At 36.3% G+C, this 129,805-nt stretch overlaps 12 protein-coding genes, 2 non-coding genes and 3 pseudogenes across 23 annotated transcripts; 9 read left to right on the forward strand and 8 right to left on the reverse strand.

Annotated features, from left to right (window-relative positions):
• The first annotated feature begins 6,670 nt into the window (after positions 1-6,670).
• On the forward strand, positions 6,671-14,437 carry LOC137740093 (uncharacterized). 4 transcript variants are annotated; one of them, XM_068479897.2, is made up of 16 exons: positions 6,671-7,066; positions 7,900-8,494; positions 9,203-9,332; positions 9,440-9,641; positions 9,867-9,953; positions 10,037-10,096; positions 10,199-10,285; positions 10,851-10,922; positions 11,102-11,157; positions 11,414-11,499; positions 12,190-12,280; positions 12,368-12,525; positions 12,639-12,730; positions 13,427-13,510; positions 13,728-13,801; positions 13,962-14,437. In XM_068479897.2, the coding sequence occupies exons 2-16, from the start codon at positions 7,933-7,935 to the stop codon at positions 14,035-14,037; spliced, it is 1,917 nt and encodes a 638-aa protein (XP_068335998.2). In that variant the 5' UTR covers positions 6,671-7,066; positions 7,900-7,932; the 3' UTR covers positions 14,038-14,437. The 4 variants fall into 4 exon arrangements, with proteins under 4 accessions (XP_068335998.2, XP_068335999.2, XP_068335995.2 ...); XM_068479898.2 differs by having other exon boundaries at positions 13,430-13,510; XM_068479894.2 differs by having other exon boundaries at positions 6,827-7,066; positions 10,199-10,300.
• Positions 14,438-14,790: 353 nt separating this feature from the next.
• Positions 14,791-19,027, reverse strand: LOC137739570 (uncharacterized). Its single transcript, XM_068479189.2, has 11 exons — positions 18,865-19,027; positions 18,361-18,426; positions 18,167-18,234; positions 18,008-18,041; positions 17,750-17,819; positions 17,359-17,416; positions 17,055-17,183; positions 16,399-16,490; positions 15,619-15,703; positions 15,305-15,383; positions 14,791-15,166 (listed from the first exon to the last, which is right to left on the reverse strand). Exons 1-11 carry the CDS (start codon positions 18,869-18,871, stop codon positions 15,084-15,086), a joined length of 771 nt encoding a protein of 256 aa, XP_068335290.2. The 5' UTR covers positions 18,872-19,027; the 3' UTR covers positions 14,791-15,083.
• A 1,977-nt stretch (positions 19,028-21,004) lies between these two features.
• On the forward strand, positions 21,005-26,250 carry LOC137739603 (uncharacterized protein At1g51745). Of its 2 annotated transcripts, XM_068479230.2 has the most exons (4): positions 21,023-21,856; positions 23,355-23,652; positions 23,761-24,397; positions 24,901-26,250. In XM_068479230.2, the coding sequence occupies exons 1-4, from the start codon at positions 21,666-21,668 to the stop codon at positions 25,890-25,892; spliced, it is 2,118 nt and encodes a 705-aa protein (XP_068335331.2). In that variant the 5' UTR covers positions 21,023-21,665; the 3' UTR covers positions 25,893-26,250. The 2 variants fall into 2 exon arrangements, with proteins under 2 accessions (XP_068335330.2, XP_068335331.2); XM_068479229.2 differs by having other exon boundaries at positions 21,005-21,856; positions 23,355-24,397.
• Positions 26,251-28,572: 2,322 nt separating this feature from the next.
• LOC137738888 (large ribosomal subunit protein eL28z) lies at positions 28,573-30,193 on the forward strand. The gene is made up of 3 exons (XM_068478359.2): positions 28,573-28,804; positions 28,911-29,074; positions 29,874-30,193. Exons 1-3 carry the CDS (start codon positions 28,657-28,659, stop codon positions 30,012-30,014), a joined length of 453 nt encoding a protein of 150 aa, XP_068334460.1. The 5' UTR covers positions 28,573-28,656; the 3' UTR covers positions 30,015-30,193.
• Positions 29,387-29,479, forward strand: LOC137741215 (small nucleolar RNA R24). The gene has a single exon (XR_011069245.2). It is a non-coding gene; the product is annotated as a small nucleolar RNA R24 (small nucleolar RNA).
• LOC148694289 (small nucleolar RNA R24) lies at positions 29,605-29,702 on the forward strand. The gene has a single exon (XR_015967084.1). It is a non-coding gene; the product is annotated as a small nucleolar RNA R24 (small nucleolar RNA).
• A 41-nt stretch (positions 30,194-30,234) lies between the features above and the next one.
• On the reverse strand, positions 30,235-32,782 carry LOC137738887 (GTP-binding protein YPTM2). Its single transcript, XM_068478358.2, has 8 exons — positions 32,645-32,782; positions 31,935-32,007; positions 31,517-31,564; positions 31,380-31,427; positions 31,221-31,292; positions 30,982-31,137; positions 30,731-30,834; positions 30,235-30,610 (listed from the first exon to the last, which is right to left on the reverse strand). The coding sequence occupies exons 1-8, from the start codon at positions 32,656-32,658 to the stop codon at positions 30,517-30,519; spliced, it is 609 nt and encodes a 202-aa protein (XP_068334459.1). The 5' UTR covers positions 32,659-32,782; the 3' UTR covers positions 30,235-30,516.
• Positions 32,783-34,609: 1,827 nt separating this feature from the next.
• LOC137739690 (anoctamin-like protein At1g73020) lies at positions 34,610-41,925 on the reverse strand. 4 transcript variants are annotated; one of them, XM_088699906.1, is made up of 17 exons: positions 41,576-41,925; positions 38,994-39,170; positions 38,384-38,453; positions 38,148-38,263; positions 37,727-37,853; positions 37,543-37,643; positions 37,372-37,463; positions 37,160-37,264; positions 36,789-37,052; positions 36,557-36,689; positions 36,351-36,464; positions 36,210-36,277; positions 35,985-36,115; positions 35,758-35,840; positions 35,548-35,655; positions 35,187-35,345; positions 34,610-35,069 (listed from the first exon to the last, which is right to left on the reverse strand). In XM_088699906.1, exons 2-17 carry the CDS (start codon positions 39,165-39,167, stop codon positions 34,941-34,943), a joined length of 1,974 nt encoding a protein of 657 aa, XP_088556032.1. In that variant the 5' UTR covers positions 39,168-39,170; positions 41,576-41,925; the 3' UTR covers positions 34,610-34,940. The 4 variants fall into 4 exon arrangements, 3 of the variants coding, with proteins under 3 accessions (XP_088556032.1, XP_068335456.2, XP_088556033.1); XM_068479355.2 differs by having other exon boundaries at positions 41,505-41,925; XR_015966482.1 differs by lacking the exon at positions 41,576-41,925 and having other exon boundaries at positions 34,648-35,069; positions 35,187-35,355; positions 38,994-39,643.
• Positions 41,926-42,853: 928 nt separating this feature from the next.
• Positions 42,854-43,764, forward strand: LOC137740062 (ESCRT-related protein CHMP1B). Its single transcript, XM_068479850.2, has one exon. It carries the CDS (start codon positions 42,977-42,979, stop codon positions 43,586-43,588), a length of 612 nt encoding a protein of 203 aa, XP_068335951.1. The 5' UTR covers positions 42,854-42,976; the 3' UTR covers positions 43,589-43,764.
• A 2,016-nt stretch (positions 43,765-45,780) lies between these two features.
• LOC137740590 (jacalin-related lectin 19-like) lies at positions 45,781-46,847 on the reverse strand. Its single transcript, XM_088699343.1, has 2 exons — positions 46,376-46,847; positions 45,781-46,272 (listed from the first exon to the last, which is right to left on the reverse strand). Exons 1-2 carry the CDS (start codon positions 46,559-46,561, stop codon positions 45,919-45,921), a joined length of 540 nt encoding a protein of 179 aa, XP_088555469.1. The 5' UTR covers positions 46,562-46,847; the 3' UTR covers positions 45,781-45,918.
• Positions 46,848-59,233: 12,386 nt separating this feature from the next.
• LOC148694290 (uncharacterized) lies at positions 59,234-61,988 on the forward strand. The gene is made up of 2 exons (XM_088700665.1): positions 59,234-59,300; positions 61,552-61,988. Exons 1-2 carry the CDS (start codon positions 59,234-59,236, stop codon positions 61,986-61,988), a joined length of 504 nt encoding a protein of 167 aa, XP_088556791.1.
• A 7,210-nt stretch (positions 61,989-69,198) lies between these two features.
• Positions 69,199-70,428, reverse strand: LOC137740910 (jacalin-related lectin 19). The gene is made up of 3 exons (XM_068480714.2): positions 70,313-70,428; positions 69,792-70,016; positions 69,199-69,688 (listed from the first exon to the last, which is right to left on the reverse strand). Exons 1-3 carry the CDS (start codon positions 70,331-70,333, stop codon positions 69,365-69,367), a joined length of 570 nt encoding a protein of 189 aa, XP_068336815.2. The 5' UTR covers positions 70,334-70,428; the 3' UTR covers positions 69,199-69,364.
• A 1,307-nt stretch (positions 70,429-71,735) lies between these two features.
• LOC137740591 (putative F-box/LRR-repeat protein At3g18150) lies at positions 71,736-74,402 on the reverse strand (annotated as a pseudogene). Its single transcript, XR_015966208.1, has 4 exons — positions 74,305-74,402; positions 72,700-74,091; positions 72,438-72,611; positions 71,736-72,248 (listed from the first exon to the last, which is right to left on the reverse strand). The product of XR_015966208.1 is annotated as a putative F-box/LRR-repeat protein At3g18150 (transcript).
• A 5,754-nt stretch (positions 74,403-80,156) lies between these two features.
• Positions 80,157-82,628, forward strand: LOC137740592 (IAA-amino acid hydrolase ILR1-like 4; annotated as a pseudogene). Its single transcript, XR_015966851.1, has 4 exons — positions 80,157-80,866; positions 81,066-81,380; positions 81,813-81,941; positions 82,043-82,628. The product of XR_015966851.1 is annotated as an IAA-amino acid hydrolase ILR1-like 4 (transcript).
• Positions 82,629-82,753: 125 nt separating this feature from the next.
• Positions 82,754-85,448, reverse strand: LOC137740049 (glycosyltransferase BC10). The gene is made up of 3 exons (XM_068479837.2): positions 85,035-85,448; positions 84,045-84,593; positions 82,754-83,650 (listed from the first exon to the last, which is right to left on the reverse strand). The coding sequence occupies exons 2-3, from the start codon at positions 84,564-84,566 to the stop codon at positions 83,015-83,017; spliced, it is 1,158 nt and encodes a 385-aa protein (XP_068335938.2). The 5' UTR covers positions 84,567-84,593; positions 85,035-85,448; the 3' UTR covers positions 82,754-83,014.
• A 9,379-nt stretch (positions 85,449-94,827) lies between these two features.
• On the reverse strand, positions 94,828-95,630 carry LOC137740389 (small ribosomal subunit protein eS30z/eS30y/eS30x). The gene is made up of 3 exons (XM_068480265.2): positions 95,487-95,630; positions 95,264-95,401; positions 94,828-95,055 (listed from the first exon to the last, which is right to left on the reverse strand). Exons 1-3 carry the CDS (start codon positions 95,488-95,490, stop codon positions 95,009-95,011), a joined length of 189 nt encoding a protein of 62 aa, XP_068336366.1. The 5' UTR covers positions 95,491-95,630; the 3' UTR covers positions 94,828-95,008.
• Positions 95,631-117,595: 21,965 nt separating this feature from the next.
• LOC148694291 (uncharacterized) lies at positions 117,596-118,268 on the forward strand (annotated as a pseudogene).
• Positions 118,269-129,805: the final 11,537 nt, after the last annotated feature.

Genomic DNA, 129,805 nt, shown 5'->3' on the forward strand with positions numbered 1-129,805 from the left:
ATCACTCATCTTAAACTAAGTTTAACATCTTATTTTATAAAAAAAATCAATACCTCTTAAAATTAAAATATAAAGTTTGATTTAATTTTATCAAAAAGTATTCTCTCACCTTGTCCAAGCAAAGAATAATAAACTTTGAGTTTCTCCTCCTTTCCTTTTTTTTTTCTTTGAACAAATATGATATATTATCTATACTAAGGGGTTGGGGAGTGGGCTAAACTTCACAATGAAGAATATTGTTCAAATTCGTCTTTGGCGAGAATCGACCCTAAGACCTATCATTTACAAGTGAAAAGATTACCACTAGACCATAGTACTAAGTGGCTTCTCCTCTCCTTCTTGAAATTTCATATATTTTGTCCTCCAATTTCCAACCTACAACAATATTAAGGTTTAGAAATTCTCTCTAACTTTTTACTAAAGTTATAAAATTTCATATATTTTGTTCACTAAATTTGCAATCCATTTTTTCCATTTTTCGTTTTGAAAATTTTCAATCCATTATTTTTTTCATGGGAGTTTTCACGAAACACTCCCGATACTGTTCACTTTTAATGAAAAATCACATTTTTACCTTTTCTTGGTACTATTCACTACACCTATATTTGTCATTTTTCATCAAAACTAAAGTTTTTTTTGAACTTTTCATTAATTTTTTTTTTTCATTACCTTGATATTGGAAAATTTATTTCTCTTAAAACTCAAGTAAACGATGCATAGCTTTCTCAGTAATTGCTCGGCAATTCGTATTTAGGGATTGGATAGAAGTGGCATCTTATTTTCGACCGCGGTGGTGGGGGGGGGGGGGGGGGGTTGTGATTGGATGGAACTTGAACGGAGCTTGGGAGATGAGGACCATATGGAGAGCGTGGGCCAAGAAAACCCTGTGGGCCATGAGGGGCATGATGCCCATAAGGCATATTAGGCACATACATCTAAGCATGTTGGTTATGAGGCATCTGTGCCCCATGAAGCACATGACCTTGAATTGGTGACTCACTGCTTGGTGGAGGAGCATCATCACATTGTTCACCTTCATCCTTGCATTCACTTTTTCCCCTTGTTTTTCTTCTTATTACCCCCATTGCCACTACCACCGCTAGCTTTAGCCAGTTCACCGTCACCTTCATTGGATTTGTCCATATTACCACCGTCCACCTTCTTACTAGTGCTACCACCTTTGTTATTGTTCTTCTTAGCATAGTCCTAAACTTGAACAACTTCAACTTTAACCGTCCTTTTCTCATTATCACCACTAACAGCACTGGCACCATGGTTGCTTTTCTCAGAGCTTTCAGCCTATCTTTAATTTTTGTATTAATTACTCTCTATATTGAATTGATATTGGAATGCTAATTTAACCATGAAAAAAAAAACATTTAGCACCTCAAAAAATCTAATTTGCTCACAATTCCAAGCATATATTCTACTCTCTTATAAATATTGTTTTTTTTTAACATTTATGTGAGGCCTCTCCTCACGTAAAATCCTAACTCCGCCACTGATAAAGGCTAAAGTAAGATTGCATTGTATAGTTTAAAGTAGGGTTGGGCAATTAAGGAAAAAAAAAACTGACTAAACCTACCAAACCACACCGACGTTTTTTTTTTTTCTTTTTCCGGTGAGTAAACCTGAACCGCACCAACTAAGGTCGGTTTGACGAGCGGTTCCTATATTCTTGGACATCGGTTAACCGAACTGACCTGCGTGTTTGCTTTTATTTGTTTTAATCATAATAGATATACCATGTACCCACCACAACAAAACAAAACGTGGTAGTTTTGCAAACTCCTGTGAAAAGTTGATGCTTCTGTGTTTACATAATTAATTATTACATGGGTAGATTGTTGGAGTGTAGGAAGTGCAGGGAAAGTTACTGGAGGCTTGGAAGTATGGAACTTTTTGATCTTTTGGAAGTTTTGGGACTTCAATTCTTAATTATCTATATGTAATGCTTTCTCCAGTAGAACTTTTGAACTTTAAGAATGCCTGAATGTCATATTTAAGTATCTATATGTAATGCCTTCTCCAGTAGATCTTTTGGACTTTGGAACTTTTGATCTTTTGGAACTTTTGGATTGTAATATTTTGAAAAATTGGAGCTTTGATGAATTTCTTTTTTGTAACTTTAAGAATGTTTGAATGTTAAACTTTCAATTTAACTAGTGTTCACACAAACCGAAAACAGACCCAAACCAACTTGCCTTTATCGGTTAATTGACATGATCGATTTTAGACCTAGCTTGATCGGTTTCGATTTGCAATTTTGGCTCAATCGACTAGGTCGGTTTGGTTTCGATTTTGGCCCAAAATTAACCCAGCCCAACCCGCGGCCACCCTTAGTTTGAAGGATAAATTAGGTTCTCATCTCTCATTTTTTCTTTCTCATTAATTGAAACCTTATTCCTTTTGCATTTTTTATCATGGTCCCTTGACTTTTCTCCATAACACTATTTAGATATTAAATTATTTACAAGTCATTATATTGTCAATTTTAAAAATAAAAAACTTATTAATCATTTTCAAATATATCTTTTTAGTATTTTTTTCCATTTATAAAATTTAAAAAATATGTATTTATTTATAAATATTAATTATTTTTAATTTATACCAATATTCTTTTTAGTTTGGTTTGTACACATAATTTTGAATTTTAATATGCACCCATAATTTTTTAATTTTAATGTGTACCCATATTTTTTTTTATGAATGTACCCATGGTGATTATATGTATTTGTTTTATGTTTAAAATATGTCAATAGTTATTTCTTAAACTATATTAATAATTACATGGGCACAATAAGTTTTTGCTAGAATCATGTGAAGAACAATATTACTCTATTATTTATTTTTAAAGTTATTGTTATATTGTTAAAATATTATTTGAATTTGCTTAAATTTCATAATTTGTGGATATTGAATGCATAAATGTATGAGTTAAATTCTTTGAATAATGTCAGGGACCTTGATAAAACTATTCAAACAAATAAGGTTTCATTCTAACAATTAGGTTGACTAAGGACCGGAACCAAAATGACCTTAGTTTAAAATTATACTCGAAAGTTACATATAATTGTAATCGTTGTTATCTACGGTTTGGACTTTAGATTACACTCTTAAATCAGTATATTAAAGTTGAACTTTATGGTATTACAATATTAACGTTCAAATTAAATGGTACAAATCCTTTTTTTCTTTTTTTTAATAAAGTACTGTAGATGGATTATCAAAATAATAAAATTTAGGGTAAATTACATTTGCACCCTCAAGTATGGGTGTAATTATAAGCTCATACATCATCTTTAAAACATTACAATTTGATACACCAAATATGATTTAGTTGCAATTTCATACAATCCGTTACATAATTGGTTAGATTGGCTGTTAAATGATGATATGACAGATATGTGACCCATTTTTTAATGAGGTGGATGTCTATTTGGCGCCATGTGGATAAAAAAAATTTTAAAATTTTAAAAATATAAAATATAAAATATAAAAATAATTATTATTTAAAATATTTAATAAATAATTACAATATCCAAAAAATTATTAATCACCCCCACCCCACTGCACATGCACCCCTACCCAACCCCTCTTCCCTATCCGATCCCTCCTCTAGCATCCCTACACATCTTCTCTCTCTGATCAACCCCATCTTCCATAACCACCAACAACATGTCTCTCCATCACCATTAACCCTTGACACCACACCCTCACCCACGACTAAATTGCAGTAGTTTATACCTAGCAATTCAAATCTGGCATGGTTTGAAATTGGGAATTTCTCGAATCCGTCAAAATCAAAAGCCTCCGTTGTTGAAATCTAGTAGGTCTGGTTGCGAATCGATGGAGAAGGTAGCGGTAGCTCTACCATGGTGATAACTCTAAGGTGGGTGGGCTCTTCTTGTTCTTCTTATCCTTCAATGGTGAACCCATCTGGAACCAAATGGTGTCAGTTTTTTTTTTTTTTTTTCTTCTTAAACCCCTACCTATACACATCCCACTCCAGATTCGTTGATCTCTATCCTAGAATCCCAAAAATGAAATTTATAGGGTGGGGTAGAGAGTGATGGGTTGTGAGTTGGTTTGGGGAGATGTTGCAGTGATGGATTTAGATTTGGATTTGCTGGGTTTTATTAATCGCAGGGATTTGCAGTGTGTTGGCAAGGTGAGGGAGAAGGAAGAAGGGGTTGAAGATTTATAGGGTGGGGCCCACTATTTTTTAGAAAAAAAAATCATATTTTAGGTTTTCTTTCTTAGAATTACATTTCTAAAAGAAATTATTTTTTGTTTGTCCCATGTGGCATATTATTGACTGCCAAGTCAGCAAAATAGTGGGATCTGCAATTGCCACACACATACTTAACGGTCAAACTAACAGTTTGACTAACGGATGTATAATATTAAAATAAAATAATAAATAACGTAGGAGATTCAAATGTTTTAAAGATGTATGAGATTGCAATTATACTCAAACTAGAAGGTTGGAATGGTCTTAGCTCTTGAATAGTCATCAAACAATAAAGAAAAAAAAATTGAGACAGTTATGACTTCCATTATTGAATTTTCTTTACTTGATCAAACAACCCAAAATTCAGTTATTTCAACTACATCAAGTGATCTTTCAAATTGGTCAAGATTCTCCAGTTTATGGCCGCTTCTATATGGTATCAGTTGTTGCTTCATTGAATTTGCTTCATTAATAGGTTCACGATTCGAATTTGATCATTATGGATTGGTACCACGATCCAGTCCTAGACAGGCAAGCCTAATTTTAACAGCAGGTACAATAACAATGAAAATGGCTCCTTCTTTAGTAAGATTATATGAACAAATGCCTAAACCAAAATATGTTATTGCTATGGGAGCATGCACAATTACAGGGGGGATGTTCAGTACCGATTCTTATAGTATTGTTTGAGGAGTTGATAAGCTAATTCATGAAGATGTCTATTTGCCAAGCTATCCACCTAAACTGGAGGGCGTTATAGATGCTATAACAAAACTCCGTAAGAAAATTTCTCGAGAAATCTATGAAGATCGAATTAGATCTCAACAGGAAAATCGGTGTTTTACTACTAGCCATAAGTTTTGTGTTGGACGCAGCACTCATACTGGAAATTATAATCAATGATTACTCTATCAACCACTGTCTACTTCAGAGATCCCTCCTAAAATATTTTTCAAATATAAAAGTTTAGTAGCTTCCCCTGAATTAGTGAATTAGGTAGGATCATTTTGTACAGAATAACAAAGTAAAGAGCGAGTCAATTTTCATTAATTTCATCATAAATGTGAAATACTTATACAAATAAAAATGTGGGAGAGATAAAAAAGATGCAGGGTCGTTTGTTTGATTGGTTAGTCAAACATGGGTTAGTTCATTGATCTTTGGGCTTCGATTACCAAGGAATAGAAATTTTACAAATAAAACCCAAGGATTGGCATTGGATTGCTGTCATTTTATATGTATATTGTTACAATTATCTACGTTCCCAATGTGCTTATGATGTAGCACCAGGTGGACAGAGTTGAGACTAAAAGGAATGTATAAACCAATGCTTCCATAGATTCGATCATGCTTTACAATTATAGCTTCCATACCTGTTTATTTGGGATTGTCTCTCGGATAAATAAAGAACAAGAGTCAAAGAAAAGGCAGTGATTCAAATCAAGATTTATCTGGTACCCCATCTAAAAATTACAAAAAGAAAATAAAAATGAAAAGTAAGAGGTATGCATAAAAGTATTTGCCCAGGGAAGAATCCTAGAATTCCGTCTATTTTCTGGGTTTAGAAAAGTGCAGATTTTCAAGAAAGGGAATCCTAGGTCTATCCTATAAAGGTACTCAAATTGGATCAGTGATCGATTTCTAGGTTTCGTCGTCAACCTAATTGGTTACTTCCAATTACGTAAATCAATAGTTCAAACTGCACTCAAAGGTAGGGCATTTCCCATTTTTATAAGAACTTTTGTACCAGAAACAATGGTATCTCCAATTATAGTCCCTCTAGGATGTAAAATATATCTTTTCTCACCATCGAGTGTATGAGACAAATGTATGCATTTCGATCAGGGTCGTATTCTATAGTTACGATTCTACCATATTTGTCTTTTTCATTCTGTCGAAAATCGATTTTATGGTATAGAGTCATAGACGCTTATGACCTCCCCCTCTATGCCCTGCCGTAATGATTCCTTTGACATTACGACCTTTACCAAAGACTTATATAAAGAATGAAATAAATATGAAATCTACCACAAAAAATTAATATTTTTTAGGAATTTAAGGCGGAAATGGACGTTTTTTTTTCTTTTAATAAATATCTATTTTGTACATTTCAATTTGAATTAGGAACTCTGCGTGCAAGTGGTAAGTCATTAACTACATATACACATTCGGTCATATAAATGTATTACCATTATGTATTACAAATTACAATAAAATTACAATAACGAATACAAAAAGAGGAATTTTTAAAATGCGAGATCTAAAAACATATCTTTACGTGGCACAGGTAGTAAGTGCTCTATGACTCGGGTCTTTAGTAGGTTTATTGATAGAGATCAATTGTTTTTTTTTCCAGATGCATTGATATTCTTTTTTTTTTTTTTTTTCTTTTCATTCTAGCTTATTAATATGGGAAGGGGGAAAGAAGATAGAGATGTAATCAAATATCTGTAACTAATCCCTTTCCATCTCTTCTTTTTTTCTTTGTTTTTTTTTTTTTTTTTTCCACTTGTTCTGAAATAAAAACAAAGAAAAAGCGGTTTAACCCTCAGTGAAACTATAAATAAAAAAGACCTCTGTATTTTTTTTTTTATGTGTTACTGTTATACCATACAACCTCTCGTCTCCTCTACTCACTCAAGCATCAGATCGAACGACTATCCAGACCCGTTGATCTCACTCTCTGCGTCCTCCTCTTCGACAATTCCCGCGACCCTTTGCAGAAAGGTTCCAGCTTTGGTGAAGAATAACTGCTCAAAGACCCCGCTTCGAAACTGCAACTTGAAAGCTTGAAACTTTTCGAGTTCATCCTTTTGATCCTCTCCTCTCACGGTACTCCACGACTTTTTTTCTTTCTTTCTGGATTCTGGTTTTGTTTGGGTATTGTTGAATTTTGAGAAATGAGTTTTGGGATGTTTGGAAATGGAATTCTGTTACATTTTTTGTTTGTGGGGTTCCTTGATTCTTATCTTAGAAATTCAAAGTTTATGTTTTATTTGTACGTAATTTTGGATTTCTGGTGTAGTTGTCTGTGTTTTCAGCTTAATTGAATGATTAGTTTCATTTTTTTTTAAAAGTAATTTTGGATTTCTGGTGTATGGCTGTGTTTTCGGCGTAATTGAATGACTAGTTACTTTATCTGGGGTTTATAGAGTTTCTTAGGATGATGTTGTGAATTGGTGCTTTGGTTCTTGTTGTTTTGGCTTCTAGGGAGTCAGAACTCTTGTCTAGTATGCTTTTTTAGGCTCGGTGGACCGGAGTTTTTCGTTTCTTTAGGGGGCAATGAATCCTAAGTGGTATGAGCAACCAAGTATTCAGCTAAACTAACTATGAAGTCTCGAGGGTTTCATAATACCACGTGCACTGGATTTTATGTGCCTTTGTACACTCTTATATTGGTTATAATATAGTTAGGATAAGTGAAAAATATAAATAGAAGATTTCATGCTATATGTTCATTCATACCTTATGATACATAAACCTCAACTTGGCTACTAGTGTTGTAAGGTTTGCTACGTTCTAGGTTCTGAATGAATGGAGTTTGTTAGATTTTTCTGATTTTTTGGTTATATTATTATAGTGAAATTATTTAGTTTTCTAATTGGTTCATTTAGACAATTGTAAAAGGAGTTAATGAATCTCCCCATGACAAACGGATGCTGCAGGATTTTGGTTTTCGGTTAAGTCTGTCATGCTGAATGTTGCTACCAGGAGGTGGAATAAGGATGAACTCCATGATGGATGATATGAACTTGATTCAGCAGGCACAGAGGCATCACTTAGTGGTTCGGGAGCTTGGAGAAGAGATTGATTTAGAAATTGGAACTGGGGATGATGATCCTTCATTTGCTAACACCCCCCTTATAGGTGGTCCACCACGGGAACCTTCTGTTGAGGATCATGACGAGAGTAAGAATATGGTAATGGCTTCTCACCTCCCTAGTGATGATCAAGACATGTCAAAGGGACAGCCAGTAAAAAGGAAGAAAAAGGTTGTGAAAAGATGGAGAGAGGAATGGGCTGATACCTACAAATGGGCTTATGTTGATGTCAAGGAAGGGACAGCGAGGATTTTTTGCTCTGTATGTAGAGAGTATGGTAGGAAGCATAGAAGAAACCCCTATGGAAACGAGGGTAGCCGGAATATGCAGATGAGTGCACTCGAGGAACACAACAATAGTTTGCTTCACAAAGAGGCACTTCGCCTTCAAATGGCCTCCAAGGATAAGGTCGTTGCTGACAAACCCATTTATGTCAAAGGTTAGCACGTTCTGCTCATTATTCTTTGGTTTGCTTTGGAAGTTTCAAATAACCACCATCTGAATTCTGCACTAATTTTTTGCAGAGTGTCTCTCAGGAAATTCTTTTCGCGAAGTTATTTTATTGTTAGTTTTCATGTTTATGAAAGTATCCCTTGCAGTTAAGTTTGCATTTGGGATTTTTAAATTTTTAGCTCGTTGCTGAATGAAAACTTTGGTTCAGTGGAATGCTATATTCAGCAGTTCACTATGCCCACGCCTAAATGCTTCTTCCAGCATTGCCCACACTTACCACGTTCTGCTCAATTTTCTTTGGTTTGCTTTGGAAGTTTCAAATAACCACCATCTGAATTCTGCACTAATTTTTTGCGGAGTGTCTCTCAGGAAATTCCTTTCGTGAAGTTACGTTATTGTTAGTTTTCATGTTTATGAAAGTATCCCTTGCGGTTAAGTTTGCATTTGGGATTTTTAATTTTTTAGCTCATTGCTGAATGAAAACTTTGGTTCGGTGGAATGCTATATTCAGCAGTTCACTATGCCCACACCTAAATGCTTCTTCCAGCATTATATGGAGTTTGTTGACATTAGTTTGTTGATATTTGCACATATTTCACACCATCATATGATTGAAAGAAATGAATTTTGAGTTTAATTTTTTAATTGTTTTCCCGTTTGGTTGATTTGTCTTTGGAATTACTCTTAAATGTAGCTCTTATGTCAAAAACGGCTGGATCAATTGTTGAAGCTGCACTGAAAAGGGATCCTCATGAGGTTGAGTTCATACAATCGGTGCAAGAAGTTGTTCATGCGTTAGAAAGAGTGATTGCAAAAAATTCTCAGTGAGTTTCCTTAGGATGGAGTATTGTTTTAGTCATGCTGGTTAAGGGAAACAAAGTCTTATTTCTGATTTCTGTAAAATCTTATCAAGTGACTTTTCTTTTTTCAGTTATGTAAGCATCATGGAGCGCTTGCTAGAACCTGAGCGCATGCTTGTTTTTCGAGTTCCATGGATGGATGATAGAGGTGAGACACATGTTAACCGAGGCTTTCGAGTACAATTTAACCAGGCCTTGGGTCCATGTAGGGGTGGTTTCCGGTTTCATCCTTCTATGAACTTGAGCATTGCCAAGTTTCTTGGATTTGAACAGGTATTAGTTGTTTTCTTGAGTTCTTTTGAGTTGACTTGTCTTCTTTAGGTTGGGTCAAGCTTTTGCCAAATCTTTTTCTTCCTGTGCCTCTGTTGATTGTGTATTCTAGTGATTGGTGCTCATAAGAACACCAAGCTAAATACTAGTGACGAGGTTAAACCCTTCAGATTGGAAGTGACTATGTCTTGTGACGGATTTGCATTGTGCTATTTACCTTCTCTGCAGACTTTAAAGAATGCCTTGTCACCATACAAAATTGGAGGGGCAGCGGGAGGTAGTGATTTTGATCCAAAGGGAAAAAGTGATAATGAGGTAAAAGTCTTCAATTTATTATATGTGGTTCATCATTTTTAACCTCCTCAGAAGTTGTGAATGACTGTTTTCTAAGCTGGCAGGTGATGCGTTTTTGCCAAAGTTTTATGAATGAAATCTATCGTTATTTGGGTGTTGACAAGGTAACTTCAGCAAGATTCCATTCCATGAATATATTTTTTTCCTCTATATGGAATTTCGATGCTGTATCCTGCATGTCTGGTTTAATGCTGTGTACACTTTAGGACCTTCCTTCAGAGGAGATGGGTGTTGGTACTCGAGAAATGGGATATCTTTTCGGACAATATAGACGTCTAGCTGGTCACTTTCAGGTACCAGAAACACCGGTAACAAACTATTTCTGAATTTAACTTCTTACCTTTTGTGATGTAATTTAGTATCTAGATGCCATTTATGACATTGCTTTTTCTAAATCTGATGTAGGACCGCAGGATTATGAAAATTCGGAAAATAGTAATTAAACAAGCAATTCTATTGTTCTTTTCTATCCTGACAAAGAGTGTTACTCTTTTCTATCCTGACAAGGCCATTGTTCTTTCTATCCCGACAAAGTCTATTGTTCTTTTCTTTCCCTATGAAGTCTTGTTTTTTATCCTGACAAATTCTGTTGTTCTTTTTTTATTTCTGTCCATCTGAAGTCTACTGTTATTTTCTATCGGTACAAAAGTTAAGTTTATGCTTATCTGTTTATCATGGAAGATAATTAAGTGATAAGTCTTTTTCTTTCTTTTTTTTTTTGGTCGAAAGTGGTACATCTTCATCTATTCAGTGTTCTTTTCTGTCCGTACAAAAGTAAAGTTTCTGCTTATGTGTTTCTCATGGAAAGAAGGTTAAGTAACGTCTTTATGTTTTCATATGTATGCCTTACTTATGCAGGGAAGTTTTACAGGGCCAAGGATATTTTGGTCTGGCTCTAGTCTTCGAACTGAAGCTACTGGATATGGACTGGTAACTAATATCACAACTCTCCCATGCTTGTGTTCGGGCTTCCTCTTTTTCTTTTTCTTTTTTGCTTTTTGGTGAGAACTTAATAGATGTGTCTGTAATTGTTGCGGGTATTATAAGCTCACTATGTAATTTTCATCTTCATTTCCGATGATGTGAACAAAGTTCCCATGCTTCTGCAGGTTTTCTTTGCACAACTCCTACTTGCAGACCTCAATAAAGATTTCAAGGGATTAAGGTACCTTTTACCTGACATTCAAAACTTTTAAAATTTTCACAAAACACCATAGGATGTTGACATAGAACAGCACGTGGGAGTTCTTTCTGTTTACGTAGCCTTTTGAAGAATCCAATCCTGTTTAACATAACTTGTAACTTTTGTGTGCGTATATGTATCTATGTATGTGTATCCACGAGAGTGAGTATAATTTGTGATTGCTTATAGGTTGTTTTGCAAATTTATTATTTTGAAGATATTATAAATTTCCCTCCAGGTGTGTTGTAAGTGGTTCTGGAAAGATTGCATTGCATGTCCTGGAGAAGCTTATCGCATATGGCGCGATTCCCATTACAGTTTCAGGTATTTTCTTACAAGAAGTATTTTTAGGACTACTTGAATTAGGTCTTGTGATGGAAAGGTTTAGTAATATTCATATCTGGTTTGAATGTTTCACATGAAAAAATTTCCTGATGTCATACTAATCATGTGTAGTAACTGCTTGAATTATGACATAATTTACTTGCTAAGAATGTTAAAAATTTATATGTTTGACGTGATCATATCTATTAGTACTTGAGTGATGAATGATCTAGAGAACAATCATGCTGTCAACAATGCTCCGAGCACTTCATCCAAAAGATTATAAAAACAATGAACATAGCACTTACGTAAAAACCAGAGGTTGCTAGTAGTCAATTTGCTAGTATCTTCTGTGGCCTTGATTGGTTTGTATCTTAGGTTGTAAAGATGATATGTTAACATCTGTGACTGTATTTGGATCTAAATAACAAAATAAATTATTTTTCTGATTGCATCTGAAGAAAGAAAGACGATATGAAGAGCTAGAGTACTTGTGCTGTGAATGTGGTGTTAATTTTTTTTTTCCTCCACATGGCTATTTCATTTTCTAGTTCCATGCTCTTATTTAGATTCTCTAGTGCCTTGTGTCAGAAGTTACGATTTCCGAGTCGTAAACATTTAGAGTGAATATGACTTGTTATCAGCATTTAATGAATCACATGCCTTTTATCTTCAAATCATTGCATATAGACTCGAAGGGTTATTTGGTGGATGATGAAGGATTTGATTACATGAAAATATCATTTTTGAGGGAGATCAAAGCTCAACAGAGAAGTTTGAGGTCTGCTTCTTGCTGTCTATTTTGCATCTGTTGATTAAATAGCTCGGTAGTTACCTTCAGGATTCATTGTTTACATCTCATCTGCAGAGACTATTCAAAGACTTATGCTCGCTCTAAGTATTATGATGAAGCAAAACCTTGGACTGAAAGGTGTGATGTTGCGTTTCCTTGTGCTACCCAGAATGAAATTGATCAGACTGATGCCATTAATCTGGTTAATTCAGGTTGTCGTATGCTAGTAGAAGGTAATAATTACTGGTAACAACATGCATGGTCGATTTTAAATTTTGGCGTTTGTTTTCATATTCACTAATGTTAGCTCTGTAACACCTCTTATTTGTTCTTCTTTTGTATCTAGGTTCAAACATGCCATGTACACCGGATGCTGTTGATATTCTGAGAAAAGCTAATGTTCTAATCGCTCCTGCAGTGGCTGCTGGTTCTGGTGGAGTATGATTCTTATCTTTACAGTACATGCTTGATAGATATGCTTTTCAACATGTGCTGGGACAATGCTATCACGAAGTTTATACGTATCATATTTTTATTGGCACAAATTTAGGCTAAGTTCAAGCTAAGCTTGTTTGTTTATGAAAATAAATGGAACTATTTGGTCTAAAGAAAAATGTAATTCATGTGCTCATGAGATTATTGCTCAAAATCAGTTTCTGTTAAGAATCTAAGAATCTTACATCAAGTTTTCTAATCCATCTCGATAATGAAATCATGAACCTCTCAGTTACGCTTTGATTATAACACGGATTTGAGGGGTCTGTTAATCTATGCATTAGGTCTAATTTAGCTATGCATGCTCAACGTCACCAGGGGTGTATTGAATACAAAAATCTCACATCAGGTATTCTAAGCTTGCTTCTAATATATGAAATCACGGGCCTCCAGTTATTGCCAATTGATTTTGGGTTGAATACTTCAATGTTAACATGTTTGAGATCTAGCATCGGGTATTCTAAGGAAGTGACATTTGGGAGTTAAAATTTAATTATTTTTGTCTGGCATTTGATGGACCAGCATGAGTTAATATATTTTTATCATTTATATCAATATGGCTTCCGATTATCTTCTTTTCCCTTAAATTTATGTTATTCCTTTGTTGTTTAATGATAGCCCTTTGTTGTTTAATGATAGCAGGTGGTTGCTGGAGAATTTGAATTGAACCACGAGTGTAATTCAGTGAACTGGTCTCCTGAGGACTTTGAATCCAAATTACAGGTGACACTGTGTTTATTTTATCTCGCTGTTATAAATTTTTTAACTTTTAAGTACTTGTACAAAGTGTCTTAATGACTTCTGGTAGTGTAAGAAACAATATCTTTTAGAAAAGCTAAATAGCCAACACCCCTTCAATGTCCGTCTTAAAGTTTTCTCAAGGTCTTGAGCTGGTTTGTTGTTTTTCTCTATGATATCTGATTTGCATTGTAACTCTTAGGAATCAATGAAACAGACTTACCAGAGAACCCTTAAGGCTGCAGCTGACTTTGGTTACCAGAAAGAAAGTCCTGAGTAAGTGTGTTATTGTATTGACGCTTGCCTTCTCTTTTCCTCTTGAATCTTTGAAGAAACTAGATAAGCTCTGGTGTTGTGACTTGTGTTGGCTATGTAAAATTGCGTACCATTAACATTAAACACTCGAAGAATCAAATTTTCTTTACGTGCTTGACAGATCTTTGGTTCACGGAGCCATCATTTCTGCTTTTCTGACTATTGCGCAAGCCATGACCGATCAGGGATGTGTATAGAGTGGAAGAAGATTGTTCAATTATTCGCACGCTCCTCAAAGCTGATCGGTGTCATCAACAATGAACAATTATCGGAGGTGTGCATACTGACGTTGGTAGTAAACTGTAGATCTTTACCGGCTTGACCGTGCTGGTTTCGAGATCAAAGTGGTATCACAGATATACAAGGTTCGATTGTAACATAAAACTGTGTAATGTTGTAATAGCCGTGACTCGGAAAGAGTGAGGAAAGGTTATAATAGGAAGAGTGCAAGTGAAAATTGTGTAGTAGGTGAGTAGGGTTAGGGTAGGATAGGAAGCACTTGTGAGTTGACTCAGTTGAAATTTCATGAACTACTTGTTACTTGTGGAATATTTGGATGCTGAACGGACGTTGGAAATAAAATTTATTAATTTGCTATTTTCACGTCGCGACCGATGAAAAATGGTGTTATTTTCATGTGTTTATTATTATTTTGTTTACAGACTGGCTCTTAGCCTAGTAGCGATTCTCTTTCCCATGTCTGAGAAATTGGAGGTCCTAAATTTAACTCCTTCCCGTCCCCATATCTGATTGTTGTGTTGTTGATATTTGATTTTAACCAATTAAGCAATAAAAGTTAAAATTTTGATCATTTTAACCAATTTCTCCAGCTTTCGGCTGATTTTCTCGACACCAGTGTCTAAAAAATATTGATATTTTTGTTAAAATATATATATATATATATATATATATATATTATATTGATTATTGACAGACATCAAAAGCACGAGTTTACCTACCAAGATGCAGTTATTTTCTATATTGCAATACCATATCTTCTCCTTTGCTCTTTACAAAAGCTAGAATGACTCTGTAAATCTTACCGGCCCCCGAAAGATGGACTGCCATGACAAAACCATCAACTGATCCCCTTTATAAAAAAAAAAAAACCCCTACAATCTCCTCTTTGTCCTCGAGGCCTAAAGTAAATATAAGGCACGAAATACATATGAAGACAGAGCCCGGACTAAAGCACATTGTTCATCGGATGGTGCTCTCGTTTGGTTGTTTTTACTTTTAGACTCTAGTTAGTGACCCTCTTCGAAGAGTGGGTTGATGAGTCGGACTTCTCAGCCAAATAGTGTTCCAACATATCATCTTCGTCATCTGCCATTAACCACAAGACAAGATGCTTTCTTCATCAGATCGTGAACACAACATTCCTTCATATTTACAAAACTATGCGATTTGACTAATTTTGGTCTCATCAACATAAGACTATATACGCTATAAGGAGAGAATCACCTTCAAAATCATCAGAATCGAAGTCAATCTCGTCCTCATCCTCTTCATCGGACCCTTCAGTGGCTGGAGCTGCACCTTTCTATGGAGGGGAAAAAGTCACTCATATTATTGTTTATTCTTTGAAACTGAGAAATTATATGTTCCAACAATAAAATCCTCACTTGTAATAACCCAAAACTTCCCCTCGTATTACCCCTCAATAATATACCATGAAACCAACTCAACCATCAAATCAGACCAGTACAAATTAGTTTAGTTTTCGCTGTATTTACTTGTTTTGGGCAAAACTGAACAATGTAAGATGAATTAATTACCACAGCATGCCTTCCGGTTTCAAACCACTGTCTACCTGTGAGCCTCTTTTCCTTGGGTGCTGAGAGTGCAGACTCGGGCATTAACCTTGAAAATTGATCACCACCCATCAGAAATGAAAACAAAGACTGCAAGCAGAAATATATGATGATCTACTATTGGGGAACTATTAAATTTCAAGAAAGATTCCTTGGATTTATATATTTCTTGATGACTGGGAAGTCTTGGTTAAAGCAGTATCGGTGATGTTAGTGTGCGCCCCACGGGCCCACCGATCCAAAAATCTAACATGGTATCAAAGCCAAGGTTCGGGCCCGTGCAAGGCAATGAGCTTGTCACCAAAGGAAACAACCCAGGACTCATAATAGAGAGTCGGCCTCTGAGTTCCATTGAAAACAAGTCTGGACTCTTAACATATAGCCGACCTCTAAGTTTTAATTGCCGTTGTGTGGATCTCCACGTGTGAACCACTAAATGGGGTTACACGTGAGGGGAGAGTGTTGGAATCCCACATCGGTGGGTGCAAAAGAAAATAATGGGTTTAAATATGATTACCCCACTCTAACTAATATCGATACCTTTTGTGATAAAACCCACGGATTGGGCAGGTGGTAAAGTTGGGGACAGTATCGGTGTTGTTAGAATGGGCCCCACGGGCCCGCCGATTCAAAAATCCAACACCAATATTATTGATCACTACTTTCACATGCTTTATAGTGAAAAAAAAAATCTGAGAGTTGACGAAGATAACCTTACTGAAATTATAAAACGATAATACTTACTTGGCTCGTTCCAGTGCAATCTCTGCTTCAAACATCTCTCTCCATGCCAGAAATGTTTCAACTGTAACTGGTTCTCCATGTGGTATGATTACCTAAAAGAGGAAGGAGCAGGAAAGTAAGAAGCAGCTCCTTCAGACTATCTTTTTCAGGTGAACAATCGTTACCAAAGATGCAAACATACAACTCTGAATGAAAAAAGTAAATCCCATGGGAAAGTGTGAAGCTGGTTATGCAGTTTTTTTCACTAATATTCACGAACAGTTGCATCAGATTCAAGCCAAAAATTGCAAGATGCACAAGAGAAAAGATGAACACCCTTAAAATATGATTAATCTTCTAGAAGCTTTACCTTTCCAGAATCCAGATACACAACTCCCGGACCAAGGAGAAAGAAAGAGGGTCTCTTAGAGAGAATAGCTAGCAGTTTTATTGACAACCTCAATGATTTCATAACTTGAACTTCTTCCAGCCATTCTTAGACACGTAAAAACCTCAGCAAGACTTAACTACATTTAAATATGAAGACGTAGGTTTTGGGATCTTGAGTGTATAGTTTTCCAGGAATGCTAGAAGGTAAACTCCCCTTATGCTTCGAGACTAAGAAAGCAAATAACCACAAGATGATTAGATATGAAGACGTAGGACAAAAGGCATACATCATCCTTTGCTGCTTCTTCTGCTTCAGCATCCTCAAGACTAGTGTCTTGACAATATTGTTCAGAAAGCCATTCCTTGGCTGATGTAACTAGTGTGTAGATCATAGCCATACCAAGGTTTTCAGATGCCTGTAAAACATATAGATATTGAATCAAATTCGGTATTTTTTGGATAACTTCACATTATCTAATGAGTTGTATTAGGACAGAAAAAATATGCTCACTAATCTTTAGATGTATTAGGACAGATAAAAAACGACACAACAAAAAGCTGCGTAGAGAAGTAAAGAATGCCCAAAATTACCTCTTGCAGAAGCTTTTCTTTCAAAATTCTTAGATGTTCTCCTTGTACACCGCGTAAACTGAAGGAAAAAAAAAATCAACCATTAGAATAGTACCTCATAAACCATCCTGCATCCACACTTCTGACTTTCCCGCAGCCTTACTTAACAACACAATACTGACGGAACAATTATAGTTGAACAATACAGTATTAATAGCAGAGACTCAAGGATATTTTTTCTTGACTTTCTTTCTTTTCTTTGTAGCAGTATTTTATATATGCAGTTGCAAGAAGGTACTAAGTAGAACTTGTATTTGCTTTGTCCAAAAGAAAAAGGCAATGAAAATGATAAAGTTCTTTTCCATCATTACTAACAATGAAAAGTGGAGAAGAGCACTATTTTGCACCATACCTATTCAAATTCAAAAGTGGAGGCTCATCTGGGTATCTTTCTGTGTGCGAGAAAATCAAAGCCAGCTGAACTGAAACAGAAGTTTCCAAAACAGCTTATCTCCAGATGAAATGTAAAAGATACAAAATACAAAAAGTCGAAAAAATAAAAAAGAATAACTCCTGAAAATTTCTACAGAAAAAACAAATCAAGTTATCCAATTAAGAAAGTAACACTAAGGCATTATTCAAAACATCGTATAATGCAAAAAGAAAATACCTGGAGTGGTTGTAAATTCATCTGATTCATCATCCTGTTGAAAAGAAGGCAAAGAAATGCACATAAGGAAAACCTGAACATATGTCTAGTTAAGACGTATACATCCTCAGCTTGACATGAGGTTGTTAAACAATTATGCCAGTTAGAACGTAAACCTACCACTGGAGATACTTTTATTTGAAAACACCTCTTGGAAGTATTTAACCCACTCTCACCTGAGTGTATTTCTGGCACATCAAAAACAACAGAAAAGAACATTCCTATTAGTTTCAGTACTCGTGAAATAAAAAACGATAACATATAACAAACTTTATAACAAATGTTGGTCTGCAGAAGCACCACATAGCAGATACCTTTGAAGTCATCCGCAAGTATTGCTTCCAACGCTTCGATTTCCATCTCCTGCTCTTGTATATAGTCTGTAAACATAGTTGTAAAACACACAGTCAAGTAAATTTCACTGCTTGGAACATAATTAAGTAAAATTTAACAGCCTTCTGATAAACTTCACACATTTCGACCAATCCCATGTCCCGAAAACCTCAACAACAAAAAAGTATGCCATTGAAGCTCCTGGGTTACTTTAAATTCCCCCAAAAAGCAATCTAAGATACCAAAAACAATGACAAACTCCAAAATCAACATAAAAAAATCGACAATTTCAAAATTTTAATTAAAAATACATATCACAATAGAAATTCAATCCTACAACCCCAATATTAACAAAAATTAAGAATATATAGCTTAATCACGCTGCTAAAAGTTTAACAATTAACTTAAATCGCGACCCTTTGAGTTCATAAAATCGATAAAGAAACAAAATTTACTAGAAAAATAGAGTAATTAGCATCAATTACCCGTCATGATTTCGAAATTCTTCTCTGATTTCGTCTCTTCTCACTACTCAGAGGGATCTCCGAACCAAATCAGCCACCCTCAAAGAGCGGAAGAAAACCTAAGCTATCCTGAAACGCCGCGTTTTGTTCTTCTTATTTCCTTAGCTATTATTTCAATTTATACAGTCTTTTATTCATTTATTTATTTAAAGTATAATGGTTCTATCAAAATCGGAAGGGGAATCAGTTATTCGTGGCCGTCAATTGAAAGGCCTAACATCATCATCAAAACGACATAACGTAAGATAATACGATGAAATGTGGTGGGCCCTCGGCATGCATGAGGGACCAGTGTAGGGATTTTAATATATACCTGTCCGTGTAGAATCTAACCACCTCTTCTCCGCGAGTTGTGTCTTACATGCTGCTCAAACCAATACGGTCGGTGATTAGGGCTATGTTTCTATAATATAATTTGAGATATTTCACTACAAAACATTTACTTCCAAAATATAATTTATGGATTAGAGTAGTTAAGATTATCATATCGAAAAAGTTTATAATTATTTGTATAAAATATATACACACATATATATTATATATTTCATGTCAAAGAAAAAATTTAAGCTAAATTTTATTTACTAAATTATTATTTTGTAAGTAAGAGGTTTTAGGTTCAATTCTCGTCAAAGACAAATTTGAATCATATTATTGCTAGCATATTATGAGGCTAAGCTCCACTCCATTCCCTTAATGTAGATAATATCGTTTGTTCAAAATAATAATAATAATAGATTTTGAAACTCACCTGACCCAGAAACTATACCACAACACTACTTCCATTGTGAGGCGATTTCTAATAGTTGATGAAAAGTGGGGTTCAATTATGGGCTTCATATACATTTACAATTCAAAGTTCAAGCAATTGACCTCAACGGGATTTTAAGACTAAAAAGGTCGTAGTAATAATCAAACGGCAACGATTTTTTGTTCATGTTGTTTGGTAACACCTTATCAATCACTTACAACTTAGATGAATTTTATAGATAAATCTTGATATCATTCATCACTGTAGATGAATCTTGAACAAGAATTTGAAAATTGAGGTTTTGTATTGTGAAGTCGTGGCTATAAAATACTAACAACTTAGAATTTTAACGCTTCTATTATTATTCATCATTATAGATGAATCTTTAATGAGAACTTGAAAATTAATGCTTCGTATCATGTGATCGCAAGAGTCAGTAGTGCCCTATTAATTACTGACAACTTTAAGCTTTAACGCTTTTAATGTCATTTATCGTTGTAGATTTAAATAAAATCTTAAGTGCTACATTGTCAAACTATCCAGATACTCTATGATCTTGAACTCATAAAATAAAGCGTTTGCTACACGTGTTATGCTATTATTAGAAACATATACGATCTAGCAATTTTATTGGTAAAATGTCAGCTTACAAGACTAACGATTCAAATTATCAACATGAAAAGGTAAGTCCCGGGATTTTATACAATAAATTTATATTTCTGTATTGAAACAAAAACAATGAAGGTAAAACCGTTAGATATCCAATCCAAATAAACTCATGTTATCAAACATATTGTGATGTCAGACTTGACCATATATCATATGGATTCTCTTTTTTAAATGCACAATCCAAATCACGTTATAATTCGTTGATTATAAGTATATTAGAGCATCTCCAAATGAAATGTCAAATTTAAAAAATCCAAATGATATTTGATGACTTATGTGGTAATTTGACATTTTGTATAAGTTTTTGGTCAACCCGATATGGTAAAATAATAATGTCATTTTATATTTTTCTCATCTCTTTGAAGGGTCCAATTACTGAAACAACCAATCAAATACTTAAAACACAGAACAACATTTATTATACATTGCATAACATATGTTAAAAAATTATTAAGTCAAATCTGATAGCAGAAGGCTTTGGTTTCAATTGACTCAATGCCACGTAAGAAAATAAAAACTCCGGTGGAAAGAATTTACTACTGTTTACTGTTGTATGCTTACTGGACAATTTGTAAGAAAATACGAATAAATTAACATTACCATGCACCTCTATCTGGTGTAGGTGTTATATTGAAACCCTATACGGGAAACCGTATATAACTCTATACACCCCCTTCCTTTTTTATTTATTTTTTATATTTTCTTTCTCTGTATTTCCTTCTACCTCACTCGCAGTCTCTCTCTCTCTCTATCTCTCTCTCTCTCTCTGTATCTGAAATCCTCTCTCTCTGTGTTGGGAAAAGAGATACAAAAAGGTACGGTTTTGATCCAAGCACAAAGCTTTTTGGGTATTTCTCTATCTCCTCCCTCCCCCACCTTCCTCTGGGCCTCCGTACACTGTGAGCCGCACACGAGCGAGCTCGAACAAAAGATTTCAGAGCTAAATCCAGTAGTGGAAGATCAGAAAATCAAAACCCAGAAAACATATAAAATTATGAAAATAAATTTGTAATATTTAAAAAAAAGAAGCCATTTTTCAGATCCTTCTGTATGTTCTTCTCCCCATAAACCCTTCAAATCTGGTCCTTCTCTACCTCCTCCTCTTTATCTCTTGGCTTTTAATTAGCATTTTTTCTCTTCTGGGTTTTGTTGTTTTTAGTGATTTGGGTTGAAGAGTTTGTGCATTCTCCGGGAAACTAAGCCTCTGGGCGATTTCCGAAAGCTCAAATTTGGTTGAGAACGGAGGGCTGAGATTGAAATTTTGATTTTTTTGAGATTAGAGATTTATTGGGTTACATTTGTTTTTTGTTATCTCTCTACCGCTCTCTGGTGGGGTTTGGTTTAGATGGGGAGTTCTGGTGAGACCAGTGAGAAGAGCATTGATGCGTCGGTGGGTACTTTGGTTTGGGTCCGCCGCAGAAACGGGTCCTGGTGGCCGGGTCGGATAATGGGTCTGGACGAGTTGCCGGACAGTTGTGTAGTTTCGCCAAAATCGGGCACTCCGGTGAAGCTTCTCGGCCGTGATGATGCAAGCGTGTGAGTACTTTTCTTTCCCCCTTTTAAGCTTATCATAATTTCTGTCTGATTGATGTAGCTTGGATGAAAATTGTGTCAGCTGGCTTACTGATTTACAATTGTCTTAACAATCCTTGTTTTTCAGCTTCTAGGTTATCTACATTTACCTTTGAGTAGAATCGGAATTAGAATACGCATTTGGCTTGAGATTTTCATAGGTGATTTTGGGTAAAATTTTGGTCTTGTGGGTTGGTGGATTTAGTGTTGCTTTCTTATTACCTTGTTTCACTTTATCTTGATCGGGTTTTTATCATTTGGTTGATTGATCGTTGTTTACTTTGGTGTTTCCGGGGCCTTTGAGCTCAACTGGATCATCACTTCCCTTAATCATGTTTTTTCTTGTTCTATAGCTTGAAAGTATTATCTCAATGATATTGATTAGCTTACACTTAATGTGAACTTGTTACTTGAGACAATAGTTTTCTCTGCCACCTCCTATGTGGCTCTCGTGTATTATAACACTACGCAGTGATTGGAGATGCATTCTCCAAAAAAGAAATTCTTAGATGGTACGTTGTTTTATAAAAACGAAAGGATGGTAAGCTTGAAGCTTGAGAACACATTCATGTATACAAATTTCTGATGTATGAATAATTACTGCTTGTGTTGTATGGAAGGAAGAAGAAAATGCTCATACTTGAGGGATAGTTCTTTTTGGTCAATATAATTAAGGAATAGTTGGTGTGCAGTCCTAATGCATAGAAGATACATATTAAGGAGGTGCTTAGTGGTTTGCGGCAACAGATACATCATAAAAATGTCTTATGGTTTTCTTCAGGCATTTTTGAACATCTTTATTTTTTATTCAATTGGACCCTCGCTTTAAGGGCCTGAGTGGAGCATGAGAGTTAGTCTGTGGTCTAATTCTCAAATCTGATTATACTCATTTAAATGACGAAATTTAGGTTGAAGTTAATTGCCACCCTGTTTGTACAAATTCAAATCTTTTAACGGCATTATATGTGAGGTAGCCTTACACGAATGCTTTATTACATCGGGGAATTCAAACAGTGAGAACTGCGTCACTGGATGATTATTTTCTTTATGTGGCACCGCAGCGATGTATAGAGATTGGCCTTGAAGAGTAGAGCATTAGATTTTGAGGTATTCGTGAAGCACATTGCTTAAGCTGGATGCTTTTTAAACGGGTTAGATGGGTGCAACATTAGAGACCTAGGAAAGAACCCTTGATATCTCTGGATTATTTTACATGAAAAATAGTACTTTCCTGTCTGTGTTAGTCATTGTTCCAGGGTTTACTTTACCATTAATTTTCAGGGCCCATCATACACTGTCTGAGAATGTTTTGTTTTTATTTTCAGCATATTTCGTCATTGTGGTTCAGGATTATGGCATTTTCTTTAAGATTCTTTTTAGTACAGATTAAAAACTCATTGTATAGGTGTTTAGCGTTCTATTGATATATGAACACTGTCTGATCTTGATCCTATTGATTTAGGGACTGGTATAACCTTGAAAGATCCAAGAGGGTGAAAGCTTTTCGTTGTGGGGAGTATGACGAATGCATTGAAAAAGCAAAGGCCCATGCAGCCAGCGGGAATAAGAAAAAAGTTAAATATGCACGGAGGGAAGATGCTATTATCCATGCTCTTGAGATTGAGAATGCTCACCTAGGCAAGGATGATTTGAACTTCAGTGCTCGAATGAGTAATTCAGGTGGTGACCATGGTTGCGCAGCCAGAGAATCACCTGCCATGTCTCTTTGCAGCGAGGAGAATGAAGATATGGTTGACGATGTGAGTGATTCTGAAGACAATTCACACTCAGGGCCAGAATTATCTCAATCTGGTATATCTTTTGAAGAGCCAAATCATATCAGTTCTTCTAAGTTGCAATCTCTGCAGGGAAGGAGAAGGAAAACACCAAATGATTCAGAGGATGATGGAACAGAAGGAGTGAAGCGCATGAGAGGACTTGAGGACCTGGGAATGGGTGTATTGTCAAAAAAGTCAGGCCAGACTGGAGGGCTTCTTGAACAAGTTCAACAGGATGGTGCTTCACTCTTAGATTCAAACACTCGGAATGGAATGCCTAATGGAAGTCCTGCAAATGGAAGCAAAGGTACTTCATCGCTGAAAAGAAAGAGATCTCAAGTGGCAAATGTTAATGAACTCTTGAAAAGAAAGAACCGCAGTCGACCATTGACCAAGGTGCTGGAGAGTACGGCAATGGTGTCTATTCCAGCTATGCCTGACCAATTGCCAAATTCATGTGGTTCACCTCTTCAAGGGTTATCTAATGGCAGGGTTTCTGGATTAGAATCCAATGAACCAAAAGGGAGTTTATCTGCAGACCACACTGGAATTTTGTGTGAGAATGGAACCTCTATAAATGTTCCCGAACTAGCTTCTGGGGCTTCCTCTATTAATGACAAATTGAAAGAGAACGAGATTCCCAGCATATCTGGCTTAGCGGAATATGATTCTTCTGATGATAGGCTATTTGATGTGCCATTTGTTGGAGAGGAAAAAGACCCTTCAGGTAATGGTCATTCAAACATTTTAAAGTTATAGTGTTTTGGGGCTGTATCTTGTGTTCCTGTAGTTATTAACTTATCTCTTATAGTCCTATGGGGTATCTCTGCACCATTTGTTTCTTCTCTCATTTAATTATGCCTGCTTTATCTACATTGACGTTCCCCTGCAATTCTGCCCCTCTCCGTTCTGTTTGGCCTTTTTCATGCTATTAGTTATGTCTTTTATTACTTGATTATGCCTGCATTGTTTGCATTTAGATACCCTGCAACTCTGTCACTCTCACCATTGTCTTTAGCTCTTTCTCGATCTTAATTATTTCTTGTATTACTCAAATATTCATGCATTATTTACATTTGGGCATTCCTGCAACTGTCAATTATGGATCCCCCTGGGATCTATAAGCCTTTTGGATCTTATTAATGTTCTCTCCTTCCTCTTTATTTTATGCAGAAAATAAATTAGCTTAGTCTTTCTTTACTGCTGATTTTGTCATCATTTTTCTACCAGGTTCTTCTCCTATACGTACAGCTTGTTCATCTGGTAAACCTCAGATTGGTGCGTTGGGAAGGCAATCTAGTCAAAGTCGTCAGCCTGAAGCTGTATCTTTGAAAAATGAGAGAATTAATGAATATGGTTGTACGAGTTCGGCAGCCTTGCATGATATCAGCATAAGTATGGTGAAAGGTAGTTCAGAGTGGCAGTTAAAAGGAAAGAGGAATTCTAGACAAACAAGTAAGGATAGAAAACATGACTCCAGAAGATTTATGGACATGGATGATGAATACAATGGTTATTCGGCAGGCATCGAGCATTCCAATGGATTGTCTCAAGGTTCTTATCAGAAAGTAAATTGCAATGGCATTAGTGGTTCCCGTGCATATAATGGCACCTTACGATCAAAGTCCAAACAGGTTACTGAATTGCCTGATGGTCCAACACAGAGATCACTTCCCTATCGGCAGTCCCGCTTCACAGTGCCTGCAAGATATCAGACAGCAGATTCTACTGCCCGCATTTCATGCTCTGATGGTTCGTTGTATGATGTCAAGCTTGAGGTGAAATCCAATTACCGGCCACAACATGTTCCCCTGGTTTCCCTTATGAGTAAATTGAACAGCAAAGCCATTGTTGGTCACCCACTAACAGTTGAGGTCTTGGGTGATGGCTGTTCTGATCGGGAAGTTGATAAAACAGGCTATGCAGTAAAGCCAGAAAAAGAAATTGGAAGAATCCCAGCCAAGGTATTGGCAGTGCAACCACGAAATTCACCAAGTAGATCTCCCAAAACAAAGAAATCTGGGCTACAGCCAAAAAAGATCAGGAAACTATCTTCACTGACTGGTCATAAGCAATCTGAAGACAGAAAACCACTGGTTCCGAAGCCGAAGGGTCCTGTAATATCCTGTATCCCCCTTAAAGTAGTGTTCAGTAGGATAAATGAAGCAGTGAATGGTTTGGCGCGACCATCACATCGTGTTCTAAGATCAAGCAACGCTTGAATATGGCTTCTTGTTTTTGGTTGTTTGGGGGGGGGGGGGGGGGGGGGGGTTGAAGAGGAGAGAAAGATGTTGCAGTGGATGGATTCTTCCGGGGGTATGCTTCCCTTTTACATCCTAGTTGCTGCTTCTCATTTATTTGGCTATGTTAAGTTAGCAGCAGCGTTATGTCTGCTGTCGTTTTTAAGGCTGACTCCGTCTGTACAATTCGAGAAACTGCGTTGTTGTAGAAGCAGCATTCAGTCTCTGAATGTAGGCTGCTTTGTGCTCTGTATATAAATGTATCATTAACTTTTTAACATTTGGTAACCTGATATTTTGTTATTTTATTTTATGAATTCAGGTTCTTTTAGAGGCTTAACTTCTGAGACGGACACCTTTTCTTGGTGCTGAAAATCGATGCATTGAACTTTCTTGTGCTATTAAATCTTTTGTTTCTGTTGCTTTGAATCATGATGCATTCAGCTTCTTCTGCTATTCAATCTTCGGAACTGAAACCCTAACGTCGCAGTTTTTGTGTGCGCCTTCATGAATCATTTTAGGCTGCTCTTTGTTGCGTTTCTGTTTGCTGTAGCTTTGGAGGCCTGAGGGCCATGGTTGCCTTGCCAATGTATTTCTCCACCAATTCTCTAAATGGATGCATTTGAAGTTTGAACCATTTTTTTGGGTTGAGGGTGATTATGTCATTTAATTCTATCAGATTCCTTCTTCCCTTCACTTCTCCCTCGATCCCTTTTGAAAAATTAGAGCATTGGTCGTTAGATTTTTCAGTCTGCCTAAAACCTAGAATGATACGTTATATCTTATTATATAATTAATGAAAATTCTTTTGTTCTTTACAATGTTCCTTTAATTGTATAATTACATATGTTGTACAATCTCGTGTTTCGGGCACACTGAGAAATTTCCCTTTCTGAACAACTATTAATTTTCCATTTGACTTATCTAAATTCGGATATAATTTTTCTCTCATTACTTGGGAGGCGTGTTCGAGAAAGTATGAATAACAACCGTATTCTTTCGTTAGCAAAACAAAGAAAAACCGAGAGTGTTTATGGTCATGAACAATGATTTGGGGACATGTCATCATTTGTCTTTCACACAAAATTATAAAAGACTTACATGTACTAACGTTAACGTAATGAGGTTTGAATTGAGATTTTGAGAGATTCTAGTGGATTTATAAATTTATTAATTTTGATAGAGTTTAATTAATTTATAGCGATTCCATGTAAAATTTCTGTTGAATTCTCTTGAATTCTTCATTTTTTTATTTTATTTTTTATTTCATGTAAAAGTTCAGAAGAATAATAACTTTAGTTTCAAGGGCTTGTAGCACCAATAATCCCCAAGATTTCATAAGCTGCACTTGATTATTTTGAAGATGGTTTTGCGCTATAGTATAATAACTTAATAAACACATAGAATAACTAACATCATTCATTTGACTGACCTCTTGTTCCATCCACCAGATTTAAGATTGTATGAGTTGCAGAACATTCATGAACACTGATTTTAGGTTTTTATTTCTAGATAGGTGTAAAAATAAATTTACATGTTTAATTGAGTTTGTGAGAACAATTTTAGGTAGTAAATTTGAACATAAAGAGACAATAATAATTTAATTAAAAATAACATGGGTACAGAGAAGAAATTGAGTGCAGAAAGAGATTCTATAAGAAATATTTTTGCTCAGCACCTTCAAATGATGGTAATGCTCACCATCATATTTATCATTGCTAGATGAATTTATATTTCAAGATATGTATAGTGGATAAACACAAATCTCAAAATATAAACTCATCTATTGGTAATAAATAGGATGTTGAGTATTACCATTACCTAGTGAACAAAATACACCTAATTACACGGATTCAAATCAATTTCTTGTCTCAAAATCCGAATTGAATATATAGAAAAACTCTTTTCAGAAAAATTGACAAGTCTTCTCCTCTCAGGGCATCTTCAATGGAAAGTGCCAAAGGTTTAAAAGCCAAAATATGATTTGACTTGCCCAAAAATATACCTAATTACACGGATTGAAATCAATTTATTGTCACAAAATCCGAATTGAATATATAGAAAAACTCTTTTCAGAAAAATTGACAAGTCCTTTCCTCTCAGGGCATCTCCAATGGAAAGTGCCAAAGGTTTAAAAGCCAAAATATGATTTGACTTGCCCAAAAATCTATTTTTAATGGATGACTGAACTATAATTCTAAGAGACATTAGGCTGGCCAAAGGGGTATCATGCTGGCCAAGTATATCCCCTTCGTAGCCCCTTTTTTTGGAGCCCATCTCCCCTACTGCAATAATTAATTCAAGGTCAATGATTAGATTTGAAACATCCAAGGTAGTTTAATTAAATTAAACAAAATTTAAAGCATAACCTTAAAACTAATAAATTATTGAGGTACTTAGCCCCTTTAATTGAATATAGTATATGAACATAGTTTAACATTATTTATTTAAAATTTTTTTTTTTTGTAGGATATAATACTGGATGAGACTACTTTTAACTTTAGAGATAACATTACCTGACATGTTAGCCAAGTCTACCCCTAACGACAAACGGGACAAACGGGTCAACAAAATCAGAGGATATAATCGTAATAATGAAAAATGAATGATACCCCTCGGGTCCAAAGAATATAATTGAATTAGGGTTTCAACAACATATATACATGGGGCAAATTATAAACCCCCAATTCCCTCTCTCCTGTAAACCCTAAATCCCAATCTGAGCAGCTGAATCAAAATCTCGGAGATGGCGACGGTTCCAGGGCAACTGATATGGGAGATAGTGAAGAAGAACAACTCTTTTCTTGTGAAGGAGTTCGGGAGGAGCCACGCCGGCGTTCGGTTCACCAAGGAGCCCAACAACCTCCTTAATCTCCACTCCTACAAGCACTCTGGTACATTTCATTGCATCCCAATTCCATTTATTTTCTGTTTGGTTCCCAAGAAAATTTTGGTGTTTTTCAATTTTAATTGAGAGAATTGAGAAATGGTTTCAATTAGGGTTGGCAAACAAGAAAACCGTGACCATTCAGGGTGTGGGCAAAGATCAATCTGTGTTGCTGGCAACAAGTAAGACCAAGAAGCAGAACAAGCCTGCTGCTCTGCTGCATAAGTCTGTGATGAAGCAGGAGTTCCGCAGGATGGCGAAGGCGGTCGTGAATCAGGTAAATTGAAGTTTCAAAATTTGCCTTGCTGAGTAATTGTTTACAAGAACTGGATTGCGAGCTTACCATGTAGGGATGAGGCTTAAAATGTTTGAAGGATCGTTTCGAATGGATTTTTGGAATGAAATGATATGACTCGTTTCACTTGCTTCTTAGCATGCATTGTATTATTTGATTAGATCGAATGTGTTTTGTTAAAATCTTATATACATATGTAGGAAAAAAGTCTTATTTCTTTGGGCAAAACCTGAATTGGGGTTTGTTTCAAGGACCCTATTGATTAAATTATTAAGAAGGTACTTGTCGGTTTATGCTGCAGTGATGAGCCTTAACATGTTAGAGGGATCGATTACGGAATTTTTTTCTTCAGTGAAATCCTCTTGTTATGCTTGGCTTATGAGCGTGCATTATCTTTTTAATTCTGTTGGGTTCTCTTCGTTAAGCTTTGTGTATTTTCTAGGAGAAATCCAAAATGGGTTTATCTCTGGGAGCTGAATGATTATTTTAGTGAGAAGATACTTGTCGGTTTTTATGCAGTGATGACTGATGAGTCTTAGCATGTAACATAGAATATTTTATAATGAATTCTTCTATGAAATATTCTTGTTTCGCTCACTTTTTTAGCATGTGTAGTGTTTTTTATTATGCATCGGTCTCTCTTTGTAAATCCTCGTGGATGAAGATTCAAGGACCATCATGTGTTGTATTGTAATGATTCGATGAATCTTTAGTAGCCTTGTCTGGATGTCTCTTTTGTTATTCGTCTCTGTTTTTCATTTTGTGCTCCCTGTCGTTGCAGGTGGCGAATAACCATTACAGGCCGGATCTGAAAAAAGCAGCCCTTGCAAGGTTGAGTGCTGTTCACAAGAGCCTCAAGATTGCCAAGTCTGGTGTCAAGAAGAGGAACAGGCAAGCTGTTAGAGTCTATGGCAGGAAATGAGTAATAGGGGTTACTTTTCATGATTTTGGGTTGCTCGGGTCGCCCTTCGAAGCTCAGTTGTATTTGGATTTTGAGATTATATTCAGTTTGTTTTGCATAATTTTCGTGGATATCGAAATTATGAGTGTGCTGGATAATTTTTTTCAACTAAATGGAAGGGATTACAAGATTAATTTTCATTTTTTGCAAGCACCCCTATATTATGCATAAACACAACTAGTTTTTCTTCTGGAAAAATTGTATCCAATAAAATGAATATAGATAAACATAAAGTGATCTGTGATAGTATGACATTACAATGAACTGTGTCGTTGATGAAATTATTCGAATAATTTCTTGAATTTCTAAACGAACGGATGAAGGCGGAACCAAGTATCATGAACACCTGCTGTACATATTATAAGTTGGGTTGCTAAAGGTTCCAATGCACAAACCGCATGTTCTGCAAATCTTTGTGTAACTTCCCACCCCCATCAAGAACATACTCGTCCTCGACGACAAATCAGGATGAGCAGCAGGTGGTCTTTTGGGAGACCGGCTGTCCGCGCATGTGCACGGTGGATGGTTTGTTGGCACTCATTGGTTGCGTAGCTATCCTGCAAGCCGAAAGGAAAAGGAAATGTTACCGATACTGAATTAAAATGCAGATGTTTTGCTACCAGTCGGAAGTTCTCAGGTTTAATGTATATGAAAAGGTAACATAGAGATGAACTCACCTGTTCTTTATCTCTGCAACCATAGTCATGAATGCCTGCTCTACATTGGTCGAATTTTTGGCGCTCGTTTCCAAGAATGGAATACCTAGCTCATCGGCAAATGCCTTTAAAACCAGTGGGTGGAGGAGAGAAGAATTTCAACAACAGAGAGTTAGAAGAGAAGTAAAGTTGATCAGCGATGCGCCGATGCATGCTTATTTAACTCACGACGACATGATATCAATGGAAGATTAATTAGTAACTCAAATAACCTTGCTAGCTTCAGAAGAGACCACTTTCTTGTCAGCCAAGTCACTTTTGTTTCCAACCAAGAGCTTGTTCACATTTCCAACTGCAAATTTATTAATTTCTTGCAGCCAGGTCTTGACGTTGTTGAAGCTTTCTTGGTCCGTGACATCATAGACAAGCTAGCAACAGGAGAATCCTATGAAAAGATTGCAGAACCAAAAATCTACTTTACGGGGATAGAAAGAGGTGAATCAACGCTTACGATAATGCCATGGGCACCACGGTAGTAGCTACTTGTAATTGTTCTGAAGCGTTCTTGACCAGCAGTGTCCCACTACGCAGAAGAAATGAATATTTCATATTTTCTGGTAATGAACTTTTGATTTCAATCCAATCCAGCGTTAATGATAAATATACTTACGATTTGAAGTTTGACAACCTTCCCGTCCTGCTCCACCGTTCGAATTTTCTAAACAGAGGAAATAAAGAGATGAAATCACTGCCATGACATCAAAATAACCAGACATCAGAAATGCTATATTATGTGACTTTACTTACAAAGTCAACACCAATGGTACTTATGTAGCTGTCAATGTAAGAATCATCCTACACAAGTGAGAGTAGAATCGTCAATAAATCTTCAACAAAGCTCACGCCCGATTTAGATTGCATTATGCAGAAAAAGGCATTCTTCTGGTCATCAGAAAGTTGTAACAGAAGGCCGAAAAGGTTAGACATCACGATTTTAACAATATGGCTAAGGTGCAAGCATGAAGTCTATAGGTCAAGAAACTTAGATCACTAGCGTACGTGTCGCGTGTAACACATTATGATTAAACTTTGGGAACAAATGCAGCACATGATAAGTGAGGTGGTACCGGTGCACCTTGGCTAATGGTGGCGAGCGAAATTGCAAACAGAATACATGTATCTTAAGGAAAACACCACCCTATGTACAACGTCGTTAAACTTTTACCGCAAATCTCAGTAGAAGGCATGACTTGCCAACGCCGGAATCTCCAATGAGCAAAAGTTTGAAAAGGTAATCACTGCCAAATGGGGGAAGATAACTAATTAGAGCCTCGAACTTTTTGCTTCAGTAATTAAGCAAATAACTACAAAAAAAAAAAAAAAAAAAAAAAAAAAAAATCATCAAATCCTAATAGCAAAACACCTAGTCTGTCACAAATAATGCCACCCTGCATATTTGATTCATATTTCTCCAGCGCCTTTCGTTCAAACAAAACTATTTATACGCGTCGCAACCAGATATGAATTCCATGGCAGCATATATCATCCAAAACAAAGTAATACACCAATCCACAGTAGAAAGAAACATGATTTCATAAGATCATTAACAAGTCCTTGGATCTAATATCAAAAGACTAAAAAAGAGGATCCCCAAAAGCTGGAACAGATAATTTCTAACCAAAATGGCAAATCGAGAGCCAACCCACATACCCAGAAGTTAAGAACAAAATAACCCATCATTGATAAACAAAAATAATTATTTTTTTCTTTCTTTCTGGGTTTGACCAAAATCCAAATCCAATCGAATGAACAGGGTTAACATTTACCAGATATCAATCACACAGAAGAATTTTCAGCTATAACAAAAACGTGGTAACATGTAGACGTGCATGCAATTGGTAATGAGAGAGAGAGAGAGAGAGAGAGATTACGTACTATTCAGGAATCATGACTGGAATGATCGACGAGGAAGATTGAGAAATGAAGCGTAGAAATATTCAACTGGGTCTAAACTTACGGAATTGGGAATGTTAAGGGAGGGAGGGAGGGAGGGAGGGAGGGAGAAAAGGAGAAGAAGAAGGAGAAGACTTTGTTGTGTGTTTATAAATATATGGGTGGACAGTTTGCGTCACATTGAAAGGTTCGTACTGCTTCCTAACCAGCCGCCAGCTTGGAATCTGACCCCACATACACTTTGCCCCTTTTCTTTTTTTTTGGAATTTAAACTCTTTTAACGAAATATTTCCGGTACTTTTCATTTTTAACAAAAAAATCATATTTTTACCTTTTTCTTGTACTATTCACTACACCTTTATTTGTTATTTTTTATTAAAATTAAAGTTTTTTTTTATTTTTATATATAAACTACCTTACATTTTTTTGTGGTCAGAATTTGAGATTACCATACATAGCAAAGGTACGCCTCCAAGGTGATATCCCGCACTGATGATACGACGCTGAATAGAGGGAAACTTGCACGTGTTGTTGTACTATTACCATAGCCAAATTTTCGTTGTACCTATAACATGACAACGTGGTATTACTGTTGAACTTAAAATATAATATGTTAATATGTTTTCTATTAATGTAGCAACTAAATCGTCCAACCTTGTTATAACATTAGAAATAGTACAATCACATTCCTAGAGATACATGCGAATCTAGGCATAAAAGATGCAGAGCAGGTAAAGCTCTCAGAACGTATGCAGGAAAACCCTTTTTCTTTCTTTATTATTTATTTTTTTTGGTGAAACGGTCTAGACAAACTTGGTGAGCAAGCATTGTACGACTTATTTATTTCAAAAAACTGCTGAAATCCAATCGTGCAGAGAAACCATAACACGTTCTCTGTCCAATACACACTTCTGTAAAAACTCAAATGAAAATCATATTTTATGGTCAGTGGCTTTGTTGGGTAATAATATATTAACTAATGAATCTTTTAAACACGTGCAATTTACCTCGTCTCACATTAAGCACAAATTGTGCATGGGAAGTTTAAGCCAACATATTCATCTTTTAACCATTTCTTTCCTTCTTTTAAAAAGGGAACAGATGGTGGATAGGCAGTCTATTTTTTCGAAAGTCGAGAAGGTTCACAAATGTATTTCAATTTCCTTCTGATCATCATTGTTATGCCCCCGACTGTCAGCATATGATTCATTAGTGCTAGGAGTCGAATTCAGAACGTGCCTGTGGAATAGAGACCTATATTTGGATCACCCCCTTTGTGGTTCCGCTTCTTTTAACCATTTAACTTTATTTGACTATTATCAAATGGAATATTGAAAAGATCTTAGTCAATGAAGTACCCACACGGATTAAAGAGAATACAAATGTTGATTACTTGCCTTAATACAATTCTCTAACCCCTATAATTGCAACATTTTCAACCACTCATTTCTCAGCCAACAAAACCCAGACGCCATGTCTGTCAAGAAGAGTCTCTCTCTCAACCGAGGCGGAGCGGGGAAGGGGGGAGCAGTTACAAAGAAGACAAGGAAGACTTTGTCTCTAAACAATGGTGATGCCGGGAAGAGCAGCGGAGATGTGGTTGCAGCAAAGCGGACACGCTTTGATCGTTGTTTTTCTTTCATGGAGGTTTCTACAGAACCGGGAAAATCACTTAAAGAAATGGATTCCGAGAAGTTGAAGACAGGGATCAAGAGGTGGGCTAAGGCTGTTGTTGCATACGCCCGCCAAGTGAGCGGCCGCTTCGGAAGCTCTCACAGCGGAAGCTCTCGCGGCGAAACAAAGGCCTAGTTGAAATGTCTGAAGTATATTACTCTGTTTCAAGCGAGGGCAACATAAAGATCGATGCTTTACATCATTGTACATAGGAGTTTCAGAAAAGGATGGCACCGATCGATGCACGACATGGACTTGTATGTAAATACTTGATTTTTCTTGTATGTAAATACTTGATTTTTCACTCAAAATAATAACAAAATTGCTTCACATTTCTGCTATATCTCTTAATGTGAATTTAAGCAATCCAGGGAAACGAAATACTAGCCAATACTATACATCTACCTACAAAACAATTTCAGTCCACCACCATGAGAACGAACAAACAAATACTAAAACCGAAATTTCGGTGCCATTTCGGCATCAACTCTGTTAAAGCTCAAGTCTTTAACCGCATTCTGGAAAAGTTCTTTTGAAGAACAATTCCGTCTTACTTTCTAGCTAATGAGAATAAGGCATCTACAAAACCCTTGACTCTCTAACCTCATTGTGACTTCTTAACATCACCAAATGTCGTCCTCGCTCCGGACATACTCTTCAAGAGCTGTTTAGAACACATGTTCACAGCATTTGTTGCGTTTTTCACACGGTTGGCTTCTACCCAAGCGGGTTCCTGCAAGAAAAACCAGTTTAATGTTTATTTGATGATTTGACCTTCCTTAATAACCATTAGTAAGTATAGTCACAAGGAAATATGCAACTGTGTTAAGAAAGGTGAGAAGGAAATCACCTCGGGAACAAAACGGGAGAAACCAAATTTGATCAACAAGAGGACATGTTCCATAACCAATATTGCAGCCAGGCCAGGCTCTATCTTCCATTTGCCCTCTTCATCATATAACCATACCAGCAGTGCACAGTTGGTGCATATAGACATAACTATGAGAAACTACAAATTGCTGACAACCACACATTAGAATGATGACGATAAACGAGCAAATAGAAAATCCAGTAAGAACGTCTTCTACCATCCAATTCTCCAGCTAGTGTTTATAATTACAGCTAATCAGAAAGAAAATCTAATACAGACCCCAACAAACATCTCTTCCTTCACAGGACAGAATATATAGATAAACACGAACCATAAGTACCTGAAATATGTTCAGCCAAGCTCCAATTGTTGTGGAAAATCGAGGAGTTGGTCTTCTCAACATGGCAAGAAGCTTCAACGCATCAGCCCTAATTTCAGTGATATTGTTCTGTGAAAAATGAACAACCACAACAATTAACATTAATTAACAAAATACTACTACCAGCAATATATAACTTAAACGAATGAAGAACCACAAAGCAAAATATACCAAAGTTGCGAAGGCAAAAGCAAGGGGGAATGCACAAGCAAACATCATGATCATTCCAAACTGCAATGCCACCTCCAGAAAGTCTGCAGGTCCAATCACAGTTTAAATCAGCCGGAAATATAAAAATATAATGTATTCTCATGAGTCATGACTACAAAATAATGAGGAAAATCAAATTATAAAGACACCAGAAAAAAGAATAAAATTGGATACACTTGATATCTTACCATCAAACAGCCCGTCTTCAAGTTCCATACCAATGCTTGCAGAATAAGAAGGCTTCAGGTACTCCTTTTCTACCCTGGAAGCAAACTGGATCTTCCCTATTGATGAACCCTTTTCACGTTTTTTCTTGCTTCTTTACACCAGAATGGCAGAACAGGTTAGGTTCATGTAAACTTAAAACTCTGAACACATAAGGGTACAAAAGATAATACAAAGTATAGACTTACCGAACTCTATATTTCTTATAACTGTACTTCAAATATGGCAAAGTGTTCTCCAACAAGTTTTCCAACACCTACAAAACATTGTCCAATACAAGAAATGAGAAAAGTAGGAAAAAGAAATGAATGAAACATGACATATTTTACCTGAGACACAAGGAGGCGTTGAATCAAGACTTTGCGGAGAGTAGAAAAGTTGCGGTGCAAAAGGGCATGGTAGAAAACTCCTATATATGACTGCATGAAATAAAGACCAAACACCTGCCAAATACAAAAAAGTCCTTGAAGTGTAAAAACTCCTACACAAGAGAGCAAAACAGTAGCGGGGGTGGATCAGTCTCCCCTTAACCCACCTTGTAGACCAAGCTGTCAGCTCTTTTTTCTGTGTTTTCATTATTTTCATATTTAATGAGCTTAACGGAGATCTTGCCACCAATCTGTGTCAAGAACTGAATGGCAAAAAGATAAATGGTAGTCAACCCAACCCTGAAAAGAAAAGTATTGCCATAAGTGTCATCTTCATTCAGTAATTATAACATGAAAGTATCTGCAATTATATGAATGCAAGAGGACTCAGCATCTTACTTCATAATATCAGACTCAATAACCTCATAAATATGAGCATATGCCAGTTCAAATGGTAACTGAAGGCATATAATACTGAAGATAATGATAGCATCATTTCGGAATCTCATGAGTCGTCCAAACCACTCAATTCTTTGGAACATTTCTTTTTCTTTTGTTTTGTCGGTCCCCCATTTTTTTGCGAGCTCAACAGATGGTGAGGAACTCCACTCCACACCTTGCCCATACCCCAAGTCAGCTCTAACTGGATTACTAATCTGCCATCTAAACCCACAATCCAGAAAGAGGAGGTAAAGTAAGAAAAAAAGAAGAGTGAAAATGAATAAGAATAGATCTAAGCCACAAGACAATTTCTTTGTAAACCAACTTACCTGGCTAAGAGGGCACTATTTTTTCGTTTCCAAAACTGTGAAAACATTATAGCCCATAATATTATGCATATGAAGAAAATGGGAAGCACTAGTAACTGCAATGACCTGCCGAAACATTATGCAAGCACACAGCAGTTTCAATAAGCAAGTTGCTCAAATAAAATAAAGTTGACAGCCATCAGGGAAACTAAAAAATGATGTAGCTGACCCACCCAAAATCAAACATGTGCATGATAAGCCCAAATGCAGCTGGAAAGAGCAACCACCTTGTATACATTCCAAGGAAAGCAAAATAGATGGCGATCTACAAAGACAGTAAATTCTTGTTTAATATGTTGGGCAAAATATGGAAAAAGATAATTTTGCTAATGCAACCAGTTCACCTTTGCACCAAAGTATGCATAAATCTCATCTATTGGCTGGTTTGTGAAGTCCCACCAGTGTAGTGCCCACGTGTGAAGGAGCTTCTTCCTTTTTATTTCATCTATCAATAAAAAACCATTTTAATATAAAGTTTGACATAATGTTTAACAGATATACAAACAGTTTGAAAACTTGTCAGCATACCGTGCAAAGGAAACACTTCTTTGACAATCCTCTCTGACTCCAACTTCTGAAGTAAATACTCCCCGACTTCCCAACAAAATTCTTTATCATCAAATCTTAAAGTTACACTTGACCGGCTCTTGTTAATCTGTAAATTTAAAGTTCAATCCTTGTCAAAGACACAAATTTATGGCTAATTTTGCACACATAAATATATTTAAATTAGACTTATTCAAAGGGTTTCAGTTGCTCTCACAACAAAATTAATCAATTGGAACATCAGAGGCCAACTGGTGGTATCTATTCAACTAAAAAGTAATAATAAAGAATAAGATAAACATGAAACTGTAATGTAAAACCGAAGAGGAAGTGGAGAAACAAAACATCAGAAAGAAAAAATTGCCAATGGACATTATTGTTTTATTATATGCCAAATACTTACAATTCCATATAATAAGTGCCTATAGCAGCGAAAACGCTCACACCAACTGAAGACCGAACCATCAGGCTGCCTCACAAAAGCATCAACCTCCTCCCATTCAAATTGTAAATCCATCCCTGAAACCAAGTCCAGCATATTAAATCCTTAAGTGAAAGAAATCGTATCCCGAATGTCATGCTTAATAGATAAGAAGCTTTGAATTTTGAAAGCCAACTTGAACAGAACTGGATCATTACCGATAGCAGTCCGCTTTTTAATCTGCAACTCAGCTGCAGCCCTCCCCAGCGTCTCCAAAGGTGCTGCCAGCTGAAACAAAGAAGGCTAAGCTCTAGAAAGTAGAACCCAAACTCAAGAAAGAGTATAAACAAAACACTGCCCAATTGTATGTCCATTTGCATTCAGCAAACAACCAAACGAGACACGAATAATGTTGGGTTATCAACTTATCATAAACTGGCAAGAAAAGTTCTGATTTACAATTCAGAATCTAAAAATATTAGCAAAAGGAACCCTTTTTTTTTTTCTTCAGGGTCAGATTAGCAAAAGGCCCCGAAATTTATTCCTTTTTAAGAAATATGATTCTTTCAGTAATAAAGTATCTAACTTTCCTTTCCTATTAAGCAATATCATAAAACTATTTACAGAATCTGCTGTCAAGAGCCAATTGCATAAAGTCAATTCCTAAAAACCCAAATAAAAATCATTGTCGGAGTATATAAGAACAAAAGAATATGGCTCTCATTTGAACCAAAGTTCGAATTTAACAGAGATTAATTAGAATATCGCTCCAACCAACAAAAATGATAACAAATTGAAAGAAAACATGCAAATGTATAAAAAGCAAACCTTGATGAACTCATCGACAACGCCGTGCACTCTCTCAACAACCAAACCCAAATTCCTGAACTCCTCCACCAAAATCTCCACACAATCAGAAGTTTTATCTTCCTCTTTCACATTTCGCTTCGGAACCACCACCCCAATCTCGAAAGCAGTTTGTTCCTCCTCGACGGCGTTCATCTCCTGCCCACCACCAAGCAACTTCACCACCTCAGAGAACAGCCAAATGGGTCCCAAATTTCAAGATCAAAACAGTGCACAAATCACCAAAAGACGTGAACTTTGCAGAAACCGGCTTAAATGGCGAAGTGGGCAATTGCATTTGGAAAATATTCGAGCTATTCGGAGCCAAAAGACACAAATTTTTCTGACGAAACGGGTCGTTAAGTTTTAGGCAAATGTCGGGCTCTGTGTGCTCAGATCAAACATAAAAGTTCAAATGGGAGTCCAATTGGATTGCAAATGTTGCAAAGCAATGTGGGTTTCTAGAGAGAGAGAGAGAGAGAGAGAGAGAGAGAGAGAGAGGGAAGGAGCGAGGGAGGAGAGAGGGAGAGAGGAAGAGAGAGAGAGATGAATGGAGGACTACAGGTGGCTGAGCAGTTGGGCATTCGGGGCGAGGAGTTGGGGAGGGAGAGACACATAGGATGGTGAGGAAGGAGGAGGACACGTGGGTTCTGACATGTTTCTTTTGTTTTTGTGCTTTGCCCTTTGACTAACTATTTCACGAGTATTTAATTTGATTTGTTCTTTAATTTTAAATAATTCCACACAAATCATTTAATATATCACATAGTTTATAAATTTAATTAAAAATTAATCCGCTTAACATCATTCTTTCTTTTTAAATGCATTGAGATTTCAAATTTTAGAGAGAGGACTTCAAATGTCAAAGCCTAATTCAATATTATTCGTTTAAACATTTCAAATTTTAAATTTTAAATTTCAAACTTTAGTATGCACAATACATAACTTAAGCTACTAAAATCCACTTTTGCTAAAAAGGGAAGTACATAAGATGCTTTTAATTTTTCGGGTGTGGCTATAATACTTCATCAATTTAAATGCATTGAGATATTAAAGAGTTAAATGAAAGTGATAAATGTATAATATATGCTGAGAAATGCTAAGGAAACTTTCTTAATTTTTTATAGACTCTTGATGTTTTATTTTACGTTACATTAATCATAACGTTAATGTAAATTTTTCTCAAACTTTCATGGTATATTATTGTTTTGATAATGTAAAGAGACTAAATTTGTAGATAAAATTTTATAAACTAAATAACATGAAACTTGATGATCGAATTATTACTTAATCATTGATAAACATGTTCACTTCCAATTGGTGACACATCATTTAATTTGTAAAATTTTGTCTACAAATTTAATCTCTTTAGCATTATCCGTTCTGAATAATGCTACCCTAGCATTACTCTGTTGTCCTTCCCTTTATTTCTACTTCAAGTGGAAAACTTAGTATCATAAGAAAACATGACAATCCAGTGTTCCACATTTGTCTTCTAATGTTTTTGCTTGTTTGAGCACTCTTCACTCTTGAGCTTTCAAAATGTTCTAATCTTCACTTATAGCTATTCAATTATATTTTAGAAAAACTAATGAAAATAGTTTGAAAACTTTGAGTTTTAACGGTAAGGACAAAATAAAGGGTAAAGTGAATAGTACCATGATTGACTTTTTAGTGTAAAAACATGGTTTTTCGTTAAAGTAAACAACACCGGTAACTTTTCGTTGTACGAGGGCCATTTTTTGGGTAGTATAATCATATATTGCATTGTTTCTCTCCATATGTATTGGTGCAAGAAAAATGTTAAGAGGCTTCTCAAAACGGGACTCTTTACAAACTTTTTGCTGCATCACGATTTAACGTCAATTTTCATGTTAACATTATAAAACATTGTGCAAAAAACATAAGGTGACAAAAAATCTTTAAAGAGTCTGACTTTTAAGAGAGTCTCCTTAACATTTTTCTTATTGCAATTTACATCAACGTTTAAAAATTATTTTGTAGCAAGCATGTTGGATGTTCAATATTTCACATTCCACTGTAAATTATAATTCATATGTATATTGGAATAAAATTTACACATATAATAAAAATAAACCTGAGTCTAACAGGTTGAGTTCGGCCAATAATATTATTATTTAGGTACTCACTAGTAAATGTTCTATGTACTCACTTTTTGATTAAATCAAATAAAAAAATGGCATGTGTTCATTGTACTTAGTAATGAGTATCTAGTTGGTAAAATTCGTAATATGTCCAGTACTTTTTAATCTAATAAAAACATGTGTTAAAATATCTTGAGTATTTAATTCTAATATATGAAGGATGATAGTATTCACACACTCATTTGTATCTGTTGATTTTCTTCAATTTATTCGATCTAATGGTCTAACATTGAGAGAGATGTGTTAGAGGTAAAAACGAGAGTGTGAAAAGTACTGCAGATAATGAAAATCAAACTAATATAAATATATTTGACAAAAAAAAACTTACATAAACCAATTTGGGCGGCCTTGGAACTAGAAATCTTCAAAGTTGGTAAGTAATCTGCAAGACCAACTAACCTCAAAAATGAGGGCGCATCAATGTGTTGTATGCTAAGAACTCTTTCGACGATCAAATCAGTGATTGGAATTCAACTGAATCCGTGGACCAACATAGTTGCGTTGCCACTGGCGTATATTCCAAATTACCGCAGAAGTTGGTCGGATTGCCTCCTCCTCCTAGCTCCTCCTCCGTTGAATGGAGCTGGGTTCCCCGTTCTGCAATCAAGCTGCTCACATGGCAGCTACTTTGACCGATTCGAGGGTGTGCTGGTCTTAGTTCTCTCTCGCACCGGCCCGCCCACAGGCTTTCCTTTGGCGGAGGTCTGATAGCTAAGTTCTATCAGCCTCCCCTTGGTTTGGTCACCACTAGGGTGCTGGAAGTGTGTGTTTGTTTTTAGGTAGGGTTTCATGTCTCCTAGTTTGTATCGGCATCACTCTCCTTTGTAGTTGGCGCGTTCACATGGGTTTTTCCGGCCCTTCTTGTATTTGTTGTGCCTGTTTTGGGCTTGAAGATCCTTCTAGGTCGACTAATGATTGTAAACTACTTGTTTCTAATCCCTAATGACAGAAGGAAATGAACCATACTTTTTTTTTTTTTTTTACAACGATATATTATATGCACTCGGACTCGTTATCAAATTTGTTTTATCAACAAAAAAAAAAATATTAAGGACGAAAATCTCTAGCATAACCATTGGCCATACAATCAAATCTAAAAGCTTCCATAGCCGATCTAGGAAGGCAATAGTCCCAAAATCAAGTGTTAAAGAATGACCCAAATAGGCCAAAGTGTCAACACCGACATTCGCCTCTCTGAAGATGTAGTTCCAACTAATGGTTTGAAAATTTGAGGCAAAACCCTTGATATCACTGACAATTTAATACCCCGGGATGTGTTATCCACACCCCAAATTACTTCTCACACACCCTTGTTAATTTCTGTCCGTTGATCTTCTTCAATTCATTCGATCCGACGGTCGAAAATTAGAAGGGTGTGTGAGAAGTAATATGAGATGTGTGAATATCACATCCCTAATACCCCCGCTCCAATTTGCTTGAAATAAAAAACCCTTGATATGCACTTGAACTCGTTATCAATGAAACTCAAACATAAAACCTATTACTCATAAATGACAAAAAATATCACTAAATTGTGGTATGTTATAAATTTCAAATTTTGTGAAAACAAAATTGCAAGCGAGGCCCAAAATATTGCACATAAGGGCCCAAAAAAGCAAGGGAGGAAACGTCGGCCTCGACCTCTATTGACTTCTCTGAGACACGGACGCGAGACGCGTGTATCGAAGTCCGTGTATCGAAGTCCAAAAACGCACAAAAGCTCGGATCTTTCTTCCTCCGATCAGAAAACCAAAACCCTAGAAAATCAAATTCCCCAAAAAAAAATCCCCAAATTCCGCCATGGGAAACACCGAGAAGCTGATGAACCAGATCATGGAGCTCAAATTCACCTCCAAGTCGCTCCAGCGCCAGTCCAGGAAGTGCGAGAAGGAGGAGAAAGCTGAGAAGCTCAAGATCAAGAAGGCAATGGAGAAAGGAAACGTCGACGGCGCCCGGATCTACGCCGAGAACGCGATCCGGAAGCGCACTGAGCAGATGAACTACCTCCGCCTCGCCTCGCGGCTCGACGCCGTGGTGGCGCGGCTTGACACCCAGGCCAAGATGTTCACCATCAACAAGTCAATGGGCAATATCGTCAAATCGCTCGAGTCGTCGCTGGCCACTGGAAACCTCCAGAAGATGTCGGAGACCATGGACTCGTTCGAGAAGCAGTTTGTGAACATGGAGGTCCAGGCCGAGTTCATGGAGACCGCCATGGCTGGCTCCACCTCGCTTTCGACACCGGAAGGTGAGGTCAATAGCTTGATGCAACAGGTTGCGGATGACTATGGGCTTGAGGTGTCTGTCGGCCTGCCTCAGGCAGCTGCTCATGCCGTGCCTGCCAAGGAAACCGAGAAGGTCGACGAGGACGACCTCTCCAGGAGGCTTGCGGAGCTCAAGGCTAGAGGTTAAATTAGGAAAGCGGTCAGCTTGCAGTGCGAATTCGATATATATGATATGCTATGTGTTTGTGGTGATTGCCAATTATGAGTTATGACTCATGTTGGAACAATTTATAACTTGATATTTGTGTATATTTGACAATTTTGAATTCGCTATGATATATGACTACGTGGGCTTTCGTTGCATTCGAGTCACATTGTTTGCATTTATTTTGTTTTGTATGTATAATAGATATATGCATGTGTGCCTGTCGTTACTGGGGAAGGGGCTTGTAACTTTTCTTGATTGAGTGGATTTGACCGATTGGGACTGGTTGGATGTTGCTGCTTTTGCTGTTTCGCTCTGGGATGAACACCATTTGGTTCTGAGTGCTATTTGGAATGTGATATATGAATACATTTGTGTATGGACATAACTATTTCGACATAGGATTACTGATTGTTGTACATGGGCGCCAGTGTTTTTAGGTCTAAGGTACATAGTGATTTCTGTTGATTGAAATTAGGATTAATGTTTCTGTGAAGTATAAGTTTTTTGTTGGCTGAATTTGCTTTTAATGTTCTTATGCGCCCTTCACGCTTTTTGAGCAAGGATGTGATTTGATGTCTGTGTGCTCTATTTGTGCTTGGGGTTTTTGCATCTGATCTTGAACTTTGAATGGCTCGATTAGGGCTTGTAAAAAGCTTCTGTGTAATTGTGCGTTACGGTAAGAGAAATTTCTGTTGTTTCATATATGTGTTTGATGCCTTGAAAATTTTCTTTCCTTTTATTTTGAAGTCACCTATGTTACTTTATGGCATGCATATGAGGTGCAACATGTGCTGTTAAGTTTCAAGACAATATACCTGCTGAAAAAAGAAGTTTCAAGACAATGTTTGTGAATTTTATGGTAATTAATAATTTTTCAAAACAGTGTTTTCATACAACTCTGTGCCTCTTGTCTTTGGATGCTGATGTCTTGCAATATTTTTTCTGAGTGCACCATTTTTTATTTTGTGTATGTGCATGAAACTGTTGTATGGTGTGCTGCTAAATGCAGACAACGTGTCTCGTTGATAATTGCTTCATTTTCAAGCATTTGGTAGAAAACATGGGAGTTATGCTATTCAAGTTCTTATTAGCAGTAGTCTTGCTGATCTTATGTACCATTTTTCACGTTGATGCCAACACACTGTTAGAATAAGTAATAGTCATGGCTATATAATTGGTTTGTTGTTGGATCAGTGTTTTATAACAATAACTTGAAATGAGATCTGGATGTTCTCATCTAGTGTACTGAATGGCTAATTCTGTTTTTGTTTTATTGCTTCACATAGTCTCTGATTTATGATTAAAAGATGTTATGAATGCTTGCGTTCCAGTAAAGCAGAGCAATTTTCAGCAATCTGTGTGTTTTTAGGTCCATTTTCTAAATCGGAGTCGGTCATAAACTTCTTGTAATCTTTATGTAGTTGATAAAGAATGTGAGTCATAAGATTTCTTTGATCACGGTTTACAGCTAAATATCTGATGGATTTTTAAACCTCACTTGTTAGAATAATATTTGCTAGGCAGCCAACATGCGACACATATTGTATGAACTTGGCATTTTAGTACTTGCAGAAGTTATTTAAATAAATCGCAAGAATATAGTGATTTCTTGCGTTTATTTTCTGTGATTGCGGTGGTTCATGTGCTGTCGGGGTTTATGGAATATGGAATATCGTTACCTTGTTAAATGTTATTGTTAGAGCACTACTTGCTATGATGATCATGAATTGAATTGAATGGAGTTTTGTAAAGGCTGATAGGACTTGGGTCTGTTTAGTAGTGCATCTAACAAAGTGTTTGTAACAACGTTTGGTCGAGAAAGTTAAAACGCTTGCTTTACAACGCACTTCAAGTTCTTTTCAAAAAGCACTTGGATTGGATACAACACAACACAACAAAGCCTTTTCCCACTAGGTGGGGGCGGCTGTAAGGGGATGCAACACGAGAACTTTCCAGACGGTCACCCATTCTATCACTACTCTCGCCCAATTTCGTTTAACTTCGGAGTTTGGATGAGATTCGATGCATGTGAGTTGGTATGATCGCACGCAAGGAAAGCACTTGGATGGGATACTCACTAAAAATTTCCAACATGTTTTTGCTTCTAGTAAAAGCGCTTAAGGTCATAAGTGTTTTCTGGGAAACGTTTTCAAGGGAGACCTTAAAAGTGAAGCATGTTTTCATATCGTTGTACGGAAAACACAGTACAGGTTATTTGGATAGCATAAGTGTACATCAACACAAACAATCACAAGCAGAAACACACTAGCTTATACATTCAAAACCTTTAGCTATGAATTATATATATTTCAACTTGAAGCAGTCGAGTCGTTGCAGTTTATCTGGGCTCCGCAGGTAACCGAGCACCCGAGCCTTCTGAAACTCTTCTGAACTCTGTCACAGAGTCTTGCTGGGGCAGGAGATACATGAAACCCAATGGCATCTATGTATAAACCATCTCTTCCCTTCAAGCCAACAATTTTGCCTCCATCCAGAGTGTAAGTAAACGGTGTGCCTTCATCCATTCCAAATGGTCCGAATGTTCTTCGATTGCTCTGAAATTTAAGCGAACGGATGATAGGGGAATAGACGCCGGCATCCACCATCGTACAAGAGTGCCCGGTCACACTGACTATGTACTCGTCGGGGTACTGCAGCTTTATCTGCAAGGCATGAAAAAGATAAGGTATGAATGAGGTCTTAAGTTCGAATCTCCGAGACAATAGTTGTTGAAATAAAATGAAAACTATGAGCTACGAAGCAGACCTCTGCGGTTTGAGTGCCTCCGTGACCTCCATGCATTTCAGCTTTGAAAGGCTTGCCGTTTTTATCATACGCCACGGTGATGGAGTCGATGCAGTGGCCATAAACAAGCGTGATTTCTCTCACGCCATTGTAGATGCCATCGTCCCAAGGAGTTCCACCATTTCCTCCCCATGGTCCTACTTCCATGATCTTCCTCTTCCCGCCTGCTTGCTCCTTACCATCTTCCTACATAAAAAGTTAAAAACCAGTTTCCTTGTTTAAACGTACGTTAAATGCTATTTTCTTGTTCAAAGCTTGTGTTGATACACAGTTTTAATAGGTAAATAGAAATGACGATCTAGTGCACAACGACTGAGTAACGGTGGATACAACGTTCCTTTCAACCTACTGTCTCTCGGGTTCAAACTCTCCTCTATTCTTTTGACGTAGATTAGACTAGTAATATCACTTCTAATAATAAAACCAAAAAAAAAAAAAAATACAAGAGTAAGTACTAGTTTGGTACTGAGGTGTTTGTATAAAAAGTGGGTATAAAAAAAAGCTGAGCTAAAAAAAGTGTTTGGTAAACACTTAAAAACAACTTATTTTCACAGTTTTGAATGAAAAAGATGAAAATGTGAAGCAGCAAAAATGAACTTATTCTCACAGCACATCAGAAGTAATTTTTTTTTCAACGCACAACAATACCAAACCAGCCCTAAGAAATAGAGGTGGAAAAGAAGAGATTAATGCTTACCTTGGTGTTTACTTCCATGATAAACAAAATGATAAACACAGAGATGAAGTAAGAAAACAAGGTTTTTTATAGAGAGCATATATAAACACACACACGTGTATATATGTGTGTGTGTGTGTAAATATAAACATATACATATATGTGTGTGTGTGTAAATATATGTATGGTTGTTGGATAATTGGTGAGTGGTAAAGATGGGGTAAGTATCTGATTCTATTCAAACATTATGCATGAACTGGGAATCATGCTTTTGCTTTATACATTTGAGGATAGTTGTACATGGGTGCCAGTGTTTTTAGGTCCAGGGTACATAGTGATTTCTATTGATTGGAATTGGGATTAATGTTTCTGTGAATTATAGGTATGTTAGTTGGCCGAATTCGCTTTTAGTGTTCTTATGCACACTTCAGGCTTTTCTAACAAGGACGTGATTTCTTGTCTGTGCTTTATTTGTGCTTGGAGTTTTTGCATCCGATCCTGAAATTTGAATTGCTTGATGATGGCTTGTAAAATGCTTTTGTGTAATTGTGCATTACAGTCAGAGAAAATTCTGGTTGTTTCATATATGTGTTTGATGCCTTGAAAATTTTCTTTCCTTTTATTTTGAAGCCACCTATCTTACTTGATGGCATGCATAAAAGAGGTGCAACACGTGCTGTTAAGTTTCAAGACAATATACTCGCAGAAGAAAAAGAAGTTTCAAGACAATGTGGGTGAATTTTATGGTAATTAATTATGTCTTAAAACAATATGTTGTTCAATGAGACAATGTTTTCAGAGAACGTTGTGCCTCTTGTCTATGGATGTTGATGTCTTGCAATATTTTTTCAGAGACTTTTTTGTTTTGTGTATGTGCATGATGTAAGATTATGAGTATGAAATATCTGATAGAACCGTTTATAGTGTTTGAGATTCATATGGAAAAGTCTTGGTTAAAGGTGTTAGGTTGTCCTCAATGTTTTAGGATAACATAATCGAGAGAAGTTCCAATTGGTTTTGGAAAAGAACTTAGTGTTGGAACGTTATAAAGTCTCATAATTCTTTAGGGTTTGTATAGTTTGAATCCTAGTCCAATTTTGATAGGGAATGGACAGAGGAGTACTATATATATGGTTCAAACCACTGCTCTTGCAATTCACCAGCTTGTTTTGTTCTAAGACCTATTGATTAGAAGAGTTATTATCATCGCAAAAGAGGAGAAGGTTTTGAGCACAGAGGTTGCAATGGTTTCTTCATCAGGATCAAATAATGCATGTATGTTTTAAAGGCTTTGGTTCTTAAGTGTGTTCAACGAAAGGTTTACATTAGTTGTGATTCAATTGGATGAATTCTTGTTCCTTGGATAAGATGTTACAAACTTGTTACATGTGGTATCAGAGCCATTGGGTTTCAACCATTGAATTCAACTAAAATTAAAAGTAGAATGCATGAAAACATACTAGCTGGGTTTCGGATTGAGTTCTTAGGGTTCTTAAAGCCTTTAATTAGAAATGGTGTCGTTTTCATTAATAGAGCCGTTGGAAAACAAGCTGCAAAACAGTGTCGTTTCATAAGATATTTAAATACCCAAAATTTGACCATTGGGAAATCTGGGATTCAGTTTTCATCATGTTCTTCGAAGAGGGTTCTTCCTCATCGTCTTCGATAGACCTATTTCTTTCTTGTTGCTTCTCTAAAACATGATTTTGAGTCAAGATAGATGTTGAAATTGGCAAATCTCAAAAGTTAACTGCGAAGAGGTATGTATGTATTTTTGAAATTCAAATTCTTTCAAATTATACAGAATGTTTAATTTATATGAATTTAATGTTGGAAATTGATTCCTTAATCATGATAAAAGATTAGAACATTAAAAAGATTCATACTCATTTAGAATAATTTAAAGTGCATAGATTGTCTTTATAAGATGCTTCCGCTAACATATCAGATTGTCTTTATATATATACACATAAATGGGGCGGAACTAGTGATTATGATGATGAAGAGGGCAATGATGATGCAAATCATGTGAATTGGAGATTTGATGCAGTGGATAGCCAGGATTGAATAAACCATGAAACAAACTATTATAAATGAATAAGAAAAATTAGATGAAGAAGTCATCTGTGTTTACCTTGAATTTGAGATATTCGATGAATTGACTGTAAGAATTTTATGCCATTCAAAATTAGTAGTTATGAAAATATTCATAATGAAAATAATGAATTCAAAATAATGATGCAATTATAATTTGAAAATAAATTTTATTGCAAAACTTACACTGGAACTTATAATTAATTTACTGACGATTGAGTCGGCAAATAAGAAATTGACTGGTGAAAAGGAAATTGGTGCATGTAGGCATCCTTGACATTTGAGAATTTAAATTGTTTACAATTTGGTTTTCTTTGAATACAATGTCCCAAAGAAATTTTGACTGAGAAAAGATGTAGAAATTAACTTGATGTCTCCTTCATCTGAGTCCCTTTCATATAGACTTGGAAAAGAGAACTGGATGATTGATTGCTTTACTGTTGGATGATACTATTGATGAATAGTGAACTTGTTGGAATAATTTCTGCTTTTAATGTGGAATGTGCAGATGACTGAATGATTCCATGCTTTGTTGGAATTATTGATGCAAATATTGTCTGAACGCTTCATATGGTGACTTGGAAAGATGATTGAATTTTCACATGGCAATAATGTTCACATGATGACAAGACATGATGAATTTTCACATGGCAATAGTGTTCACATGATGACAATAGTGTTCACATGATGACAACACATGGTAATTAACTGTATTCACATGGCCTTATGCAAAATGGTCTTGCATCCTTATAGTCGACCCACTTGGCAGACTGTATTTTTTGACTTATCGAATTGGCTGGTTGCTGTGAGGATGCATTTGAAGATTCAGAGTCTAAAGCTTATTCTTCTTCAGTGTGGAGCATCGCTGCTTCTGCAAGTAATTGTTGTGCTAAATCTTGGAGCTGAGTGGCTTTATTCGTCTTTAAGCCTGATGATTTGAGCCCATGGATCTTGAAGCTGGAATAGCTGGCATTATTGGCTGTGCTGGGATAACTAGAGGAGGAGTAATGGGAAATTCAGAGAGAACCGGACTAATGACCCTTTGATAGTTGAATTTATCCCACCATTTGATTGATTTGACTTTGTTGACTTCACCGGTGTCAACTTCATAAATCCACTTTAAGATCCATGGGACTTTGTATTTGGCCATGAATAATGGGATAAGTGTAATTCTGTAATTGAACCTGCTTCTGTCAAAATTTTGTTGAAAATTGGTTGAGAGAACCTGCATAAGCTCGTCAGCAGTAGACTGGCTATTGGCCCATGAATTAACCACCATTTTGGGAACCATGCTGGAAAATTTAACTTGAAACTTTTGTCAAAATTGATGAACCATGAATGACTAAAATCTTCTGTCTGATGGAGAAATATGTTGGTCCAAGCATCGATGTAATCAAAATAATTATAATGGTTATTGGGTAATTGGGCATAATGAGTGTGAAGAGGTTTCCTTTTGTAAAGGGGGATTCCCTAATCTGCTTCGGTTAAGAACCAGCCAAGGTAAAGAGAATGGTAAATAATTTTATTTTCAAGGGTTTTACTATAAAGTGGTTTGATAAAGATGAACTTTGTTTCGCTGAGAATGGCTTGATAATATTTCAATATTTTGTGTGGTGTTGTAGGGTGTTAATGGAAATTGGAAAGATGGTTTTGGCTAATTTTTCTGGTGCTTGTTCCTGATTGAGATTGAAAGGGATGCTAAAAAGATATTCATTGGGATTTTTCTTGACATACGGTGATGTTTTAGTATAACTGACTGGTTGAGATAATAATGATTGGTATGTAGGGGTTAAATAAGGATCATATTGGCTGACTAATGCCGATTGGTAATTGGGATGTGGTGATTGGTAATTTGGCATAAGGTTTCCTATTGTGGAACCTAAGAGCAACTCCAGCGTTGGAGCCCTCCCCCCTGGCAATACACTATTCAATCCACCTAATGAACAGTAACTGCCCTTAATGAACAGTAAGTAGCCCTAGCAATAGAATTTGCATCTCCACCGTTACACTTCAATAGCCCTGGCAATAGGCAATAAAATATTAGTATTTTTTTTTTATTATAAAATAATACAAAATAATTTTAATTGTAATATCGGATAAGATTTTTAATCGTTCTCGGTGCGCCACGTGTCATTATCCGAAGTATTATTAAATAATACAAAATAATACAATTATTGGTGATGGATTTCTGATAAGATTATTAACCAATCACGTCGCGCCACGTGTCATAATCGGTTCACAATCTTTGAGGATAGATTTCCATCAGATTTTTAACGAATGACGACATGACACGTGTCATAATCCGTTCACAATCTTTGAGGATAGATTTCCATCAGATTTGTAACGAATGACGGCATGCCACGTGGCATTATGCAGAACCTAATCATTTCTGAATCCTCTATATAATCCACCATCCATCCTCACAAATCTCACACCAAAATTCTCAAGATCTCTATCGTTATTCATAGTTTCTGCTTCCTTATTCACAAAAATTTGTATCATTATTCATAGTTTCTGTTTCTTTCTTTCAATGTCGTCTTCTTCTTCCTCAAGGATGATGTGGGAATACAATCAGGAAGAGGAAGAATTGTTTAACGAATCTGAAGCAATCTTCAATCACCAGAGGGTAAGAAATGAGAGGGAAGAGGATGAGGAGCGTGAAATGAGAAATGACGAAGTAAGAAGGGGTAGAGCCTCACATTCCCGTCGAGTCATCCAAGCTGCGGCTCAGATCTGCAGGCCCAGCCGTTCCGGAAACCTTGATAGAAGCAGGCAACGACGAGGTATGGAACTCTTGGATGATTATTTTGTTCCTAATAGTGCATTCCCTGATACGTACTTTAGACGTCGTTTTAGAATGGAACGACATTTGTTCAACAAAATCATGATTGCTGTTTGCAACCATGATTCTTATTTTGTGCAAAAAAAAGATGCTTTTGGTGCTATGGGTCTACTGCCTGAGCAAAAAATTACTGTTGCCTTGCGGATGCTTGCATATGGAGCATCTGCAGACCAAGTGGATGAGATAACGAGGATGGGGCAATCAACCATTCTTGAGTCCCTGATGAGGTTTTGCGGAGCAATCGAATCTATCTACACCGCTGAGTACCTCCGCAAACCTACACACATGGACTTGGAGCGGCTGTTGAAGAAGGCAGAGATGCGTGGCTTTCCGGGGATGATTGGAAGCATTGATTGTATGCACTGGACGTGGAAAAACTGTCCAAGTGCATGGCAAGGCGCTTACGGGGACAGAAAAGGAGCAAAAAGTATCATTTTGGAGGCGGTGGCATCTTTTGATACATGGATTTGGCACGCCTTTTTCGGGGTCCCGGGAGCTCAAAATGACATCAACGTCCTTGCCCAATCCCCAGTGTTCAACGATGTCCTGCAAGGAAATGCACCAAAAGTTACGTATGAGGTCAACGGACGTATGTACGACGGGCCATACTACCTAGCTGACGGCATCTACCCGCGCTGGTCAACCTTTGTCAAAACAGTGCCACGTCCACGGAGTGCAAAGGAAAAACACTTTGCAAGCTGTCAAGAGGGGTGCAGGAAGGATATGGAGCGTTGTTTCGGTATCCTCCAAGCTCGCTGGGCGATCGTCAGGGGTGCTGCCAGATTGTTTGATGTAGAGTCGCTTCGATCCATCATGATGACGTGCATCATTCTTCATAACATGATTGTGGAAGATGAGTACGATTATGAAGCCGTTGATGAATATGAGCCAGACCCGATGAACAATTCAAGAACACGTATATATTGTGCTCATGACGCCACCGATGAGCCCGTGCAACATGAGCCATTACAAAGGGATGGACGTTACAATGAAAGGCTCATTCAACGATATACTGCATTTCAAATGCCAGACATGCACAATGCCCGACAAATTGACTTGATAGAGCACCAGTGGGCATTGAAACAAGCTGAAGATAATTAAGTTCATTTAGTGTGTTTTTTTTTAATTTGGTATGTTTATGTTATTTTATTTGGTGTGTTTTATTATTTGGTATGTTTAAGTAATTTTTTTATGTTTATGTTTATGTAATTCTTAGTATATGTAATTCTTAGTATGTTTATGTTTATGTTTATGTTTATGTAATTTTGTTATGTTTATGTTTATGTAATTCTTAGTATGTTTTATGTTTATGTTTATGTTTATGTAATTTTGTTATGTTTATGTTTATGTAATTCTTAGTATGTTTATGTTTATGTTTATGTAAAGGACTTTTAATTAGAACGATGGACTTTTAATTAGAACGATGGACTTTTAATTATTTTATACAAGGACTTTTAATTTGAACAATGGACTTTTAATAAATAACTTACCAAATTAATTTGAATAAATATTCAAGAAATTGGAAACAACATAAATAATACAAACAATAAATAATAAATTACAACCCAAAGTGATTGGAAAATTATGGGCTCCGATTACAAAAAGTACTCTATTCATCATCACTTAACCAATTTGTGGTGCTAGGATGATCTTCTCTTGCGGTGCTAGAACCACCTTGGCTTGCTATTGCTTCTCTTGCACGCCTCCTTCGCACAACGTCCGCTTTCTCTGATTTCCAAAAAAATTTAGAATTTGGAGACTTCCCTTCTAAAGACATGTTCATAATCTCACAATCTTGTTGAGCCCGTCTTTCTTCTCTAACATGTTCCCTTTCTTGCCTAAGTAGCTCTCTTTCTCTCTCATTAGCATAAAATTCTCTCTCAACAGCTGCTTGTTTTGATGCCTCTCTAGCCTTTTCAGCCTCATCTTTCGCCAGGTCCCTTGCCAAAGTCAATTCACCTTGGCGAGTAAGTTCTTCCATGAACTTTGCATAATCGTTCTTGGAAGCACTACCTTTTCTCTTTGAAGCCTTCTTACCTTGAGGCCTAATTGGAAAACGGGTCGAACCCGACGCGCATTCAGGGAGGGGCGTTTCGGGCACTTCTTCTGCATCATCTTCATGAACATGATCGGGTGTAGAGTGTAGAGGGGTGCTGTTCATGTGCACTTCTGGACCGACTGGCACAACTCTAAATTTAGGACAATCTTTGACAATATTCCAACATTCCCACCGGTTGAATGATTTATTTTTGCTTTTGGTTTTGGCAGCGTACCAAGCTTGTGCTTGAAGTTCCTACACAATAAAAATAAGTAACAAATAAATAAGTAACTAGCAAATACATACATATATATATATAAGTAACAAATAAATAATTTTAATGAAAATAAGTAACTAGCAAATATATACATATATATATAAGTAACAAATAAATAATTATAATGAAAATAAGTAACTAGCAAATATATACATACATATATATATATATATATATATATATATATATAAGTAACAAATATAATGAAAATAAGTAAGAAGGCTTCAAGTTTAGTAAATAATGAAAATAAGTAACAAATAAATAATTATAATGAAAATAACTAACTAGCAAATATATACATATATATATATATAAGTAACAAATATAATGAAAATAAGTAAGAAGGCTTCAAGTTTAGTAAATAATGAAAATAAGTAACAAATAAATAATTATAATGAAAATAACTAACTAGCAAATATATACATATATATATATATAAGTAACAAATATAATGAAAATAAGTAAGAAGGCTTCAAGTTTAGTAAATAATGAAAATAAGTAACAAATAAATAATTATAATGAAAATAACTAACTAGCAAATATATACATATATATATAAGTAACAAATATAATGAAAATAAGTAAGAAGGCTTCAAGTTTAGTAAATAATGAAAATAAGTAACAAATAAATAATTATAATGAAAATAACTAACTAGCAAATATATACATATATATATAAGTAACAAATATAATGAAAATAAGTAAGAAGGCTTCAAGTTTAGTAAATAATGAAAATAAGTAACAAATAAATAATTATAATGAAAATAACTAACTAGCAAATATATACATATATATAAGTAACAAATATATATATATATATATATATATATATATATATATTTATATGTCATTTTAATCATAACATGGGGCTAGAGTTCCAAGTTTAGTAAATAAATAATACAAACAAACAAATAAATAAATAATACAAACAACATAATTATAATGTAACAAATAAGTAACAATAAATAATAAATTGTTACCTGATCCGAGTAATTTTCCCCACTTCGAATATTATTACTAGCTTGTGCCAAAGCGTCTCTCCACGTACTAAACGATTGGCTAAGTAATTTCCAACGACTGGACATCGATTCTTTAGTTCTTTTCCCACCAATTTTCTCAAGAAAACTGGTATGAATAAGACTCCACATTTCTCGCAACTGCATCTCATTACCCGTAAGCGAACTATGAGTAACTTCAACCCAGCTACTACACAACGCAACATCTTCAATAAGCGACCAATTCGTACCTGCACCAGTGGTCATTTTGTTGAAAAAAAATGGATTCAAACTTTGAGACAAAGAAAGGAATGTGATTGAAAGTAGTTGAGAAAATATGAAATTGTTGTGTAAGGTAGATGACAATGAGAAGGTATTTATAGAAAAGTAAAAACAATTTTTTTTACAATTTTTTTCAGATTTTTCAGATATTTTTTTGAATTTTTTTGAATTTTTTACATTTTTTTTTAAATTTTTATTCAATTAATTAATCTCTGCCGTTGGATATAAAAAAATTTGAATTCCAACGCTCCAGATTGTGCCACGTGTCACAACGGTAACTTTTCAGATTTTTTTAAACTATTTTTTCATTTATTTTTTAATTTATAAAGCATTTTAATATCCACCGTTGATCTCAGATCGAATGGTGGATATTAAATCTGACATTTTTTTTTTTCCGTTGAGATCTAACGGTCCACATTAAGTGACCGTTAGGATCTAACGTACCGTGGGAAGCCACGTGGCTTCCCAACGGTAACTGACAAAACCTTTTTTTTTCTGATTATTGTGTCGGGACGCGCCCCCACGCGCGGGTGGGGTGCACGCGCCTGACACAAAAAAAATTAAATAATACGCTGACGCCACCCTGGCGTCAGCATGGCGTCATCCTCACCTCGGGCTCAAGGCCTGGCAATCCCTCACGGGCCTGGCCCTCGGGCCTCCCCCATCCCCCGGCCTGCCTCACGCTGGAGGCCATCCACCGGCCCTCGGGCCTTTGTTCTGGAGACTGTCCCCCGAGCAATTTGCTACGGTGGGAATGCTCTAAGAGAGTGAAACAGTTGGTAATGGCTAAGGCCGATGAAGAATTTGGGCTTGATTCTTTTTTTATTGGTGGTGGTGGTAGAATGGCTGGAAGCCTTCTCTGATTAGGTTTTCTTGCTATCATTCTTCCCCTGCAAAAATTTTTTGATTAGGAAATCAGGGATGCAATTTTGACTGCCTTTGATGTATTCGATTTCAAAATATAAAAAAAACTTAATATAGCTTGCCATCGTGTAAAAATCTGTTTTGATGCAATGTCTTGAACATCTTTTGGTAAAACATATTTTGCAGATTTACAATCGACTCTGACTAAAAACTTTTGAGTTAATAAATCATCTTGAAATTTACTAATACACAATACTATAGATAATATTTCTTTCTTAATAGTACTATAATTACTTTGTGCTGGATTCCATACTTCTAAATGGAAACAAACAATTTGTTCACGAGATCCGGAAGAAATTGACTGTTTGAGAATACCCCCGTAACCAATTTTAGAGGCATTAGTTTCAATGATCTTGAATGAATTTGGAGTTGGAATGCCAAGACAGGGTAACGTCTTAACATGTGACTTGATCTGTTTGACTATGGAAGTATGAGTATTAGACCATGATGAAGGATTTTCTTTTAGACGATCAAACAAAGGCTTGCATTGTTGCCTAAGATGTGGATAAAATTCTGCAACATAATTTAAAGATCCTAGAAATCTCTGTAATTGGGTTTTGTCAACAATTTCATTTGGGAATTTATATTCAAACTGAATTACTCTATCCATTGGCTGAATGGTGGATATTCTATCCTAAAAATCTAATTTTGGTCTGGAATAACTTAATTTTGGTTGCTAAGACAACTAATCCATTTGACTTAATTATCCTAGCAAACATATTTAAGTGTTTCTAATGCTCATCTATTGATTTGGAATAAATGAGAACATCATCAATATAAACAATTGAGAAATGATTGTATTGATTAAATTTTCATTCATGATGTTTTGAAATTTGCTCGGTGCGTTTTTAAGACCGAAGGGCATTACATTCCATTCATAATAACCGAAAGGAGTGACAAATGCAATTTTGTATTTATCATCCTCATGAATTTGAATCTACCAAAATCCAGACTTCATGTTGAATTTTGAGAAGATTACAGCTTGACTGAGTTTCTTAATTAAATCTCTTTTGTTATGATTAGGCCTGAAATGTTTTTTTATTAAAATGAATGGGGTTTTAAAACAAACATTGTTTTGACAAACATGAGCTTTTGGAATTTCATATTTTAATTGCATTGGGGGACTGGGGATTTATGTTGATTTATGTTGATTTATGAAAATATTTAGTGGGAATTAAACCTTCTTGAATACACTTCAAGTCAGCAACCTGAGTCAATTAAGGCAATTGTTTCTATTTGAAAGTCTTCAATTATTATTTTTATTTTAGAATACCATTTCTGGATCCTAATTTTTTGTAGTAACCCTAAAACTAGGTTTTCTGTTGGATTTTCTATGGACTTGGATTCTGATTCTTGGTCGAAGGAAGAACTATTGTGTTCATCATCATTATTGCTAAGGAATGCTTGTGTTTGGATACTACTGAGATGTGAGTGGTTTTCTATGTTTTCTGATTTTAAGGACTTAACTTCTTCCTTAATTTTGTTCACTTCCCTTTGTAGGTCTTTGACTGTAATTTCTTTTTTAGCCTTGTTAAACCTTTCCAGGGTTGCTAAGACAGATTTTTGGGGCTACCTGGGGTTGACTAGCACTAGCTTCTTCAGGAAAGACTAACTTCTTAAGTTTCTTTAAATAAAATGACTTTAATTCAGGGTCATCTACTTTGCTGATTAGATCGATAAGAAGATCTTCTTGTTCTTCTTGTTTATTGAGGACTGAAATCTTTTTACAACAAGCATCTGTGCATCTTATCTTAATGTCAGGGGATGAAAGACTAATTGAGCAATTACTGGAAGAGAATGAATTAAAATCTAAATCGTCTTCAGATTGACTATGGTCTATGTCTCTTAATTCTAAGACTTGGATTAGCTGGGTCTTCTCTTCCTTAGAGATTTTCAACTGATTGATTGTTTTCTTGACTCTGCATTTGTTTGCATAATGACCGAATTTACCACACTTGTAGCAATTCCCTTTTTGTTCTTGATTTTTGGAGTGGAGTTTTCCTGAAGGTTTCCTCCTCTACTTGCTGGACTTGAGTTTTTTGTAAAATTTATTTGTTTCAAAATTCTTATTTTTGAATTTGTTATGTTTGTGGTGTCTCCTACTGGAGTACCTATTTGGGTATCTATTATAGGCTTCAGATTTTTTCTTTTTGTTGGATGGAGCAATAGGAGGTAATCCATATTGTTCACAAAATGTGCCTAATTCGTATTTGGCTATTGACTTGTTTTGTAATTTTCATATCAATACACATTTTCAATCCCTTTTTTTAGATAATATTATTAATATTTCCATAAATAAAGGTATGATATGGTATGATACATATTTCAGTAACTAAACGTTTATGATTTTATGGGCAAATAGATTTGGTAATCCATTAATGAATTTTTCTTTCCCAAATGGTTGATTACTGTCTTCTCTAAGCATGACTTTGGACATGAAAACATCTTTGTACCACCTAAAATCGCTTAGGGTTAGACATGTTAAGTTACTAAGTTGGTCATGAATCCTGGAGGTAACATTACTAGGTGTCCTTATGAAATGTTCTATTATAGTGAAAAGTAATGTGTTGACTGCATCTGAGACTCCTCTTCCTATACGTTCATCGAAAATAAGTGTTCATTCTTCATCTCTTTTGACTGCATTTTTTATTTCATTTCTGGATTATTGAATAAGATGTTTTCCCACCAGGAATGGAGCATTTCTGTAAATCTAGTGACCAAAAGGTCGACAACTTGGGTTTGACTGAGGTTATGATTGGTAATATAACTATTAGCAACCACGGAAATGTGTTGTAATTTGTTCAAAAGTTCTTGTTTTGATAATCCATCTATGTTCCATTCATAGAGTTTACCAGCTGAGATTGAGAATTGGTTTTGGATGTTTCTTTCCTCAAATTGAATATCCGGAGGTGTTGGCCTTGGATACCAATTTTTGGTAAGAGTTGTCGGGTCGACTCTTTTGTTTGTGATTCGTTTTAGTTCAAGATTTTGAAAAGCTTTTTCTACTTTTCTAATGGAATTTGTTTCACTCTTGCTTTTTGAATCCTATATTGCAGAAGTTGTTTGTGGTTTAGATTCATCTAGGTGTTGTAAAACATTGACTTTTTTTCTTGTTTTAACTCTTGTAACATTTGATCTAATTTTTTACTTATGGAGATTGTTTTCAAGGCTGTTGTGCTAAATGAGGCTTCTGGGAAGTTGACTAAGGGTTTTTCCTTAATTGTTGGTTTGGAATGTGAAAGTCTATCTATTTTGGTTTCTATTTTATCTAGTTGTTTTCCTATGGTGTGCAGACTTTGGTTTGTGAAATTGTTTTGTTCAATGATTGGCTTGACTCCTGCATCTTTTTTGGGAAGTTTGAAAGGAGTGGCTAGTACCTGTGTGTTTGCAGTTATAATTAAAATTGTTTCTTATACAGGGTGATTAGAAGAGACTATGGTTTTGTCTTATTTAACCCAATTTTTTTTGGTGATGACTTCTAATTTATTTTCAGACTCGTAATATTTTTCAACAAAATCAAAGAAAAATACTTCAAATCTGTGTTTTTTCATGAAATTGGTCCATTTATAGTAAATGTCCAATTTTCGTTCTTTTGTATATTTTTCCCAAAGGTGTTTCTTTTGGGAATGTTTTCTATTGCTTCAATGTCAGCATTGAGTTTCTTTCATCGAATTTTGAATGGTTTGTTTAGGGCTAGAAATTGGTGGTTGACTTGATTTGTTTCGTAATCAGACTCTGTTGTAGAGGTTTGTTCTCCTTGATTTTGAGTGTTAGGTTGGTATCATGGATGAGTAATATGAGAGGTTGGTTCTACTGATTTTAACTTCATGTTGATCAAATCATTAATTAATTCTTGTTGGGTAATGGGTAACTACTAAGCTAGTTTCTATTGATTTTAATTTCGTATTGACCAGGGAATTGATTAGATCTTGATCTTAACCCACCATATCGGCTGATGTGGATCTAGAAAAAGAGTTTCTATCTGGCTCTAAAGATTTGTGTGACTGGGCTAACTCGTGTAAGTGGACAATAGATTTTTTGACTTGAGGGTTAAAGTTGATTTTAATTGTTCCGTTAAAATATTGTTCTATGTTGTTGAGGTTGACTAAGCTATTTTGTATGCTTATTGGTTTGCTTTCATTGATCAAGCACCAATATGATGGTATACTGATATCTGATCATTTGATAGGGGTATTTTGATGTTGGCATTTTCTTGATTATTTTGAATTCATTATTTTCATTATGAATATTTTCATAACTACTAATTTTGAATGGCATAAAATTCTTATTATTTTGAATTCATTATTTTCATTATGAATATTTTCATAACTACTAATTTTGAATGACATAAAATTCTTACTCACAGTCAATTCATCGAATATCTCAAATTCAAGGTAAACACATATGATTCCTTCATCCGGGTTTTCTTATTCACTTATAATAGTTGGTTTCATAATTTATTCAATCCTGGCTATCCACCACATCAAATCTCCAATTCACATGATTTTCATCATCATTGCCCTCATCATCATAACCACTAGTTGCACCCCATTCGGTATCGAGCCAAGTTGTTGGTAATTGAGTTATCATCTTTATAATCACTACATTATGTTCATCCTTTAGTTTTCATTTACAGTTTATGTTATTTGTTAACCTTTTAAGTAGGATTGTTTACTCTTAACTCAAATAGTAAGGCGTGTTCCAAACAATAAGTCCATAAGATTGGCATGAGCGGATCGCATGAGCGGAGAGAGAGTTTAGCAAAAACACGAGGAAGGTAAAGCCTATATATATATATTGCGCAATATGTGTTGACCTTAATGCAGATATTGTGGAATCTCATTGAATTGTTTACTCTATATGTCTTTAAAATATAAGATCATATGTATGAATAAGTTGATTCAGTGAACAAATTTGGTAGTGAAAAGGCTGAAATCAAGAATCATTGAGATTCATAGTGCTAATTTCATTGTTGTCTAATGCAATTTCACTAAAATCACTCAACTTAGCAGTAGTGCCAATACTCACTAGTGGAAGCAATTACAAAAAGTGGAGAAGAGAGATTGAATTGCTTTTGACACTGAATGAGTATGACATTGCTCTTGACAATCTACAACCTGAGGCCTTGACAGACAAAAGCACTAAGGCTGAGAAAACTGATTTTGAGAAATGGACTAGGGCCAACAAAGTAGCTTTATCCATACTAGAAAGTGGTATGACAGACACTGTGCATGGAGGACTAAAGAAGTCAGCTTTTGCAAATGATTATCTCCAAGCCTTTGAGAATAAATTTAAAGAATCAGAGAAGGCTGAGATTGCTCAATATATGTACATTTTGACTTCCTACAAGTTTGAAGGTGGAGGTTCAATCAGAGATCACATTATGAAAATGACTGATGCAACTGAGAAACCTAACTCCATGGAAGTTAACATTGGAGAAAAATAACTTGTGTTCATGATACTCCAAGCACTGCCGCACAAATTCAGTTAGGGGTGGGCATAGTGCGGTTCCACCCATAAACCAGAATCAAAACAGAAAAATATCAACGGTTCGGTTCGGTGCGATTCTGCTTAAATATATTACCAGAACAATACGATTTGGTCTATCTCGATTTCGGTTCGGTTCTTACTGGTTTACGGTTCCGAATACTAAGCGTAAATGGAGACAATATAACATTTGATAGTAGCCTTACTCAATTATTGAAATTGAGTTGGAAGACAGATAAGGGGTGTATTCAATTGGGATTTTGAGGGATTTAAATTCTTTTAATGAATCTAGGGGTATTTAATCAAGATTTTAAGTGATTCTCTGAAATTCAAGATGTATTCAATTAGAATTTTAAGATAGTTTATTAGAATCCTTAGAAATTCGGGTGTATTTAATTAGGATTTTAAATAAGTTTATAACATTCCAGGTGTATTCAATTAGAAATTGATTTTAAATAATTTGAGAAAGTTGAGGAATTAGAAGGAATTGAAGAGAGTTCGTAGTGTATATTAAGCATCCATAAATCTCACATCTTCCCATGAGATTTCTAGGGAATTGAATCAAAATTTTATATGTAATCTCTACAAATCAATTAAACTCCATAAAAATCCATGGATTTATAAATCCATTAAAGTCTCTCAAAGTCTCAATTGAATACACTCCCTAAGAGAACAAATATAATAGTAAAACTGATTGAGTGGGAACAGAGAAGCAGCAAAACCAAAATGTGTAAAAAATCTCAAGTATAAAAGTAAGGAGCATGCTAATAAAACATAAAAATCCAAGGCATACACATGGAAGAAGCATTGCACCTCATTTCAGCAATTATTTGTATCAATAAGCCCAAATGATATAAGCTAAGGAGCATGCCAACTACAGATTAAAAAAAACTACAGAAGCTATTAAATACTTGCCAATTTGTTTGAAATGACAGAGAACTCCCAAACTCCTCCTTTAACAGGTTATTCCCTGAAGTTTGTTGTTCAAAGGGAACTCCAGCAGAACTAACTTGGTGAAACTAATTTTTCAACCTATTATACCATGTCATGTGTGTGTGTATATATATATAATTAAATTATTATTAATAAAACGGTTTGGTTCTATTCTGATCGGTTCTTGTTCATTCAAAACCAGAACCGAAACCAGTATGAAGGGTCCGGTTCGGTTTTTGACTGAAAGTTGACTTTTTCGGTTAACACGGTTGGTTTTATTTTCATACAATTTGATGCGGTTTGGTAGTTTTTATGCCCACCCCTAAATTTAGTCAACCCAGGATGTTCAACAATACTCAAGACAAGACTTGGACTGTGGATGAACTCATTGCTCAATGTGTGCAAGAAGAAAACAGACAGAAACAAGAGAAGGGGAAAGAACCTGAAACTGTCAATTTTGTCCAAGCTGCCAAAAGGAAGAAGGAGTTAGATGTTGGTAAAACTTCTAAACCCCAACCTTATGATAAATCTGTTATGCCTGCTAAAAGTTTCAATTCCTCTAAGTTTAACAAATTTAAAGTGAAAACTAAAAGTGTTGAAAAAGTTAGATGCCATCACTGCAAAACTAAGGGTCACTATAGAAAAGACTATGAAGTATTCAAGGATTGGCTGAGATCTAAGGGTAGAATTGATATCTATGTCTGTGAGGAGACAAATCTTGTTGATATTCCCACAATTCTTGGTGGTTTGATACTGGTGCATCTGTGCATGTCACTAATTCCTTTCATGGTTTTAAAGAACAAAAAAAGACAAACAATTTTAATGTTTTTGTTGGAGAAGGAACCAAAGAGTCTGTTGAGTCCATTAGCACTGTCAAATTGAAATTAGACACTGGTTTTACAATGCAACTAAATGATGTGTTATATGTGCCCAAAATGAGGAGGACCTTGGTTTCTGCATCAAAGCTGGTTAAACAAGGCTATGTTTTTATTGGAGATCATGAGTGTGTCAAGTTTTTTAAAAGGGGATCTTTGCACGGAAAAGCATTTTTGCATGATCATCTTTAGAAAATACAATGCAATCTAGATTTTGAAAACCTACATGTTTTGAATATTGCAACTAAAAGGATGCATGTTTCTAATCAATCATTCATACTTTGGCACAAGAGGCTAGGACATATTTCAAAAGAAAGAGTTTTTCAGTTATCTAAATTAGATTTGATCCCTGCAATAGACATTAAAACTGCTACAGAATGTGTTGATTGCGTCAAGGGCAAAATGACTAATGTTAGAAGATTATATGCCAAAAGGAGTAGAGGCTTGCTCGAAGTCATTCACACATATATTTGTGGACCTTTTCCTGTCAAAACCATTGTGGGAATACTTATTTTGTGAACTTTATAGATGACTTCTCAAGATTCAGTTATATTAACCTTATAAGTGAGAAGTTTGCAATCCTTGAATGTTTCAAAGTTTTTACAAGTGAAGCTGAAAAACAGTTAAACCATGTGATTAAAATTGTTAGATCAGATAGAGGAGGTGAATACTTTGGCATGCATATAGGAACGGGGCAACAAAATGGTCCCTTTGCTCACTTTCATGAAAGTCAAGGGATTGTGGCTCAATATACCACTTTTGGTACCCCACAACAGAATGGTGTGGCAGAAAGGAGAAATAGAACTTTTATGGAAATGGTGAGAAACATGATTTCAAGATCAAAGCTCCCAAACTTTCTTTGGGGAAAGGCATTGAAGACTGCAAGTTGTATTCTAAATCGAGTGCCTTCAAAGTCTGTGCTTAAGACACCTTTTGAACTATGGTATGGGAGAAATCCAAATTTCAATCACTTTCATGTATAAGGTTGCAAAGCAGAGGCAAAATTCTACAATCCAAGTGAAAAGAAGTTCGACCCTAGAACAACTACATGTTATTTCATTGGTTACTTAGAGAAGTCAAAGGGTTTCAAATTCTATTGCACATAGGCATATACAAGGATTCAAGAAACTCACAATGCCATTTTTTCTAGAGGATGAAGTTGTATCAGACATGACTCAAGATAAATTCGATTTTGAGGAAATAGTGCAGTCAGAAAATTCTTCTCAACTAAACTACAATCAAGTACCTGTATTTCAAAGAGCTCACTTAGAAATTGCTGACCTTGATGATGACATGGCAGAAACTAAGAATGAAAGTGATGATCATACAAGCATTGAGAATCAAGTGGGAACTCAGGATTAAAATCTCAATGTTCAAACAACTGAGAATTCGATTGGTCAACCAAGGTTAAGGATATATAACAGAATCAAGAAACCTGTGATCTCATAAGACTATGTGTATCTCCAAGAGACAGAATTTGATTATGGTGATATAGATGACCTTGTGACTTATCAGCAAGATATGAAAAGTCCTCAAGTAGCTCTATGGCAGCAAGAAATGACAGAAGAACTTGAGTCAATGTCTAAAAACAATGTTTGGTCTTTAATGAAGCCTTCAATTAACACTAAAGCAGATAACTGCAAATGGGTGTTTAAGACCAAGAGAGATGCTGAGGGAAGAATTGAGAGATATAAGGCTCGATTAGTTGCAAAGGGATTCACACAAAGGGAGGGTGTTGATTACAATGACACATTTTCACCTCTTCTTCCAAGGACTCAATGCGAGTGATAATGGCTTTGACAGCTCATTTTGATTTGGAATTGCACTAGATGGATGTCAAAACTGCAATCTTGAATGGTGAACTTGATGAAGAGATCTTTATGTCTCAACCTCCTGGATTTGTTGAAAGGAGGAAAGAAGATATGGTCTGTAAATTGAATATATCAATCTATGGTTTAAAACAGGCTTCAAGACAATGGTTTCTAGAATTTGATCAAGTAGTTACTTCAAAAGGGTTTGTTGAAAACAAGATGGATGATTGTATCTATCTTAAGTTCAAGGGATCCAGGTTCATTCTTTTGGTCTTATATGCTGATGATATCTTGTTTGCAAGTTCGGATGTACAACTTTTGAAAGAGACTAAAAGCATGCTGAGTTCGAACTTTGAAATGAAGGATCTTGGTGAAGCTCATTATGTTTTGGGAATTGAGATTGTGAGAGATAGAAAACAAAAACTCCTTGGTTTATCTTAGAAGGGCTACATAGAAAAAGTGCTTAACATGTTTAACATGGAAAGTTGCAACAAGGCTGATGTTCCAGTAAATAAGGGTGACAAGTTCTCTCAAGATTAATGTCCCAAAAATGAACTTGAGGCTAAGTTAATGAAGATGAAACCATATACTTCATTAGTTGGTAGTCTTATGTATGCTAATATTTGCACTAGACCTGATTTGGCTTTCATTGTTAGACTTTTGGGAAGATTTCAATCAAATCCTGGAGAAGCTCACTGGGTGGCAGCCAAGAAGGTGTGGAGATATTTGCAGAGAACTAAAGGGTTTAAGCTAGTTTATGGGCATAGTAATTCATTAGAGTTGATTGGATTTACTGATTCTGATCTTGCTGGGGATGTGGATGAAAGAGAATTAACTGGTGGATATATTTTTAAGCTAAGTGGAGGTGCTGCGTTATGGAAGAGTGCTAAATAGACTATAGTGTCAACTTCAACTATGGAAGCTGAGTTTGTAGTATGTTTCGAGGGGATAAAGCAAGTTGTTTGGCTCAGAAACTTAATTGCTAATATGAAGCTTGTAGATTTGGTCAAAATGCCTATTAAAATGTTCTGTGATAACAATGCTGCTGTATTTTTCTCAAAGAATAGCAAAAGAACTTTAGCTTCAAGGTTAATGGATGTAAAGTTCCTTAAAGTTTAGAGAAATGGTCAAGAAATGGGAGATTGATATTCAGTACTTATCTACTGGTGCAATGATTGCAGATCCTCTTACTAAAGCCTTGCCAAACAATGTATACAAGGAACATGTTACACAGATGGGGGTTGTAGAGTCTTTTGAACAGTAGGAGTGAACTGCTACGAAATTGGAAGACTGTTGTGGTGTTTCATTTGTATATGATGGCATTGAGGCAGCATGTCTTCACAATTAGGTAGTTTTGTTTGTTTTGAAGTTATTAGTATTTGCTTAGCTAGTTTTATAGCTTATATTGACTTTCAATAGGTGTTCAATTCTTCCAATGTGATCAATTGTTCCACAAAACAAGTTTCAATCAATAAAAGTAAGATTGCTAGAAAATCAGTTTTGAAATTTTATTTGATGCATACTTATTGGAATTATTGATATGTTAATTTGGTTAATGATATGGTCATTAACTTGATGCTATTAAGTTGAGAGTTGTTTCACTCAAAGTAGGAGTTATACATTTTGTGCTCTGCACTTGATTGCAAATTTGAATATGTAGTAATTGTTGAATTGTTTATGTGATGTACATAGTAGATTCTTCAGTTCCTTATTTTGAAATGCATACCTATGTAGTATGTGAGTATGAATGTGGCTTGAATAAGGCTTAGTGATCACTTCTATAAATCTTAAAGACTGATTGTTGTGTTTTATACTCAAGTGGGAGAATGTAAGATTATGAGTATGAAATATATGATAGAATTGGTTATAGTGTTTGAGATTCATATGGAAAAGTCTTGGCTAAAGCTGTTAGGTTGTCCTCAATGTTTTAGGATAATAGAATTGAGAGAAGTTCCAATTGGTTTTGGAAAAGAACTTAGTGTTGGAACTTTATAAAGTCACAATTCCTTATGGTTTGTATAGTTTGAATCCTAGTCCAATTCTGATAGGGAATGGATGGAGGAGTACTATATATATGGTTCAAACCACTGCTGTTGCGATTCACCAGCTTGTTTTGTTCTAAGACCTATTGATTAGAAGAGCTATTAACGTCGCAAAAGAGGAGAAGGTTTTGAGAATAGAGGCTGCAATGACTTCTTCATCAGGATCGAATAATGCAGGTATGTTTTAAAGGCTTTGGTTCTTAAGTGTGTTCAATGAAAGGTTTACATTAGTTGTGATTCAATTGGATGAATTCTTGTTCCTTGGATAAGATGTTACAAACTTGTTCTTACACATGAAACTGGTGTGTGGTGTGCTGTTAATGTAGACAACGTGTCTCTCTGATATGCTTCATGTTCAAGCATGTGGTACTTTTTTTGGGTACAAAACATGGGAATTATGCTATTCACGTTCTTATTAGCACTAGTCTTGCTGATCTTTTCTGCCACTGTGAGAACCCTTCAGCGATTTTTCACCGTGATGCCAACATACTGTTAGAATAAGTAGTACTCATGGGTCATGGCTATATAATTGGTTTGTTGTCGGATCAGTGTTTTAACAACGATGGTTTGAAATGAGATCTGAATGTTCTCATCTAGTGTACTAAATGGCAATTCGGTTTTTGTTTTATTGCTTCACATAGTCTGTGGTTTATGATATAAAAGATGTTATGAATGCTTGCCTTCCAGTAAAGAAAAGCAATTTTGAGGAATCTGTGTGTTTTAGTTTCTTTTTCTAAACCGGAGTCAGTCATATCTTTCTTGTAAACTTTACGTAGGTGATACAGAATGTGACTCAGATGCATTTGATTTCTTTGATGACAGTCCACAGATGATTACCGTTAAGTATCTGATGAATTTTTAAACCTCGCTTGTTACAATAATATTTGCTAAGGGAGCCAACATGTGAACTTTACATAGGTGATACAGAATGTGACTCAGATGCATTTGATTTCTTTGATGACGGTCCACAGATGATTACCGTTAAGTATCTTATGAATTTTTAAACCTCGCTTGTTACAATAATATTTGCTAAGGGAGCCAACATGTGAATTTTTAAACCTCGCATATTATATGAACTTTGCATTTAGTACTTGCAGAAGTTATTTAAATGAATTGCAAGAATATAGTGATTTCTTGCGTTTATGTTCTGTGATTGCGGTGGTTCATGGGCTGTCGGGGTTTTGAGATTATGGAATTTGGAATATCGTTACCTTGTTAAATGTTATTGTTAGAACACTTCTTGCTATGATGATCATGAATTGAATTGAATGGAGTTTTGTAATGCTGATAGGACTTGGGTCTGTTTAGTAGTGCATCTAACTAAAGGCGGTTGTAACAACGTTTGGTCGAAAAAGTTAAAATAGTTGCTTCCTTTACAGAAGCACTTCAAGTTCTTTTCAGAAAGCACTTGGATTGGACATTCACTAAAAATTTCCAACATGTTTTTGCTTCTAGTAGAAACGCTTAAGATCAGAAGTGTTTTCTGGAGAAACGTTTCAAAGGAGACCTTAAAAAGTGAAGCATGTTTTCATATCGTTGTACAGAAACCAGTAGGTTATTTGGACAGCAAAAGTATACATCAGAACAATCACAAGCAGAAACACACTAGCTTATACATTCAAAATCCTTTAGCTATGAATCATATATATTTCAACTTGGAGCAGTTGAGTCGTTTCAGTTTCTCTGGGCTCCGAAGGTAACTGAGCTCCCGAGCCTTCTGAAACTCTTCTGAACTCTGTCAAAGAGTCTTGCTGGGGCAGGGGATACATGAAACCCAATGGCATCTATGTACCAACCATGTCTTCCCTTCAAGCCAACAATTTTGCTTCGATCCAGAGTGTAAGTAAACGGTGTGCCTTCATCCATTCCAAATGGTCCGAATGTTCTTCGATTGCTCTGAAATTTAAGTGAACGGATGATAGGGGTGCCGCCATACACCATCGTGCCATAGTGCCCGGTCACACTGACTATGTACTCATCGGGGTACTGCAGCTTTATCTGCAAGGTATGAAAAAGATAAGGTATGAATGAGGTCTTAAGTTCGATCCTCTGAGACAATAGTTGTTGAAATAAAATGAAAACTATGAGCTACGAAGCAGACCTCCGCGGTTTGATTGCCTCCGCGACCTCCACGCGTTTCAGCTTTGAAAGGCGTGCCGTTTTTATCATACACCACGGTGATGGAGTCGATGCAGTGGCCATAAACAAGCGTGATTTCTCTCACGCCATTGTAGATGCCGTCGTCCCAAGGAGTTCCACCATTTCCTCCCCATGGTCCTACTTCCATGATCTTCCTCTTCTCGCCTGCTTGCTCCTTGCCATCTTCCTACATAAAAAGTTAAAAACCAGTTTCCTTGTTTAAACGTACGTTAAATGCTATTTTCTTGTTCAAAGCTTGTGTTGATACACAGTTTTAATAGGTAAATAGAATTGACGATGGAGTGCACAACAACTGAGTAATGGTGGACACAGCGTTCCTTTCAACCTACTGTCTCTCGGGTTCAAACTCTTCCGTATTCTTTTGACGAAGATTAGATTAGTAATATCACTTCTAATAATAAAACCAAAAAAAAAAACAAGAGAGTAAAAAATAGATGTGGAAAAGAAGAGCTTAATGCTTACCTTGGTGTTTAATGGAAGCATGGGAAAGAAAATGATAAACACAGAGGTGAAGCAAGAAAACAAGGCTTTTTATAGAGAGTGTATATAAACACACACACATGTACATATATACACACACACATATATATATATATATACACACATGTATATATGCATGTATGGTTGTTGGTTAATTGGTGAGTGGTAAGGATGGGGGTAGCATCTGATTCTATTCAAACATTCTGCATGAACTGGGAATCATGCTTTTGCTTTATACATTTGAGGACGTGGTGGGAACCGGATCCCCTCCGGACCCAAAGGAACTGAGTCTAAGGATTAAATGATTCGGGCCATTGAAATTTGATTCAACGGTTACAATTATTATAACTTTTAGAGGGCCCCCTGTTTGTAACTGTTGGATCAAATTTCAATGGCGGGATCATTTGATAAGTAGGCTCAGTTCCTTTGAGCCCGGAGGGAATCCGGTTCCGACGTGGTGGTCATCACTAGAAAAGCATATATATTAGTTTGTATATCTTTATGTTCTTTATATAAGACGATAAGGGAGAGTCGAACATAGGTCGTGAAAGACTCCAAGTGCACAAATTAGCACTCTAAACTACTGAGCTACAAACTTAAAAAAAAATTTGATCGAGAATGATACACATATTTTTTCTTCTCCTACGCACCCTGGTTTAACTATGTCTATTGTTCCATTTGATTTTATTTAATCGAATTCCATAGATAAAGAGGGTTGCGTAAGAGACTAAGAAAGAGTGTTAAAATCAGCTCTCTTCTTGATTTTGAAAACTGTTATTGGCAACCAAAAAATCTCATTTTGCACTTTTCACAAGTTTATTTTTTCTTTCTAAATATAAAAAGCATAAAGTGAAAAATGAGAATTTTAGGATGCCAAAAACAATTCTCTTTGACTTTTTGACAAATAAAAATGCGATGAAACTGTAATAGCATATGAATGAATTAAAAACTGCGCTTGGTGAATCTCTAAAGTGGACGACACGCGTAGAGACTTCGTATATTTGTAGATACGTAGGTTTTATTTTGGGAGTTGCATATTACATTTTCGAATGGTACACATCTTGCTATATTGGGAATGTGATTCTGTGGTGTGTGGAAGCTGTTTTAGGTGCTTCTAGCTCTTCCGATTCCTATCCTTGTCTTCTCCACTTTTTGATTGTGGGAATCTAGGCCGAGAAATTCCTTGACAATCCTTTTGGCCGCTTATATACATCACGTGAAATAGACTCATAATTGTATACAACCGATTCATAGTTGTGGGATACCCGGCATTTATAACCATAGAAAGTTTATCAATCTCGACACATGAGAGACTCATAATTGTATACAGTCGATTCATAGTTTTGGGATTCACGGCGTCACGTGAGCGTACACAGTTAGGGTCATATAGCTCAGCAAATCCCAATTACCAAAATTGACTGTCGTAAATCACTATGAATATTTTGCGGTATACCTTGAATCCTCCTGGCTTCTTTTACAAAACTTCTAGTACAAGAAGGGAGTTTGTAACTAAAGTCGTTAAAACGATCACTTACAAGATCGTGGAAACTCACTAACCTAAATGAAAAACTTAGAAGGAAGACCATAGTCATATAATCTCCACACCAAAATTAAAAAAAATAAAAAAATATTCAAATAGGATTTCATTGTGACATAAAAATAAAATTCAAGTTAAATGTAAACCTTAGCGGGACGCCATCCTACCATCTTTGTCAGATTTCCATTTCAATCTAAAACAAGTGATCTCATTAACCCTTGGATGTGACTTCAACCACGCCATCCATGGAGCCGCGTGTTTGTCCGCTTTCAAGTTCACCATCCGGGCATCCTTTAAGAAGTGTCGCCAACATTTATTGGTTGAATTCATACTTATGCAGCACGTTGGATCTTCCTTTCTGGTAATCTTCTTACGTACCATCTGCAGTTCAAGTAAAAACAACAGCCGACAAAGCAAAATGTCACTTTATTCTTTGATGGCACAATCTCACTGAACATGGTGGCTTTAATTGAAGGAGCCATGACCCGAAAACATAATTCACAGCATACAAATTACAGATAACGTAATAGGGTAGCAATTAGCAAAATGTATGCAAGAAAACTACCATACCTTGAGGAATTCACTGCCGGAAGACCAAACTATAGACAGGGTCTCCAGCTGCCGTTTCTGCAATGAACTATCTAATAGTTCCTCGGTGCCCACTGATGATTGGACTAATTCAAATTTCAGACCACAGTTTGGAGGAAGTGAAATTTCTCTAAGATTTTCATGGATGATGACATTCTGGATTGGCCAATGAAAGCATGTAAGATAAGATAAATTATGAGAAGCGAAAAATGAGTTGCAATTGTTAATAATAAAAGAAAATTACCTTATTGGTGTAAACAACCAGTTTAAAGTCTCTATGATCCAGCTTTCCAAGAAATTTTCACATTTTAAGAAACCATTCAGGCTCAGATATGAAGTTTTTCACTGGTGCAAATGAAAACTTAGCCTCCTTCAAACTTATAGGATTCAAAAAAGAAAAGGGCATTTCATCACCTTCATACTCAAACGAAAGAAGATTAGGAGTATCAATTTCAACATCCGCTAGCTTCTTGCAACCTCTTAAGACTAGCCTTTTCAGCCGATGGCTTGCAATTCTTATATTTTTCAAGTTAAGGCATTTATGTAGATCCAGTTTCTCCAGGAGAGGAAACATAAAGAACCGATCACGAAACTGGTTGTCTGTCATTCCATTGTCCTCTAACGTCAGTCTTTTCAGAGACTCGCATTCAGCCAAGTTAATTTTGCAGGGCATGTTTTTCTTCCCGCAAAACCAAAATGTTTCAAGACTTGGAGCTTTGATTTCAATCAAAGCTAGTCCATGGCAGTAGTGTACCTCTACCCGATAAAGTTTAAGGAGACTTGAAATCTGCAGATGATTAACCCCGTGCAAAGTATGAGTCTCAAATCGTTAATTTGAGGGCAGCTAGTAATGAGATTCATAATTATCGACTGATCAAGAGGAAGTCTTCGCAGATATAGTTTTTGCAGATTAGGAAGCGTTATATTGCTAGAAGTATCCAGTCTACAGCCTTCTAGCCTTAATCCAGTTATGGTTTCTGAAGCAAAGACATTCCTAGGCAATGTGTAGTGGCCGCTTGCATGGAAACCAATCTCTTTTATTTTATTTTCAGCTGCAAGTCCAATCCACTGTTCAATACGATGAGCCATATCTTGATCAAACGAATTCAAATGCAGCACAAGCTTATATATACCCAAATTACGCTCAAAGTGGCTTTGGAGAGACTTGTCAACAAACTCCTTAAACATTGCATTGCACGTCTTCTTATCTTTAACTCCCTCTGGTGCTTGAAACTTGCACTGATCGAATGCCAAAACAGAGAAAGAGGTCCACAAGTCCCTCCACCTCTTCGACAAGGTACTGGTTCGAGCAGCATCTTTTGTACCACGAAGGAGAGACAGTATGAGATGGATGACAGTTTCGGGCAATTGCGAGACATAATCCACGCATTCAACTGTCATCTCCACACCATTCCAATTTCCCACCCCTTCCTTCTGTTTAAGCTTAACACTCTTGTCAGTCATGCTTAATTCTCCACTCTTTCGTTTTCCTTCAACTCCAGACGCTTCTGTACACAAATCAAAACCTAACGCGCCGGAGACGCCTTCCCCTTCCGTTTTCCTCCTCTTCCTATCACGAGGTAGATTTGTATGCAAGGCTCTCTTGAACATTGTCTATTCACTACTTGCAAGGCACCTGATTAGTGATTGCAAATTATTTATCTGTTATGATCAAATATTTTACCCACTACAAAAATTAACAGAAAACAATTCCCACAAACACAATCAAGCCACATAAGATGCACAGAACACGATTGAATTAATCAGCAAATAAAACCCATATTAAATCACAAGATGAAGAAAAATTAGGGTTCTTTTCAGAAAAGAAAAAGAAGCATCAATCTTTGACCTGGAAATTGAATAGAAAAACAGAAGACCGTCGTCGAATACCAATTGGATTTCAGCGAGAAAGATGAAAGGATAGAAAGAAAAATTGAAAGGAGTAAGAATTGTGAGGAATTACCTAGTCCTGCGGTCTCCCCAAGAATAATCTGTACGAGAGTCAGAGAGTGGTGGTTGACTTCTCATCCCCCTCTGAATTTCGTCTTCACCTATTTTTTTTGTTTTTCACTCTTTTGGCAAATTTTGGGATATAGCCCATTATTGATGAAAACGATCCTTGCCGGATCTTTTCCTAGGGATCTAAGGAGTTCATCGTATATAGTAAGGTAAGTAATCATTTTAAAATTTAAAATTAAATATGAATAGTATTTAAAGAAAATTAACCGTACTATATATGATGAAAAAGTGAGATCATGAGATCCCTAAGAAAAGGATATGGTGAGGATCATTTTCCATTATTAATAGCCTACAACGAATTTTGTCCCTAATTTTATTTATTTATTTATTTATTTGATATTTCTAAATAGATGAAAATAATTTTTAGAAATTAAATGTGAAAAAACACAGAATTTACAATTTCGAATTATACAGAAAAAAAGACAAAAGAAAGCACGAAAAAAAAGAGGACAAAAAGAAGGAACAAAAGAAAGGAGAAAGTGCGTATATAAATATCAGAAGCCTAGGATAGTATTTTACTTACTTAAGTAATGTGAGGTTTTTTATTAGTAACCCAATCAATTCTTAAAAAAAATATTATATTACCTTTATTGATAATAGCTAAAAATATCGTGGTTTTTATTACAAATGACTTATGAAATTGAACCAGCCCATTCAAGATGGATTTTAAAATTGAAAATCAATCAATGTAGTCCCTGAAAATATATGTTGCAAATCAATGCGATCATCCTGTTACAATTCCACTAAATTTATGTTGTGTCACATAAGTGGGTCCTGCAAATCTAATTTTTATGTCAAAATAAAATTTTTCTTTTTCTTCTTTTGTCTTCCTTGCGCATACTTGGCTACCATGGTAACCCTGTTTACTATTAGCCGAAGCAAAAAATCCCTTGGGTGTGGAGGGTTTTTCCTGAAATCTTCTGCTACTTGTTGGAAAGATTTCTGTGGGGCCATAAACCTGGGCCTTGGGTGCGGCAGTAGATCAGAGTATACGATGAGGAGAAGGTTGGTGTTAGCGACGCTGGAGTAGAAAACGAAGAAGATGGTTTGGTTTGACTGGGTTTCTATCATGGTATATTATGTTTGAATGGATTGAGTGCCAAAAGTCGATCCATGGCAGCCAACCCTACTTGATGAAGACGATGGGAGAAATTATGTTTTAAAATATTTATTTTTATTTTGACATAAAAAATATATTTTTAGTATTTTAATTTTTTTAATTTCATAATAATATTTAATTAGACTTGTGTGACCTACTTATGTTGTGACAGCTCGTTCCGGATTTTTCGTATTGTAGGGGTGAAATGACGGTTTTGCCCCTAGTATGTTCGTTTTGTTGTGTGGTCATTTTTGGGCTTTGGTTGGTGGAGTTTGGACCACACACACACCCTCTCTCTCTCTGCCCTATCCCGAGCACTCTCTCTCTCTCCCTTTCCTATTCTTTTTGTACGGACGACACCCAAAACCATTGAAACCTTCACAGATCGAGGAAACAAATTACATATTCGTGCTCATGAGGTCCTTAGGAGTTCAACCATACCCATTTCAGGTAAGGATACCTTTGCTTTCACATCGAACTCGGGATCCCCCGATTTGGTCACTGTTCATGCACACGTTAATTCTTGTGTTTTTAGGAATTTCAAGCTTGTAGGAAGCTTGATGAGGTTCTTAGGAGGCTCGGGGTGGTTCATTTAAAGGTTTTGGACGTCGGGATTGTGAGTTACAAGTTTGGCCGGAGTTTGGCCAGAGAAGACGATGGAATATTCTATCAGTTTGGACGGAATATTCCTAACGGTGTTAACAGAATCTGTCAGAGTTAATGAAATATTCCTAACGGCGTTAACTGACGCTGTTAGTGTGCCAAGCACGTGCCTGCTCGTGGGCAGCACGTGTGGCCGTGCCTTGGCCAGCGCGTGGGGGCACGTGCGACGTCAGAAAATTTTTCTAAAAATATGGGGATGTTCCTGAGGTTGAGTAGATCACGTTGGTGTATTCATACACCCCATTTGAGCATTGTATGAGAAGTTATTTCGTGAGGTTGGTTATGTGCTTTAAAATTAACGTTTTTATAGTTGTTTCGCATATAGGTGAGACCTATCCCGATGACGAGCGCGGTCACTCGAGGCAAGGGGGTTACGACCCTTCTACATACCAGTGAGTGGGCTTTTGGTTTTCCGTATATACCTATATACTTATGTTTTTCCTAGAAAATGAATTGAAACGTTTAATACATTTATATGCCATGCATTATGTTTGCCGTTTGTTATGCATTGTTAGTAACATATATATATATATATATATATATATATATATATATATATTTGTATGTTGGTGCTGCGAGTGCACAGGTAAGTGTCAGGTGAGTTATGATTTATGCTTATTTTCAGTAGTGATTTGAGATGCATAGAGAGCTCATAACCTGCACCCCTCGTGTTAGTGCTCCCGCCCAGAATTAGGCACAGTCCTTCACGTGATGTTCACCTCCCGCACCACATACTCATCTTGGATTCAAGTTAGGTGCACAGTCCTGTCGTACAGACCACTTTACGTGGTTCCGACTCGTAGGTGACCCGCGATTATTCGCCCAGCCTTCACATGATCGTAGCACTTGAGCATACTTATTATACGCCCAGTCCTGTCGTACAGACCACTTTAGGTGGTTCCGACTCATGTGCAGGTGTAGTTAGTGAGATGGAGATTTAAGCTCTAGATTCAGCCGTACAGGTAATGTTAGGTGACTCCGGCTGACAGATTACATGACATTGATTTGATATTTCCTGAGCACTTGCATTCTATTTAGAGGCATTTGACATGGCATATTTCCGAGCATGATTTATATATATGTATATATTCTATTTTCTGGGAAGTATACAGGTTTTATGGCGAGAGGTTAGAACTTTGTTTATGAAATGGTTTTTGAAAAGCTTTGTTTTTGCCCACTCATACTTTCTGTTTTGCGCCCCTCCAGGTTCTAGTTGGCTAGCACTTTTGGTGGCTCCCCAGAGGATTTTCCCGGCATATCTAACAGATTATCACCAGTGTAGGACCACCTTTGGGTGTGTTTATGTAGTGTTGTTTCTCCCAGACTGCATTAGGTCTTCGTGCTCTGAACTTTGTTTTCACACTTACGCTTGCACATGTATGTTCTTACTTTGTGTATAGCTGGTTTTTATATATTCGTACTTTTATTATTATTTATTAGCTTCCGCACTGTGCACATGGTTATGTCACTTCCACGTGACGGCCAACATGCCCTGATCTTGGTCAGGGTGTGTCATATGTGACATATAAGCACATAATTGAATTTTAACGAAATTGTAATGGAAGGACTACATTGATTTGCATCATCAATTTTCAGGAACTACATTGATCGATTTTCAATTTCAGGGATCAGCTTGATAGGTTTAGTCAATTTTAGAGACTATTTGTGATAAAAATCCTTTTATTTATGAAAATGATTTATACATTTTTTTTACACTATTATTTATTTCTGACTTCTAAATTGAATGAATTTATAAAAAAAATAAGAGAAATAATTAAACAGAAGGTACAAATAGAGAAAAATGATGTGGGGATATCAATTCCTTGTGTATATTGGCTAGGGCAGCGATTTTGAAAACCAAGGTCGCCTCAACCCATAGAAGTGTTAGGTTTGAAATGATGAAAGTGGTGGTGATAGTAGAGGTGGCGGGATTATATCATGAAAGAAGGGAAAGTAAAGTCCATTAAAATCTTGAGGGAACGTCATAATTTGTTTTGGTCTGAAAAAATACTCAAAATTTACCAAAACATTTACTTTCCAAAATACTTTAAATCTTTCATAAATAAATAAAAAAAGTACTTTAAAATCACCGGATTGCACCTATATTTTTATAGATTTCTTTACCATTACCATTAAATACACTCGGATTTCTATAGACTTTAAAATCAATGGAGTTAAATCCAGATTATCTCAGTATAACAGATGTTGAAATAGATGTGATTTGAGTTGATTACTTGTGCCCCAAGTTACTCAAACTTGTTGTTATCAAGGGATTGTCACAGATGGGTTAAGTATACATTAAGTTCTTTTTCTTGCCTTGTAAACAAGGACTTTTAGTTCATAATCTTGTATGCTCGAAACTAAGGGAGTCCAGAGCCCTTTAAAACGATATCCTCATTTCCAGTTTATTTTAATGAGACCAAGTTCATTAACTTAACTAGATTCGAATGCAAATGGACCTTCTTAAGTGGAAAATAGAAGGAAATAACTTGAACATATACTGAAAAGTACATTAAGCAACATATCTACAAATTTAAAGTGCAAGCAAAGAGACTCGGTCAAGATTTCACCTTGTTGGGCAAGGTCGAACCTCTTACAGCCACTTATCTTTGAGTTTACAGGGGTTGTATGCTAAAAGTGATGGATGGTAAACATGTTTTACACGAGGGAATTGATGCTACAACACTAGGGAGGGTAGCAGAGCTTTACACTAGACAAAAGATAACTTTCCTAAGGAAACTACTGTTTTAAAAGGGTTGAATCAAGGTTGATTTTAGCTTTTTGGATGCAAATTTGGCTTGACAGCAAAGTTTGTATGTTGTTTGTTTGATTGGTTGAGTGTCCATAATTCTGTTGTCTCTCTTGGCCTTTATAGGCAACTTGGCCGGATTGCTTTAGTTTCACTCTTGGCCGAGGGCTTTCAGGGGTAGTGAGTCATCTTGTATTTACACCTGTAGGCCATCAAAAAGTGCTTTTTGGTTGATAGTGAGCTGGTCTCTGTCACTTGTCACTTCATTCATAGGCACATGGCCTATGCCTTGGTTGAGAAGGCTTCAATTTGCTTCAAGCTTTGTAGCTGGGCTTCGGGCAAGATCATCTCGTTTTGGCGCACTTGGGCCTTGCTTCAGTTCAGTCCAATATTCAAATATTAATCCAAACACCCCCTTACTAGAATCCCTCCTTGGTACCTTGACCTAGGTTGAGATTTCCCCTCTCAAACTTGTTGAAGGGCATTTTTTTTTTTTTTTTTTGAGTACATGGATATTTTTATACACTGGGGGGGGGGGGGGGGGGGGAGAGAGAGATCGACTAAGTCACACAATGGGCAATCTAATTTGGTATCAAATTTGTCATTCACGAGATTCGAACTTAAGACCTCTCATTTCCATGTGAAGATGAATACTACTAGACAGTAGTACTAAATGCTACTGAAGGGCATCTTGGTTAGTTATGACATGACCATCTGCAATCTGGCCCCGTCACTCTCAGACTCATCACCTGCTTCGAACTGCTAACAATCAGTAGTACGGGGCTAAACTTGATCTTCAAGAATTTCGCATGCTGCATAGAGTGCGAAGGAGTTCTGATGGGCTCTACTTTTTTCAGCCAAGGCCTTGCTTCTCCTGGTTATCCTACATCCTAAACGTGCCATGGCAGGACAAAGATTGGCACAAAGATGTCTTAATGTTAGATTCTTAAACTCCAACAAAATCCTCCAAAATCCAATATTATTTAGCCATTTAGGGAAAGAGATCCTTCTTCACGTCATTATTTAGGCTTTCAGGTAAAGAGATTCTTCATCACGCCAAGGAAGTGGCAAAACTAGATTTGATGGCTGCTTGATTAGGAATAATACAAGACCAATTGATATTTTCTCCTTAACACGTACAGATACATTTGCCATAACAATAAAATGGTACTAAATCGTGCGAAAAATTAGAAGATTCAGCAGGTTGGTTTGCAGTTTTGACTGCACAAGCTGGTCAGCACTCAGCAGCACAAAGAATCCATCAGTTTTCTTCTCTTATATTTGGTTTTTTCTTCACTCTCTCTTATGCTTTCATCATGAAGTTCTGCATGAAACTCTCTCTCGTGTGTTTGTTGTTCCAGCAACCGTGCCATCAGATTCCTCTCTGAGCTCAAATGGGGTCTCAGAAATCCCTAAGAAGTTGCTCAGTTTTGCCCAGAACCCCCAGGTGTTTGATTGGATGGTGGGAATCAGGAGGAAAATACATGCAAACCCAGAACTGGGTTATGAGGAATTTGAGACCAGTGAGCTGATCAGAGCAGAATTGGATTAAATGAGTGTTGAATATAAACACCCAGTTGGGGTTACTGGTGTTGTAGGCTTCATTGGCACCCGAAAACCGCCTTTCGTTGCAATCAGAGCTGATATGGATGCTCTGACCATGCAGATTTGGATGTGTAGATTGTGTAGATAGAGTTTTTGTTATAGATAGACCAATTAATTTATAATTTGATTGATGGGATTTTGTATTTGTAGGAAATGGTGGAGTGGGAGCACAGGAGTAAAAATGCAGGGAAAATGCATGCTTGTGGGCATGATGCTCACGTTGCAATGCTTCTTGGTGCAGCAAAGATCCTTAAGGACCATGAGAAAGATTTGCAGGTAAAACTTAACAGCTTTTTGATGTCTTTGGTGTATGATCTGAGTATGCATAAATAAGAATTCGCTTGCGGGATTAGACAAATCGTTTGCCCCCACATTGCCATTTTCACGTTTGGTTTCGTAACTGGAAAGCGTAATGTGAGGTTTATGATTCTCATAAGGTTGTAACTTTTTTTTATATTTGTTTCAACGTCAACAGGGAACAGTTGTTCTTGTATTTCAACCGGCGGAGGAAGGAGGAGCAGGGGCTAAGAAAATGATAGCTGGTGGAGCATTAGAGAATGTTAGCGCTATTTTTGGGTTGCATGTTGCAAACCACGTACCTATTGCTGAAGTGGCCTCCGGACCCGGTCCCTTTTTAGCTGGGGCTGGCTTCTTTGAAGCGACAATAAGTGGAAAAGGTGGTCATGCAGCCCTTCCTCACCACGTGGTTGACCCGATCCTGGCAGCTTCTAATGTGATTGTCAGCTTGCAACATCTTGTCTCGCGTGAAGCTGATCCACTCGACTTGCAGGTAAAATCCCTCATTTCCATTCTAATCTTAATACAATGGGTATTCATTCCTTATTTGGTTTCTGTACTGGTTGTTTACACTTTTCCTTTCTCGCTGAAAATCTACACTCACCTGATTGAAATATAATGGGCATTGCTCAGCGATTACTGCTCGTTGCTTTGCTTGTGTTAAACAATGACGGTTTAGTCGGGACCTATTTTAGATTCATTCCCCGATCAAATGACTGCAAGGACTAGTTAGTGCAGCATTGTTCTGCACTTTGATTTGTAGCAACCGGTTGTCTAATACGGTGACTGTCTGAAACCACCATAACTGCATTGCTTTACAGTCTTCGGTTGTATAGAATTGAAATTTTGTGATATGGAATTTAATTGGAAAGGTGTTTCGCTTTTAAGTACTCTTGTCAACTAATTTGAAAGCATATATTTTCAGGTAATCACTGTTGGAAGATTTCAAGGAGGTGATGCATTCAATGTTATTCCAGATTCTGTCAAAATAGGTGGTACTTTCCGTGCATTTACAATGGAAAGCCTAATGCAACTCAAGCAGCGGATTAAGCAGGTAAAACAGTTAACATTGCTCATGTAATATGTATGTTAATCACTTCTTATCGGTTAATTAATTACTTGTATAATGATAGCCTGATGTGCTTCTTTTGCCAGGTTATAACAGGACAAGCATCGGTACACAGGTGCCTCGCAACTGTCAATTTCTTTGAAGATGAGAAACCTTTGTCCTCACCGACCATAAACCATAAGGACTTGCACGAACACTTCAGAAACGTAGCTGGGGATATGCTTGGCTTCGAAAAGGTCAAGGACCATCAACCGTGGATGGGATCCGAGGATTTTGCATACTAGCAAGAGGCAATACCTGGATACTTTTCCTTCCTTGGAATGGCAGACGATGCACTTGGACCCCTACCTACGCCACATTCACCTTACTTCTGTATCAACGAAGATGCACTTCCTTATGGTGCTGCACTCCATGCTTCTTTCGCTGCTAGGTATTGCTCGAGTTTCAACAGGAAGTTCCTTTGCCAGAACGAGAACACCATGATGAATTATAACAGGCTGATTGACTAATTCCTTCGTTCAAACATTACCTAGTCTTCATACTCACTAAAGGATTTTCATACTGCAGCAACTGTGCATTGCATGGTTCATTCGTCAGTAAATTATACAATCATGTATCAACATTTAGTTTTCATCAAATGCTGTAACTTTGAATTCACATTTGTCAAATAAAGCGGGCAATGTTCAGTGTACGAGCATTCTTGGTACTACAATCTATGGTATCTTCTGCAGCACAAAATTTAACTTGGAACCGCATCAGAAGATTAACGAAAGCAAAAGTGTATGAAGTCTTTCGAAGGGGGGAAAAATGGGAGGCAGTAAATTTATTGAATAAGTATGATTCAGAAGCAATACATTCGATCAACTAACAACCAGATAAAAACAGATCATTATTGTACCAGAAATTTTGTAAGATCCTAATTTTGAGCCCTATTTTTCTATACATACAATATGCTTTAACATTGAAGTTTCAAAAACCCTATTGAATTTGGGTAAAAAGGTAATCAATCTCAGCTACACTCACATGCTCCGAACACGCAATTAGAACTCGATGATATGTCAAAACCCAAATACTTTCGATGCTAATTCTAACAGGGGTTCCAAAGCACTCGGGGCAAACTTTCGTGCAAAAAGGAAACAGAGTGAGGTTGGCTGGTTGTTGTAAAGACATGTATCACTTCCAATCCTCTTGAAAAACTCCTCTGTAATATCAGCTTTGCCGAATGTAGCCGGATGAGCACCGCCCCTAGACCAGTCTACATAGGTAAGGGTCCTGTTTGCCAAAAGATGCGGAGTCTCGATGCTAAGCATTGTCTGGAAGTAGTGCTCATCCACATAACATGCTGGTTTGCAAAAGTCCTTGAACTTAGGGTAGTAAGTTGTGTCTCCAACAATCCTAACTGCAAGTTCCCGTTTAATCTCAAACCACTGAGACCCTTTACGCCAATCAGAGAGATTGACCAAAGGGGCCATGCGTCCGTCATAACGTCCTCTCCCATAGGGCCCATTTTCATCAAACGAACCCATGAAGCTGTACCTGGATCTTGATAGGTAGTGATAGACAATGCTCAAGTTGTAGAGAGGAATACATGACTCGGAAAGGAGGATAAACCATTCATTTGAGATGTCAAGCAATGCATTAGCTAGGAGTCTCCTCTCAGCTTCGCACATACTCATCTCTCCCCACTCGGCAACCTGAATCATAGACTATAAATAGTCACAGGTCTAAATACATGAGAACAAGTTTGTTCTGAAAATTATGCTTAGAAAGCCACAGAGGAATGACATATCTGTTTCTGCATATATACGAAGGTATCTAATGATCGATAATCAGGTGCCCATTGATGTAGATAACCAACGGGGGAAACTATTTCTAACCACAGGTTCCCTACTGATCAATGCATTAGTTATTCAAAATAGATACTCACTTTCAGTACATTAACATAGATCAAGGTGGAACCGTGGAAGCAAAATGCACGCTGTGCAAGGAATGGTCCAAACCAACACCACAACATGAGGAGAATTGGCAGAACCAACTCACAACAAGCAGGCCAAATGCATGAAACATATTCAATTAAAGTAAATTTACCTGGCTTGGGATTTGTCTCTTGTAAAACACTGATGTAGGTGAGAAATCGGCATTATAAGATGGCAGCGAATGCACATAGATCGAATAAAGTCCCTCGTGTCCTCTTAAAAACCGCTCCCAAAGAGGCTCCATCGGCAATGGTCCCTTTGTTAAGAACATGAAGGCAATTTTAGGAACTCTCTTAAACGGATACTCCTTTATTTGAGAAACATGTGAAGCGAGCCACAGCAACTCGGTGTCATTCATGGCGTGCAACAGATTAGATGGAGGTCTAATCCGACTTTCTAAACTACTCGGCTCTTCGAAGCAAGGCCTAATCGTGGAAGGTGCTGTTGGAGCCACATGCTGAACAGGGAAAAACCGAATCGAGTGCATACTCAACATCGAAACCCCAAGACCCAAAACTACAAACATGACAAGAAATTGAACGAGTCGCAACGGCAAGGCCCTGGCATGGCTGGATTTAAATGTAGTAGCAGGATCCTTGCCTTCCTCCAATGCCACCACTCCCCTTGACTGCATCTTGATTCAAATCTTAATCGAATTCAACTACCACCAAACACAAAAAAATTCAAATTCAAATTCAAATTCTGGGTTGTGTAGTTTTCGCAATGACAAATTCAAAACAACCCCTTTTTCAATTCAAATCATCACACAAGGACACCCCAGATTCTGAAAAATCACTTTCAATGAGAAAAGTGAAGAAAATTTGGATTTTGCGTTATGGGGTTTCCAATTTATGCAACAATGGAGGCCCATAACGCATCCAAATTCAACAAAAGATTGAGATCACATCAGAAAGTTAGGAACAAAAAGTACTTTTCCAAATGGGATTTCTCCAAACAACAAGGCTCAAATCAACAAAAAGGAAAGTTTTGGGATCAAAATTCAAATCACAAAGGCTTGAATTCCCATTATCTTGGCAAATAAGAAAAAACATGCAACATGGTTTGAGAAAGAGAGGAGAGAGAGAGAGAGTGAATCTAGTACCATGTGCGTTGCAAAAAGGAGAGCAATATGTGGATGAATCAATGCCGGATACGTTTGAGGAAGCAACGCAGATCGGTTCACACTTGTCTCACCTCAATTGTTTTGCTTTCGAGTTTGAGCCGGCTCTCATTCATTGAATAAAGGAATGAAATTTAGAGAGAGAGAGAGAGAGAGAGAGGGAGAGAGAGAGGTTTAAGGGGCTGTCACTCGTTCCACTGGTTTTGTTTTACCTTTTGGTTTTGTTTTAGTGGGGTGTTACGAAAAGTAAAACTGAAGAAAGCATTTAATAGTGAGAGAGAGAAAGAGAGAGAGAGAGTGTGTGTGTGTGGGAGGGTGGTGGCAAAATCGAGAGGGGAAGGGAAGGTGTGTGTGTTGAGGATTTTGTTTTATTGTTTTGGTCCCTTGAGTTGGCGCAATGGGAAAGGGGAAGAAAGCAAAAAGTTATACCTTATGTTTGTGTCCTTGTTCCTCTGTTTTGTGGCTTCTTCGTCGTGCACGTGTCGTGGCTTTACCAATTTATTAGTTCAGATGCTTTCATTTTCCAATAATTCCATTCCTTTTATTTACACTAGCCTTTATGTACGTGCGTGTTCATGAACGCGATTTACACATTTTAAATGTATTTATATATGTGAATTGACAAAAAAAAGTTAAATATTTGAAGTAAATGAATAATCTTAGATCATGTTAGAAAAAATATCTCACAAACCAATTAAAGGAGCAGAGTTCACATAATAAAATCAGTCTTTTAATTTCCATCTACATTCTATTGAATTTACATTAAGAGTAGAGAAAATAATATTTAATAAACAACTGATTGAATCATATTATTGCTAGCCCATTGTAAGGCTAAGCTCATCCCTCCCCCTAAGTGTAGATAACATCATTTGTTAAAAAAATAATAATAATTTGACAACTAATTTAATCACATTATTATGTACGTGCAAAAGACCTTTTTTATAACCGGCATTACACGGCTCTTAAGATGTTTTGAACGTGTTTAAAAATAGAGAAAATAATATTTAATGAACAACTGATTGAATCACATTATTATTAGCCTATTGTGAGGTATTAATTAAAAAAAAACTATACAAAAAGAATTAATTATTAAAAAAAAACACTATTAAAATGACAAAAATACTTTTGCATTATTTGGTGCATTATTTTTTGTTGCTTTTGAAATTTTTTGTATTGGGGGCATATTCGTCCAGAATTTTTTTGTGAAGCTTGTGATCCCAAAAGAGATTGTTGGCTTTATATATAACTAGCAGTCATGCACATGCTCACGCGCGTGCAGAATATATTTTTTGAATTACGAAGTGCTACGCACGACTTACACGTTTTAAATGTATTTATATGCGTGAATTGACAAAAGGAAAGTCAAATATTTGAAGTAAATGAATAATCTTAGATCATGTTAGAAAAAATCTCTCACAAACCAATTAAAGCAATTCACATAATAAAATCGGTCTTTTAATTTCCATCTATATTCTATTGAATTTACATTAAGAATAGAGAAAATAATATTTAATAAACAACTGATTGAATAATATTATTGCTAGCCCATTGTAAGGCTAAGCCCACCTCTTCCCCTTAGTGTAGATAATATCATTTGTTTAAAAAAAAAAAAACAATCATTTGACAACTAATTTAATCACATTATTATGCGCATGCAAAAGACCTTTTTTATAACCGGCATTACACAACTCTTAAGATGTTTTGAACGTGTTTAAAAGTAGAGAAAATAATATTTAATGAACAACTGATTGAATCACATTATTACTAACCTATTGTGAGGCATTAATTAAAAAAAACTGTACAAAAAGAATTAATTATTAAAAAAAACATTGTTAAAATGATAAAAATACTCCTACATTATTTGGTGCATTATTTTGGGTTGCTTTTGAAATTTTTTGTTTTGGGGGCATATTTGTCCAAAATTTTTTGGTGAAGTTTGTGATCCCAAAAGGGATTGTTGACCTTATATATAACTAGCCTTCATGCACATGCTCACGAGCGTGCAGAAGACATTTTTTGAATTACGGAGTGCTACGGGCGACTTACACTTTTTAAATGTATTTATATGCGTGAATGTCAAAGGAAATTCAAATATTTGAAGTAAATGAATAATCTTAGATCATGTTAGAAAAAATCTCTCACAAACCAATTAAAGCAACTGAATTCACATAATAAAATCAGTCTTTTAATTTTCATTTACATTCTATTGAATTTACATTAAGAATAGAGAAAATATTATTTAATAAACAACTGATTGAATCATATTATCGCTAACCCATTGTAAGGCTAAGCCCACCCCCTCCGCCTTAATTTAGATAATATCATTTGTTCAAAAAAAAAAAAATCATTTGACAACTAATTTAATCACATTATTATGCGCGTGCGAAAAACCTTTTTTATAACTTGCATTACACGGCTCTTAAGATGTTTTAAACGTGTTTAAAAAAGAGAAAATAATATTTAATGAACAATTAATTGAATCGCATTATTACTAGCCTATTGTGAGGTATTAATTAAAAAAAATTGTAGAAAAAGAATTAATTATTAAAAAAAAAAAGCACTGTTAAAATGACAAAAATACTCTTGTATTATTTTGGGTTGCTTTTGAATTTTTTTGTTTTGGGGGCATATTTGTCTAGAAATTTTTGGTGAAGCTTGTGATCCCAAAAGGGATTGTTGGCTTTATATATAACTAGCCTTCATGCACACGCTCACACACTTGCACCAAACGGCAGGGTGGCTCTGATACCATTCTGTCGTGTCCTAGACCGACTCCGCCATAGCAGATATTGTCCACTTTGGGCCTGGCCACACCCTCACAGTTTTGTTTCTGGGAACTCACGATCAACTTCCTAGTGGGTCACCCATCCTGAGATTGCTCTAGCCCAATCTCGCTTAACTTCGGAGTTCCGATGGAATCCAAAGCCAGTGAGTTCCCAAAAAGCCTCGTGCTATATGGAGGAGGTGGGCATGTACATATAAGGCACATCATCCTATCTCTGTTGGTCGATGTGGGATGTTACACTAAGCCAACCCCCATCCCCTTTAGTATAGATAATATCGTTTGTTCAAAAAAAAAAAAATCATTTGATAACTAATTTAATCACATTATTATGTGCGTGCGAAAGACATTTTTTTTATAACCGCTATTACACGCCTCTTAAGATGTTTTGAATGTGTTTAAAAATACAGAAAATAATATTTAATGAACAACTGATTGAATCACATTATTGCTAGCCTATTGTGAGTAGGGGTGGAAAAAAATTCCCGAAAATCCCGAACCGAACCGAAAAAATCCTGATCCCAAACCAAAAATTTCCCAAACCGAAATTCCAGAAATTTTTGGGATTCTATCCCGAACCGATCCCAAAATTTCGGTATGGGATTCGGGATTGGCTTCTCGATATTTCGGGAATCCCATACCAAACCGAAAATATATAATATTAATTATTATATATATATTATTCTTTTATAATTGATGCTAGTAGTTTCTAATTCATACTCTGCAACCTGGAATGCCCTACACCTTGCATATTTTTCATGTTTTGTTTGATATTCATGTGGATTTTATTATTGCTGCTGCCATGGTTGATGATTTTAGAAGGCTTGATTAGTTTGTCTCTCAACATATTGCAAAAAGGGTTTAATTAATTTGAATTTTGACTATGATAAAAACAGTCAGGCATGCCAGTGTTCAATTAAATAGTAGTGTGAATGAAATGAAATTCCTAGTTCATGAATGTGTTCTTGAATTATATATTTGAAGAACAATTCATAATTTCATATTTCAATTTGGGATTCCCGATTTGTCCCAAAATCCCGAAAATATTTCGGGATTCCCGAAAATTTGGTTTGGGATTGGTCTTCAAATTCCCGTCCTGAAAAATTTTGGTTTGGGATTCGGGATACTAGTTTCGGTATGGTATCCCATACCGAACCACCCCTAATTGTGAGGTACTAATTAAAAAAAATGTACAAAAAGAATTAATTATTAAAAAAACACGGTTAAAATGATTAAAATACCCCTGCATTATTTTGGGTGCTAGAAAAAACCCCTCACAAACCAACCAAAGCAGTTGAATTTACATTAAGAATAGAGAAAATAATATTTAATAAACAACTGATTGAATCACATTATTGCTAGCTCATTGTGAGGCTAAGCCCACCCCTTCCCTATTAGATAATATCGTTTGTTCAAAAAAAAAAAAATCATTTGACAACTAATTTAATCACATTATTATACACTTGAGAAAAACTTTTTTTATAACTGGCATTACACGCCTTTTAAGATGATTTGAACGTGTTTAAAAATAGAGAAAATAATTTTTAATGAACAACTGATTGAATCACATTATTGTTAGTCTATTGTGAGATATTAATTAAAAAAAAACTATACAAAATGAATTAATTATTAAAAAAACACTGTTAAAATGATGAAAATGCCCCTACATTATTTTGCTTTTGAAATTTTTTATTTTCGGGACATTTTTGTCCAACTATTTTTTGATGAAGCTTGTGACCCCAAAAGAGGTTGTTGGCTTTACATATAATGATATAAAGAAGATTTCACTAATCACCTTGGGGATCATTTAGTATTAACTTACTATTTATGTGCTAACACTATCTCCAATTCTTGAGTTAAAATCTAGAAAATTTAAGTTTTAACATAGAAATAGTTTTTCTACTGCCACCATTCTGGGTTAAATATTTAGCCCAAGATTATTAAAGAATGAATTTAGGTTTTTTTTTTAAGGAAACTGTTATTAACACTCCAAAAATGTCAAAAGTAACTTAAAAAAATTTATGTAGACTATCCTAATTTAATTTTATGAAGATTTTAACCTAAAAACATTTAAATTCCGATAAATATTGAAAAATCACTAATAATTGTATGAACAATTAAATAATTTTTTTTAAAATTGTTTTTTCCGTTGGATTTAATTTTGGGCCGTTAGATTTTTTTTATTTTTTTTTACAGTTAGATTTAATCATATTAGATTGTAGTCGTTGAATTCAATGAATTTATAATCATATTAGATTTAATCATATTTTTTTTATTTTTACAGTTAGATTTATTTTTTTATTTTTGAATCTGGACCGTTGGATAACTGCAGCCATTGGATGAAATAAAGAGTCGTTGGGCTCATAATGGTGCCTAACACGCCCATGTGCATGTGACCCATCCCATGTCAGCGCCCTGCTCTTGTAGTCCGTTGGACGAGTGAAGCTTGCATGTTTGGGGAAAATTTGGGCATGTCTACTCTCATACGTGCGTCAGCCCACTAACTCAAGGGGGAATCTTGACTAAAATTTGATCCAAAAATAATTTTTAGGTTCAAACTCATTTTTTAGCTCAAGATTTTAGCAAGTTGGGATGGGTTTAGAAGCTAAAATTTAAGTTTTACTTCAAAAGTAGGGTAGGTCTAAGAAAACATCATTTGTTAGGTGATTAATCAATATAGTGTGTGGTCGCCACATGTATGTAACATCTAAAGGCCCTATACGGTGTTGTTAATGTTTCGGCAGGTATACTTTAGTGGAAAATGCATCTTAATTTTTTGCCTAATTTTTTATCATTTCGTGATGTGGTCAGATTTGCATATCGACGCACAGTCAGTCAAGAATGAAACTATAGTTGACTGTTGATATTTATAATTTGGCAACATACACATCTTAATTAGGTACAAATATTTACAGTTTAGCAACATACACATCGCCAACATACGCACCTCTTTGGCAAACAGTTTGACTAACATGTATAACATAGGGGGAATACAATTTGACAACATTTATATCCTAATTAAATTCGACAAGGGTAATACCTCTTCAAACGCTTGAGCCGTGAGGGCATTGCAATTATTAGTCAACTTTAACCCCAAACTAAGAAAATACAGTCCCCTTGACACATTTACTTGTTTTTTTCCGCAGCCAAAAAATAAAAAATAAATTTTTTTATTTCTTGGGTTTTTAAATACAACATTAAACGACCACTTAGTATTATGGTCTAGTGGTACTTCACTTATAAGTGAGAGGCCTTAGGTTCTATTCTCACCAAAGGCGAATTTGAACCACATTATGGCTAGTCCATTGTGAGGCTTAGCCCATCTCATCCCCTTAATATAGATAATATCGTTTGTTAAAAAAAGAAAAAAAAAATACCGTACTATGGTCTGGTGATAATCCTATTCATTTGTATGTGAAATGTCTTAGGTTTGATTCTTACCAAGAACGAAGTTGAACTACATTATTATAGCAAGTCCATTGTAATGCTTAATGTTGAGTCCATATTATACTATATATTTCACCCTAATCTTAGTATTAATTTATTGATTATTTTGGTAAAATTTTGATACTTTGTTATATATTCTCAATGTAGGACATGCGACTTCCTCTGGAGCAAAAAGTGATCAAACGGATGAATTTTGAAGTAATTCTAATTGGAAGATGTTCGTGATTCTTTCAAGATGATTGTGTCAAAGTTTCATATTTTTCTACCAAGCAGTTTGACCATGACGACGAAATAAAGGCCCAGCGTGTAGCTTTTTCAGATTGACGTTTTTAGACGTTTTGGATATTTTGGAGGTCAAAATGGTATATTTTGAGAAAGATTCCTTCTGAGGATTTGTAGGGGACATCTCCAACTTTCAAAAGAGACCTTTTGGGGCCACATCGGAGTTGATTTGGTTGGTCAAAAGACTAATTTTCTGAGAACTCCGAATTTCAGTTTAAATAGGAAACCTTTTATTTTATGTTTTATTATTTTATTATGTTTCCTAGTTTTATTCTAAGACTTTTTAGGGTTTTATTTTGTAGTGTATAAATAAGACTTTTTAGCCGTTAGGGTTAGGAGGGAAGGAGAGGAGGAAACACACGCACAAGCCTTTGACAATTCAAGTTTATTTTCTAGGTGTTTTCTATCCTTGTTCTTAATAATATTTTATTATGATTGTTCATAACTAAGTTCTTTTGGTAGGGCGAAGCCTTGAGCCTTAACATGAATATGTGATTTTATTAATTTGCTTATGAATGGATGCATGGTTGCTTTGAATTATTAATCACCACGATTAAAACTATCTAATTGTCTTAGTGATTCACGACCATTAGGTTTTTAGACAAGTAATTTGATGCAATTTCTGTTGGAACATCACCCTGAAATTGAGGAGGGCTTCCTGTGATTAGTAATTATAAGTTCACTTAAGGCGAACATCACGCTCTTAAGGGTTGCATGATTTTCAAAGGATTTTCACAAGGCTTAATGAGTCTTGCATGCTTATATTTGATCTAAACATCACAGACAGGTTGCATGTTAGATATACGTTTTCGCTTGAACATCACGGGGAAGATATGCATTAGGAAAACCTAACCTTCAAAGCATGTATGTGGAAATTCATAATTGCGTAGGATTGTTAAGGGGACGGCAGAACTCTAGGCTTTTACAAGTTGATTTTCTTTAAATTGTTCTCTAGTTAATTTCTTTAATTGTTTTATTTTAAAATTCGTTTTTATTATATTAAATTCTAAAATCAACATTTTCCAAACTTTGTTTTAAATAATTAATTAAGAGTTGGTTTTAAACACAAATTATTCATTCAATTCCTGTGGAAAACGACTTTGCTTAAGCCGCTATAGTACGACCTTGTACTTTTGCAAGTATTTTTATTCCTACTTTTGCATGTGGTAAAAATCCCTATCATTTAACCCACTCCCTCACCCTTTTAGTGTAAATATTATTATTTGTTAAAAATAAAAATACAACATTAAACGGAAGGAGGACATTGAACTCGAGATATTAAGTATAAAAGTCAATGCTCTTAACTAACGAGTTACAAATCCCTCGCACACGGAGGTGGGCTGCGGCGTATTCGATTTGTAGTTGTAAGCAAAGTAGTGTGAGCAAAATCATAGCATAGCGCTTGGTTTTCTCCTTTCTCAATCTTTACGAAACGACTAAATGGCTGAAACGGCCGTCGCAACAACGTGACAGCAATTGGCAGGCCTCCAACTCCAACCTTTTCTTTTCATTTTTTTGTTGTTATCTCCATTTGTTTTTTTAAACGTTGTCACGTAGACATCACTGGACAAAGATCAATAAACACTTGACAGTCCGAATCCCATTGGATCTTTGTGATCCGAGTCAACACTTCTGAAATATTCAAAAATATATATATACAATTTGTGGGATGACGATCCTTTTTGTGAGGATTCTATGGATCAAATCATCTTAATTGTTCATTATACATCGTGCGATTAACTTTTGTTAAGTCTGTTTGTGTTTAATTTAAAATAATTTCTGATCATAGGATGATTGATGAACGGATATGATGAACTGACCTCTAAGATCCTAAAAGAGAATCCAAATAGGATCATGTTCCCAATTTGTGTAGGAATGGTCGGATATTCCGATGTTTTCGTATTAAAAACGATAAAACCAATACAAAAACTATGATTATTTGTTGATAAAAAGACAGGTAAAAAGAGAAGCTATGATATTGTCTCCACAACCAGCTCCAGCTCCCAAGAAGAAGAGTATTACTTGCAATCAATCCACCCCGCCCGCCAGCCTGCCTCCGGGGCGCCTGCGATGCCATCTTTAAAGGGCGAACTCGAAAAGCAGTAGGCCTCGAGAGCTATCTTCACTTTCAACATCTAAACCTATATCTCGCTATTATACTACGGAGTTCGAACGTGGTGACCTCTACTCTAGCATCTCATCATCTATCAATTCGAATCATCGTGCAGAGACGAGTCCCAGCAGTGATGTTCAAATCATCGTGCCAAGTGTTTGTGACATACTGCTACACTATTAGATACAATCATACAATTGGAACACGCCACTCTGCAGGGTCTAAGATTTTCATGTTCAAGAAACCAATTTTGTTTCTGCTTTCATCCAGAGGATCATGACGGATTCACCAATGGTACTCTGTTCCTCATATACACTCATCGGTTCATTCCCAATTCTAGTCATGTATTGCAAAACCATCTCAACTCTTAACAGATTTCAAACTAATGTAAGCGCTCGATAATGCACAGAACATGCTACCACCTGACTCATAACCACATTCAAACTTCAAAAGTGAAGTCCTTTACACCTCATTCAAGACCACTCCCCTCAGGAACTGGGTTTCTACTCTACATTTAGGGTCTCTCACAAAGCTCAGTTTTGGAAGGCCTCCGGTTTGGTGTGACTCTAGCTCTTGTTCCATCAAGAAGCACCAAATATGAGGAGATAGGTTCCACTACGAGCAAAGGGTGTAACAGGATGCTACTGCTTACCTCATAAGCACATTCAAACTTCAAAATTGAAGTTATTTTACCTCCTATTTAACCACAACATCTAGCTACAGCTTTGTTGTACACTCGGGTCTCTTCCAAAGTTCAATTTGGAAGGCCTGTGCTTTGGTGTGACCCTAGCTCTTGTTCCAAGACGGAACACCTAAATCTAAAGGAAAATGGTTTGGTATGAGAAAGGAGTTCAACGGCAATGCTGTCTATTCCATGGTTTAAACTTTTAAAGGAAAATGGTTTCTAAGGCTTGTGGGTTTACGAAGGGAGAAAACAACCGAAATCTAAACACATTATCACTTAACTTAAGATTTCTAAACAAACAGACAACTCCTTAATCTCTTAACCCTCTCGTAAACAAGAATAACAGTAATTTCTAGTAGGATCATAAAAAGGTGGCATTAGTGATCCAAAACCAATTATAACAACGAAACAACAAGGCATGAGCAAATCAGAGCTTAAAATCAAAGACCAGTACCAAACAATCATGTGGTCAAAAGTAGAACATATTAATAAGCATTTCCCAATCTGAACATCATAGAGAGTGCTCCTAAAGGGTACACGTTAAACATAACCAGTAGCTAATCGAACTGCTACAAAATTTCACAATCCAGATTTAAAATGAAACTAATCGCTCATTAAAAACCGGTAAAAGTCCTCACAGAGCAACCTTACTTCTCGGAAGAGTTCGGTCCCCTCTTCTTCCCGAATCCAACAACTGCAAATCGAACCAGAAATTATCAGCACCATCCAAATTACCAACCTTTAGCACCTCAAACGCATTAGAACTAAAAAAGACCAACATCACATTTCAAAATTTCAACACCCAGAGACTTCAATTGAACTAATTTATCAAATCCAAAGAAACCCTAATCCCAAAAAATCATTAAGTATTTAATGTGTGAAAGTGAGAGCGATGAGCTTACCGGCTGTGACGAATCTCCTGTTGTACTGCAGCCTTTTGTGGGCGCGGCCTCTGGGCTTCTTCTTCTTGTCTTGCTTCGCCACCTTCGGAGTCTGACCCCTAACCTTCCCGGCACGTGCGAGCGATCCGTGAACCTTGCCTGCACAGCACTCACCCACCGTTGCAGACCAATCAAAAATCGAGAAAATCCACATGAAAAGGGAAAAAAAATGCGGATCACGTACCCATGGCCGATCGGTGATGCTGCTGCTCTGTGTGTTAGCGCGCTTCTGTTTACGATTTAGGGTTTTGGCGGAGGCGGAGAAGTGGAACTATATAGGGTTAAGGTCGTTCTGCTTGCGCTTCTGTTTGCTATATTTATCAAATATAGCAAAAAATTAACCTTTAATTTAAAAAGTGTCAGTTTTTATATAAACTTTTAAATATATTTAAAATTTCATTTAAATAGACATAAATACTCTCAAATTTAACAATAAAATAAATTAAAGACTTTTTAGCTATTGTTGCCTCAAGCTCCGGTCCAACTTCACCTTTGCTCCTACACTTCACCCCCATAACCCTATCCCTTTCGACCCCCTCATCACTGATATTGAGCGCCGCTGTGGTAATTGTAAGTGGGAGCAGCAAAATTTCAATCATGCCTTCAACGCTTTTTTTCTTCGAACTGAGTCTTAGCGCCCCCCTTCCTCGGGCTGCCAATTCATGGACGCATAAACTCTTTCCGAATTGCATCAATTCTCTATAATCATTGAACCCAATTGGAAAAGGAAAATTTTAAGAAAGAACCACTAAATTTATCTCACTGTGCGGAAATTTGGATTGGAAGGTGGATGGTTTGGATTGTGAGAGAATAAGGGTTTAGGTGGTTTAGGGATTTTTGATTTGGGCATGTTTGTTGGATTTACCCACCAAATGAAGAAGACGACTTCTTTTTTCATTTATAATTTTTATTTTTCTTACTCATATTATTTTTAGTTTTAAATATAAAAAAAAGTTTTGAAAGTTAATCCACAGTCGTTATATGATTGTATTTATGAGCTCATGTGGCACCACATCATTGTACTAACAGAGCAATTGACAGATTTTTCACGGTGATCACGATGGACAAATTCAAAGAAAGACTAAATGATTCACAATATACAAATTCAAGGACACTAAATTGATTTTCATTGTTAAGGACCATATTAAGGAGTTATGTCAATTTCATGAACCATTTTGGTTAAAAAACCTTTAATTTATTTGATTGTTAAATTTGAGGGTATCTGTATCTATTTAAGTGAATATTGGATATATTTGAAAGTTTTTGTAAAAAGTGATATTTTTGAAATTAAGGGTTAATTTTTTGCTATATTTGATAAATACTCGTTCAGTAGCGTGACTGACTTCTCTGAACACGTCGTACGGTTTAAGGTAAATTTATTCAAATGTACCTATATACCATCTCCAACTCTTGAGGATAAAGCTTAAACTTTTAAGTCATAATCTAGAAACTGTTTTTCTTTTTAAATAGTTATAGCTTAAAATTTTAGTCTGAGATTATAAAATAATGATTTAGCCTAATTTTTTTTTCCAGTAACTTTTTTTAGAAAATAAAATTTATGTTCATTATTCTAATTTATTTTTATGAACATTTTAACATTAAAATATTTAAATTACGATAAATAATTAAAAATCATACAAATATATTATAAAGTTTTAAGTAAATTTGATTTAAATTATTTATTTAAATTATTTTCAATGTTAGATTTAATTTTGAAGCGTCAAATATTTTTTTTTTTTACTGTTAGATTTGATCTCATTTGATCACAGCCTTTGGATTATAAGTAAAAAAACACAAAAAAAAAAATGATTAAAATTTGACAGCTTTGTGAGTCCAGAATAATTTAAGCCAGACTTAATTTATGGGGGAATCTAGATTAAAGATATATTTTCTTTATTTTAACCCAATGGTTGGAGATGATTGGGGGGAGTTTAAAGCTTATATTTTAAGCTCTATCCCATGAGTTGGAGATGGTCTTAGAGCACTTCTAATGTTGTAAGCCCCCCGGGGCAATGGACAACTCAATCCCCTTAAATGAACATTAACTGTCTACAGTGAATAGTAACTGTTCAAGTCCATCTCAACCCCTAAACTATATAGCCTAAGCAATTTGTATTAAAATATTAGTAATTTTTATTTAATAATAAAATAATAAAAGATAACTTTATTTTTATTATGGAAAAAAATTATAATTTTTTTATGTTTTTAATTAATTAATTTTTTTATAATTTTCTACAATTTTTTTTTATAATTTTTTAATAATTTAAATTGTAGAGTCTTGTGTAACATAGACAGGGCGCTAGACCAAGCGATTATTGTCTAACTTCTCCATCGAGCTCGCTTTAAGCCCAATTATCCAAGTGGGCTGAAGTGTTTTGGGAGGGGGAGTGGATTTGGTTGCCTATCCCCAAGGCAACAAGCAACGATAGAGTTGCTCTAGAGCAAGTCGATCCATTTTATGAAGGTAAGGACAAGGCAAGTGCAAGGGCATGTAAATTGCCATTACTATTAACTTTGAACTCGCTTTTGTGCAACTCCACCTATTTAGAAGGGGTAAAAGTAAGGTCAATTACTACTGACAAATATATGTATGTCTTCATTTTTTTATGCTTTGTTGGCCTCATCTTCCACATGTCATCATCCTTTTAGATTTTTTATGAGATTTCAATCACTCCCATTGTGCCATATGTCATCATTCATTAATACATGCACTTAGATTTTTGATAAGATTCTCAACCATTCATGTAGTGCCACATGTCTTTATCTAATATTCTAATTTCCTCATATTTCTCCATAAAAAACCCATCAAACCACCATATTTACTAACACTAAGCCTCTTCCATCCCCTCTACGCATCTCATTCATAGATGCTTAGAAAAGTAAGTTCTTTCAACAATGTCTAACCTAAGGAGGTTGCAAGAGAGTCGAGCAAGAAAACAAGCGAGAAGATGAAGAATGAAGAAGAAGACGTGCCCAACACCAAATGCATAGAGAAGCATCAACTCATCAATTTGTGCAAGGGATATTATCAATTGATCAGCACAACCGAGAAACAGGTGGTTTAACAACCGATTGTGCGCCGAACCCTAACTTATGTGAGGGAAACCGAGGTACGAATGTCTTGGAAGATTACTTTATTCCAAATAGTTTTTACCCAACAAATTATTTTTGTAAAAGATTTAGGATCACCATATTTGTCCAACAACATCATGGTTGCTGTTTGCAACTATGGTAATTACTTTGTTCAGAAGAAGGATGATGAACATGCTTTAGGTCTTCTTATGAAGCAAAAAATGATGGCTGCCCTATACTTACTTTTAAGGCAGCTGCAGACGCGGTTGATGAGATCAAGAGGATGGAGAGATCCATTGTACTAGACTACCCTGATAAGTTCTCCACTATATACTATAGAGTACCTTCGCCGACCCATCACAGCTGACCTCAAAATGCTTCTTTAAAAAGTTGATTGTTGAGGTTTTTGGTAGTGGAAAAATTGCCCAAGTTCATGGCAAGGAGATTACGAAAATTGAAACGCTACAAAAAGTATCATTTTAGAGGCAGTGCCATCATTTGATACATACATTTTGCATTGCTTCTTTGGTGTTCTAGGATCTCATAATGACCTAAATGTTCTTGGTTAATTGCCTGTTTTGATGTGTTGAGAGGAGAGTCGCCTTAAATCGCGTATGAAATCAACGATGCAATGTACTCAGGAGCATACTATTTAGTTAATGAAATTAACCCATTGTGGACCATTTTTGTCAAGACCATGTCAAATGACACAGAGAACGAAAAACACTTTGTAGCACAACAAGAGGGGTATATGAAAGATGTGAATAAGTGTTTTGGTATCCTCCAAGCTCGTTAGGTAATCATTAGAGAAGTTGCTCGATTATGGAACAATGGGCAATTTGAAGCATCATGATGACGTGCATCAGCTTGTGTGGAGCAAAAAATAATCAAGAAAATTATGGAGGCGACTCGTGGACTCTTGGCTAAAAAGATAAAATTACCCTTAAGGCACACTGGAATTCCCACGCGCATGCAACGGACAATAGTGGCTCAATCGAGGTCAAACATGATCAAAATGGTATTTATTCAAAACCCTCTCCTCACTCCTCATCAAATCCTCACCCACAAGGTAACTTCCAATTATTCTTTTCAAATTGGGTTTAATTACCAAATTAATTGCAAGATATTATTTGACATAATATCTTGCAATTAGATCAAGAATTCCACCATAAGTGGTCGGTCCCTATTTCTCCAAATAAGGCTGGCCACACCCCTATATATAGCCCCATATTTCTCCACAAACCTAAGTTCAATCTCTCCCTAAAAATCCCTAAACACTTTCTCTCTAAAATTCCAACTTTGGCATCGGAGATTCTTCGGCCAAAGCCCCCCCATTCATCATGGGCGCGTGAGGCTCTTGGTCATAATCTTAGGTGTTATTATTTTGCAGGTGCATTTTCGTCAAAGGAGAAGAAGGCGGAAATTTGCATCCACAAACATGATTGTAGAAGATACCAAGACATGAAGAACAATTCAAAAACTAGAATTTATCAAGCTCATGACTACACTGAAGAACATGCCCAACATTCATAATTCCTATACCTGGCTTGGCCCACCTTGTTGCATTTTAAAATGAGTTTAGTCTGGTCCCTCCAAATTTGGGTCTGGCTTAAACCATTTCCACCCTTAGCCCTTCCCCCAACCCCCTACATTAATGGGTGGTTTATGGTTGATTTCTATTTTGTTTTTGAAATAAAAAAACTTAGTTTCCTATTATAACCAAATTTGTGCACCATCATAGATGGTGGAGGCATAAACTCGAGCAACCTGGAAAATGGAGAACAACCATGAGCAAGCCTAAGAGAAATTGCACCATTTTAGGAGTTATGATTACTTGTAATGCACGACAATTCTTAGATTGTAGGAACTTTAAGACTTATGAGGAATCTGATTATGCCCATATCTAGATCAGATCTCATGTCTTGCGGAACAAGCATATTCATTGTAGCGGAGTCATTTAGACTTCGCCTATTGCCCCATAACAAGGTGATGGTGGCACCGGTACTCTGTCTAATCCAGCTCGGTTTGGAGCTATTGAGTCCATACCGGACTTCTAAGGTAACATCATTCTGATTAGCCTTACTTTGGCCCTGAAAAATCATGGTCCCAGAATTGCCCCTAACTATGTATATGAAAGGCAACTTTTCCCCTTGAGGATGGATAGTTATCTAAAGACTATGCCTTTTGGAGTAAGCTGGAATATGTACCATTTAGTCTTCTAATTTTGTGTGGTGATCCAATTCTTCGCGATGTAGTGGAGACGTTTTGGATTTAGACATGGGTGCCATAAAGTTAGTAATGATGAAGCTTTGCATTTGTTGCGTGTGCACGAAAACAAGAAATTACCTCCGGTACTCTTTAATGATGTTTAACCATTGGATTTGCTGATCTCGAGGCATATTTCTAACAATCCCCCACTTGCAATAGAGCCATTTAGTTGTGTGGTCAGTGATAACACCTCTTCTGAAGTCATTTAACAAATAGTTGAGTAATAGGCCTAGTTGGTGGATATATATATGTTATCCATAGAAACAATCTTGAGATTAACAATGTCACCATTATACATGATTCTCAATCATATGGTTTAGTCTCTCAATAGTGTTTGGATCTTGATGAGACCTTGATTCCCTAGCTTGAGCTATCGCCTCATTAGTGTTGTAGTGGGGAGCGCTAATGACGCTTTCTGTTCAGAACCAAATGAAGAGTTCACAAATGAACTTTCCCATCCAAACAAAATTGTTGTAAGCTTCTATATGGCAATATATTTTACATTCATAATCAACACTATAGTAACTACTTTTAGTGTTTCCATCTAATTATCTCTTTAGTCTTAATAAAGAGATATCCATTGTCTCTATATAATAAAGAGATATCCAATTATGGATCTGATATTAGATTCATAATCTAATACGTTTACGTTTCCATTAACTACTCTAAATCTTCCTCATTCTTGAGGAACCTATCCTTTAGCATTTCTTAAGTACTTAAGGACTTACTTGACATTTGCCATGGTTTTGATCCTGGGCTTGCATTGATATCATCTTGTACCGTTCCAGGTAGAATTTATATCAATGTTTTTCATACTATATGAAATACATAAATAACCTTTATGTGTATGCATACAGGATTCTATTTACGCATTATGTTTCTTTGGGAGTCAAATGACACACTTCCTTTAAGAAGAGCGACTTCCTTGTCTGGCTGGAATTGTCCTTCTTTTGAAATTTATCATTTGAGAAACTTCCTAGCATCTTTTGTCTATCAATAAGGATTTGAGATAATCCAATAATATCCTAAAATCTATCATTATAGATTTCTATCCTAAGTCTATAGAAAATGTCTCAAACACATACGTCCTGTCATTATAGAATGCTTAAAGTAATAACTTTATCGAAGAATAATTCTGTTCATTTTGAAAATTTAATATATCGTATATATATGTTCAAATTTAGGAACATGATTAACTCTCACTAATCTTTTGTAAACCTAGCAAACAAATGATTCATTCACATCCTTACAAGAAACCAAATGATTTAATATTTTCTTATGAAATGCTTATAGCCCTCACTAGCTTGCTTAGATTCATGATGGATGGATCTCAACAACTTACAAATCTTCTAATTTCTGGTCTTAGAAATATATCATCAAGGCTATCTTGATAATGGTTTCGGAAGCCCATACTATGTCCAAACGTTGAATCATCATTTAGTTGTGGCCTTCTCAAAGAACTTATTCCTTGAATTCTATCTCTCGTTCATTTGTTATATCTTAGGCAAATCCTATTCGTAGGATTATAATGAACTACGCGATAAACAACCTTTGTTAGTTGGACTATAGAAGTGATATCCAAAGGTTAATTTAAGGATATCCCACAAGATTGTGCTCAAACAAGCATTGCTTATTAGCACACATGCATTAAGTCAATTGACATATGCATGACAACCCCAAATCTCAACTTGGTTAAGACTTGTCTTTCTTCCTAACTACATTTGATGGAGTTGTGAAACATTTTGGAAAACACTTTAACAGACAATCACATTGTCTTAGAGGTACATATTCTAGATATAAATTTAAAAAGTTGATAGGTAAGGTGATGATTGAATAGTGACAATTAACTCACATCAACTATTACAAACAAATCTAAAAGAAATTTTGAATAAAAAAAGCTCCAAAACTTCGTTCTTGTTATGAACATGAAGAACATAACAAGAACAATGAAGAACATTCATGAAAAATCCATAAGAGCACCATAACATACTAGAGTATTTAGGGATTTCTAATGTTACTTTAAAACTCTTTTAACAAGACAAATGAGAACCCAAAAAATACACCCATGGATTTGGCCAGATTTCCCCAAACAAAAGGCACCAAATTTTAGCTCCAAATTTCATGCTCATATGAACTACATTTATAACTTTTCATATGGCAAATTTTCAAGCAAAGAAGCGAGAAAAAAGCTTGTGATCGTTAGAACATTTAAATCATAAGCTATGAACAAAAAACCCAAAAAGTTCAACAACTACTAGACCTAGACTCTTGATATCACTTGAAGGACATTATTTGAGAAACTAAGTTCATTAAGCAACATATTTCATGCATTTAACAATGAAATGGCAGAAACATGCTTGTATGCACTTTAAAATAAACTTAAACCATGAAATTCAAAGCCTAGTAGTGGTGGTGAATCAAGACTCAACTCTATCACAAAAAAGTTAAGAAACTTTATACCTTTAAAGTTCCTTTGTGCATAAGCAAAGACTAACTACCTATGAGAGTGCCTTCATACCTCTCCTTGAGTTGAACTCCATGGCTATCATCTTCATGTAGTTACCTCCTTGGATTCTTGGATTTGAACGCTTGAGGGATTCTCCAAAAGTCTCCAAAATAGGAAACCTCTAAGTTTTGATACCAATGGTGATAAAGGAAGAAGATGAGTGAATATGAGAACGAAGATTGCTAGCTAAGTTTCTCCTATGTGGCCGGCATTCTAGAGAGAAAAAAAGAGCTTGAGTCTTTCATCTTTGCTCAAAGAAACCCTTAATGAGTGATAGAGCTATAAAGTTGCCTTTATACCTCATTTTTAAGTGAGTGGCAAACTTGTAAGTAAACCATCACTCATTCTCTCTTTGGCTGGTTTTGTATGTGAAGTCAAGACTTTTAGGTTTGGCTTTCCTTGTTAAATATTGTAATTGAACCACACACATGCTCAATCTTGCTTTAGGCTATACTCTAATTATGGGCTGTTACTGCTAGATTAAATGTTCAAGATGTGGCACATTTCTCCTCAAAAGGTTTATTCATACATGTGCATTTCATGTCTATATTCTTGTTGCATTCTGTCTAGTTTGATTGTCTAGTCACTTTTGCGCTAACTTCCACCTATCTAGGCACATAAATTAAGACTGGCTACATGGGCTAACTGATATCTTTTTGCTGGTGGTCAGTTTCTGGCCATTGATCTGCCTAGATCTCTTTTGTAGCTGATAAGTGTCCTTTACACAAGTTGGTTGATGGAAATCAGATTTCCTTTGGTATATTTGTGCTCTAGGGTTTCAGTTTGTTTCTTATAGTTTTAGAATTTATTTTAGAGTGAGAGAGTTGCCTTAAAAGTTTTGAGCTTGCCTCTTCTCCATTTATGAAACCCTAACAGTTAAACCTTCTTCATGCATTAAACACCAATCATTAAGAAGTAGGTTTACGTTGTTTTCATAGTCTTGCATTAAGTTTCAAATCCTTTTATAGACTTGTTTTTAGGATTCTTATCAGTTTCTTCCTTCAAATGTTTAACTGGAGAAACAGACGAGTCATTGAATCTAGATTTAAGATAACCATCATTGTCATATTATTTGGATTGGTTGTGTTGGTTCTCGGTGCCACAAGGTGATGAGCTCAGGAGTAGCTACCACTTCGTGAAGACTGAAAGAGTCCATCTCGTTTAAGTCAAGGTTGCACAAATGCATAAGCTACTCCGTAGATTAGGGATCTAGGAATTGAGCTTGTGTGGATACTTTGTATGAAATTTGTTTACACTAGTGGATTGGACTCAGTGGTGAGTCCCAAGTTTTTAAACCCAGAGGTGGGTTTTCCAGCCAAAAACTCCTTGTGTTGATTATTGTTATTCTTGTTCACATATCTTGTTAATTTGCATGTAACTCACTGACTCTAGAGTTAGCAAATAAATATGTGCTTTCAACTAAGTTTAACAAAGTTTAAATGTGCACTGAATTGAAACTTTGTTAACTTGGGTTATGTTAGTAAATCAAATATAATTGCTTATTCTTGGTTTTGGTAAACTAACAAATCTAATCTTAGTTGATTAGTGACGCTGACTAGTCAGTCAAGCATATATCGAAATTTAAATTACAGTTTATTCCTCCTGGTACCAATTTCATTGTGTAATTGTGCTTGGGTTAATTCCCATTTGTTTTAGCTGTTATACAACTTAGACTCATTGGCTGTGGTGAACCAAAACTCATTTGGATCTCAAAGCCCGAAACTTACTTAAAGTCCGATACAAACCTTTTGTATGAATAATGAACATATTAATTAATCCTTGTCATATCCAATTAAACTATTTAATTTTCTGTACTCATATTCATTATTTCGTTCATCATTACCTTACACAATGTGCAATCTATTAGTTTATTTTTAGCAAGGCAGTGGTCGATTAGAACTCTTTCTAATCGATTATGAATTAAAACTTACTTTCAATTCTCCCTTTACTGATTATACATCTTTAGGGCTTCCACAAACCATGAGTGACACCTAGCAGTATATCACGCATTCCCAACCTAATCAGAAGAGGTTGGAGAACTTATTCAGTTTGGATTACAAATGCAATATGGTCTTTCTACTCTTGATCATATTGTTTGGTTTGATAGTTTATTCATGTCTACTATCCAATGTAATTTTCTTACTTATATGATTACCTTGAATGTGATGTGGAATGACTTCTTAAATCTTATTCATATTATGGCCAGAGATTCTTAATCATATTATAGAGTATTCTCCCTCAACGATTTGAAGGTTAAAGATATCTTGTTGTACATTATTAAGTGGCTTAGCCCCAACTATGTCATGGACACTCTCTAATGGAATGTCTTTAACACAGTCAAGGGTTAAAGACCTAACCATAAGAAAACTATGATTTCTTAGGTCAAATGACTACTTTGCATTATCCCAACTATGAGTTCTTATGTGACATAAGTATGAGAACTCCTTGTTGATCGCGTTCAGTGGACTCATTCTCTATTGAGCACCTACATATTTATCTTGGTGCCATTCACACCAATGACTTAAGACCAGGCACTATCCCAAAGAGAAGACATAACATGTACTTATCTATGCAGATCGTCAATGTCCAATTGGAAATCCCATGATCAGGATTGTTTAGGATATGTGTATGAAAGATAAATGCCTCATGAATCTAACTTCTTTAAATCACATTTCTCCTAACGACATATTCCTTGGACTTATCGTTTAAGTGTATAACATTTAATGAGATGACTTTAAACAATAATATGTACCCTTATATTAAACTAGTTTAGTTTAACATGTGAAATGTCCGTAAAGTATCATCATATGATTGACTTTAAATCATAGTTACAACACAGGGCTGGTTACAAAATTTATTTCTATTTTAAAGGTCCTCAATACTTAATGATTGCCAAATTTAGATATAAGAATGCCATGGAGTATTGCAAAATCAAGAACTTGTCTTGAGTATTACACTAGGCCATCTTTTCCTTTGTAACTAATTTATATGTATTCTCAGTTTTATTTGATGTTGTTTGGACCCGATTTTGTACCATTGGTCATTGTAATGGAGGCCGTTGAATTTTAATATAATTCCTAGATATTACTATTCAATTATCGTGGTAATTATCTTGTGGAAATATTTTATGAGGTTGAAGATGAGGATAAAACCGAGAGGGTTTGTCCAATAATAAGATATGAAGCAATCTTGTTAGGTTGAGTGTTCGAGATAAAAGCCAGTATTTGCGAATTGATTATGCCAAGGGGCAATAATAATTCGATTACTTTATGGGAAATGTTATTGGCACTCCAAAAATCTCATTTTACATTCCTCACAAGTGTATTTTTCTTTCTAAATATAGAAAGTTTGGAGTGTAGAATGATAATTTTGTAGTGTCAATAACAATTCCCTACTTTATAACCAGAAAACAAGAAAGTTTGAAGTTTGCCGTTGTTATTTTACATCAAGGCATGAAACAAAATCATATTGAAAATAGTCATATGCAAAGATCTCGGTTCAGAATAAAGTATTGTTGGCCTCCTCTTAATTATGGTTTGGCCACTTTTATTTTTGTTTGTTAAAAAAAATTAACTTTTATTTACTTAACCATTCAGTTGTTTTGACGACCAATACTTAAGAAAATAAGGAGACCACAAGTAATGTGCTTACTCATAAATTCAGTTGTTATTACATTATAAGCCCACATTAAATTCAACTTGTATTAAATGTTATCCGAACATTAAATTCAACCTGCATTAAATTTGGCCTTTATTTAATATTGGCTGAACATTAAATTCAGCCTGCATAAATATTGGCCGAACTTTAAATTTGGCCGAATTAATACAAAGAGACCGTGCAACAGAAAGGGACCTTCAACTCAACACACAAACGCCTAGCGCAAAATGTTGCTTTAGGCATACATTTCTCATACTCTGAGAAATCACTAACTCTCATAACTTCGTCATCTGACAACCGACGACATCTTCAGTTTGGATTAACAACACTGAGTTGACAACTGGCGATATCTTTAATTTGGATTAACTTGGATTAATAGCCTTGTGTTGACAACCAGTGACATCTTCAGTTTAGATTATCAACATTGAAGCCGTAAAATCAGGTGACAGAGGAGCATCCTTTGAAGTAACAACACTACTTCGAATTTGGTTGGTTACCTATCTAAGTCTCGGTCAGCGAGGAATCTTTGATTCTCTAGCTTAGAGAGGTCACTTCATTAGCCTTCTCGTCGAAGTTGAGTGCTACCTAAGTTACTTAGCGTTCGGCACATTGAAAGTTGAACATTATTTGACCTTCTTAGTGAACTAGCAACCTTGTCTTTAGGTTGTAAAACCCAAAACCAAGATGTGTTCCTTCCTCAGCTGTGATTGCTTCAAACATGAGCCAACAACGCATTCGACACCACCATTGCATCAATTTTACTCACCGACCGAGCTTGACTGTGAGTTGGTATGCCCGCATTCACCAAAAAAACATAGTTAGCTCATTAATTGCTTATCATGCACTCCACATAGGCTTGATAATTTTTACAACCAACAGATGTATATTGACAATTAATTCTTTTCAGAAATACAAATATTTGGAAAGTAAACTTGGCGAACAAAGGTTATGATATTTTTAAAGTTTTCTAAAAATGTGGACGTTGATAGCTGCATTTTTGGTAAAAGGAATGACATTATTTTTGCTTTTGTTTTTCTGTTTTTTGTCAAAGGAATGAGACTTTTGTTAATTTGTTATATTTGTGACTCTTGTACAAGTTTCTGAGTAAGTACATATATGCACGTAGAACACATTTATAACCTTGAATGTTTGAAAAAGAAAGTCGCAAAATATTTTCTAATAAATCTTATTGATTTAAGGAAGTTAATATTTCGTAACAACCATCGTGGGACATGAGTGCACTATATTAAAAAGGGGTGTGATATCCACACATCCCATTTTACTTCCCACACACTTTTTGAATTTTCGACCGTCGGATCAGATGAATTGAAGAAGATCAACGGACATAAATTATCAAGAGATGTGTGAGAAGTAAAATGAAGTGTGTGGATAACACACCCCTATTAAGAATACATATATACATAAGAGTTTTCAGTAGTCCACACTTTTGCAGAGAGAATTGAAATTTTTTCAATTCAAATGGCAAATGGGATTAATTACACCAAAGTCGGAGGCCACTTTCTCATCGCAGTAGTGGCAAGTTTGATATTTGTTGATTGCGGAGAGACTGAAACTATGCAAACTAAAGAGTCTCTGAAGCACAACAAAGCAGTCATGAAAACCATAAAGGTTCAGTGGTGTGTGTGTGTGTATCTTGCCATTCCCTTTTTTTTTTTTTTTTTTTTTTTTTCTAATTTTTTTAGCCATTTTACATTTGGGAATTGATAGGAAGTTGAAAATAGTTGGTGATCGATCTTTGGCAGGGAGATGGCGCTCATGTGATAGATTGCGTTGATATCTATAAACAGCCAGCCCTTAATCACCCACTTCTCATAAATCACACCATAGAGGTTTGCTCTTTTTTAACTAATTAGATTGTTCTGTTGGTGGATTGATTCATTTTAGTCACTATATTTTACATGAGAAATGTTTTAATTAATTTTTAATAATCATTTGGTACTGAAAAGTGGATGTTTGGTGGTGATGTGCATATCTTACAATTACAAGTGAACGAGGATCCTCTTCGGATCCTTTTTGTGAGGATTCCGGAAATCCTCCAATCGTGTCCGTTTATCATACATCGTGCGGCTAGTTTTTGTCAGGTAATGTTTATATTCAATTTTAAATAAAAAAATTTATAATGATTTATGACCGCACGATATACAATCAACGGATATGATTAGAGGATCTCCAAAATCCTCATAAAGAGGATCCGGAGAGGATCCTCATTGATTCTGCGTTCTCCGTTTCAAGGATAATGTTAATTATAATATGCAGCATATCTAAGGGAAATTCGGGAAAATGTTAATTTTTTAGAAATTCCAAAACACCTTTACCTTATTTTAATTTTTTTTTATGTTTTCAACTTTTACTGTAAAAGACTAAACTTATAACCAATGTTTGAAATTTTTTCGATATTGTCGATATTTTTGTGAAATATCCAAAAAATCAAAGAAAAATATGGAAAGTGGGTGAAGTCTAAACTTCAATACATATTGGAGAAACTTTTAAATTTCAACTAAAATGGACAAATTTCGTGGATATTTCCGACATATCGATTAAATATCGGAAAAACCTTTATATTTCGTCTAAACTAGTGTTTAACATTTCCTAAAGTTTCATTTTAAATTTTCATAATTTCTATCGAAAACAACGATCTCAAAATCAATAAACTGATATATCTATAAATATTTCCAAAAAAATTGTATATCGATATTTTTACCGATACCGATATTTTAATCACCACTACAACATGGTTTTTGATTGGATTTCAACCTTCGTTTGTCTAAATTCCATTACTCGAGTCCATCTCAGCACTCCTCAAGTAAATATGACAGCAATTAAAAAGAACACTCGAAACAAGAGAGGTGCACCTCTTTCCTTTATTTTTTCACTATGGAAGGACAGCAACCCTCCATTTCCTTTTCCAAGTACGTACTATGGTTTCTATTAAAATTTATTTTTGAATAATTTGAAGTCTAACATAACCTTAATGTGTTTGGAAAAATAGCTGAAACCGAGTTCATATCCAAATGGAATTGAAGCCATAAGTCTTGAAGATGAGCTCTTTCAGTATTGGCATCAGAATGGAGAGTGCCCCGAAGGAACAATCCCCATTGTACGAACACAGGGAGTTGATCATCATCGATCTAAACCACGGTTTAACCCTAAAGAAATTGAGTCCACTCCTTCAACTGGTCATGAGGTACATATCACACAATTTTGAAATATATTATAAAGTGGGTTCCGTAAAATATGTGTCAAAAATTTGTGTTTTTAGATTCTATATATATGGGTTAGGATCTGGGGATACACTTTCTAGACATTTTTTGTGAGACCCACTCCGTAATATATTTAATCTATCTTAGCTGCCTCTATCTTTTATGTCTTACCTCAAACACCATGTATGTACTAAAAAAAAAAAAGGAATTGCTATTAGCACTCTAAAAATCTCATTCTACACTTCAAAGTTTCTATATTAGAAAAGAAAAATACACTTGTGAGGAGTGCAGAATGAGATTTTTGGAGTGCCAATAATACTTCTCTAAAAAAATAATCAAATTCGAAATCATATATATGACCTTTAGATTAAATTTAGTGTTTCTTTGTAGAACTATATTTGTCTATGCTATTTACTACAAATGAATGTTTTAATAGTTTTGGATTTGTCTAATTTTTTGTAAGGATGATCTATAAATGATGTACTAAAACATAGATGGTTCATATCGTTAAAATATATTACGAAGTGAATCCTACAAAATGAGTTTAAAATATATGTCAAAAGTGTGTATCACCATATCTAATCTCCCTCTAAACCCTAGATCTAATCTCCTTCTTGTAATTTAGGTGAATTTAGTACCAATAGAGGGTCTTATTATTAATATTCCAAAAATCTTATTATACACTCCGAACTTTTTATATTTAGAAAGAAAAATATACTTGTGAGAAACGCATAATGAGATTTTTAGAGTGCCTTACTTGAAATTAGTACTTTGATATCTAATAAGCTTTATATCCATAAATTTAGTTCACCTGATTAATCTTGTATTTTGTAGTATGCCCAGGTTGGTATGTACGGTGGTGGATACTATGGAGCACAAGCAAGATTAAACGTATGGAACCCTGCATCGTTTAATGGAGAAAACAGTATAACCCAAACATGGATTGTGGGAGGCCAAGGACAAGAACTGAGCACTTTAGAAGCTGGCTGGCTTGTAAGTTTTAGCCAACCAAAATCCCCACTCCAACAAAGTATTGAATATTTTCACCTTTTTTTTTTTTTTTTTTTTTTTTTTTTTTTTTTTTAATAATTTAAAAGATTGATTTACAGATCAAAACGACTGGATTTGATTAACCATTTGTGGTTTCCAGGTTAGATCGCCTGATAGCCAAACAAGGCTCTTCATATTTTGGACTGTAAGTTTTTTAAGTTCTCTTAGCCCTAATTTGGTACTGAGGTGTTTCTGAAAAAAGTGGCTATCAAAAAAAGCAGGGAACTTTTTTATATTTGGTAAACATTCAGTTTCAGCTTTTTTTCATAGTTTTGAGTGAAAAAAAGGCCAAAAACATAAAGCTGCAAAACCCTGCTTTGAAAAACTAGTTTTTTTTCACATCTGTTTTACATAAAAGTTTATCAAACACTATAATATTGCTTTTTTTTTTTTTTTTTTTTTTTTTTTTTTCCAAAAGCACTTTTACAAAAAGGTTTCCCAAACATTTTGCTACTTTATTTCACAGCTGCTTATTCTCACAGTACATCAGAAGCAGATTTTTTTCAAATCACAACAATACCAAACCAGCCCTAATAGTGTATCCTAATTAATCTCTTGACCATATTACATGTTACTTTTCTCACAAGTTAACTAATTTTTATGAGGGATTTTGTGTTTTTGTATAGGGTGATAATTACCAAGGTGGTTGCTACAATCTTGATTGTCCTGGTTTCGTCCAAATAAACAGCAAAGTTGCCCTTGGCTATCCCATAAAGCCTATTTCTATCTACAATGGGACTCAGTATGATATATTCATAAGTATATACAAGGTATTCATGGGTGATCTCTGATTGACATTTTAAACCTGTTCTCTAAAAGATTAACATTTTCCATAGTAATTTGGCGACATTTGTTGTAGGGCAATCATGTTCTCTTGATATATTTGTTAGACTATCTGAATCATTGATCACGACGATTCTTAACAAATTGTGTGGTTGTTGTTCAAAGTTTGACAAGATAAGAATTTGTATTTGTGATATAAGTCTGACAATAAAACATTTATTTACATATATATACGTATTTATATTCACAAGTACACAATAATCTTATACTTCTATGCTTCATCAGAACACAGTGAGTGGACATTGGTGGCTTCAAGTTGGAAATGAGGCAGTTGGATATTGGCCGGACACCATCGTCCAAGGTTTAAGAGGCAGTGCTGAAATTATTAGTTGGGGTGGAGAGATTTTCAATTCAAAACCTGAGGGTCATCACACATCAACTCAAATGGGAAGTTATCATTTTCCTATCGAAGGATTTGGTAGGGCAAGCTATGTCCGCAATATCCAATATTTGGATAATTCTTCACAGTTCAAAGATGCTGAACATCTTAGACCATATGCCACAAATCCTAAATGCTACGATGTACTTGTTAAAGACAAAACCCCAAACTTTGGAACCCATATGTATTATGGAGGTCCTGGCTATTCAATACTATGTCCCTAATTAGTTTAAGGAAACACATGAATAGTGAGAAAATGAAAGGGCAACTAGTGGAAATTGAGCAGAATAGAAATTTATGTACCGTCTTTGAGCACTATGATTAAATAAAAAGTTACTCTTTTGTTCATATAGCATTTCTTAATCCATTTGTCATGATATTGCAAAGAGATGAGTCAACTGAGTGCTACGTTGTAAAAAGTTAAAGTTAACTCGATGGTTAGACTACAAGAGTTGAGGTCAATAGAGTAGAAATTAATAATGTAAGGGCCCGTTTGTTTTGCTTTACTAGGTTTCATTGGAATAGACTGGACTAACTTTTAGTCTAGTTTTAGTCTAGTCCAGTGTTTGTTATCATGCAGGGCTAAGATTAATGAGATTAGTTCGGATTCGCCGGGAGTAGCAGCGTCACTAGAGGTTCTTAGTTGGAGTCCCGGAAAACCATGTGTTCGGGCTGGATTTGTCCCTTGCACAGCTTTCCGGGGCTCTTGCCTGTCGGGTAAGGTTTGTTGTTTAGTGTGTTGCAATATGAGTTTGCTGTTAGTTTGAAAGGTACCTTTGTAGGGCCTTTGTTAGGCCTTGAGGCTCACAATCAAAGCTAACACAAATCTGAGCGTGCCACTGTTATCTTTGTATAACAAGCTGTCTTTATGTGTTATTTGCTAGGTTGATTACTTGCGCCACAAATTATTTTAAACTTCTTGATTTTATTGGATTGTCACAAATGGGTTAAGTCTGCATAAGGTTCTTTTTCTTGCCTTGTAAACAAGGATTTTTACTCATAATATTGTGTGTCCAGAATGAAGGGGGTCAGGGCCCTCCCAACCATTTATTTGATAATAGTTTACTTTAAAGAAAACAGGTTCATTAGTTTAGTCAGATTGATCACAGATGAGACTTCAAACGAAAAACAATTGAAAGTGATTTTAAAACACAATGAGATATGCATTAAACAATAGATCTACTTTATGTAAGTACAAACAAAAGAGACTTAAGCAAGATTTAACATTGTCAGGTGAGGTTCAACTTCTTGCAACCATTTCTCTTTGTGTTTACAGGGGTTTGTAGACTCTGGGAAACAAAATGCAAATAGAATTTACTAGAGGGAATCGATACTACAACACTGGGGGAAGGTAGCAGAGCTTCTAAACTTGACAAAAAATGGCTTTCTATGAGGGATCTATGACTGAAAAGGGGGAATCTAGACAAAATGTAGCTTTCTGGTTTCTTACTTGTTTGAAAGCAAAACGGGATGTCTTTTGATTGATTGGTTGAGCATTTTTGTCTCTAGTGTCCCTTTCAGCTTTTATAGACGTTTTACCCCAACTGTCCAAGCCTTGCCTTTTGCTGATCGCCTTCGGAGAATAGTAAGTCACCCTTAATTTACCATCCATACCCTTGAAAAGTGCTTTTTTGCTGATGGTGAGGTGCATTCATGTCGCCCATCACTTCTCACATAGGCATGTGACCTATGCCTTGCTAAAATGGTTTTTAATTCTTCTTAGACTTATGTTCTTGTCTGAGCCCTATCTTCCCTTTGCTTTTGTGTTCTTGGGCCTCCATCCTCTCAAAGCCCAACATTAAATTTCCACACGAACAATGCCCCCTTTAATCATTATGAAGTCTGCTAATCAAGACATTGATAATGATTAAAAATAAATTGCATGCCTTAACTGGGTATTCACGTCACTTAATTAGCCATTTCGAATAAACCTTTGCATTAACCGATTACTTTCAAAATTAACTACCTGCCTGTTAAATAACTTCCACTTTACTTTTCTCGGCCATCACCTTCAACAAGCTTGACTCTCTGAACTTCCAAAACTCTTGAATTTTCAACCCTTTCTAGCTTTAGTCTTCAATCACTTTTTACGTTCTTCTCCCAAATTCAAACATGGCCCCTAAATTGCACCCTGCATACGAGTCTGGAGAGGGAATTGTTAACTTGCACTGTCGGCTCAATGGCCTCCATCACCCTTAGGCTAGCCTATATCTTTCTATCTTCTTCGAGGAGGAATGGGTTCATTCATTAAGGTCTGCTTAGACTGTCCAAGTCCCTATTGCAGTGGAGAGCAATATGCCCACTGTCAATTGGTGCACTCCTAACCCCTACTCCCTTGAGGCTAGGATTTCTACTTCCAAGGGGTCCAACTTCAGGAGGGGTTTTCCCTTGATGAAGGATAAAGCATTGTCCAATTGAGTGGATGAATTGGAGCCCATCTGGAAGCAAAAGTGGATGGTGAATGGCATCTATGAGCTCATCATGATGTCGAAGACCACTGTCCCTATTACGCAAGTTTCTTTCAACAACTCTTGTCTTCTAAAATAATGGGACCAATACTTTCGACTTTAGAATGGGTCCTATGACTCCCACCATCTTGGATATGGCTCAGGTCTTCGGTCTAAGGCTATCGGGCAGGTATGTTGACATCACACATGACTGGTCATCCCCTTTTCGCCTGACTGTCAAAAGTTTAAAGGTTTCCCAATTCATCACCAATTTGGAGTACAACTCCAACACATGTACTTCCTCCTTTATTGGTTGAACAAGCATGTGTTCCCTAATAAATTCAAAGGAGTTAAGCTGGAGTGGATACCATTAGTGAAGGCACTACACTCATTCGACGATGTTGCCACCGGACCATTCATTTTGGCACATCTCTAACATCTCCTCCATGAGATGACAAGGCGTCAACCATTTGAGACTAATGTCAATAGAGCTACCTGGATGGTGCAACTCTGGCTCCAGTGGTACTTCCCAAAATTTCGAGCTGCCAACTTAGAATTCCCAAAGGACGTACCTCTAGCTCGGATTTTGGTAGAGACTCCTACCACTCGTCACTCTACACTTGCCTGCTTCTACTTCTTTAGAATCTGTCAGACTCAGGTAGATTTAGAGTAGGGTGCCTCTATGCTCATGAGGTATTCTTGGTTCTCAAACCAACTCTTCCAAGAATCATTTGGGGAAGATGCCAGCAGCTCATGCAAGGAACAATTTATCAGCTGCATCCAACAGAGGAATCTGGCTTAAGGAGTTTGGAGTGACCGAGCGGGCTACAAGCACGGGGGAGGTCTACCACCCTAACTTCTGTGGTAGGTAACTGGGGTTCAAGCAGGCGATTCCAATTATATTATTCGACTTCATTCACTGTGGGACATTCTACCTTCTCCGTTCCCCCTCTGAAGCCATTTTTTGAGCAACTAGGCATAACCTGGAGGTCATGAGCAAGATAACTCATAAGCCTATGACCCTCAATTTCAGGTGCACCTCCTTGTTCACCACTTGGTGGGAGGCCAAGTGGTCCAAGATATATGATGGATACCTCAGGAAAGCCCATGATAGGCTTTTTGGGCAAGTATTTTTCAAGTCTCTCCTAAAGAAGGAAAAATTTAAGAGCTAGAATGAGGCTATCAACCAAAGAAACCAACTTTTGCTTATAGGTAGCTTATATTGCTGCCTTTTTCTCCTTTACTTTATATTTTTTTTTATAGTATGTGCTTACCAACTCTTTTCTTGACCTTGCAGCCAAAGGTAACGCTGATGAAGTGGATGTCAGGCAAGAAGAAGAGGTTGTCGATACCTTAGTTATACAAGAAGCTGCCGCTGCCTTAGTTATACAAGAGGCTGCCGAAGAAGCAGCCAGGCAATGAGTGGGTTCTAACCATGCTCTTGATGATGCTGGAGACATCTATAAGATGTTCAGTGAGTTAGAGACAAAGGCTGGGCCTGAAATAAAGATGAGGGCTCCTTGTTGGGCAATGCCCTCTGTGGTGAATCATCGAAGTTCGAGGAGAGGCCCCAAGTTTGACCCACCCTACCTATCCCGAGAGCCACCCCACCAAGAACAAGACTAGGTCTCAAACCTCCTAAGCCTTTAAACCTTTATCTGCCTTTCCAACTACAGCGGTCAGGAAATAAAGCAGAAGTCTGCTAGTAAGTGATCAAGACTTAGTTTTTCCTTTTCCTAATTTTGATTCTTCTAAGTCTTGAGCTAATCCCTTCTTTTCTTGTAATTAGGGTCTCCCCTCAGCAAGAAACATGATCCTACACCCCCCCAAAGTCGCAGGTAGGCATGGAAGTGCAGCAAAGTGACAAGGAAGTCCTCGCCAAAATTCTAGAAGAGTTGAATGTATCCTTCTTAACTTTTAAGTGTTCAGTTAATTCTGAAGTTCAATCCTCTTGTATTTAGCTGATTCTTGTTGTTCCCCAAAATAGGCTACCAAAGCAGAAGGGACTTCACAAACCAAGCTTTATCCTCTTCCAGCTTGACCTGCGCATCATTCTCCTTCTCGAGCTAAGCCTTGAAAGGTAAAATCCTTCCTCTTAATACTTGTTAATTATGTATTTCTGACTTTTAAATGCTGACCTCATTTATGTTATTTTTCAGGCAAGAGGAGGTACTCCAACTCCTCAAGTCAGGCAAGCATCAAACCTTCATTCCTCATCTTTTCCTTCAGCAATGGTGGTGACTCATACTTCGCAGTTCAATCCAATAATTGGGGAGATGCTCCACTTTGTTGAGGATGACGGTGTTTCTGTAAGTCTTATCTCTTTAAGCCCTTCTAAGTTTTTCTTTAAGTTTCTTCACTTTGAACTTACATTCTATATGTTGTCTTTGCCAGTCTTTTCTCGTGCCTGAGACAACCATTCAACCAACACTAGCCACTTGGGAGCCTATATCCCTTGAGATACCAGTTGTCTCAAAGGTGACCAGCCCTAAGGCTCTTCAAGCTTCTCTTTGAGCAAGCTTCCAAGGTAGCCGCTGTAACACAACTTCCTCCCAAAACTCAGTGGTCTTCTCAGGTATAAACATGCTTCCACTCTTTTCTTTTTCTTAACTCAAGTCTAGATTATCCTACTAAGTTCTCTCTTTTCTATTTCAATATAACTCTGGTGAGGGCTTGGGCCAGTTTGCTCAGCCAGCTACGAGTAGGGTAGTCCTCCTTCGACCTTCAAGAGCTTTTGGAGTCACAAAGATCCTCATCCCTCGGCTTAGAAAAGCTGCTGCTACTGAGGCCCTATCTTCTATTTCTGTTGAGGCTGTCACTACTGTTGCTGCTTCTGGAGGTGTTGGTGTGATGTCTCCACCCCTAGCCTCTATTCCTGCCATGGCCTTTTTGCCCGAATTAATCAAAGAATTCGAGCAAATTCAGACAAAACTGAGATCTCCAAGGCACCCCTCTGAGCCTCAAAACCTACCTCCAAGATCAACGCTGGGTTTTTAAAGAATAGATGCAGAGGGACTTCACTGCCTCATTCAGCCTCAAGGCTCTTCAAGGTGTTGAGATAGCTTTCACGAACTTGTACCAGGCTAAACAGATAACAAAGGTGCAGTATGAGTTCTTTCTCTTCTTTGAGAATCTGAGGGCTTTAAGGGACCAGTATCTCAAGGCTGAGAGGTAGGCTAATAGGGTGAGGTATTGCAAAGAGCACTCTAGAACCTCCACAACCTTGCAGCAGTTGATGGAAGATGTCTCAGCCATGGAAGATAGAATCATGATGGTGGCCGCTGAGATCCAGAAGTTAGAGGAGCAACTCTCTGCTTTGAAAGCTAAGAAGATGACCCTCTCCAGAAAACTTTACAAGAAAATTGAAGAAGTGAAGGAAGTCAATCATGAAGTGGATGATGCTGAGGCTCAATTGACTAATAGCAGGATAGCCTTAGAAGAGCCGGGCCATATTTTCACCATAATGCAGACCTACCACTCTAGGATAGCTACTTTAGCTAAGGTTGTAAACATACTAGGCTAGGGTCTCTGTATTCTCCCCTCTTATGAAATGAATGATTACTTCCTTCTTCACTACTTACTTGCTTATTTACATTTTCCTAACAATACTTAACTGTTTTAAACATATAAAAATGACGTTCACTACTTTTCTGAGTACTTAGACTTCATCAATATAACAGTGTCTAACATTCCAAAGAGTTAGGTGATACTTCTTTAAAAATTTAGCATTGACTGGATGTTTTTGCAAGTTTCCCTCTAAATCTGCCAAGTAGTGCCCTCCTCTGTCTAACACTTTGTTGACTGTAAAAGGGCATTCCCAAGTAGGACTCCACTTCCCAAAACCTCTAACTTGAGCTTCCAAGGGTAGAACTGCCTTCCACACCAATTCTCATTCTTTGAAGGTCTTAAGTCTCACTCTCTTGTTGTATGATCAGGCAACAACTTTCTTCCCTTTTTGGGTCTTGTTTAGAGCTTCAAGTCTAGCTACATCTAAATCTTCAATTCCTTGACACATGGCCTAAATGAATTCATCACTATGTAGGCCAAATTGGTTCTAAAGCCTTACAAAGCTTACATTGATTTCTATATGGAGTACAGCATCTTGCCCGAATGTCAAGGCAGTGTCAGTTCCTGTTCTTTTTGAAGTTCTGTAAGCCTAAAGAGTATTTTCCAACTTCTCATGTCATCTTTCTAGGCTATCTGCCACCATTCTCTTAATAATATTCACCAATATCGTGTTGTTGACTTCTGCTTGACCATTAGATTAAGGATAATAAGGGCTAGACTAAATCATCCTTATATTGAACTTAGCTGCAAACTCTTCTACTTCTTTTGAGATAAGTGATGGCCCTATGTTTGTAACAATTGTCTCGGGCACCCCATACCTATGTAGGATTTTAGTCTTAATGAACTTCTTCACAGCAGTTGAATTAATGGTTCACCCAGCTGAAGCCTCTACCCATTTAGTAAAATAATCAGTTGCTATAATTATCAAGGTATGCCCCTTGTTAGAAGCTGGGTATATTTGCCCAATGAAGTCCATTGCCCACCCTCTGAAATGCCATGGTTTTACTACTGGATTCAAGGGTACTGATGGTGTGTGCTGGAGAGGTCCATCTCTTTAACATTCTTCACACCCCTTAGCATAAGCTTTACAATTTTTTTCCATGTCGGGTCAAAAGTATTCATACCTCCTTAGCAACCATCTCATCTTTGTCCCTGCTTGGTGTGCTCCACAAATGCCTTAATGCACCTCAGCCATCACCCTCATTAACTCTTCCAAACCCAAGCATTTCAACAAAAGTCCATTTGGAGTCATTCTTAGTAAGGTATTGTCCCACATAACAAACTTAGTTGCTTGTCGTCTGATCTTCTTACTTGTGGAAAGAGAATGGTCTTTCTAGTATTGGGTGACAGATGTTCTCTAGTCTTCTATCTCAAGCTCTTTAGTCATTATATCCAAGCTAAGTCATTTCTTAAAGATAAAAGGCAGATTTATCCTTTGTATTTATACATTCATCTCATGCCCTCTCTCTTGAACCTGTGCTCAAGAAGCCTTCTGTGCCATTTCATTGGCAATTAAATTTGCTTGTCTGGGGATATGGTTAATTGTCACTTCATTACCCTAATAATTTAGCAACTAAGTAGCTGCCAAGTAATACCCTGCCATCGTGATGTGTTTGCACTTGTATTCTCCATTTAATTGATAAATCACCAACTCTGAATCACGAAATACTTCTATCTCGCCTGCTTCCAACTCTATCAGAATTTCTAAGCCAATGATTAATGCCTCGTACTCTGCTCTATTGTTGGTAGTATCCTTGTAATCCAGAAAGAGTAAGTAGGAATGCTGAATCCTCTTTGGATCAATGATGACAATTCCAACTCCTGCAGCATGTTGTGTATAAGACTCGTCGAAATATAACCTCCAGGGAGTGATCCATAGGCTAGTTATTCTCTTCACTTCTTGCTAAATCCATTCCTCCTTGCCCGAATAAGGTTTACTAGGTAGGATCCAAAGGCTAACTACATCTTGAGTTCTTGGGATGTTGACAAGTTTCTTCTAGACTCTTGGTGCTCGGCCAGGAAGTCTGCAATTGCTTGTCCCTTTATTGTCCTTTGAGGTACATATTGAAAATTGAACTCTGATAGTGTTAGCATTAATTTCCCAATTCTTCCAGTTAACATTGGTTTAGACAGCATGTACTTGATCACATCAGTTTTGGCAATTATGTGGATATGGCAAGGCAACTTAATTTGCAAGCAATGAAGTACAAAGCTAAGCATAGTTTCTCAATTGAGGTATACCTTGTTTCTACCTCAGTAATGATCCTACTGAGGTAATATATTGCCTATTCTTTTCCTCTTCATTCTTTTGAGCCAACAAACTCCCCATTGACTTCTCGGATGCAGAAATGTAGAGTTTCAAAGGTTTCCCCATCTAGGGAGATATAAGCACTGTGGAAAGGCTAGACAATTCTTCACTTTGTCAAAAGCTTCTTGGTGTTGAGAGCCCCACTCGAACTTATCTTGATTCTTTAATCTTAATAGAGGAGTCAACGGTTGGATCTTGCCTACCATATTAGCAATAAACCTCCTCAAAATGTTAATCTTCCCTAGAAATCTCTGCAATTGCACTTTGTTTGTGGGGGAAGGTGATTCCATTATAACCCTAGCCTTGTTCTTGTCTATCTCCACACCTCTTTAATGGACCAGGAAACCCAGAAAGTTGCCCGCATTAACTCCAAAAACACATTTCTTGAGTTTCATTTTCAATTTGTGGGTTCTTATCCTCAGCAAGGCTTGTCTGAGGTCTTCTAGGTATTGCTCTTCAGTTCTAGACTTTACTACAATGTCATCAATGTATACGTCCATGTTATGCCCGATTAAATCATGAAAAATAGCATTCATTGCTCTTTGATAGGTAGCACCAGCGTTTTTTAGCCAGAATGGCATGACTACATATTCATATGCTCCAATGTGTCTTGGGCATCTAAATGATGTCTTATGTATGTCTTCTTTAGCCATTTTTATCTAATAATATCCAACATTCCTATCCATAGAAGATAAAACTTTATGTTTTGCAACTGCATTGATGGATAGGTCAGCCATAGGCATGGGGTATTCATCCTTAGGAGTGGATTTGTTAATGTTTCTATAATAAACACAACATCGGATGGTATTAGTTACAGCTTTTAATACAGGTACAATGTTGGCTAACCACTCTACATATTTTTGCAGGCCTAATAAATCCTGCCTTTACCAACCTTTCAATCTCTTCTTTGACTTTTTCCTCTATCTTTTTCGACATCATCTGTGGTGCTTGCTTGACAGGTTTGTACCCCTATTTGATAGGCATCATGTGCTCTACTAAACTGGGTCGAGTCCATGCAGCTTTATGTGGTGCCATGCAAAACAATCCTTGAATTCATGCAAAATATCAACTATTTTTGCCCGATTTCCAACCTTCAGTAGGCCATTGAGTTGTATTGGCCTTGGGTTCTCATTAGTTCCAAATTAATGGTTTCCAAGGGGTCTTGTACCTTGGGTGCTAGTTTGTCGGGCCTTGTACATACAAATTCTATTGACTTTGGGGCCTCAGGCTTATCCTCTTACCAGTCCAAGTCATATATACACTTCACCATGTGAATGGTTGCTTTCAATTCTTCTCCCAAATCCCAAAATTTCCTTCCCTTAGTTATCTTTGGTACCTGAAGTTCCTTATCCCCACTTTGCCATTTCTTTAGCTAAGCTCTCTTTGATCTCCCTTCTTTCTCTTCCATATTCCAACAATCTCTTAATTAAGGACATGATCACTACTACTTGGTCATTCATTTTTTGGTCGGTCATCATTAGTTTCCGGGGGGCAGGGACAATGTGAGGCTTATCCCATTCCTCCTGAGTGAAAGAGGGTCCTTTTTCTTGGAGCTTCTGGGCCGTCACCTTGGTAAAGCAGTTGTTTTGATCAGCACCTAGACATTGCAAGATCCAACATTGGGATTATAAAATTTGCTTCTGCAACATTAGCTGTGGGGAGAAATGGCCGTGAGTCAGCCTCTACTATCTCCCATAATCCTTGTTCTTCATTAGTGGTCTCATGGTAGACAACAACTTGTTGGTGTAAGGTAGATGGCACATACATACTTTAGTGGATCCAATCCCTTCCCAGCAACGCCCTATAAGTAGAGATGTTGTCCACTCTAAAGAATGCCAACATAATCCTCTTGGATCCCAAATCTACTTCCAAATGCAGTATCCCATATGTTTTGGTAATAGCCTTAGAAAAACTAGATACTGTGAGATCAGCAAGAATCAGATCTTCTTCACCTTTGTAGAGCCTCTTTATTTGTTTGAGTGTGAGCACATTGACCGCTACCTTTCCCCCTCCCCCCAATATATCAACACTCTCTTGAAGGGAACTTCCTCCAAATGAGTTGTCACATATGTGGGCTTCAAATGGTTTGCTAAGGCTAAACTTGGCTTACTGAACACCATCTTGTCAGAGTAAACCCTTTCAGGCTCTTTTCGTGTAGAGTTGGGCAAGTCTACCAAGCTTGATCCCTTTTTTCCAACTTCTTCAATGTTCACAAGTGTCATCATTTGCTCTTGTGCCAAATAATCACCTTCCATTGTTGTTGGTTGATCTGGTTTTGCACATAACATAGATGACAAGGCATAAGTCATGTTGACATGAAAGTTGCTAGGTCCAGGTATTCCTTCATTTTTCTCTCGAATCTAGCACGGAAATTGATCCATCAATGCCTGAGCATCTTTGGTTAACATTAGCTCAGGCACTTCCTCTTCTCCTATTATATTGAAGTCATGCATCTTCCATGGGGTTTCATAGGGAATATCCTCCAGTAGTGGTGGAAGCATACCTCTTTCAGGAGAAATAGTTCCAAAACAAATAGGCTTTGGATTTCAATTTAGTGTAGGTACCATCACCATGCTTTCTTGGGCTTTTCTCAATATTCTATACTTCCTTGGATGAGGGTTTTGAGGTACATGATCTCATCCACATTTAGCTTTACTATCAACTTTCTCTACTTTTTTCTTGTTTCTCTAATTGAGTTGTCTCTCTCCCCTTTAGGTAAACTCCTCAAACTTGACATTTTTAGAAGTTTCAGAGATGGCAGGGATCTTTAATGAGTTCATGTGAGCCTTGTGCTACCTCTGAACCCTTCTTGTCATGAATGCCCCCATCTCTCTAACGGGTTTTCCATCTTTACCCACTACACACCATATTTGGCCCAATTGGGCTGAATTTCCTTTTGTAACTGGGGGAATCAGGTTCATGGTTCTTTCTCGCCATTCTTGTCTCAAGCTACTGTGGTAGGTTGGTTGGGGAGGTTTAACATCCACCCATCTTGGCAACTTTACATCCTTATCTTTTATTTCTTTAAAGGCCTCAAACTTTCTTATTACTGCAGATAAGCCCTTAGGCTTTGAATCTCCACCTAACCTCTAGAACACATTCTTGGTAGTTTCTTTGTTTGTTTCAGCAACCCGATTAACACTCATGCGGGCGACATGCTCCTCTATCTTTCTTCTTCTGACCAACTCTCGATCAATAATAGCACCTAATGCTGGCACCTCGAGCTCACATTCACACTAACATCTACTACACAAAACCACTATTTTGACCACAGTTGCTTGGGGCTTGTCGGGTAACCTTTTGACACCTTGTATTGTCTAACTGCTTGCCTTCTTTCTCCCCTCTCATCTATGGTAACCTTTCATTTCCCCCTTTCAACCCAATTAAGGTTTATCATGTTGATTGAGGCCTTAGGAAATGGATCTGTGTCAATCATCATACTGGCCTGGGGTTTCTCCAGCAACAGTTTCCCTTGACTATAAAGCCTTGGATCCAATCCCTGAACTACACACAATTAGCTATGAAGTGATTGGAGGTGTAGTGGACCTCGCAGTACTTCTTCCCTCTAAGTTCTTCAAATTTAGGCATCTTCTTGGTGCTGTCGGGCAAGAGTACTTTAGCCCTTACTAGATCCTCATAGATGCCCACAACCTTGGTTAAATCAAAGTAGTATGATTGATACTTTGGGGGCTTCATGGGTACAAAGCCTCTATCATTCATCACGATCTTCTGGTCTTTAATGGGCTGATCCAATCCCTTCACCATTAAAGGTTCAAAAAGAGTGGTCATTTATGCAACGCATAACTTAATCCCTTCTCCCAAACTGTTATCATTTTCTCCTAGCTCTAGGCCTTAAAACTCTAGTTGGTGTATTGAAGCTTTGTTCTTATAAAAATGGGGCATTTTAGATGAGTTCTTTACTTGTTATTACTCTATCAATAACTTCTCATACTTGGTGGCTACAATCACCAACTCCTGGAGCTCATTAAACTACACATCATAGAACTTCTTTCTCAAAGGTAGTCTTAAAAGCTTTTTGGGTGATGGCTATGAGCTGAGCATGGTTGATTGGAAGTGCTTCTCTTCTTGGTCTTCCTAAACCTCATCATGAAATCCTTTGTAGACTCGTGTTCATACTGCTTCACCTTAACCAGATCATTGATGATCATCTCAAGTTTCACCCTATAAAACTACTCATGAAAGGCCATCTCCATTTGCCCCTAATTGGCAATGGAATTAAGGGGTAACAAAGAGTACCATCGGGAGGCCAAGCGTACGAGTGAGTTTCCAATCAGTTTTAGCTTGTAGTTGGGGTTGTCCTCAAACACCACACAATGATTTGAGAACTTGAAAATGTAATATCTGGAAGATACATTATAGTCTTGCCTACTGAAAGTTGGGAACGCTGACATCTTAAAGTTGGAAGGGAAAGGATTATGCTCATCAATTACTTAGGATAAGGTTTCTGGTATGTTATCCTGAACATCGGGCAGGCCTGTGGTTTAGCATTCTGTACCACCATCCTTTTTAGCTTTGCCAACTCGTTCCTGAGTTGTAAGTTAGCTATGTTATTATGTGGGGTATAAGAAGTTCCCCACTTTGGGCTACGATCAATGCCCACGAAAGCTTCCGCCTGTGAGTTTGGCTGCCTCCACCCAGCTTTTCCCCTTTTGTTGGCCAACGGTGGGGGTATATATGGAAGGGGCTTGCCCCAAACTGTGGATGAGCCATTTTTACTTGCTTCTCCCACCAAATCAGTCACACTAATCTTTATTCCTTTCTGCCTGATCTGCCTCCTGACATCTAGTAGAGGTAGCAGAGGATCGGGCAAGCTTATTTCTTGAAACTCTTCCCCTTATTATCACCTAGTTTCAGCATATTCCTTATTCTTCCCCTTATCATTCTTTTCCTCAAGTAAAGGGAATAAAGGAATTGCTGGTTCCTTTCCTAGGCTTGCTTCCATGACTTTTTCCCTGGTATAGTTATCCTTCGGTGTAGAGTACTCTAACTCCAACTTTCTTTGTAGCGTCCTTGTTAAGGAACACAGCCTGCTAACTTCTCATCTAGTCTCCAAAGAGTTTTTCTCTATACTCCTTAGTACTTGCACCATGGTGGCTTGTAAATCTTCATTAGTGTCTTTTCCACCCGACTTCTTAGAAAAGGTCAGGCTCTCTAGTTGTGGGGCTACGTAGTGAAGGGATACCTTCTGGGTGATCCATCATGCTTGTTTCTGTAGGATAAAGAAGTTGCCCAATTTCCACTTTCCACCTGAACTTTGGATCTTTCCTTCGTCTTGGCATACAAAGTCATAAAATGGGTCTCATCTGACATGCCAAAACTATGTTTAGGCTAAATCTGTCCCTCACATAGCTCCCCCGGGCTCTTGCCTGTCAGGCAAGGTTTGCTGCTTGGTGTGCTGCAATATGAGTTTGCTATTAGTTTAAAAGGTACCTTTGTAGGGCCTTTGTTAGACCTTAAGGCTCACAATCAAATCTAATAGATCTAAGCGTGCCACTATTATCTTTGTATAATAGACTGTTGTTATGGGTTATTTACTGGGTTGATTATTTGTGCCACAAGTTACTTTAAACTTCTTGATCTTATTGGATTATCACAGATGGGTTAAGTCTACATAAGATTCATTTTCTTGCCTTGTAAACAAGGATTTTTACTCATAATATCGTATGTCCAAAATGAAGGGGGTTCAGGGCCCTTCCAACCATTTCTTTGATCACAGTTTACTTTAAAGAAAATAGGTTCATTAGTTTAGTCAAATTTGACCACAGATGAGACTTCGAACGAAAAATAGTTGAAAGTGATTTTAAAACACAATGAGATATGCATTAAACAATAGATCTACTTTATGTAAGTACACAAAAAAAAAAAAAAAAAAAAAAAACTCTGGCAAGATTTAACCTTGTCGGGCAAGGTTCAACTTCTTGCAACCACATCTTTTTGTGTTTACAGGGGTTTGTAAACTTTGGGAAACAAAATGCAAATAGGATTTACTAGAGGGAATCAATACTACTACAACACTTAGGGAAGGTAGCAAAGGTTCTAAATTTGACAAAAGATGGCTTTCCATGGGGGATCTATAACTGAAAAAGGGGAATCTAGACAAAAGGCAGCTTTCTGGTTTCTTGCTTGTTTGAGAACAAAGTGGGATGTCTTTTGATTGATTGGTTGAGTGTCCTTACTTTTGGTGTCCCTTTCTACTTTTATAGACATTTTAGCCTAACTGTCCAAGCTTTACCTTTTGTTGATGGCCTTCGGAGGATAGTGAGTCACCCTTAATTTACCATCCGTACCCTTGAAAAGTGCTTTTTTGCTAATGGTGAGGTGCCTTTATGTCGCCCATTACTTCTCACATAGGCATGTGGCCTAGCTAAAATGGTTTTTAATTCTTCTTGGACCTATGTTTTTGTCTGAGCCCAATCTTCCTTTTGTTTTTGTATTCTTGGGCCTCTATCCTCCCAAAGTCCAACATTAAATTTCCACACAAACACCTTGGGACTAGCTAAGACTTGCTTTGTTCCTCTGTCGCTCGTCTGCTTCCCTTCGCCAACTCTACTGGAAAATGGGTTTGATTTCCCCAAAAAGAAGCTCGATGACTCCGCCGTTGAATCACCGTGCACCTATTGCACATACATCGAAAAAGCTTGGACTTTCACACCCTTCGCCGTTGAATTGTCGACTCAACACACCAACTCCTCCAACAGGTCTTAAATCACCTAGCTCTAGCTCCAAGAAGAGTCTGGGTTAGCCCAAATCTGGGGCCTGGGAAGATGACGGTGAATTGACAAAAAAATAAAAAATGAAATACATAATTGCTCAAGACTTTGGTCATTCTTGGAAGCTTAAGTGCAAGAGAATTGGAGCAAGTTTCTTCCTTTTCTGTGACTTGAGATAAAAGGCAGAGAGGGAGAAGGTAGAGAAAGCGGGACTAAGAAAAATGAGGAATAAAAAGAGGTTGATGGATGGAGAGATTTCTAGAATTAGGAATAAATTATGAATTAAACGATATAATATTAGAATTTATTATTATTCTGTTTTTTAGGCCGACGCTATACCAAACGCTTTACTAAATCAATTCAGCTTAGTCTAGTCTAAGCCAGTCCAAGTTAGTCCAGGAAGCTAGTCTAGTTCGAAATAGTCCGGTGCAACAAACGCACCCTAAGGGTAATAAAGTGCCTATTTTAAAGAAACAAGGACTAAAATATTGCTAACCTTAAACTGGAGGTGCAAAGTGTAACTAACTCTAAACTTTTTATATACAATAGTTTTATTCTACTCAAAATGTAGACCTGACAATTTCTTACATGACCCTTTAACATAATACGTGAACGACACGAAAATAAATGGTTTCGAATCAACACGATAACTAATCGGGTCGTTATCGGGTCACACGATAAGAACCCGTTAATAACGTGTCCTTAAGTTTACACGAGAGTGACACACGGATAACCTATTTCAACATGATAAAAAAGTTTATTTTGATGATTTTAATTTTTTAAACTAAAAAAAACTTGCTATAAAATATAATAGATATAATGGATATGTATATATTGTTTATTAATTATTATAGTATTATTATTCTATATAAATTTTAAAAATTTAAATTTTATTTGTTTATTTATTTTTATAATATACCATAGGCAAATGGTGAGATTAAAAAATTATAAGACACTTTAAAAATAAAAAATATTAAATAATTATAATAACTAATTTACAAGTGTGAGAAATGTGAAAAAAATATGCAATGCTCGTAATCGCATCATCTACGCTTTGAGCATGGTACATCGTCGTTTGAATTGTTAAAGCCATACAAACTCTTATGAATAATATTTTTTAGGGAGTTCAAAATAAATAAATTCATAATCATTAATGTATAAGTCTGAAGAATGTGAAAGCATATATAAACACTCGTGAGGCAATGGTTAAATGGTAGTTTAGATTTTAAAAAACCCTCCAAATCTCATGAATGGTTTTTTTTATTTGATAATAAAATTAATAATAATTATTGTAAAAGTGTGAAAAATGTAAAAAATAAATAAATATACAATCACTCGTAATGACAAGCTTTACAACTTTCGTGAAGAGGTTAACTCCGAAATCTGACACCATAATCCATAACATTGAATTTAAATTTAACCGTCTATTGTCGTTTTCACTTTATTCTACTCACCGAATTTCATTTCTTAGATTTTCTTTTTTTTTTAAAGTGATCTTTTAGTGAATTTAGAAAAATAAACTGTTTGGATCATTGATATGATATTCCGATATTTACGGCTAACTAAAATATGAATTGATGTTATATAGTTTCTAGAGACTTTATAAACTTCGAGCTATATTTTCACTAATGGCAAAACTCTGAATGTAATATCAACAATCTGAACCGTTCATCTTCATGTATCCTCTAAGAGATCATGTTTTCAAAAAAGAAAATCCGGAAAAAAAAGTGGTGAGAAGAATGGAGCGTAAATATAAACAATAATCAACGGTTAAATTTAGATCTATAGTGTATGGATTATGGAAAACCTTAGTGAAAACATCGTCAATATAACTCTTGAAAACAATATATCAAGCCAAAGTTTTAATACCATTTCTTTTGGTGATTAATGAAAATTGAAGGGTTTTATTGTCAAAAACGTGCAAGGTTCCTCAATCTTGAAACGTAACTCTTTTCATTTTGCATATCGTTGAACCTTTGTATTTTGTAGTATGTACTAATATTTTTTCATTAGAGCAGCTCCAACGGGAGCAACTGCTCGAGGGACAGGCTGCGGAACAGGGCCTGATTGCCAGAGGGAGGAAGTCCAGCATTGGCTGGCGAGCGAGCCCGAGCAGGCCCGAGCTCCAGGCCGGTGGATTCCTGCCAGCCCGAGCGCCCGAGGGCTGTCTGACGTGGGTTGACGTCATACGCCTACCGAGTGAATCAGAGGGCCACCAGACGACTGTACGACCTCCTGAACATCATCGTCGTCGTCCTCTTCTTCGTCATCGTCGTCCTCTTCGCCCTCATCCGCGTCGTCGTCCTCGTCGGTGTCCTCCTCTTCTTCGTCTACGCTGTCGTCGGATTTGGACTCGGACTCGGACTGCGACTCGTACAACTCCAATTGCTCGGCGGTCAAAGGGTTAACTTCTTTTTCCTCCACAACTTCCTCCATAGCCTTCATCCTCTCAAA

The sequence above is a fragment of the Pyrus communis genome, chromosome 9 (genome assembly GCF_041283825.1).
Source record: "Pyrus communis isolate YQ-2024b chromosome 9, ASM4128382v1, whole genome shotgun sequence".
NCBI classification, from domain to species: domain Eukaryota; kingdom Viridiplantae; phylum Streptophyta; class Magnoliopsida; order Rosales; family Rosaceae; genus Pyrus; species Pyrus communis.

Coding starts and splice junctions, on each gene's coding strand:
- LOC137740093 (XM_068479894.2), top strand. CDS start 7,933: ATGTTGCTACCAGGAGGTGGAATAAGGATGAACTCCATGATGGATGAT. Junction 11,158..11,413: donor AAAGATTTCAAGGGATTAAG/GTACCTTTTACC, acceptor ATTTCCCTCCAG/GTGTGTTGTAAGTGGTTCTG. Junction 11,500..12,189: donor GATTCCCATTACAGTTTCAG/GTATTTTCTTAC, acceptor CATTGCATATAG/ACTCGAAGGGTTATTTGGTG.
- LOC137739570 (XM_068479189.2), bottom strand. Junction 17,184..17,358: donor AAGAAAAGCTTCTGCAAGAG/GTAATTTTGGGC, acceptor TATGTTTTACAG/GCATCTGAAAACCTTGGTAT. Junction 15,704..16,398: donor ATTGCACTGGAACGAGCCAA/GTAAGTATTATC, acceptor TCAATTTTCAAG/GTTAATGCCCGAGTCTGCAC.
- LOC137739603 (XM_068479229.2), top strand. CDS start 21,666: ATGGGGAGTTCTGGTGAGACCAGTGAGAAGAGCATTGATGCGTCGGTG. Junction 21,857..23,354: donor GGCCGTGATGATGCAAGCGT/GTGAGTACTTTT, acceptor CTATTGATTTAG/GGACTGGTATAACCTTGAAA. Junction 24,398..24,900: donor AGAGGAAAAAGACCCTTCAG/GTAATGGTCATT, acceptor TTTTTCTACCAG/GTTCTTCTCCTATACGTACA.
- LOC137738888 (XM_068478359.2), top strand. CDS start 28,657: ATGGCGACGGTTCCAGGGCAACTGATATGGGAGATAGTGAAGAAGAAC. Junction 28,805..28,910: donor CCACTCCTACAAGCACTCTG/GTACATTTCATT, acceptor GGTTTCAATTAG/GGTTGGCAAACAAGAAAACC. Junction 29,075..29,873: donor CGAAGGCGGTCGTGAATCAG/GTAAATTGAAGT, acceptor CTGTCGTTGCAG/GTGGCGAATAACCATTACAG.
- LOC137738887 (XM_068478358.2), bottom strand. Junction 31,293..31,379: donor AGGTTGTCAAACTTCAAATC/GTAAGTATATTT, acceptor TCTTCTGCGTAG/TGGGACACTGCTGGTCAAGA. Junction 30,835..30,981: donor TCTCTTCTGAAGCTAGCAAG/GTTATTTGAGTT, acceptor CTGGTTTTAAAG/GCATTTGCCGATGAGCTAGG.
- LOC137739690 (XM_088699906.1), bottom strand. CDS start 39,167: ATGAACGCCGTCGAGGAGGAACAAACTGCTTTCGAGATTGGGGTGGTG. Junction 38,454..38,993: donor TTGTCGATGAGTTCATCAAG/GTTTGCTTTTTA, acceptor TCTTTGTTTCAG/CTGGCAGCACCTTTGGAGAC. Junction 37,265..37,371: donor ATGCACATGTTTGATTTTGG/GTGGGTCAGCTA, acceptor ATGTTTCGGCAG/GTCATTGCAGTTACTAGTGC.
- LOC137740062 (XM_068479850.2), top strand. CDS start 42,977: ATGGGAAACACCGAGAAGCTGATGAACCAGATCATGGAGCTCAAATTC.
- LOC137740590 (XM_088699343.1), bottom strand. CDS start 46,561: ATGGAAGTAGGACCATGGGGAGGAAATGGTGGAACTCCTTGGGACGAT. Junction 46,273..46,375: donor GAGGCACTCAAACCGCAGAG/GTCTGCTTCGTA, acceptor CATGCCTTGCAG/ATAAAGCTGCAGTACCCCGA.
- LOC148694290 (XM_088700665.1), top strand. CDS start 59,234: ATGGAGCATTTCTGTAAATCTAGTGACCAAAAGGTCGACAACTTGGGT. Junction 59,301..61,551: donor TTTGACTGAGGTTATGATTG/GTAATATAACTA, acceptor CACTCAACTTAG/CAGTAGTGCCAATACTCACT.
- LOC137740910 (XM_068480714.2), bottom strand. CDS start 70,333: ATGCTTCCATTAAACACCAAG. Junction 70,017..70,312: donor TGCTTCCATTAAACACCAAG/GTAAGCATTAAG, acceptor CTTTTTATGTAG/GAAGATGGCAAGGAGCAAGC. Junction 69,689..69,791: donor GAGGCAATCAAACCGCGGAG/GTCTGCTTCGTA, acceptor CATACCTTGCAG/ATAAAGCTGCAGTACCCCGA.
- LOC137740049 (XM_068479837.2), bottom strand. CDS start 84,566: ATGCAGTCAAGGGGAGTGGTGGCATTGGAGGAAGGCAAGGATCCTGCT. Junction 83,651..84,044: donor AGAGACAAATCCCAAGCCAG/GTAAATTTACTT, acceptor TCTATGATTCAG/GTTGCCGAGTGGGGAGAGAT.
- LOC137740389 (XM_068480265.2), bottom strand. Junction 95,056..95,263: donor CAGGAGATTCGTCACAGCCG/GTAAGCTCATCG, acceptor TTCGATTTGCAG/TTGTTGGATTCGGGAAGAAG.